Below are 141,286 nucleotides of genomic sequence, written 5' to 3' on the forward strand. Positions count from 1 at the left end.
CTTATGACTGTAACTTTGTTGCTGGTAATCCTTATGATTTATATTGATATTGATTGTTTCCTGATTACTTATTTGTACCCTATGATTATCATTAGGTGTTGTATCATTAAGTATTAAATTTGTACCCTATGACCATCATTAAGTGTTATAAGGGTTGTACCTTGATGAAGGTATCTTTTCTTTTATGTACATTGAGAGCATCTGCACCGACAAATTCCTTGTGTGTCCAATCACACTTGGCCAATAAAGAATTCTATTTTTTCCATAATTTTCCGATTGTCTTATCAGAGTTTCCTTTGTACTTTGAATTGCCGACTCCACCTCTTCCCAAATTCCACTCCATTCTTCTTGATGAAACATTGTGTTGAGTTTTATTAAATCCCATTTTTGTCCAATAATCCAAAAACTATATGTTCAAACCTACAACCACTCCTCAAAATGCTCAGTGTTCTTATTTCTTTATATTCCAAGCTTAATCTGCTTGTTCCTCTGGAGATCTCTTAAATCTTCCAGCACCTCCTTAAATCCCTCCATAAATCCATTTTTATATTGTAAACTTCAGGGTTCTTTTCAGCAACATTTTCTTTCATATCATCACGTTTAAATTTCCAGTAAAAAAACAAAATTTGGGAACATGTTCTTCCTTTTGTCAGCAGGTGATACTCTTTAATTAAATTTCAGTATTAAACCGGTTTTCCAATTTTCCACAATGTAAAAGGTTAAGGTAAAGGTTCCCCTCGCACATATGTGCTAGTCTTTGCCGACTCTAGGGGGCAGTGCTCATCTCTGTTTCAAAGCTGAAGAGCCGGCGCTGTCCGAAGACGTCTCCATGGTCATGTGGCCGGCATGACTCAACACCAAAGGCACACGGAACATTGTTACCTTCCCACCAAAGGTGGTCCCTATTTTTTCTACTTGCATTTTTACATGCTTTCGAAACTGCTAGGTTGGCAGAAGTCCACAATGTAAAGATAGTGTTAATTTTTGAGTTAATAATTCCAATGTTTCAAGATGCCTTTCCAATAAAATGCCTATCCAGTTTAAAAGTCCAATTTTCTGTATTTTTAGCAATTTTTCTATTCCCCCCCCTCTGATTCTGCCTTTTTCAATTTTAATATTTTTTCAAAGTGCCTAGTTGCTGCTCCATTAAATAATTGTGAACCCTTTTCCAAATTCTTTTTGGGGTTTGAGAATTCAAGTAAATAAAATTCTCACCCAGTTTCAAACACTGCCCACCTACTTTGCTCCAGCACTGTGCTTAGATGTTCTTTGGCTGTCCCAACTTTGTGGTGGCCATTTTACTTTGCAATTTTTTTTAATAAACATAGTAAAAAACATCATTGTGAACAGGTTGTCGGTCAGTACATGCTTGAAACCATTTCAAATTTCATCCCTCGTTATATTCTATACAATGTATTTCTTTCTTCTTCATTCAAATTAATAATTTTTACACATCTCTAGTAAATATTGTGTTCCATTAAAATTTAAATGAAGTCTAGTCCCCTTATTTAAATCCTCTGAAAACTCATTAATAATTCTTCTATTAGCTTCTCAAATTCCATATTATCGCTTAAATTCTTGCATGAGTATAATTCTCTATTAAAAGCATTAATGTAAATCTGAAAGTAGCCAATTAGCATCCTTTCTTGAAGCGGTCGTGCAATCACACCAACCTGTCAATCTACATAAGAATAGTCCTGAAATCACAAAGACTATTCAATTCTTACAATCTTCCCCTGCCTCCAAAAATCATTATTCAATACAGTTACAAATCATAAGTAACAGTATTACTTTAAAATTTCATATTATAAGAAACAACTTTTTTCTTAAGATTTATTCTGTAATTATCACTTATATTTTACATAAATTTAATGTAAATCTAAAAGCAGCCATTTAATATTCTTTCTTGAGACAGTCGTGCAATCACACCTTTCGATCTTCCTAGGAATAACCCTGAAATCACAAAGATTATTCTAATCTTACGTTCTTTCTCTGCTTCTAGAGATTACAATTTAATACAGTTGTAAATCATAAATAACAATATTTCATTAAAATTTCAAGTTATAAAAAACAAGTTTCTTATCCCAAATCTTATTAATTGATAATTATCATTTATGTTCTTATTTAAGTATAAAGTTTCCATGTCATGAATTCTCAATAAAAAACAAAAAACTTAAAATTGAGAGGAGTAGATATTATTGCATTTCCCTTGGAAGTTTTATCAGTAAAATCTTAATCTGTAATCTTTTCCTCATTCCCCAAAACATCTTTAAAAGTTATTCTGTGATTATCACATATCTTCTTACATAAATACTCTTCTCTATTAAAACCTTTATTGTAAATCAAGAGGCCACCATTCAACATTCTTTCTTAAAATGGTCATGTAATCACATCAACCTATCCATCTTCATGGGAATACTCCTGAAATCACAAAGACTATTCAGATCACAAATTAAAATTAAAATATTAATATATAAATTAAAATATTATTATAAATATTACAAATTAAAATATTATTATAGTATACAAATTAAAATATTATTATTATTATTATTATTATTATTATTAGATCCTGCCTTCTTCTTCTGCCTCTAGAAATCACTATTTAGTACAATTGCAAATTATAAGTATCAAAATTTCTTTAAAATTTCCAGTCATAAAAACAACTCTCTTATCCGAAGTCTTGTTAAAGTCCTCAGATATTCTTAATAAAAAGGAAAAAAAACAAAGAAAACAAAAAATAATAATCTATTTAGTTCTCCAATACTCATTGTAATCTATAATCTTTCCCTCGTTCCTCAAAACATCCTTAAAAATTATTCTTTGATTGTCACTTGTATTCATTACATAAATTTATAGATCTAAAAACAGCCCTTCAACATCCTTTCTTATCAAATCATAAAAAACAGATTTCTTATCCAAAGATCTTGTTAATCTGTGTTTATCACTTTCATTCTTATTTAGATGACAAAGTTCTGTTTAAATCTTCAGTTAAAAAGAAGACATCCAGAATCCATAAATGACAGTTTCTTAAAAGTTTCAAATCAGACAAAACAATTTTCATATCCATCGTCTTGTTAATCCATAATTATCACTTGTATTCTTGTTTAGCTGGCAATCTTCATAAAGATGGTAAAACAAAGGCTGTTCAAATCTTACTTTTCTTCTTCTGCCTCTAGATGTCACTCTTTTACAGATCACAGTTACAGTTACAGATCACAAGTTTATTTATTTATTTATTTTATTTATTTAATTAAACTTTTATACCACCCTTCTCCCGAAGGACTCAGGGCGGTGTACAGCCTACATTAAAACAATTAAATATACACACTAAAATAACAGTTAAAAAACTTATTCAATAAAGGCCGAAATTAAAACCGTCCAATTGACCATATAAAATACTCACTAAAATATTAAAATTGAAAAGGTTAAAATTTAAAAATTTAAAAATCAGGCCAGTCCCGCTAAGTAACTAAGTATGTGATTTTAAGTAGCAATCAAGATTCTTCTTGTTTCTTAGAGATGTTAAATCGTAAAAATTAATTCATCTTAAATACCTCTTAAAGTCACATTAAAATTATTTTAAGATCTCATAAAAATCAATTTCTTACTTCCTTTTTCTTTTGCCTTTAAATTTCTTTTTAGCTACAATCGCACACACAGCATCCATTTTGATTTTTAAAAAGATAAGCCACGCCTTCCTTTTGTCTCCTTTTGTTTTAAGTGGCCATCTTAGATGACAATTGAATTTCTTCCTATTCTTAAATCCTTTTCCCAATCTTATCACATTCAAATAATTTCTTTGATTTTCTTCTAATCCCAAGTTTCAAAGGGTAGAGGGATTTAAAGTATTCTGTTAATGTCAATATAAAGTTTCCTTTAATTTTTCCCATTTCTTGTTATAGCAAAAATCCATCAAAACTTCCAAAGGTCTCAAAACAGTTACTTGATTAAAAGGTATTGGTTTCTCTTTTTTATTTGAATGAGGCTCTTAACTCCAAGCCCTCTCTTAAATTAGTTCTTTCCATTGATTAGGGCTCTAGACTTTCCAAGCCATCTCTCTTTCTCCTTCAAAGTAGAATCATTAATTATTTCCTTCCGTTTTCTATTTCCATTCAATTAGCCTCTAATTCCAGTTCTCTTTAGTGCTTGTATTTTTTTCTTTTATCCAAAAATATTTAGTGCTCCGTGGGATGAAACCAACTCACCCGTCCTTGACAATCAGTTCTTTAAAATGCTCTTCCCTTCTGCCTGATTCTTGTGGCCATCTCCGGCTTTGGGGCAGCTGATGTTTGCTGCCATTCCTCCCTGGTGGGTCGGGGGGAAAAGACCGGGGCTACAGGGAGTTTGCTGCCTCCCTGATCGCCCCAGCGGCTCCCCCATTCTTTGCTGCCACTTCAAGGCAGCTATGGTCCACAACAAACCCCCATTTCGGGGGGAATCTTGGCGTTCACCCCAGAACTGTCGGGGTGAGTGACCGTTCCACCACGATGCTGGCCATGCCTCTCATGGTGGCCATTTTAGACTGCCTCTCCTCTTCATCGTAGCATAGAGGAAAATAGCCCTGGGGCTTAACAGGAGAGTTGCAATCTCTCCTGTGACCTCACAGGACACCCCTCCTTATCTTTGCTGCCCCTCCAAGGTAGCTTTGGCTCCTCTCAGAGCCCTCAAACAAGGAGAAAGCCAGCACAGGGACCAAGACCTCTGTCTCTCTGTATCTGGTATCATAGCAATGTTGGCTGGAAGTCTGGCCCCTCCTGCACGTGAGAAAGGGGTTCCCATTAGAATTTATTAAATAATAAATAATAAAATAAATAAGAGCTGCATTTGAAGGGGGCCTCCAAGGCCTCGCTCAGCCAACTCTCCATGGCCAACTGGCAACAGGACAATTTTACACTAATTACACTCATATCAAAGAAATGTTGGAATAAAACCATTCATGAAGAACAGAAGAGTGGTGCAGTGGCCTAGAGGTGGAGCTCTCGCCTCACAATCAGGAGGCTGTGAGTTCGATCCTAGGTAGTGAGTTATTTCTCTCTGGGCCCAGTGAACAAAACTCTGCTGAACAAAACTCCACATTGGTGACAGGAAAGGCATCCGGACAGTAAACACTCCATTCCATTCAGTTGGCCCAACTCCATCCTGATGTAAGGGATTGTGGGGTCATTAAAAGACAAAAAAGAAGAACAGAAGAGAATAGAATTGGAAGGGACCTTGTAGGTCATCTAGTCCAACCCCCTCCCCCAGCAGGAGCAGCTACCTACATCATTTCTGACAGATGGCAGTCCAGTCTCTTGAAAGCTTCCAGCAATGACAAAAGGATGACAAAGGAGGGACAACATGAAATGGGAATGATGAAAATTAACATACTTTCTGGATTTTCTTTTCGGTACTTGACTTATTAAATTATCCCACAGCAAGTTGTCCTTAAATTCTCGAAAAGCCAAGAGGCCACCCACAAGGGTCAGCTGTGTACTCTCTGGTATGGGGGGGGGCAGGGGAGTGGGGTCAAGGAAGCAGAAGCGACTTAACTCACCCAGGATAAATGCTGTCAGCTTTGATAATGGTGCAACTGGGAGTGGGGGGTGCTCCTGAGCTGGACTGCGGTGAAGGTAAAGACATGGGGCCAGGCTGGCCTTGAGAGGCTGCTGCTGTTGAGAAGGTGGAGGAGGGTCTTCAAAGAGGAAGACCCCTGGCTGATGCCCCCACACACAATTCTCTCTTTTTTTGTAAAAAGTTTTTTATTTTTATTTTTTTAACACACACACACGAACATACATTTTTTCTGAAGAGAGTATTAGTCAGGTTTCAGATTTATACAACTTTTAGTTCTCTTCCAACACATTTTGTATGTTTATATTAATATATTTTTCCATTTCTCTTATTTTTGTTTTCTTTCCTTTATTTATGTTGTATAGCTTATTTTACCCTTTGGCCCTGAATTCTAATCATTTATCAACTTCCCTCTTCCCCCCCCCCATTTTTCTCATTGCTCTCTCTCATTTAAACTCTTTATTTTCAAATCAATCGTTATCAAAATTGATTTGTAAAATTTTATATACACTATTTATCAAACATTAAAATCATTCATATATTTGCAATTCAAAACAATTCATATAATATTCAACTTATAAATTTATAATTCTTTATAATAAACCATAATCAAGAAAGAAAAAAAACCCTTAATCTTCATAACGTATCATTTCTAATCCTTTAAGTGAATTCCGTAATTACAGTTAAAGACTTTTTATACTTTCAAATTCCATTATTAATATTTAAACCATTTAATATATTGTCAGCTATTTTTTATTTTATTTTCTTTCTCCTTTTTTTCTTCTTTCTCTTAAAATCCTTTACTCTCTTTATTTGCCCTGTATTTCTATCTACTCTACTCTTTCCCCTTTCCCCTGTTCTTATATTCTCACTGTTACTTCCAAAGTGGTCCTTTAACTTTGTATTCCCCCTTGTCTCTTTCTGCTCTCTATTTTTGTCTGTTCTCCTAGTTTGCAATATGTTTCCAACTACTCTCCTTATTCCCCTTTTAATTATTCTTCTTTTGCCACTGTTAATCCCAGTGTAATCATTTAAATTTTTTGTTTTTTTTTCTCTTCCCCCTTTTTTTCTTTCTTTTCAACCTTTCTATTTTTATCATCATTCATTTTTCTTCATTACTCCCCACACAATCATTTAATTTTTCACAATTAGTATTTTTTTTCTTTATCTTCGATAACACTTGCTTCTTTTTCATAATTTCCATGTTTTCTTGGGTATATTCCAACATAGTTCTTAGTCCATCTGATAACTGGATTTGATCATAGATTTTATCTGTTATGTATTATTTTACTCTTGAATTTTTAATTGTATATTTACTGAGTGTTTTTTATTTGTTCTGGCCTATGGCTGTAATAAATTGAAACTTGAACTTTCCTAGTCCATCTAATTTAAATTTTCCATGAGACATTGTGATTATTTCCTTTATTTCCCATTTTAAAGACATTTGCATCCTTTTCATCATTTCCATTATTCCCTGTGCCATTCTATATTTTCTGGGTTGTATTTCACCTTCTTTGATTATCAAAGTCAAACAGCCTTCAGGCACACAAATTCTTCCCCAAAGTTCACACCAGTCTTATCACTTAAAAAAAAACAACTTTTCCCAAAACACAAGTTAATCCTTGTAGTTTTTCCCTCCACCTGAGCGTGTGTCTCTCCAGTCCACAATTCCAATCAACAAGCTGCGAAAGTATCCATTTTTTAAAACCACATTTTACTTCTTTTCCCCCCAAAAAAATTCAATTTAAAGTTCGTATCCAAATCTATTCATTTTAAAGTCCAATCCAAATCCAATTTGAAGGGAAAAAGGGAAAATAAAAAGAAACTTCACCAGGCTTTTGATTATTGTTCCCAATTCTTTCTTTTATAAACAAAAAGACATTTTGAAAATTCTCAAACCTCTCCAAATCCGTTTATGGGTTCCCCCCCCCCCCTGCTGTTTTGGGTATCTCCACAAATTATATTCCAAAAAAACAAATTCTTTTTCAAGCTTTAGGGCTTAATATTTCCGTTTTATTTTTTCCTTGCTGTATTCACATTCCCCATTCAATTTAGCCGCTATTTCACTGCCGGGACATCTTTTGCCAAATTAAAGTTAATTTCATTTGCCTGTGAGTTGGTATTCACTCACCCGGCTTCAACATTCCGTCCAAATCACCATTGCTGCTCAAAATCTTGGTTCGGTTGCCCCAGCTTAATGATGGCCACTATGGCCACCTCCGCCGCCGCCAAGTCAAAGAGTTTTCTCTGACCTCCAAGGAACTTCCCAGTTCCTCTTGGTCTTCCGAGATGCCTCTATTTCTTCCCCATCCCTACAAGACAGATCTGTTCATCAGCCTGGGATTTTGTGAGTTCATCAGCCTGGGATTTTGTGAAGCTCATCAGAGCTCGATATTCCCCGACTGTCTCGCCACGATGCTTCCGATGGAATCCCACACACATTTCAACAATCAACGGCAAAAGAGAAGTGGAGAGGACACTAGCTCTGCAGCTCTGTGTTTATTTCTCAAGTGAAGAAAGCAGAATTTAAAGAAGCACATCGTTTCTGGATTTGGAGGCAATGTGAAGTCGTGATGCAGGAAGACCTTAACTTACAACCACTGAACCAAATTAACCCATTTCTGTGGTTCAGCAAGACCGTTAAGTGAGGTTGGCCCATTTTATAACCTTGCCTGCAACCACTCTTAAGCAAATTGGTGCAGGGGTGAAGTTAGTAACACGGTTGTTCAGTGAATTCCAACGTCCCCCTGGATTTTGCTCATTGAAAGGTCGCCAAAGGGGATCCTGTGAGCCCAGGATGATGTAACCATCATAAAGACAAGTCAGTTGCTACACACCAGCATTTCGATTGCATGATCCTGGGGATGTTGCAATGGTCTTAAGGGTGAAAAACTATCATACATCTGTTTTTTCAGGGCTGTTAGCACTCTGAATGGTCAGAGAAGTACTGGTTGTAATTTGAGGAGGACCTCTGTCTGCATTCATGTTAACATCTAGGAATGATAACAGAAATCGACCCACTGAAATGATCTTTCCTCGAGAGGTCCAGACAAAGTATTTGATTGCCTCTGCCAATTGATTCTGCTTTCTCAACATCTGGATGTGCTCGTCCCATAAATTGGGCTCCAGGTACAGCCGGTTGATGTAGTATTTCCCCCCATTCTTGGAAATGATTCCCTGCACCATTTCCATCAGCTTCGAGACCTGCCTCTCCCGCTCGACTCCCGTGGATTTGTTGTTGAACCCACAGAAGCGGTTCTCACACTGCCGGATCAGTTCCTGCAGACTCCTGTTGTCAGACTGTGTGACGTACTCGTCCAGGAGTCTCCCATGCTCATCCAGGAGGCTCCCTCCCAAATCCTCCACACAGGTGAAGAGGACGATTGTGTGCCTGGCAGACTCATCCCCAAAAATATCCCAGATGCGTTTTGCAGCGGCGGCATCTTCTGCGGTGAAGCGTCCCACCTGGGTTACAAAAATCAGGGCATGGGGGCCAGGCCGGGAGAGTTCGATGCAAGCCCTGATCTCATCGTGCACAATTCCATCATAATCTTCAGAATCAAACATGGCGGGCGTGTCGACCACGGAGATCTTCATGCCCTGCCAGCTTCCCTCCCCCCTTTGGCACTTCAGGGTGATGGTTTTTGCCGCCAAGATGGACTTGAACTCCTTCCGGCCGAGAATGGTGTTGCCCGTGGCGCTCTTCCCACTTCCGGATTTTCCAACCAGGATCAGCCGGAGTACGGTGTCCTCCCCTGCGGGTTTGGAAGATAGTTACAAAGAGGAATCGAGACATTTCTCACAGGCCCAGGAAGAAATTGGGGGCCATAATCCAACATGTTGGCGCATCGTTGAACCGGCTGAAAATGATGACGATTTCGGAAAAGAGTCACCCGCTGCCCTGAAGTGATTCAATGATGGTTTTTTTGTGTGTGTGAATCTCCCAGAGCTGCTAAAATGGGCTGCTCAGCCAGGCAGATTCTCACAACGTGTGAACCTCACTTTAGCAAAATACAGTCACTCTGTCCAGCCCGCCCCCTCTCTCCACAAGCAAAGCTGGGTCTAAGCAAACTGAGATTGACCGGAAAGAGGCTCAGGGCTGCTGGTGTGTGATGCATGGCACGTTATTAGGATTTTGGGCCAGGATGTGATGACCCGAGACAAGGCATGAAGACCACATATCCAGCTAAGAGTTCAAACCCCCTTTAATGCTCCAACTTTCCCACAAATGCTCCCACTTTTATGGCAAGTCCCAGAGCAGCGTTTTCTCTCTCTCTCTCTCTCTCTCTCTCTCACACACACACACACACATACACACACAGCAGTCTCTTTGAAGGCTCTGAATTGAGAATGCCACCTGACCCAGATCTACATTGTGAGAGTCGCATCGTCCCTCGCTTCTACTTTGAGGCAGTCCGTAAATGAGTATAGGCATGCTTTCAAGGCCCAATCGTCATTTCTGTTTCTGCCTTTTCGTGTGGGACTTCCCCAATGCAGAGGAGGAGGCTCCATGTGCGAGGTGCGTGTGTTTCTGTCTCTCTTTGTGTGTGCATGGGCTGCTCAGTCCTGCGTTTGCATTTTCTGTAAATAAATATAATTTCCATTGATATTTGCCACAGACAAGATAGAGGGGAACAGCATATGGAACACAGAGAATAAAAAAGGCAGCGGGGGGGGGGGGGGAGGAAACGCCTCCTCTATCCTTAAGGCAACCAATCACAGCACAGATTGACTCAGTCCACCACATCTGCATGTTCCAGCCCATGGTAAAGTTGACCCTTCCAGCCACTAAATTCAATATCTTAACAGGCCTTCCCAGAATACAGACTAACAAGAGTTGGAAGGACCTGGGAGGTCTTCTAATCCAGGGGTCCCCAACCTTTCGGACCTCAGGGAACACTAAATTCATAATTTTAAATCCCGTGGACTACTAATGTGATCTGCTTAATGACCGGCTGGGTGGGTGTGGCTAGGTGGTCATGTGACTGGGTGGGTGTGGCCAACCCGATGTCACTCACATCAATGGGTGCCTCGCCGGCCTCTGCTCATCCTTCCCCTCCCAGCCACTCCTCACCTGCCCGTCCGGGCTCCTTAGGGCCCCAACAGGAAGCAGTTGCTGGAGCTAAGCAGCCACCAGGAGAAAGACTTGGCAAAACAGCTCAGTTCAAATTGGATCTGACCGAGAAAGAGGCTCAGCAGAAGCACCTCACTGAGGACTAGGAGCATAGGCTTTCCAAGCAGAGGGAAGACCTGCGGGAGTGCAAGGCCAGGTACCGGCACCTGGAGGCTCAGCAGGCTGAAATGGTCAGCCAGTTCCAGACCGTGATGCAGTCCCACTGGAACGAGGCCCTCCAGTTCTTTGCCACTAGTGGCACTTCCCTCCAGCCTTCACCCAAAGCCTCACACCAGGAGGCTGAAGCAGACTCTGAGTGGGAATTTCTGCCCCCTCCGTCCCACACAAAAAGACCCCAAAGGGGGGGGCGCTCTGCAGCAACACAAATATTCATTGCACGTATCTGTCCCAGGGGGACATACTTTGAGGACCCCTGATTTAGAGCAATATAAAAAAATGCAAATAATTTTTCTCCAGATCACCAAAATTTTCTTATGGACCACCAGTGGTCCATGGACCATCAGTTGGTGACCACTGTTCTAATCCAGCCCCGTGCTCTAGAGCCTCTACTGCGCCTTTGTGTCTCATGGTGGTTAGAATGCAGTACTGCACCATAACGCCCGCAGTTCGATCCGGACTGGCTCAAGGTCAACACAGCCTTCCGTCCTTCTGAGGTCAGTCAAAGGAGGACCCAGATTTTTGGGAGGCAGGGGGAGGCAAGAGGCTGACTCTGTAAACCAGGGGTGTCAAATTCAATTTCATTGAGGGCCATATCAGGGTTGTGTTTGACCTCGAGGGGCAGTGAGGGCGTGGCCAGCTCAACATCTGTTTTCAGCTGTGACGGCCTCCTGCAACCCTCTGCCAGCGGAAACAGAGCTCAGGGAGGGGCACGTGGCCCCCGCAAGCACTGTTTTCTCTGGCAGAGGCACCATAGGCTGGTCCTTCACTCTTTCTAGAGTGGCCCCGCAGAGAATAAGATTTAAAGAGATGCTGTGGGGAGGGAACAAGGGTTGAATCCATGAAGCCTCAGGTGCTGTTGCTGACATCCGGATTTTGCTATGTTTTGTCTTGTGTGCCTTGCCGAGTTTGCCTACCTGGCTGGACTTCTTGCCTCAGTTTCTGCCTTGCAGGCTTGCAGGCTTGCTGGACTACTTGCAGCCAGAGGCTGTCGTGTGTGTGTGTGTGTGTGTGTGTGTGTGTGTGTGTGTGTGTGTGATTGGACAGCTTTGCTCCAGGACTTGCAGGAAACACGGAGACGCTTGGGGGGCAAATAGGAACAATAAAGGGGAGTTAGAACTGTTCTCTGGCTGTATTGCTTCCGTGCCTCATCCCAGTATAATTTCAGGAGTGGGTCATCTAAGAAACTTTTTTCCAGGGGTGGGGGAGGGAGTGGGATCATGCAAAACAGCTGCTAAGAGAGAGCGTTCCTAAGTGAAAGAGATGACAAGAATTACCTTCCATCATCACCTCTTCGAAGTCTCCATCCGGATCTTTCCCTAAGGACAAGGACGAGTATCAGTCATGGAATCTGGAACTGGATATAAGCTGGGGTGGTGGGTGGAGGGGAGGTTGTGTGTGTGTGTGTGTGTGTGTCTCATAGGATAGGATAGGATAGGATAGGATAGGATAGGAGAACAGAACAGAATAAAGAATAGAATAGAATAGAATAGAATAGAATAGAATAGAATGGAATGGAATGGAACGGAACGGAATCGAATAGAATAGAATAGAGAAGAGAAGAGGAAGAGAATGTAGAATAATAGAATAAATAGAGAATAGAGGTTTCATGAGCCAACAAAGGAAAATTGTCAGTGCTAGAAGGGAGTGGATTTCCAGAGGAGGGGGAGGAGGGCAACAGGGAGGTCTTTGGTGCTGAGTTTGGTTGTTTTCTTGCAGATGTTTCATGACCCCACTAGGGAACATCATCAGTGCTAGTGTGTAGTGCTGTTCAGGGCAATCCTTCAAATCCTGGAAGGCTGCTGTCCTGTTTCCCCCCCCCCTTAGTCTCCCCCTTAGTTCTCTAGACTGGGCCAGACCCAATTCCTGCAACCGTATGTATGTTCTTTGTATGTTTTAGCTTCCAGCCCCCCAATCCTCTTCATTGCTCTTCAGCCCCCCGCCACCCTGTCCTTATATGCCAGGTGTGGTGCCCTCCTCGCTTACCCAGGGTGTCCTTCTTATTCACAGGTCTCTGGAAGAGTGGAAAGAAACCACCAATCAGAAGTGACTCTCCCCCCCCCCAGCGCCTTGGTACATCCAGTGGGGCAGAGGAAGCCCCTCCCCTTTCTGCCCTCTGTCCCCCAACCCCTTTCAACACACTGCCCCCAAGTTGCTCTGGATACATCTCCCCTCCTCCCACTAAGGGGCACGGGGGGGGGGGGGCTGAGATGCTCTGAAGGGATCCAGCACCAAGGAAGGAAAGGAGTGGCAGGGAGGGAAGGGGGAGGGGAAAAGGGGGAGGAGGGAAATGGGGCTGGAGGAGGCATTCTTTCTTTTTGGGAGGGGGGCATTGGACAGTTTAGCCTCAGAGCCTCGCCTGCCCCTCATTATTAGAAAATCAGATAGGGCTGGTCTGGAGTATGATGGGAAGGGGGAAAACAGGGGCTGGATCTTTGCCCAGCCCCCAAATTCTGCCACACCCAGAGCAGAGGGCCTTTCCCAAAACACACACACACTTCTCACACTTACCCAGACCAAGCTCCAAAGCCATTGCAACGCCATCTCCAGCTGCTGCTGATGCCAATCCCGTCAGCTCAGACTACGGGGACAGAAGAGAGAAGATGGGGGGGGGAGAGAGAGACCCCCTTCTTGAGGTGAGGGAGGGACTGCCCAAGGCCCCATTTTGGGGGGAGGGGGGCAGAAAATGGGAGCGGTGACCGCTTCGCCCCTGCTTTTTCTAGCGATGCCCCCGGGCCCGTCCTGCACCGAAAAGGTGCCAGGGTTCTTATTTTAGTTGTGTCCCCCTGCCCCCTGGCTGACCCAGACCAGGGTGCTTAGATCTGGCCCACAGGCGCCCCCGACACCACAGCTGCACCCAACACACGCACGGCCCTCCCGAGCTTCGTTTTTGGCTGCGACGGCCCCGAGCTCCATTTTTGCTGGCAGAGGGCTGCAGGAGGCCATTGCAGCTGAAAACGGAGCTCAGGAGGGCCTGATAGAGCCTTCCGGAGCTCTGTTTTTGCTGGCAAAGCACTGAAGGAGGCCCTCACATGGATCCCCCCAGCCCCACCGGGCCACCACAGGCGCCCCCCATCCCTGACACGAGTGATGTCAAGATGACCATGCCTCACAGCCATGCCTACCCCCCCCCCCAGACCAAACACAACCCTGATGTGGCCCTCAATGAAATGGAGCTTGACACCCCTGGTTTAGATGGTCAATTGCTCATTGGCCCAGGCTGGTAGAACAAGAAAAATCGGTGGTTCTAAAAGGCAAGTCAGGGCTGGTGAAAATGGACTAGTCTTCTGTGAGATTTCCATTACGTTTTGGGTTAAAGAGAGTTTAACCATCCAATCTTGCCCATTAGTCCAGAGGTGTCAAACTCGATTTCATTGAGGACTGCATCAGGGTTGTGTTTCACCTGAGGGAGGGAACATGGCCGAGATGGGCATGTCCAGCTGGACATCACTAGAGGCTCCATTTTGTGTCCATGAAGGATTCCTACAGCCCTCTGCCAGCGAAAACGGAGCTCGGGGAGGCCGCGTGTGGCACGCCCGGGTTACGTTTTCACTGGGAGACGGCTGCAGGAAGCCTTCGTGGCTGAAAACGGAGCCCAGGCAGGCCATGGAGCTCAATTTTTGCTGCCAGAGGGCTGCAGGAGGCCATCACAGGGGAAACGGGGCCTGGGAGGGCCATGCACAGATACATCGCAGGCCTTGTTTGCAGAGCAGCCCCGCGAGCCACATCCGGCCTGTGGGCCTTGAGTTTGACACCCGTGCCTCAGCTGCTTGTCTCAGCTTACTACGCTCATGTAGCTAAATCCTAAAGCCACAGGAATTATGGAATTGTGGTGAAACACCCATGCAGAATGCATTCGGGCGAAATGCAAATGCCTATGAAGAAACCAGGGCGAAAGGTAGTTTAAAGGAAATGGGGGCAGGGAGGAGACAAAGCATAGAAAGAGGGGAAGTAGACGTTTTGGGAAGATTGGGGGCTGAAAAGGGAGGCACTTGTCCTTCGAAGGGTGTGTGTGTGTGTTTGTGTGTGGCATCAAACTTGCTATGGGATCTGTTCGGGGGGGGGCTACTTTGCTAAACCCCACCCCACGTTTCCCACCCCCCTCCTAGAAGAATGAAATATTTTAGAAAATATTTAAAAAGGCAGAATATATTTCCCTGGATGAGAAATGGAGAAACATGTTTTAAAGTCAGAGCAATTTCCTGCCACCTCCCCCACCTTTGTTAATAGCCCCAGAAAGACAAAAGACATCTTATCTACAACACAGAAGACCTTCAGCTCCAGGGTGATGGGATTAAGACATGGCCCTCATGACAAAGATAGGATTAGCCTCTACCCATTTCACCACATGGCACCTGGAAAGGTTACATCAGCCAGCAAGGCTAGCTAAGACCCCCAGCCCCTGGGAGTCTGACAGCCAATCAGGATACTCTTCCTGTGCCCCAGAAAGTTCAAAGCTCAGAAAAAGCATAAAACCAGGGAGCACACAGGATCTGGCCCTTTTCTGTTCAGGAACTCAAGCCATGTGATCCTGGCCACCATTAAACCATCTTTCCAAGCAGCCTCCATGTTTCCAGTGTCTTTGTCCCCACTTGGAACTGAACCCAGATGGATATTTCTTCTAACAGTCGCACCACTTATTTTAACATTAAACGGCTCGCTGCTTCACTCTCTGTGCAAGCTTCGGGCAGGGGAGCCTGTTTTGTTTCCCCACCGGGTTAGCTGCGCCTCGCCCTCCGCTTTCAAGAGACACTCCAAAGCTTCCCCCACCACTACTCGGGCCGGAAAAAGCTCCAGGAGTCTCTGCGTCACCCCTTAAAGGGGGGGGGCACTTCTCCCTCCTCCATTCCCCCCGCCCTGCATCCCTCAGGAAAACAAAAACAGCCGGGCGGTGGGAACAGCTGCCTGACGGAACAGAAAGCGAAAGTCTTGGGAGGAGGAAAGGCGGGGTCGCAACTCCTGGCGGCTCTTTGCTGAGACCCTCTGATTTGGGGAGCGGCCGGGACGAGGACATCAGAGGGGAGGGGACCGGGAGGGCGAAGTGGGGGTGGGGGAGGAAAGCAAAGAGCGGGAGGCGAGGGGTCTCCGGGAACCCAGTCCCCGAGAGGCACCCCGTCCGAGCCTCTTCTTCCGAATCTCGGGGGTTTCCGCAGGGAAGACTGAGCCCCTGTTTGCGCGGCTCTCGGATGCTTTTGGCTTGAGATCCCAGGAGCCTTCCTTCCTCCCCCCCCCGGGAGGACCCCATCCTCTTCCTCTCCTCTTGCCCTGCCGCGGAAGGGACCACCATCGCCCACTCCCACCTGCGTTGCTTCGGGAAACCTGTGCGTGATCCCCGTTTGGCTCTGGATCTTCCCGGGAGCCTCGCAGGATCCGGCAGCTCCTGCGCCGCGGAGCGTCCCTGGCCGGGCAGAGGGCTTAATTCCACCACGCTCCTCCCCCGCACTGTTTTGACCACATCCCCTTGTTTGTGTATTTCTGTGTCTGTGTGCGCGTGTGTTGGGTGTGGGGCGGGGTGCAGTGGCGCAACCACGATCCACCCAGCCCAGTGCAGAGGAGGGGCTCAAAGATCTCTGGGGAGTGTCCCCCCGCCCGTCTCCGGTTTTATCCTGGCTTGGGGCTCTGGGCAACCGGAGACCTGCCTGTTACATTCTTCCCGGCAACCGGGAGGGATTTACACAACCCTGTAGCGTTTTATCACAAAACCCGGTTCTGGCCTTCCCTCGTTGCCAGCAGGACAAATGCGTTGAACTCTCCCTGCGAGATGGCGGTTGTCCGTCCGTCCCGTCTGTCTGTCCGTCTGTTTGTCTCTTCTCATTCTTCCTCTTTCTCTTATTCTCTCTCTCTTTCTTTCTTATTTGCGCTTTCTCTCCCTCTCTTCTCTTTCTCTCGTTCTTATTTTCTCTCTTTCCCTCTCTCCTCTTTCTCTTTCTCTTATTCTCTCTTTCTCTTTCCCTCTCTCTCCTCTTTCTCTCTTCTCATTCTCTGTGTCTTTCTTTTTCTCTCTTTCTCTTTCTCTCTCTCTGCCTCTCTTATTCTCTCTCTCTTCTGATTCTCTCTTTCTCTTTCTTCCTCTTCTCATTCTCTCTCTCTCTCTCAGACACACACACACACCATGGTTGCCTGATTCCCAAGAGGATTTGAAGAGCTCCCAGTCTTCCCTCTGTACATTAGGTCAGGCTCCATTAGGCAGGAGAGCCAGGCCGGCCCTGGATTCTAATTAGATGTCCATCAGCCAGTCCCACCTTCTCAGCCCTAGGAAGGAGGCAATGGCAAACCGCTTCTGAGAAACCTTGCCAGACACAACAGTGAGCCAAGGAGCCGCACCAAACAAGGAGATCAGGAAGACTCAATACTTCACTGGATGGCATGCAGGCATAAATGAATGAATGAATGAATGATGGATGGATCAAGGTTTATGTGTGGTTTCTAAGACTGCAACATCAGGGGCCAGGGGTTCATATCTTTCCAGGTTGTGACGGAGCTGGCCGAACCATTGAACCATCTTAATCACACTACTAACATGGGCTACCTCTTGCCCATATCCTCTCATCTTCCTGGGTGACCTTAAACTACCTTCTATTAACTGGATAACAAATGAATGTACAACTGAACCCATCCATACTACCCTATACAACGCTGTTACAAACCTTGGTCTAGAACAGTGGTTCTCAACCTTTATAGTGCTACGACCCCTTTAATACAATTCCCCACTATGTGGCGACCCCAACCATAAAATGCACCTCAGCAGCCGTAAAAGGGTAAAAGAAGTGGAAAACTATTTTTTTGAATTTATCGCGCCTAAAGCCGTATTGGCTAGCGATCTGAACTGCTAGTGATTGCCTTGAGGACGGGGGCATTAAAGCGGAGACTCCTCCCCTATTAAGTTTATCGTGCCTGAAGCCAGATTAGGCTAGCGATTGGGAGTGATTGCAGCTGGCTTGAGAGGGAGACATCTGTGTGCCACACACTCACACACACACCTGTACCGGACTGGGCTGGGCTACCAAGTTGGAAAGATTGGGGACCGCTCCTCTAAGGGGGTGGCCCTACAAATCTTCCAGCTGAATCATGTGTAATGACCTGGAGCGTGATACAAAAGCAACACAGCCAGAGAACAGGTCTGACTTCCCTTTATTTGCTCCCACTATGCCCCAAACATCCCCATGTTTACTACAAGTCCTGGAGCAAAGTTCTCACATGCACCTTCAGCACAACAAAATACCTTATGCCACCAGACTTGAAATCCTGGGTTTAGAAAATTTAGAACTCCGCTGCCTTCAGCATGACCTGAGCATAACTCATAAAATTATCTGCTACAATGTCCTTCCTGTCAAAGACTACTTCAGCTTCAATCACAACAATACACGAGCACACAATAGATTTAAGCTTAATGTGAACTGCTCCAATCTTGATTAGATAATAATCAAGATAATTAGATAATAATTAGATAATAATTATTATATTATATAATAATTAATATTATATAATTATATAATATAATAATTATATTAGATAATAATTCCTCTGTAGAATTATTGAGTCTGTCATTTGCACCTCTATAACTGTCTGGGTCGGTTCTGCAACCCAATAAGACAGACACAGACTTCAGAGGATAATTAGAACTGCAAAAAAAAAAAAACAATGGCTACCAACCTGCCTTCCATGGAGGACCTGTATACTGCACGAATCAAGAAGAGGGCCGTGAAAATATTTACAGATCCCTCACATCCTGGACATAAACTGTTTTGACTCCTACCCTCAAAACGACACTACAGAGCACTGCACACCAAAACAACTAGACACAAGAACAGTTTTTCCCCGAAGGCCATCACTCTGCTAAACAATTAATTCCCTCAACACTATCAAACCATTTACTAAATCTGCACTACTATTAATCTTCTCATAATTTCCATCACCAATCTCTTTCCACTTATGACTGTATGACTGTAACTTTGTTGCTGGCAATCCTTATGATTTATATTGATATATTGACCATCAATTGTGTTGTAAATGTTGTACCTTAACATAACATAACATAACAACATCAGAGTTGGAAGGGACCTTGGAGGCCTTCTAGTCCAACCCCCTGCCCAGACGTATCTTTTCTTTTATGTACACTGAGAGCATATGCACCAAGATAAATTCCTTGTGTGTCCAATCACACTTGGCCAATAAAAAATTCTATTCTATTCTAGAAAATATGACTTCTGTAACAGAGTTGTTAATGCTTGGAATCACTACCTGACTGTGGTCTCTTCTCAAAATCCCCAAAGCTTCAACCAAAAATTGTCCACTATTGACCTCCCCCCATTCATAAGAGGTCTGTAAGGGGCGTGCATAAGAGCACAAGAGTGCCTACCGTTCCTGTTCTAATGTTCCCTTTGACTGTATCCAATTTCATATAATTATTTCATGCTTATGCTTATATATATGGTTGTGTTTGACAAATAAATAAATAAATAAATAAATAAATAAATAAATAAATAAATAAATAAATAAATAAATAAATAAATAAATAAAGTTTCAGGCTCCAACAAGCTTCGCCGTTCCCAGCCTTCCAGAGATCCTGGAGCTCTTCTAAGGCTGCTGGGTCTGCTTGGATCTGGATTCACACTCCCTGTGCTGGGCTTATCATGACCCCAAGATCGCCCTGCCCCCTTTCCCAAGATTTGGAGACCCCTCTCAATTCCTGTAGGGGTGACCCTCAAAGGGGCCGTGGGAAGCCGTTCAGCCTTCCCCACTAATTTGTGGAGATTCAAGTTGCTTGGCAGCGACTCTGTCTGAATTGTCTTTGTGCTCTTCACTCAGAATAGAACTGGAAGGGACCTCGGAGGTAACAGTAACAGAGTTGGAAGGGACCTTGGAGGTCATCTAGTCCAACCCCCTGCTTACGCAGGAGACCTGTACTAGGGATTTGAACCACTGAACTGCCGACCTTTCTGATCGTCAAGCTCAGAGTCTTAGTCACTGAGCCACCTATACCAGGTCCGAGAAGGGGCTGACCAGTCTCTTCTCAAAAGCCTCCAGCGATGGAGCACCCATGACTTTTGGAGGCAAACTCTTCCACTGGTTGATTATTCTTGCTTCGAAGAGAATTTCTCCTCAAATCCAGGTTGCTTCTCTCCTTGATGAGTTTCCCTCCATTGTTTCCTATGTTGCCTTCTGGTGCTTTGGAAAACAAGTGGACTACCTCTTCCTCAGCGCAGGCCCCCCAATAGTGAAATACTGTTTTCATGTGTGTCTTCCCCCCCCACGGTGCTTTTTTTCTCCAGACTGGCCATTCTTCACCTGTTTTTGTCTACTCATGTGTATATTTTAATCATGGGTATCTCCCAGTCATGGGTATAGTCCAGTGATGAAATCCTCCACGGATCACCACCGGTTCGCTGCCCGTGCATGCGTGGCACACTCCCAATGTACCGCGCACGCACAGCGCATGACAAAAGCACAGGGCGTGTACATGTGTAGTGTGTGCCAAATGTGCACTTTGTGCAGAAAAAGAAGACTTCACTAGGTAAATTGAACAACAAGGGGTGGGGAAACAGCTTTGCTGTGTGATTTAGCTTCACCAGAAAGCAGGATTTCCAGCTCTCTAGTGAATATAAACCGTGCGGCACAGCTGATTGTCGGAAATACTGGTTCAGATGAACCGGTAGCTTTTTTAAACTACCGGTTCTCCCGAACTGGTAGATTTTTAACTGCTGGTTCATCGGTATTTGTTGCTACTGGTAGTTGTTGTTGCTTGGTTGGTGAGTGCTGGTTTCTGCCTCAGGTAATCTGCACTGTGATTGGTCGCTCTTGGCCCCCACCTTTTTTTTCCTGTCTACCCTGTGTGCTCTGTGATTTATCTCACAATTTACCTCACAGGGCTCCCATTTCCTGATTAGCTTGTTTGCTGTAAACATAGATGTGAAATATATTTGTTATATAAAACTACTTCGTTTCTGCATCTATGACTTCAGGTGGACCTTGGCTGCACAATCCCTAACACTGATTTTTCAATTATCTGCTCTTTGGTTCCCCAAATGGGCAATGGATAACACCTAATTCTGCTTTCTCAGTAAGATTTCTCTTCACCAGGGCGATTGGTGTCCCAATCACCCTGTAACATCTGTGGAGACAGCCATACCCCAAAACCATAACCATAAAAAATGGTCCTTGTGGCGTTTCTCGCGGCCAGCGGGCTCGCCACGAGAGGGTCTGGGCAGTCCCCGTGCCGGACGGAGTGAGAACAAAGACACGGAGTCCAATTCTCCTCGGGGTGAGCGAGCCCCGAGCTAGCTCGAGACAAACTCTTTTATTGAGGTTTGTTAGGGGTGGGTTACAGAGATTCAGAAGGCAAGCATGTGATCCTGATTAACCACACATAAATTGACACATTGGGTTGGATATGCATATTATGGCAATATGTTTGCGAGCACAGCTGAGCAAGCAGTTTTCTTATCATGTCCGGTGTTACCCGGACAGGCTCTGTAGTTAGCATTTCTGAGCAGTTTGCAACAGCAGGTGTGGATACATTTCTACAGAATGCTCAAATGTAGCGAGACATGGAAACATCACAGTTATGGTTAGGTGGTTGGAACAGGGTATGCAGAAATACACATACAATGGAGACTTTGTCTGCTTGCTACTTTTTCTTGTACATGATCCAATTCTTAGAAGAATCTACATCTACAAGTTTATGTTGTTTATCTAAGAGATTATATGGCTAATGCAAAGCAGAATTATCTGACCATTGCCATAATGATTCCCAACAGGTCCTAAGTCACTTTTTTCAGCACCGTTGTAATTTCGAATGGCCACTAAAGGAACTGTTGTAAGTAGAGGACTGCCTGTATTTATGTTGAGAAGCCGCAGCAGTGAAGGGTGATGCAGTGAGCCAAAAACACACAATTAGAATTGATTGGTTGGTGAGTGCTGGGTCCTGCCTGAGGTAATCTGCACTGTGATTGGTCCCTGTGGGTGTGGAGAGGGAGCTTCCCCCTTTTCCCGCCTTTTTTCTTCTGTCCACCCTGTGCACGCTGATTTACCTCACATTTATCTCACAATTTACCTCTCGATGTTCCTATTTGCTTGACTATCTTGTCTGCTGTAAATATAAATGTAAAATGTATTGATGTATAAAAAGGTAAAGGTTTCCCTTAATAATAATATAATTTTAATAATAATATTTTAATTTTTATACCGCCCTTCTCCCGAAGGACTCAGGGCAGTGAACAGCCAAATAAAATACAGTACAATACAATACAATAAAATCACTATTTAAAAAACTTATTCGATATGGCCTATAAATTAAAGTATAAAATACATAATATAATATAACATACGTGCTAGTCGTTGCCGACTCTAGGGGGTGGTGCTCATCTCCGTTTCAAAGCTGAAGAGCCAGCGCTGTTTGAAGATGTCTCCGTGGTCATGTGGCCGGCATGATTCAATGCCAAAGGCGCATGGAACACTGTTACCTTCCCACCAAAGTTGGTCCCTATTTTTTCTACTTGCATTTTTATGTGCTTTTGAACTGCTAGGTTGGCAGAAGCTGGGACAAGTCATAGGAGCTCACCCCGTTACACGGCAGCACTAGGGATTCGAACCGCTGAACTGCCGACCTTTCGATCGACAAGCTCAACGTCCTAGCCCCTGAGCCACCATGTCCCTTTTATTGATGTATATATATATATATTTATTGATGTATATAAAACTACAAGTTTGAGTCAGTGTCTCTGACTTCATTGGGACAGTGGCTGCTGAATCCCCTTGTTTGTTTGTTTGTTTGTTTGTTTACATTTATACCCCGCCCTTCTCCGAAGACTCAGGGCGGCTTACAGTGTATAAGGCAATAGTCTCATTCTATTTGTATATTTTTACAAAGTCAACTTATTGCCCCCCCAACAATCTGGGTCCTCATTTTACCTACCTTATAAAGGATGGAAGGCTGAGTCAACCTTAGGCCGGGCTCGAACCTGCAGTAATTGCAGGCTACTGTGTTCTTAATAACAGGCTTTTACCAGCGTGAGCTAAACCGGCCCTAGACAGGTTTCCTATGACATGATAAGCATAAGAGCAGCTCTTTGAAAGCTCTCCGTCCGACATCAAGTTTGTTGCAATATTAAGCCATATGAACTCCTTTGAGAAATTGCTTATGTGCAAAAATCAGCATAAGTAACTTTTGAGAGATTGCTTATGTGCAAAGATCAGCATAAGTAAGTCTGGCTAATTTTATCATGTAAGCAGAAATCTAGTTGTGTGACTCAGGTTGCTGGGACGCCACCAATTAAGGTTCCATCTACTTGGTGGAATTTAATTGGGCGTTTCAAGGGAAATGTTTTTATATGGAGTTGGGCGACTGTGGAGGTTGAAATCAGGCATCTGGTGCGTCCTGTGTCCATACATTTCACACCATCTAACAGGCCAAACATACATACATCAAACCAAACCAAATCTGTGATAGCCACAGGACATTCCTTTTCTGATAAGGTTCCGTTCACAAAGCTTCTTAGAAGTTTCTTCTACACACAATTATATGAGATTTATTAACATGCAGGGTTAGGATGTTACAAGATGAATTTGTGTTTGTTACTGTGATTTTGCTACACAAGTCTCTTGATGTTTTAGAATGTGCCTTTGTTGCCATGTGATTGATGCATGCAAGCCTGTCTTTGATGTAAACGCCTTCTGATAAGAATCCTAATAAAAGGAGAGGCTAGAATTCTGTTCGACTGCTCTCTCATCTTGAGGAAAACTGCGTGTTTGACTCATTTCCCTCATGAGAAGCCCACCAGATGCTTCGACACAAGTTAAATTTATTCCAGTTGGTGGTGTGAACAGGGACCAGCCTCATTTTAGTAAAATGCAATTAGTAGATTTCAGCTTCTTTGGTAAAAATTCAAAGATACCATCTTAGAGAGACCATTTCTCTCTCATAAGAACCTAAAAATGGAGATGTTTCTGCAAAGGGAAGGATTTGCGGACAGTTGTAAGCAATCCCCCAGCACAGTGGTGTCAAACTCAAAGCCAGCAGGCTACATCCAGGCCACAGGCTGCTTAAATCTGGCCTGTGGGGCCAGCCAGGAAATATCAAAGGACCAGCCCAGCGTCTATGCTGGCCAAAATGGGCCCTGCGTGACCCATGATGCTGGGGAGGCCAAAAACAGGCCTCACAGGGCCTCTGCGTGGCCCATTTTTGGCCGGCAGAGTGCTGCAGGAGGCCATGGAGGCCGAAAAGGAGGCACAGGAGGATCGTATGTGCCCCCCATGTCCCATTTTGACCGGCAGGGTACTGCAGGAGGCGTCCATCCCATCTCCCCCCACTCCGTCTCCCCGAGAACTGCAGTGCAGATCCGTCCCTCAAAGAAATCCAGTTTGACACCCTTGCCCCAGCAGATCCCAGTGAGGAAGAGAAAAGGTGAAATGGAAAAGGCACTAGCCCCCATCATTTTCTGCTTGGAAGACAGCCGGTTAATACATGTAGGTGAGCTAACATCTGCCAGAGGATGCTGGCTTGCCTTCCGCAGAATTTCTGTAAGTGAGCAGCAAAGCACCATCAGGCACATGGGCCGGGGGTTCGCATGCCTGAGAGGGTGGAGAGGAGGAGGAGGAGGAATGGGAGGAAGTGTGGAAATAGAATGGCCCATTAGGAGCTGGGGTTGAATACTGAATATTGTCAAAAATTAATTTTTGACAGACCTGAACTTCCTTCAGCCACTTTGGATTCTCCTGCTTGCTGCTTTAGTATGCGAAGAGACATGCTAAAAGTGAAGATGAACAATGCCAGAATGGAAGGACTAAACAGGGGCTTGCTTTCCAGGCAGAAAGACTCCCTTCCTGGACCACATGGAGGTGGGGAAGACCCTGAAGTCTGTTCCCCCCCCCCCGAGTAGCTTCCACGTGTTCCGTGTCCCCCTCCTCCAGGAAGTCAGGGCAACGTCCTGCCTTATGAGCTCATTGTTGCACAGAGCTGTGGTTAGGCTGAGGGCAACCGACCATGCCCACTGTTCTCCCCAACTCCCCCCCCCTTCAAAACACACAACTTCTTCCAGGAGGAGATTTAATACGAAGATTTCAGGTTGCAACAGACATGAATCCGCATTAGGCACTGGAAGATGGCCTAGAAGAGTACAGAGATCACCTTGCAGGAAACAAGGTGGACCCTGTGGGGAAAACATGGATTCACCCCAGGAAAACAGGAATGGATGAGCAAGAACCTCATGGCTGCCCTCTCATGATGCTCTTTTGGTATCACAGAGGGAGCAAAGGGGGGACTGTGGCTTTTCTCGCGGCCAGCGGGCTCGCCACGAAAGGGTCCAGGCAGTCCCTGTGCCGGACGGAGTGAGAACGAAGACACGGAGTCCAATTCTCCTCGGGGTGAACGAGCCCCGAGCTAGCTCGAGACAACCCTTTTATTAAGATTAGAGGTTAGGGGTGGGTTACAGAAGGTAAGCAGGGGAGGTTACATATTAGCATATATTCAACATGTGAACACGTGACTACAAGCACATCCACAAGCCTATGATTTTGGGAGAAAGCTCATGATTCTTGGGAGGAGTTTTGCCATGAGGTGGCTCTTTGTTCTCTGCTTATTGCCTACGTGGTACAGTTGCATAGCAATCTACACAGACTACAAGGATATCACTCCCACACGTGTCTAAGGCATTCTACAGTTACACTATTCATGAAACATCCTGGCTCTGCTTGTTAACAAATCTCATATAATTGTGTGTGGGAGCAACTTCTTTTGAAGCTCTGTGAAGTAAGCCTTATCAGAGAAGGAATGTTCTGTGGCTATCTCAAAGGTGTTGATACATTTACAGGCAAACATCTTTGCAACCTTGACATCAAACAGATTTCTGCTTACATGATAAAAGTTAGCCAGACTTACCTACCTATGCTGATATTTTTGCACATAAGCAATTTCTCAAAACTTACTCATGCTTATATTTGCACATAAGTATTTTTATAAACAGTTTCATAAAGGGGTTCATATGGCATAATATTCCAACATCTCCTCTGTTTTTATTTTTTAGGACCAGACAATCAGTCGCTTTCATGTTGGTGTAAACACAAATGTTAGCCATACTATCCTTGTCTATTTCTTATTCATCAGCCAGGCAGAAATTGTTAGGTGCAGTTTGGGTGTAATCATCTTCGAGTTCTTCTCAATGGCCAGTAAAGATAAACTTTTAGAAATTGTTTGAACAAAAATAGGTAGAATACAAGGTAAGATTATACATCCTAATGCAATTATATCAACTACAACTATAATAGCTTGTAAACCATATCAAAGTTAAGTCCCTTAGTTTATTCTTTGAGTCCTGTACAATTCCAGAATGGTCAGCATAAAAGCAGCATTCTTCCTTTAAAGCCACACATAACCCCCCTTCTGTTCTGTAGGACCACTTCTAAGAGGGAGGTTAGAGATTTTTGTCCATTTGTGGCTAATGGTGGTGTCCATCATTATACCATAGTCAAAGTACAGGTCAGGAAACCAGGATCCTGGCACCGCTATGGATGAAGTGGAGTTCAGGATGTCGAGGTGTGTGTCCAATACTTCCCACGTTAAGTTTTGGGGCTGGTGAGGATTGAGTTGTGCACAGTTAGAGATGTAGGAGGCAATGTTCAGTAGCTGAAGGGCAACAGGTAACCACAGTATTCTTCCTAGTTGAGGCATGACTGAAGGGAACTGTCTTTAACCAAATACGGTCTGGTGTGTCTGGCTGGAACCCAAAGCACTCGGTCCGGTAGCTGGATGGCTGTGTAACCTCGACCCCAGGTGATGAGATCAGCAGGCCCTCTCCATGTCAGGTCAGGTAATTCGCGGTAGTATACCTGTGGTTTGGGTAGGGCTGCAGATGGGGGAGAGGAAAAATGTCGCTCTGCAGCGGTCGCGAGCGGTTGTCCAGTTAAGTTTAAAAAATTCAACACATAAACAACGATTCAAGGTATCTTGCACTGCTGGGAGACCAGGGACATTTTTCCCCTGTTGTTTGGTGTACCGGTCAAGGGCTGTTTTTAATGTCTGGTTGGCGCGTTCTACCAGAGCTTGACCTTGGCTGTTGTATGGAATTCCGAATTTGTGAGTAATGTTCCACCGTCCGCAGAAGTCTGCAAATGCAGCACTGGTGTAGGTGGGGCCATTATCTGTTTTTAGTTCTTTGGGGCATCCCAGCGATGCAAAGGTCCGAATACAATGATTGATTACATGTTTAGTGGCTTCTCCCCTTTGAGGGGTGGCCATGATGAAGCCTGAGAAGGTATCCACTGATACATGCAAGAATTTCCATGGAGCAAAGGATGGATATTGAGTAACATCCATTTGCCAGAGTTGACAGGCCACTGTTCCTCTGGGGTTGACCCCCATCGGAAGAGAGTGACCTTGGCGGCTGCAGGTAGGGCATTGTTGTATGATAGCAGATGCCTCAGCAGCCGTTAAGCCAAATTGTTTCACGAGCGCCTTTTTATTTTGATGAAAATAAGCGTGACTCTCCCAAGGAGATTGGGGAGAGAGAGACAGAACAGATAGTGAGCTACTATGTGGAAGACAGAGAAAAAGACAAACAATCAACAAAGGCCCAACTCCCACCCTTTTTATTCATGTGTGGAAGTTGTTCACTAACAAATCCATACTAGCAAAAACTTCCAAAAACAAATCACATTATATCTTAGCAAAATCACCATCTGTCTTACTTTGCTCATACTTTTCTAAAACTTTCTCAGCACTAGTATCTGAACATTCTCCTAACTCTCTCTTCACATCCTGTAACTTTCTAACTTAACACATCCTGTAACTTTCTAACGTATCTCTGAAATAGTTCCTAAAACAGGGCACATCTTGTGCTGCTAAAAAAGAAAAATAAACAATACAAACAACAAATAGGGGGCACATTGAGTCTGATATAAAAAAAAAACATTTTGTAAGTTTTTGGGTGAGTCTGTTTATGTGGAAAACCAGAGTACAGTTTCCAAAAAACAGATTTATGCTTAAAAAAATGCATTCATACATAAGAAGATAGCCATTTGTCTGAAATGCTGTAGGGTTTCCTGCCTGGGCGGGGGGTTGGACTAGAAGACCTCCAAGCGTCCCTTCCAACTCTTATTATATATGTTAACAGCTTCAAAAATACAAAGCTAAATGAAACATTTTGAGTCAAACTCAGTGCTTTGAAAACATTTATAAAGGTATAGGTTTAATCAGGCAGTTTAAACCTCAAAAAGTTCCAGAAAAAGGAAAAATTAAAAATTAAAAGCAAAATCAAAATTGTATGCATGATTAAAAATTAAAATCAAAAGTGTTTTCAGGGTTGAATATTAAAATCAAAATTGTTTTCAGGGTGGAAAAGAAAATATATCTGCATAATTTTTACATACCTTTTTGCAAAAGCAATGCTTCCAGAGAGCCTAATTGTCCCTCCCTTCTCAGACAAGAAAGAAGAGAGAAAAAAAAATGGAGTGGGGGTGAATGGTTCTCCCCCGTCGCCCACCCTTTTCCCTGGCACAAACAGGGAGTGAAGGGGGGGGTGTAGTTAAGATAAGCCAGCGACGACAGAGAAGAAAAAAAAGTTTAAAAGTAACTCACTGCTTGCAAAGACACTCTCATGCATATGAAGAGGAAATTTTTTTTCCCCAAAAGTAACTCACTTGCTTGCAAAAGGAAAAAAAAATATTTTTTTTATTTTTTTTTCCAAAAGTACCTGACTGCTTGCATATGGAATTTATGCAGACAGATACAAACACACACACACACACACACATACATGCACACACACACATGCAGAGACAATTTCTCACACATGCACACATTTCTTGCAAATCCAAAAGACAACACAGAAATCTCACACCTTCTCAATGAGTTTTGCACATACACACATTCCATGCAAATCAAGCATCACAATTATCTCTACAATTCTTATGCAGGTCTGAAAATGATCACATACTTACATACACATGCACACACATCATCAAACAACATTTACAGACCTGGGGAAGTTATCTGAGAAAATTCAGCAGTTTAATTCATGAATGTGATTGTGGATCCTTTTGAGTCATTTTTGATAAGGCAGAGGTCCTGACAAACTGTCTAAGTGACGTCGTGTAAAATGAGGCATTCAAGGACCATGCGCCACGTGGACAGAATTTTTGCAGGGGCTCTTGGACTTTCATGGAAAGAGGTTCCCAATTTTTTCCATGTAGTCACTTTGAGCAAGTCCTTTTCCAGATTGTTTCCAAATATAGGGAAGTAATTGAACCAAATCAGTTGCTGGTTAGTCTGAGCGATCGCACCCATGGGGGAAAAGGAGGGGTGCTCTGGGGGAAGGGAGGCAGGCAGGGGAAAGGAGGCAGTTTTCAAAGCAGGGATGGAAGAAGCAGGTATAGGTTTAACTTCTGGCTCAATATGCTTTGAGAGTAGAGACTTCCGGTTTGGCACCGTAGGTGATGGCGGTGATCTTTACGATCACCAACCTCTGGATTTTGTGGAATCGCTAGGACAGCTTAAATCTGCAGTCCAGCGGTTCGAAAAACCCTCTCTTCGGGAGAAGAGGAGGGGGTGAGCGGAGGGCAGAGGTTGAATTTCCCTAAAGCCCCTGAGAAAAAAGGGGTTTGAAGGGTTAAGTTCCCTCCAGCAACCCGAAGAGCTCCAGATCCGAGGATTCTTCTGCTTGGGCGGAACCAATCACCACGACCAAACGCCGAGATTTATTTTGGACAATAAAGGATTATACCGGACAGAACGAAAGTGGGAGAACTTTATGCAAGTAGCCAAGCCGATTCCCCGTTACTTTGTAACAAGTTTGAAAACAGCAAGAAAATGGAGGCGAATTGTTAACAAGTTAACGAGTGGAAAGCGAAAGTGATACTTTCAGCGCTTGCCGTCTGCTCTTGGTAAATTGCATGTTATTTGCTACTTCAACTCTTTAACTCTTTGCTGCCTAGAATCTAGGAGAGATTTTCTTTTTAAATATTGCTTTAAAAAAGCTTTAAAAGACTGTGTTTCTCAGAGGTTAAGAAGATTTAAACTGAATATTAAGTTGGAAATAAATAAATAATTTTATAGAAGATGGCAGCCAAACAATTAAAGTCTACTGTAACAAAGGGCTCTGGAATCTCATCAGCTGGTGCCTCTCCAGCTCATACAGTGGAGACTAGAACATTGAACTTAGAGGCGGTACAAGAGAATTTAAAAGACTTTATGCAAGAAAAATTTAAAGTAATAACTGATGAGATGTCGGAAATGAAAGAGCAGATATCAGAAATTCAAGTGGGAAATAAAGAAGTTAAGGAAGGATTTGTAATTGCAGTACAAAGTTTGGCAAATAATGTGATTTTATTGGAAGAGGAGGTTGAAGAAATTAAGCAACATAATTCAAAATTAGATAATAAAATGGATGAATTTCAAAGTAAAATGGAAAAAACAGATGATGAAATAGTCTTGATACAATATAGAAATATGGAATTTGCTCTAAGAATTCGTGGTCTGAAAGAGAATAAAGAAGAGGATTTAAGGGAAATTTTTTCTGAAGTATTTGCTGAGATATTAGCAGCTCGTCCAGCAGATGTGGCTTATCAAATTGATAAAATATATCGTGTGAATTCTTGGATAGCAAGGCAAAAAAAGTTGCCAAGGGATGTTGTTATTTATTTTACAAATAGAACAGTGAGAAATCAGATTTTGCAAGCCTCATATAAGGGGGAGAAGATTCAGATTGCTGGTCAGGATATTTTAATATTAAAGGAAATTCCACCAAAAATGTTAAGGGCTAGAAAGGAATTTGCCTTCCTGGTGAATGAACTTAAAAAACGTCAGATTGAATATAGATGGGATATTCCAACTGGTATAATAGTATATTATGCAGGGAAAGTACATCGTCTCAATACAGTTGGAAAAGCGGGAGAATTTTATGTTGAGGCATTAAAAGTTGGAAGTCTTTCTCCACTGGATGCTAGAAGAAAGGAGACTGAAGTGAAGGAAAGAGAAGTGAAGCAGGTTCAAGAACAGATTGCGATGGAAGAAGATTTATTACAAGTGTTGGAAATACCTACGATGGGTCCAGATTCGAAAGAACAAAGGTTGACAAGAGCTGCTGCTAAACGCAAGGAACAAGAGATGAAGGCACAACAACAACTGGCAACTACTACAACGGAAACAGTGGGAGGAGCAAGGCCTAAAGCAAAATGTGATTTGCGGCTAGTGTTCCAAAAGTTTCCTTTGGCCGATAATGGCAATTAAACTATTATCTTGGAATGTTAATGGTTTGAATTCACCGCAGAAGAGAAGGAAAGTATTTCACTATTTGAAACAATTTAAAAATGACATTACTTGTTTACAAGAAACACATATTAGATCTTTAGACCAGAAATATTTGATAAATTCAAAACTGGGAGTACATTTTGTTGCCTCCTCTTTGGAGAAAAAAAATGGTTTAGTTATATATATAAAGAAGGATATATCAGCAAAATTAATTGAGGTGGATAAGCAAGGAAGATACATTGCTATTGAACTTTTGTTGGAGGGAAAGAAGACATTATTAATAGGAGTTTATGCTCCGAATCAACAACAAGAAAATTTTTTCAAGTTTTTACATAAAAGAATAGTATTTTGGGATTATAAATCATATATATTAATGGGTGATTGGAATGGTGTGTTGGATACTCAAAAAGACAAAAAAAGCTTAAGGAAGATATCAAGCCGGGCGAAATTACCAAAGGCTTTTTTTGAAATGATGGAGGATTTGGAATTAAGAGATATTTGGAGAGAACATAATACAGAAGAGAGGGATTTTACCTTCTTTTCTGACAGGCACCAATCATTTTCGAGGATTGATTTTATTTTGATTACTAATGACTTGTATTCTAGAGTGAAGAAGACGAAGATTTGTTCAAGAACTCTATCTGATCATAGTCCAGTTTGGATTGAATTTGATCGGGAAAAGGAGGCTAGGAGATCATGGAGGTTGAATGAGAATTTGTTTAAATATGAACAAAATGTAAATGAATGTAAAAAACAAATGAAAGAATTTTTTATTATGAATATGAAAAAAGAGACATCTATAGAGATGATTTGGGACTCCAGTAAGGCTTATATGAGAGGAAATCTTATACAAATGAATATTAAATACAAAAATAAATTGCAGAAAAAGAAAAAGGAACTGGAAGAGGAAATTAAAAAGAAAGAATAGCCCAGGAAATAGTAAAATAAAAGAATCAATAAATATATTGAGAGGTCAGTTTAATATGTTGATGGCAGATCAAGTAGCAATTAATTTACAATATGTAAAACATAATACGTTTAATAATGCCAATAAGCCAGGAAGATGGCTTGCCTATTTAATAAGGAAAAAACAGAAATCACGAACGATTGATAAAATAGAATATAGGGGTAAGGAAGTTTATCAAAAGAACTTGATTAAAAAAGCATTTTTAGAGTATTATAGTAAGTTATATTCTAGGGATATGGTTGATGATACAGAAATAGAAAGATATTTACAACAACAAAATATTTGTGAACTTACAGAAAATCAAAGAGAAGAACTGAATCAATTAATTACTTCAGAGGAAATTTTCTTAGCAATTAAACAACTTAAAATCGGTAAAGCACCAGGAACAGATGGTTTAACAGCTGTTTATTATAAAAATTTACAAAATGAGATGGTTGAACCACTTAAAGAGTTATTTAATAAAATTCAAATGGGAGGAGATGTTCCCCCTTCATGGAGGACAGCCTTTATTTCGTTAATACCGAAGGAAGATCGAGATGGTATTAAAGCAGAGAATTATAGGCCTATATCACTTTTAAATACTGATTACAAGATATTTACCAAGATACTGGCTAATAGATTAATGCCAGTGATGAATCAAATAATTCATAATGATCAGTCAGGATTTATTAAGGGTAGGCAAATGAGATATAATGTGAGGCAAATCGTAAATTTACTTGAATATTTGGAACAAAACAACCAAGTATCAGCGGCATTCCTTTTTTTGGATGCTGAAAAAGCTTTTGATAGATTGGATTGGCAGTTTTTGTTTAAAGTAATAGAAAAAATGCAATTTGGGGATTATTTTATTCATGCAATTAAAGCAATATATCAGAAGCAAACAGCACAAATAATAGTAAATGGTGGGTTAACAGAAACTTTTAAAATTGAGAAAGGAACGAGACAGGGATGTCCCTTGTCCCCATTACTTTTTATTTTAACTTTAGAAATTCTTCTGAATAACATACGTGGTTCCGATCGAATAAAGGGAATTAGAGTTAAACATCAAGATTATAGATTAAGAGCTTTTGCAGATGACCTGGTTGTTACTGTATCTCAACCAATATACTCAGTAATTGGTTTAAAAGATATAATTGGTCAGTATGGTAAAGTATCTGGATTTAAGGTGAATCAGCAAAAGACAAAGATGATAACTAAAAATATGAATATACAACAAAAAGAAGAGTTAGAAAGAACTTCAGGTTTTGAAATCGTTAAAAAGGTTAAATATTTAGGAATATATATTACAGCTTCAAATGTTAAATTATACAAAAATAATTATGAGGTATTGTGGCAGAAGGTATGGAAAGAAATGGAGAGTTGGAAGAAGTTACAACTATCTTTGCTGGGAAGAATAGCGGCTATAAAATGAATGTTTTGCCCAGGTTTTTGTTTTGTTTCAAATGATACCGGTGTTTAAGAATGATATTAAATTACAGGAATGGCAAAAGGATTAGTAAATTTGTATGGATGGGCAAAAACCAAGAATAAAATTAAAAGTAATGCAGGATATAAGGGAAAGGGGGTCTTAAAATGCCTAATTTAAAATTGTATTATGAAGCAGTTGTTTTATCATTAATTACTGATTGGATTAATTTAACTGAGGAAAGAGTTCTGAATATAGAAGGTTATGGTTTGTTATATGGGTGGCATGCCTATTTATTATATGATAAGAAAGTTGATAAAATATTTAAAAATAATATAATTAGAAATGCATTATTGAGGGTTTGGAGGAAATATCAATACAAATTAGAGGGAAAGATTCCAATATGGGCAAACCGAGACACATGATAGAAAATATAAATATATATCAAAAGATGGAGGTAGTTACTTATAAAGAACTTCTTTGTATGGAAAAGGGAATTACAATTAAAATCTAGAGAAAAGATGGGGAAGAAGGAAAAATTATACATGGTTCCAATATGGACAACTACAAGCTAGATGGAAATTAGATCAAAAATAGGTGTTAAGCAAATTGAGGATAATTTGTTAAAACAAATGAGAGATCAAGGTCAACAGCATATTAAGAGGTTGTATAATGTATTAGTAGAAATAGATTCAGAGACTGATTTGGTTAAGGATTGTATGATTAAGTGGGCACAAAATTTTCAGCAACCAATAATGTTGGAAACTTGGGAAAGAATTTGGGTGAGGAATGTTAAATTTACACAAGCGCAAAATATGAGAGAAAATTTTTATAAGATGTTTTATAGATGGCATTTAGACCCCAAAAAATTGTCATGTATGTATCCTAATGTACAGGCTAAATGCTGGAGATGTGATTGTGAAGATGCTACTTATTATCATATATGGTGGACTTGTAAAAAAGTTAAAGCATTTTGGATTAAAGTATGGTGGATCATGCAGAATATTTTGAAAAGAAGATTAAGTTTACCCGCAGTTCTTTTACTAGGAATAATTATGGATTGTACAGCTATAGAGACTAAATTGATTCTGAACTTAATAATAGCATAAGACTTTTGATTGCTCAATATTGGAAGAAAGAAGAATTACCTACAATTGAAGAATGGACTTTTAAAGTATCAAATCTGGCAGAAATGGCAAAAATCTCTGCTTACTTGAAAGACTATACACAAGAAAAATATATTTTAGAATGGAAAATGTGGATTGATTATATTCAAAATAAGTATCAGATAAAAAAATATCAAATAGCATATGAGTAAATTTAGGAATTAATTTGTATTAGATATATTTTGGAAGGAGAGGGGAATTGAGTGTGTGAATAAGCGTGGAGAGACTAGAGATTATAATTTAGGAATTATTTTAGATTATGATTGTTAGTTCTGATACCCTGCATTTTGTTCTGGGAAGTCGGGGTGGGGGTGGGGGTAAAGGGAGGAATTGGGGGTTGAGGTTAGTGATGGAGTGATGGTTAATGTACAGGGATTATTGAAGATGTATAAATATAATTAATGTAGGGTCGGGTCTGACCAGTTGCCATTTTAGAACGGTGGGGAGGGAAAAAGAGAGTAGGAGGTAGGAAAGAGGAGAAGAGGAAGGAAGAGGGTAGAAGAGGAGAAGAGTGTAGGGTGGAGGGAGGAGAGGAGGTAGATAAGAGAAGGAGAGGAAGGTTTGGAAAGTAAAAGAAGGTAGAAGAGGGAAGAAGGTTAAAAAGGGGGGTGGTGACTGGGCAGGCCCGACTAATTGTATATAACTGTACATCGGATGAATTATTTGATATGATTGTAAAAATAAAACTTTTTTATACAAAAGAATATGCTTTGAGAGTTCAAGGCGAGGGGCTGAAGGGACAGCAAGCACAGAGTTTTGATGACCCCAATTTTTTTGATTGGGATTTTGTGGGTCATCTATAAGGCCAACGGGAAACATTTGCAAATCCTCTAAGGAAAGCTCTCCCATTCCCATAGCTCTCTTCAGTCCAGCTGTAAGAGCAGAATGAGGCGAGATCTCTGCATCCACAGTTGGCAGAGGCAGAGGGGGGGCAGATGGTGGAGATGTTTCAGTTAAAGAGGCAATGTTGGAGCATTTTACCTCGGGAGATTTTTGCTGCGTGGAGGCATCCTCGTATGGAAGTGGAGACGCAGCATTGAGCGCCATGGCATCGCTCGAATCTCTGATAGCCTTTTCATAAATTTCCAGGCTATTAACAATTACCTGACAAGTTACAATCAAATCGTAAGTGGCTTTAGGGGGTTCATTTAAATATTTCAATATACGCCTCCATTTTTTAGACGTGATATCCCCTGAAGGGGGATAAGTGGGATATTTTTGCCAAATGAATTTCAACAATTTGACTAGATCGTTCCCTGAAATTGAGAACAAAGGTTTGCCATGGTTTATACAAATAATTTTTGCAGCCAAGACAAGGTCTCCAAGTTCTTGGAGGTGCGCGACCTGGGGCTTGGACAACCCTTTCCCCATACTCACTAAGTCTGATGACTGGAATGCCTCACTGGCGAAAGTATGGGGGCGTCAAGGCGAACAACCAGGACTGGGGATCAAGTCGGGGTCACCAGTTGTGGCTTTTCTCGCGGCCAGCGGGCTCGCCACGAAAGGGTCCGGGCAGTCCCTGCGCCGGACGGAGTGAGAACGAAGACACGGAGTCCAATTCTCCTCGAGGTGAACGAGCCCCGAGCTAGCTCGAGACAACCCTTTTATTAAGATTAGAGGTTAGGGGTGGGTTACAGAAGGTAAGCAGGGGAGGTTACATATTAGCATATATTCAACATGTGAACACGTGACTACAAGCACATTCACAAGCCTATGATTTTGGGAGAAAGCTCATGATTCTTGGGAGGAGTTTTGCCATGAGGTGGCTCTTTGTTCTCTGCTTATTGCCTACGTGGTACAGTTGCATAGCAATCTACACAGACTACAAGGATATCACTCCCACACGTGTCTAAGGCATTTTACAGTTACACTATTCATGAAACATCCTGGCTCTGCTTGTTAACAAATCTCATATAATTGTGTGTGGGAGCAACTTCTTTTGAAGCTCTGTGAAGTAAGCCTTATCAGAGAAGGAATGTTCTGTGGCTATCTCAAAGGTGTTGATACATTTACAGGCAAACATCTTTGCAACCTTGACATCAAACAGATTTCTGCTTACATGATAAAAGTTAGCCAGACTTACCTATGCTGATATTTTTGCACATAAGCAATTTCTCAAAACTTACTCATGCTTATATTTGCACATAAGTATTTTTATAAACAGTTTCATAAAGGGGTTCATATGGCATAATATTCCAACGGGACACTTTCAAAGTCCTGCTATTCGGTCTCAGTCAAGCCAAGCTCTCATATTTCTTGTGCTGGTTGGTTGGTTTCTCAGTCCGGACTATCTGGAAGGACCGATGGGCAGGTGGGAAAGGCCCAAAGAGAGTGTCCTTCCAAAGGGACACAGGGCCCAGGCTGGTGGAGAATTTGGTGGGGTGCATATGTGTGTGTGTCCAAGTTGAGAGCAGGCTCTTCCTTCCGGGGCCCTTGAAGGAAGTCCTGTCATCCAAAGGGAGAAACCTGAGTTCTCGGGAGAAGGAATTGGCTCAGCCACGCACGAAACTCAGACTGGGAGTGGGAGGGGTGGGTGGGGGTTCTTGGGAGGTTCCCCTGATGAGAGCTGGATTAGAACTCAGAACAGGGAAGTGCAGGGTTGTGGTCTTTGACGGAGCTGCCACCTTGGAGCCGAGGATCAAGTAGAGGGGCTTTCTGGTGTCTATTAGAGAAGAGCACACCAGGAGCGCTTCTTTTCTTCCTTCTTTTTTTCCTTCAACTCCTCTTCGTCTTTCATCAGCATGTCTTCCGTGTAACAAGGAGCATCGTTGTTCTTCTCCACCAGGTCATCAATCATGGTCATCAGCTGGGCCACCTGAGCTTCTCGTTCTCCTGGGGCCTTGTTGTTGAAAGCCAGGTAGCGGAAGCCACACTGGGACGCTTGAGCCCAAAGGGAGGGTTCCTCCTGCATGAATGTCTTAAGCGAGGTCCCTTCCAGGTCTTCTTTTCGGGTGAACAAGAGGATCATGTAATTCTTGGCCTTCAGGCTGAAGATCTCACTGATCAAGCGAGCCACCTCCTTCTCCTCCTGGGTGAACCGGTCGGGACGAATCACCTGCAGAATGACGTGTGGACCCGGGGAACAAAAGCTTATGCACTTGCTCACTTCGTCAGCAATTGTTTGCTGGGAAACCTTGGTGTCAAAAAAACCTGGCGTGTCGACCACCGCAACCTTCCGGCCCCTCCACTGCGTCTCCTTCTTTTGGCAAGTCTTTGTGACTGAATGGGGGGACACCCCAAACTCGAAGACTTTCTGCCCCAGGATGGTGTTTCCCATGGCACTTTTCCCATTGCCGGTTTTGCCCACCAGGACAATTCTCCGTTCTGGCCCTACAACCCAAAGGGGGAGGAGAGGGGAGGAGAGAAGAAGGGGACCCCGGTTAGCAGCATACGGCCATTATAGTCTGTCCCTCCACCCAAGGACAGGGAGTCCCACCCAATCCCCCTCCCCTGCCACAGGGGCCAAAGACTTTTACCTTGGATGTCTTCAGCCATGTCCAGAAGGTTCACACAAGGAACAAAATCTGGGGGTTTCTGCCTGAAAAGTGAAAGCAAACGAGAATCAGCCAAAGGAGAGGCTGCCTCGCTGGGAGGCTGCCAGGGCCTTCCCCAGCCCCAGAAGACACGGGGAGGAATTAGAGGGGTCCTAAAAGAGGATCACCCCCTCCTCACTGCCCTTGACGCAGAGTCCTCCTCATCCCTCCCCCTCCCACAAATGCTTTGGGGGGGCTTCAAGAAAGGTGGGCATTGATCCCCAAACACAATGCTGGAGGGGCCCCGTTCCCCAGATCCCCTCTGCATCTCTGGCCCGCCTCAATCAATCAGTCAATCAGAATTGAGCCAAAAGGGACCTTGGAGTTTATCTAGTCCGACCCCCAACTCAAGCAGGAGACCCTTACAGAACCATCGGAGAACAGAATTGGAAGGGACCTCGGAGATCTTCTAGTCCAACCCCAGTCTGAGCATGAGACCTTTACAGAATCACAGAGTTGGAAGGGACCTCAAAGGTCTTCTAGTCCAGCAGTCACCGATCAGTGAAGTGCTTCTGCTGAGATCCAATTCTCAGATCCAATTTATTTATTTTTTAATTTATTTTTTTACATTTATATCCCGCCCTTCTCCGAAGACTCAGGGCGGCTTACATTGTGTAAGGCAATAGTCTCATTCTATTTGTATATTTATATACAACGTCAACTTATTGCCCCCCCCAACAATCTGGGTCCTCATTTTATTTACCTTATAAAGGATGGAAGGCTGAGTCAACCTTGGGCCTGGTGGGGCTTGAACCTGCAGTAATTGCAGGCAGCTGTGTTTAATAACAGGCTTCTTACAGCCTGAGCCACACCGCGGCTGTAAAATAAAACAAAATTTTATGTATTTATTTATTTATTTTGTCACAACAATATATGTAACTATCATACAGAAAGGTTATATAGTATATAAAGGTATAGAAGAAAAGAGAAACCATAGGACAGGAACGGTAGGCACGTTTGTGCGCTTATGCACGCCCCTTATGGTCCTCTTAGGAATGGGGTGAGGTCAATAGTAGAAAGTTTTTGGTTAAAGCTTTTGGGATTATGGGAAGAGACCACAGAGTCAGGTAGTGTATTCCAAGCACTGATGATTCTGTTACAGAAGTCATATTTTCTGCAATCTAGATTAAAGCGGTTTACATTAAGTTTGACATTAATTTGAACTGAGTTGTTTTGCCAACTCTTTCTCGTGGTGGCTGCTTTCTCTTTCTCTTTCTCGTAGTGGTGATGCTGTCAGAAAGTACTCATTTCTAAAGATCTAAGCGCCAGAGCCCACTGTAACAACATTGCCAAAAAGGTACTAAGAGTTGTTAACCTAATCTTGCGTAGCTTCTTCTCTGGTAATATTGTACTACTAATTAGAACATACAAAACATTTGCCTAGATTAATCCTTGAATACAGCTCATGTGTCTGGAACCCGCACTGCATATCAGACATAAATACAATCGAGAGAGTCCAGAGATATTTTACAAGAAGAGTCCTCCACTCCTCTACCTGCAATAAAATACCTTATGCCACCAGACTGCAAATTTTGGCCTTGCACAACTTAGAACTATGCTGATCTAAGCATAGTACATAAAATTATATACCACAATGTCCTACCTGTCAATGACTACTTCAGCTTCAACCACAACAATACACAAGCAAATAATAGATACAAACTCAAGGTAAACCGATCCAAACTCGATTGCAGAAAATATGATTTCAGTAACAGAGTGGTCAGTGCCTGGAATGCACTCCCTGACTCTGTGGTTTCTTCCCCAAACCCCCAAAACTTTAACCTTAAACCGTCTACTGTTGACCTCGCCCCATTCCTAAGAGGTCTGTAAGGGGTGTGCCTTAGTGCACCCATGTGCCTACCGTCCCTGTCCTAATGTTCTTTTACTTACTCTTTCCATGTATCCCGATTATGTTTATACTTTTACCTGTTATGTATGATTGACAAAACAAAGAAAATAAATAAATAATTCCAACAACTGCTTCTGTCCTAAGGAGCCCAGGCGGGGAGCAAGGAATTGGCCATGCCCACCCAATCACATGCCCACCTAGCCACACCCATCCAGACAGTCATTAGGCAGATCATCTTAGTGGTCCACAGGATTTAAAATTATGAATTTAGTGGTCCCTGAGGTCCAAAAGGTTGGTGATCCCTGTTCTAGTCCAACACCCTACCCCAACCCAAGTGAGAGAGGGAGACACTAAAAATACCTTCTGTTCCCCCCAAGAACAAAAGAACTTGCCCCCCCAAGGCTGTGTGCTCTCCCCACTTCTCTTCTCTCTGCATACCAATGACTGCATCTCCAATGATCCATCTGTTAAACTACTGAAGTTTGCAGATGACACAACAGTGATTGGTCTCATTTGAGACAATGATGAATCCGCATATAGACGAGAGGTTGAACGACTAGCCTTGTGGTGCAACCAAAACAATCTGGAACTGAACACACTCAAAACCGTAGAAATGGTGGTAGACTTTAGGAGAAACCCTTCCATACTTCCACCTCTCACAATACTAGACAACACAGTATCAACAGTAGAAACCTTCAAATTTCTAGGTTCTATCATATCACAAGATCTAAAATGGACAGCTAACATCACAAACGTCATCAAAAAAGCAAAACAAAGAATGTTCTCTCTGCGCCAACTCAGTAAGCTCAAACTGCCCAAGGAGCTGCTGATCCAGTTCTACAGAGGAATTATTGAGTCTGTCATTTGCACCTCTATAACTGTCTGGTTCGGTTCTGCAACCCAATAAGACAGACACAGACTTCAGAGGATCGTTAGAACTGCAGAAAAAACAATGGCTACCAACCTGCCTTCCATTGAGGACCTGTATACTGCACGAATCAAGAAGAGGGCCGTGAAAATATTTACAGACCTCTCGCATCCTGGACTTAAAACTGTTTCAACTCCTACCCTCAAAACGACGCTATAGAGCACTGCACCTAAGAACAACTAGACACAAGAACAGTTTCCCCCCCCCCTCCAAGGCCATCACTCTGTTAAACAAATAATTCCCTCAACACAGCCGTACGGGTCTGGATGGGGAGAAACAGACTCAAGCTCAATCCCTCCAAGACGGAGTGGCTGTGGATGCCGGCACCCCGGTACAGCTGCAGCTGACTATGGGGGGCGAGTTATTGACCCCAACGGAGAGGGTGCACAACTTGGATGTCCTCTTGGATGGGCGACTGTCGTTTGACGATCATTTGGCGGCCGTCTCCAAGAGGGCCTTCCACCAAGTACGCTTGGTGCGCCAGTTGCACCCCTTTCTCGACCGGGATGCCTTATGTACGGTCACTCATGCCCTTGTCACTTCCCGCTTGGACTATTGCAATGCTCTCTACATGGGGCTGCCCTTGAAGTGCACCCGGAGGCTGCAGCTAGTCCAGAATGCAGCTGCGCGGGTAATAGTGGGGGCAACTCGTTGCTCCCATGTAACACCAATCCTGCGCAGTTTGCACTGGCTTCCTATGGTCTTTCGGGTGTGCTTCAAGATTCTGGTTACCACCTTTAAAGCGCTCCATGGCTTAGGGCCCGGGTACTTACGGGACCGCCTGCTGTTACCTTATGCCTCCCACTGACCCGTACGCTCTCACAGAGAGGGCCTTCTCAGGGTGCCGTCCACCAAGCAATGTCGGCTGGCGGCCCCCAGGGGTAGGGCCTTCTCTGTGGGAGCTCCTACACTTTGAAACGAACTTCCCCCGGGTTTACGTCAAGTGCCTGATCTTTGGACTTTTCGCCGTGAGCTGAAAACGCACCTATTTATTCAAGCGGGACTGGATTGAAATTTTATTGGGGTTACTATATTTTAAGATTTTAAATTGTTTTAATATTTCGGCCACATTATAATATGTTTTTTAATTTCTTTTAATGTTTATATAGTATTTTTACTTGGCTGTACACCGCCCTGAGTCCTTCGGGAGAAGGGCGGTATAAAAATCGAAATAAATAAATAAATAAATAAATAAATAAACACTGTCAAAGTATTCACTAAGTCTGCATTACTATTAATCTTCTCATCGTTCCCATCACCCATCTCCTTCCACTTATGACTGTAACTTTGTTGCTTGTATCCTTATCATTTACAGTATATTGATATTGTTTCCTGATTGCTTATTTGTACTCTGTGACTATCATTAAGTGTTGTACCTTAGAATTCTTGATGATCTTTTCTTTTATGTATACTGAGAGTGTATGCACCAAGACAAATTCTTTGTGTGTCCAATCACACTTGGCCAATAAAGAATTCTATTCTATTCTATTCTATTCTATTCTATTCTATTCTATTCTATTCTATTCTATTCTATTCTATTCTATTCTATTCTATTCTATTCTGCCCAATTGGAGCCCCACAACGGCCAGCCATGTCTCCCAGAGAGCCCCCCTCCCCTCCCTCTCTCCCGGCGTGACCCATCAGCCACTGCCTCACCGGTCTCAAGGCTAACTCAGCCTCTTCTCCGCGATTAGGCTCTGCGGCGATATTCCAGCCAGCCGGGAGGAGATGAAGCAGCCGCGGGACACGGCCGAGTGGTTCGCTGCGCTCCCAGAGCAGCCGAGCCGGGAAGGTAGAGAATCCGAAACGGCGTAGGTAGTAGGATCTCCTGCTTTAGCAGGGGTTTGGACTTGAAGACCTCTAAGGTCCCTCCCAGCTCGGTTTTTCTACAATACTAGGATGGTCTCCTGCTCGAACTGGAGGGGTGGGGGGTTGGACTGGATGACCTCGGAGCCGGAGGTCCGTTACAAGTCTTTAACACTCGAAGTTTTAAAAAGTCTTCCAAAGTCGCGGGGCCGGGCTGGGGTTGACCGGAAAGACCTTTCCTTTGGGGGGGGGGAGGACAGCCGCAGTCTCTTTGGTCTGCAGGACCCGAAGCTTTTCCTGAAATGCATGCCCTTCCCCTTCATCCATCCTCCGCACGACTCTCCTCCTCCTCCTGTCTGCAGGAGGTTGGTGGCTGGCGCCCCCTCCTCGTTTTCTAGCGACCCCCCCCGGAGGCAAGGGGAGAGGCGAGGCAGGCCAGATACCCACCTGAGACTCTTTCGAGACGCAGCTGATGGGCGGGGACAGGGTTTGGCAGCCGCTTCTGAACTGTCCTGGTTCCACCGAGGTGGGGGCTGCGAGTGGCTTCTGCGCTCTTCGGCGAAGGGCCGCGCAAAAGTCCTATTTCTCTGGGTGGGAGGGCGGGACACTCGGAGTGGGCGGAGTCTCCTTGTCCCCCCCCTTCATGAGAAAGCTCCTCCTTTCCCCGTCCTGGAGCTTCTCTTTCGCCGAGCCGGGGGGTGGCAGTGGGGGGGTCTCTGATTGGGGGTTGTTGTGTCCTCGGCAATGCGACCCGAGGAGAGAATGCCTGTTGCTAGCCGTCGCTGATTGGTTAAAGCACGGCTAGTGTAAAGAGCCGGAAAGGGGGTTGGTTGATTGGTTCCGCAGCTTGTTAGCCAGTGAGAAGTTGTTGAGAGTTGTTAATAAAGCAGTTTTTAAGCCAAGCCTCGGACCCTCGTATTGTTCGCAAACAGAACACTGGCGACGAGGAGTGGAACTCTACGTGAGGCGACGGTTTCCGTATTAGCGGTAGGAGCAAAAAAAAATTTCTAAATGTCAACCGCTATTTCAACCTTCTCTCCTTTTGAGCCTGCTAATGAAGTCTGGGAAGCGTATTTAGAACGTTTCGAATGCTTCCTGCAGGCAAACAATTTATCTGATATCTCGAGCGCTAGGAAGCGTGGTTACTTCCTTAGTTTTTGTAGCCGTCACGTCTTTGCGACGGCTCGGGCTCTTACCGCCCCACAAGCAGTGTCGTCCGTTCCTTGGGATATACTATTGGAGAAACTACAGGCCCACTATTCCCCGAAACCCTCCCGCGTGGCCAGACGACATCTTTTTAGACAGCGGTTTCAGGGTGAGGGCGAGTCTATCAATGATTTTATGGCGTCCCTTCGCGATGCTGCACTACAGTGCGAGTTCACCGATTTGGAAGACATGTTGCTAGACCAACTAGTTATAGGGGTCAAGGACCTGCGGTTGCAGCGCCGCCTACTGGCCCGCTCTGAAGTGACACTCCAGGGGGCTATTGAGGAGGCGCGAGCTTCTGAAATGTCGGAACGGTCGTCAGCAGAGATTCAGCGGTTCCATGTTGGAGCCGCTGCGGCTGCTGCCGTCAAGCCGCTATCAGTCCACCATGAAGACGCAGATGGGGACACGCCGTTCCCTGCTGATGAAGCTGTGCGCCGCCTCAATGCAGCACGAAGAAATGAGTGCAATCGCGAGGGGAGGGGAAAACCAGAGATGTGCCTCGGGTGCGGGGGAAACCACAACCGCTCGAGCTGCAGATTTAAAACCGCAATTTGTCGCCGGTGTGGCCGAATGGGTTACCTATCGAGAGTCTGCCGGGCCCTACTTCCAGCTCCAACCACATATTTGACCCCGTTTGAACCGAGGCGCGATGTAAGACGAATGCCGAGTCGCCGTGACGAATGCCAACCTGCCTCCAAGGGCTACGATGTTGCAACGATTGACGTCAACCACGCCTCTTCCGGTATTCCTGCCCAAAAGATCTTCCTCAGAGTTCTTCTAGAAGATGTACCAATTTCAATGGAGATTGACACTGGCTCCTCTAGATCACTTATCGCGTGGCCGACGCTGCAGAAGTTGATGCCCCACATCTCTAAACGCTGCCTTCAGCCCTGTCAGATCTCTTTAAGGGACTATCAGGGCCGACAAATTCCTACTGTGGGATGTTGGGTTTTTCGGGTCGCCTATGGGTCCTTTTCGGGGAAATTACCTCTCATTGTAGTCAGGGATAACCTCCCAAGTCTCTTAGGGCTGGACTGGTTTGCTGCTTTACATCTTGAAGTGTCCGGAGTCCATGCTAATGTCCTAGATACTCCAGACAATCTATTTTCAGAGTTTGGGGATGTATTTGACGGTAGTTTGGGCAAGTACACTGGTCGCCCTATCGCTTTTAATTTGGACCCTCAGATAGCTCCCAGGCGCCTTAAGCCCCGACGGATTCCCCTAGCGCTCCGTCCCAGGGTAGACAAAGAGCTAGATAAACTTATTTCTCAAGGAGTCCTTGAACCTATAGACCATTCTAATTGGGAAACCCCCATTGTGATTCCATTAAAGCCAGACGGATCCATTAGGATCTGTGCCGACTACAAATGCACCATAAATAGAGCCCTGCAGGATAATCCTTATCCGGTCCCAGTTGTACAACATCTCCTTCACTCATTGGGGCAAGGCAGAATATTTGCTAAATTAGATCTCGCCCAGGCGTATCAGCAACTCCCGGTGGATGAAGCGACCGCCATGGCCCAGGCGATTGTCACCCACCGGGGTGCCTTTAAGTGTAACCGCCTGCAGTTCGGGGTCAGTATAGCCCCCGGGCTATTCCAAGGCTTGATGGAGCGATTGCTCCATGGTATTCCAGGGGTTGTACCCTATTTCGACGACGTTCTGATCTCCGCCAGGGATAGGTCAGAACTCGTCGAACGTTTGAGGGCCGTCCTTAGCCGGTTTCGGACTGCGGGCTTAAAGTTAAAAAAAGAGAAGTGCTGTATTGGGGTTCCGCGGGTAGAATTCTTGGGATTTGTGGTGGATTCTTCAGGAATCCACCCTGCGCCCTCCAAAGTAGAGGCGATTAGGAATGCCCCGACGCCTGCAAATAAGGCGGAGCTTCAAGCTTTTTTGGGACTTCTTAATTTTTATGCCATCTTTGTGCCCCATAAGGCCACGTTAGCCGAGCCCTTGCATAGGCTGTTAGATTCCAAAGCCCCATGGCGATGGGACCATGCTGCGGCCGCCTCGTTTCGGGCTGTCAAAGATGCCCTTACGTCGGCGGCTGTCTTAGTGCAGTATGATCCCTGCCTGCCACTGTCATTAACGTGTGATGCCTCCCCCTACGGCGTGGGTGCCGTTCTGAGCCACCTTCTTCCTGATGGCTCCGAAGCTCCTATCGCTTTCTATTCACGCACCTTATCCGCTCCCGAACGAAACTATAGCCAACTTGATCGGGAGGCCTTAGCCGCAGTAGCTGGAATCAGAAGATTCCATGATTACCTTTATGGTCGGTTTTTTTATCTTGTAACCGACCATAAACCATTGTTGGGGTTGCTGGCAGGCGACCGCCAAACCCCCCAAATTCTATCCCCACGCATGTCCCGCTGGATGGAATTCCTTGCCGCCTATTCTTACCAACTGTTGTATAAGCCCGGGAAATTTATAGGGCACGCGGACGCGTTTTGTCGCTGCCCTTTACCTATAACGGAGGCCGACCCAGCCCCGACGTCCGCTGTCCTTCTTGTTGAAGACTGGGACGTTCCTGTTTCTGCTGTTGATATCGAGAGTTTGTCTGCTAAGGACCCATTTCTGTCTAAAATCATCGATTGGGTGAAAAGGGGTTGGCCGCGGGGATCACTAGCTTCTGAATTCCTTCCATACTCCCGCCGGCAGCATGAACTATCGGTCCTTAAGGGGTGCCTGTTGTGGGGGAATAGGGTAGTAGTACCCCCCGACTTGCGTAAGCGTATCTTGAGTTGTTTGCATGACGCCCACCCAGGAATGGTAAGAATGAAAGCCTTAGGGCGCAGTTACGTTTGGTGGCCGGGGATGGATCGGGAGATCGAGGCCTGGGTGGCAAATTGCCCCCAGTGCCAAGCCTCTAGATCAGCGCCAGCCGCTGCCCCCGTCAGGAACTGGGAGAATCCCAGAAACCCTTGGGCGCGAGTCCATGTGGACTTCGCTGGACCTTTTTTGGGCCAAACCTTTCTAATTTTAGTCGACGCCTATTCGAAGTGGGTTGATATTGCATTGACACCTTCCCCCACGGCTGGAGCCGTCGTCAGGGTCCTGGAAACCCTGTTTGCCACCCATGGACTTCCCGACGTCATTGTCACTGACAATGGGGCCCAATTTACATCGGCCTATTTTCAGCAGTTTATGGCACGGCTGGGCATCCGCCATGCCCCCACGGCTCCTTTCCACCCGGCGGGGAATGGCCGGGCGGAAAGGGCCGTTAGGGCAGCTAAAGAAGCATTAAGTCGCCTGGGCCCCTCCAACTGGCATCACAAGATCTGCCAATACTTATTGGCACAACATTCAACCCCATGCCCAGATACTAATCGTAGCCCGGCTGAGATGTTGATGGGTCGGCGCTTACGAACCACTCTAGATCGTTTGCATCCGAGTTTTACTCCAGATATACCCAGATGCACAGATTCCAACTATAGGAATTTTAGGGTGGGGGACCTGGTCTACGCAGAAAACTTCGGGGCTGACACCCGGTGGCTCCCCGGCACTATTATTCAAATAACCGGACCCTATTCTTATAGGGTCCAACTGGGAGATGGACGCCAGTGGCGCCGACATATAAATCAGCTGCGCCGAAGAATCGCAGGGCCGGCTGATCCATGCCCTGAGCAAAGCATCGCTGTTTTAACACCTGACCATTGCTTCGGGGGTCCGGTGGCCCAGCCAGACACACCACGTACTTCAACCCCCGAAGCGGTCTCGCCGGCTGCCTTACCTGCGGTTCCCGTTACTGCAGCGTCGCCAGGGCCTTTTCCCGATCCAGATGTGCACTCTCCACCCTCGGAGCAGGATGGCAGTCCGGCTCCTCCCACTCCAGCGCCACCGATTCAAGAACTAAGACAATCGGGGCGGAGCCGACGGCGCCCAGCATATCTCGTAGATTATGCATGTGCCATCCGGAGGGTGAAGGGTGTTGTGTCCTCGGGAATGCGACCTGAGGAGAGAATGCCTGTTGCTAGCCGTCGCTGATTGGTTAAAGCACGGCTAGTGTAAAGAGCCGGAAAGGGGGTTGGTTGATTGGTTCCGCAGCTTGTTAGCTAGCTACACTTAAGCAGCTGCCGAGCCCAGCGTGGCGTTCCAGTTATTGCCTCCAGTGAGAAGTTGTTGAGAGTTGTTAATAAAGCAGTTTTTAAGCCAAGCCTCGGACCCTCGTATTGTTCGCAAACAGAACAGGGGTCAGGATTGAACGCCCGCCGCAGGTGTTTTGCCCCCCCCCCATACTTTCCCAAATCTTTGCATCCACATCACCCTACCAGGGGCTCCTTCGCTCTCTGCCAACATTTCACGCGGTCACCGGACGTCCCAGCCAGCCAACGCAGCTCTTCTTAACGGGGACCCCTGAATCCCACCCAGCCCCTTCCTTCCCCAAGCGCAGGAGGGAGGAGAAGGGGTAGCGAGACACCCCCTCCCCCAGGAAGACACTGCCCCATTCAGGGTATAATAAGGGGTTTCCTTCCGAGGTGGGCTCTTGCGGGACCCTTCCATTCTCTCTCGCTCTGAACAGGAAAGACCTTACACCAAGCCCCCACGGGAGATGGGGCGGGTGGCGGGTAGAGGAGTGGGCGAGCAGCTGCTCTCTCTCGGCGTCCGCAAGGCGACCCCTCACCACCACTTCCCAGGGAAAGCGCAGTTCCTCCGTGCATTCTTGACTTTCGGATGCTGTTTCTGACAAGCGTCGGGCGGAGGGGAGGAGAGGAAGAGGGGGAGAATCCAACAGGGCGCCCCTTCCCGCCCGAAACCTCCCAGGGTCCCGTGGCTTCCCGGGGAACGTGCCTCGGAGGCCGCTTTGGCCAGCTCGGTGGGCAGGAGGGCCGTCTGAGCAGGAAGGGTCCGCTCTTGGGGTGGGGGGTGGGTGGGGGTGCGAAGGAATCCTTTTCTTGGAGTAGGGGGATCTTGGGAGCCCGGCGCACCGCCCCCCCTCACGGCCCTGGGCTGCCCCGTGAGCGTCTTGCGGGCTGGGAGGTTGCGGTGGACGTGGGTCCGGAGATTGGGATGGGCAGGAAATTGGGTCTGGGGTCTCGAAGACAGAGGGTGCTGGAGCGGGATTCCTCGCGGCTCTGAGACTTGCTCAATGGTCACGGCTGGAAGGGGGTCTCCGCCGCACCGAAGGGGTCCCTCCTCTTGGAAGTGGGACCCCCGCCCCCACCTCCCCACTTGCACAGGCCAGATCGTCTGTCAGTTCCCCCCTCCCGGCAGCCCCTCCCCTCCCCGTTGTTCCGTCGCTGCCCCGTGTGGCCGCTTCTCCTTTCAGCCTTCACTTTCACTTTCGGCCCAGGAGTCACGTGCTTTCCCCGAAACGCCCAGCGGTTGGGGGCGGGAATGGGGGGGGCGGGGGCGGCCCTTGAGGTCCCGGGCTTTTGATCTTCCGCCTGGCTGCTCGATCCGCTGCGCCATCTCCCCGCCCGGAAAAGCGCCTTCTCTCGCTCTCGGATCGGGTGGGAAGCTTCTCCTGCTGAAATAGGTCTGGGGGTTCCGCGGCTTAAGAGGGGAAAGGGGGGAGGAGTAAGAAAACCCCGCCCACTTCCACCCCTCCCGCGCCTCCGTTCCCAAAGCTCCGCGACTTCCCGGCGCAGCCGCTTTGCAGGAGCGGAAGCTGCGTGTGTGTGGCGGAGCGGGTGGTGGTGCTGAAGGACCGCGGCATATTGGGTGGGTGTCTCCTCCCCAAGGAAGGGGTCCTGGGAGCCTGGTGCAGCCCGCTGCCCAACTCTGGGCTCTCTTCCAAGCATCCTGCAGCTGCTTTGCAAAGGGGGCTGCGGATCGGGAGGGCAGGGAATTGGGTCTGGGGTCTCTAAGGTGGAGGGTGCTGGAGACGGATTTTGCTCGGCTCTGGTGCTTGCTCCTCCAAAGGAAGTCTGGCTTAAGGGCTTTGGGGGTCACCAAGGGAGGCTGGTTGTGCCACTGACTGGTCACAACTGGAGGGGGGAGCACAGCAGCCCTGTCCTCCCGGGATGGAGAGACCTTCCTCTGGAGCCCCTGACTCAAGCAGGAAGAGAGAGAGAGAAGCAGCTTTCGGTTCTGCTTTCTCCCCGCAGGGATTTTGAGGAGTGGGAGATCTGAAGTGGCCTCGGAGGAGGGATGGATACCGAGAGAGGTAAAAATCCCTGAGTTATTTTTTGGGAAACCCAGGAGAAGGAGAGAAAGGGAGAAGGGAGGGGAGGGAATGGAAGGGAGACAGAAAGAAGGGAGGGAGGAAGAGAGGAAGGAAGGAAGGAAAGAAGGAAGGAAGGAAGGGAAGAAGGAAGTAAGAAAAAAGAAAGGAAGAGAAGGAAGGAAGGAGAAAAAAAAGAAAAGAAACAAGGGGAGAGAAGAAGGAAGGAAGAAGAAAGAGAAAAAGAGAGAAAGAAAGAGAAAGAAAGAAGGAAAAGAAGGAGATGGAAAGAATGAAAGAAGAAAGGATAAGAAAGGAACAAAAATGAAAAAGGAAGGAAGGAGAGAAGGAAGGAAGAATAGGGAGGAAGGAGGGAGGGAAAGGAAGGAGGGAAAGAAGGAGGCAGGGAGGAAGGAAAGAAGAAAAGGAAGGAGTAAGGGCAGGAAGGAGGGATATGCATGGAATGGACGAGGAAGAGTAAGGGAAGGAAGGAAGCAGAAAGGAAGGAAGGAAAAAGAAAAGGAAGAGAAGGAAGGAAGGAGAAAAAGAAAAGAAACAAGGGAGAGAAGAAGGAAGGAAGGAGAAAGTGAAAAGAGAGAAAGAAAGAGAAAGAAAGAAGGAAAGAAGGAGATGGAAAGAATGAAAGAAGAAAGGATAAGAAAGGAACAAAAATGAAAAAGGAAGGAAGGAGAGAAGGAACGAAGAATAGGGAGGAAGGAGGGAGGGAAAGGAAGGAGGGAAAGAAGGAGGGAGGGAGGAAGGAAAGAAGAAAAGGAAGGAGTAAGGGCAGGAAGGAGGGATATGCATGGAATGGACGAGGGAAGAGTAAGGGAAGGAAGGAAGCAGAAAGGAAGGAAGGAAAAAAGAAAAGGAAGGAGTAAGGGAAGGAAACAAGGAAGGAAACAAGGATATGCATGAGAGGGAGAAAGGAATAAGGGAAGGAAGGAGGCAGAAAGGAAGGAAGGAGGGAGGGAGGGAGGGAGGAAGGGAGAGAGGAAAGAAAGAAGAGTGCATCAACAGCACTTCCAGGTCACAGTGGATGTCAGCGTTTCTGGAATGTTGTCTTCAGAGGCCCTTCCTGGACAATGTCTAGATTCCTTTTTGTAATGTCGTCTTCCAAACTTGCAGGGGAGGACGGCGAACTCCGGCTGATCCTGGTCGGAAAGTCGGGCAGTGGGAAGAGTGCCACTGGCAACACTATCCTTGGCCGGAGGGCATTCGAGTCCATCTTGGAGGCCAAGACCACCACCCTGAGGTGCCAAAGGGGCCAGGGAAGCTGGAAGGGCACGAAGATAGTCGTCATCGATACGGCCGCCATGTTTGATTCTGAAGACTACAATGAGATTCTACAACGGGAGATCATGACTTGCGTCGAGCTCTCCTGGCCCGGTCCCCATGCCCTGATCTTGGTGACTCAGACGGGACGCTTCACTGCCGAAGATGCGGCTGCCGCAAAATGTGTCCAGGATATTTTTGGACCAGAGTCCACCAGGCACACGATCGTCCTATTCACCTGTGTGGAGGATTTGGGTGGAAACTCCCTGCAGGAGTATGTCCGAAAGTCTGACAACTTGCGAGGCCTGATCCAGCAGTATGGAAACCGCTTCTGTGGGTTCAACAACAAGGCCACGGGAGCTGAGCAGGAGAGGCAGGTCTCAAAGTTGATGGAGATGGTGCAGAGAATTGTTTTCGAGAATGAGGGAAGATGCTACATCAACCAGCTGTACTTGGAGCCCAACTTACGGGACAACCACGTCTGTCTGTTCGTCAAGCAGAACCGAAAACCATACCGATCGATCCTGTTCTTGGTTCCATTCCGGTTCACCTGTTGGGTTTGCCAAAAGATGTACTCCCTTATGCAAATAGTATTTGTTATGGTGTATCGCTGCTTTTTCCGTTAAGTGTTTGAACCATGATGTCCTGTTGTCTCCCAATCCAGAAACGATGTGATTCTTAACTCCCTTTTCTTTGCTCAAGAAATAAACAATTGCAAAGCTGCAGATTTGGTGTCTTCTCCACTTCTCTTTTGCCTTTCTCTGCTGAAATACATGTGTGTCTGTGTGGGTCAGCCTGGGATCTTCTTCACACTTCCTGGGGGCAGTGGGAGACTTGGGTCTTTATCTTTCAGGATCGACCTCCACTTTCTCAAGGCAGCAGGATCATGTCCCATAAAAACCCCTCAACGCCAGCCCGGCCTCACATGATTGCCCCAGTCTGGCCCAGGAGCACCCCCTTCCCCAGTTATACCAGTATCAAAAGGATGTTTCCCCCTTAAGCCGACAGCATCCCGAGTGGGTGAAATCAGTTCTACACACATGACAGGAATTCAACAAGTTTGTCATCTAGCAAAGAAAGACTCCTGGTTCATTCCCCCTCCCCAAGAGTATACGGTTACAGATTAGAGGAGGGGTCCAGCAATGAGCCCAGCATGCCAGAAACTGGGCATGGGAAGCCCCATCCGCAGGATGCAGGCAGCACGCAAAACCATGCTTGCTCCAGTCCATGGAAAAACCTCTCTCCACAGAAAAGAGTCCCCGGTGCCCAAAAGGTCAGGGGCTGCAGGACTAGATGACTTCCAAAGCCCCAGGAAAGGCACCTTTGCTTTCAGGAATTCTAGACAGGTGCAACGGACACAGCGCCGAACAAAGCCTGGAATTGCAAAGTACAAAGGACTTTGTAGCCTAAGCTGCGGCTGGACTAGAATGTAGGGGTCAGGGTTGGGGACTGGTGGATTAGAGCCGGCAGAATCTGCTGGCTAGGGGCGAAAACGATGCAGTGAACTTTCCCTTTTCCCCTGGCCACCCTTGTTATCTGCCCATGTCGAATTAAAAGTTCTCAGGGTGTTTTGGAAATGGATACTATGTTCGCGCCTGTCAGGTCTGTCATCTTTGGTGGGCAGCTTGCTGGTATCTTGTCATCAAAGGCTAGGGGGGAGGAGGCGGGATAGGGGGACAAATAGGAACCAGGGTGTTGATTTCTTTTTTGGTGCATGAGCTCGGAACCGGTTTGCGTCGGCATCCAAGGTCAGCCCTTCTGAGAAAAAATGTGAATTGCTCTAAACAACTCAGCGTTCTCAAAACACCTAGGTTGACTCTTATTGGCTGAAGAAGGACTGGTCATGGGGGGAGCACTGGGGTGTGGGGAAAACTTTCTGTATCGTGGGAAATTCAGTTCAAGCCTGACTTTACTGGAGCCAGCATCTTTTAGTAAAAGAACCCATCACTTCAACCAAAGGGAGTCGAGGGTTTTCCTTTCCTAAGGGATCAGACAGGGGCAGGTCTGACAGTGCCTTTCCCGTCTCTGCATTCCTTTGGCTGACTTTGTGCTCGATGGGTTTTTCTCATGGTCGGAGCCAGCTCTGCTTCAATCCCAAACCCTCCTGCCCTCAATCACCCGCATTCCCGCCCCCCCCCCCCCCGCCATTGTACATGTCAGGCTGGCAAGATGTGAGGTGAAGCGAGAAACAGAATGGCAGCCACGGGAGTGTTTGTTTGACGACACTAAACCCCAGAGTACACTTGCACTTGCAGGGGAACTAAACCAGGTTCCCCTGCAAGTGCACTCTGTCAATAGTCCATTTCCAGTCAGCCACACTCCAATGGCTTTGATGCACAGAAACACACACACACACACACAAAAAAGTGGGGGGGGGGAGATGTGAACAAGGTAGCAATCCAATCCGAGTCAATGAAGTCCAGGCACAGAATGTCGTAACTCAGGGGTGTCAAACTCAAGGCCCACAGGCCGAATCTGGCCTGCGATGTGATCGAATCCGGTGCGCGGGCAAGTCCTGGTCTACCAGGGGAGTGGTGTCAAGCTGGCCATGCCCACCCAGTTGGCCACACCCCCTACCCACCCTCAAGGTCAACCACAGCCCTGATGCGGCCCTCAATGAAATTGAATTGGAGACCCTTAATTTATACCTCAAGCTGTGGGGATGGAGAATGTCATCCAGCGGATTTAAACGGGTGTTGAAAAGGAGTGGAGAACGTACTGAGCTGTGCAGGATGCCACAGAAGAGTGACCACTCACCCCCTATCAGTACCGGTATTGATATTGGTACCAGTTGGGACCTGCCGTGGAGAAAGAAGCCCAACCAGCGCAGAACTGTTCCACCCAGCTCCCAGCTCCTTGTGCCCCATGGATGCTGTACGCTATATTTAAACAAACAAATACACAGACCATTGACAGAGTGCGAACCCTGGTCTCCAACAAACCAACTATCCCAGTCGACTCCGTAAATCACCCCTTCCCTACCTCACTGGAATAGAATAGAACGAGCTGGAAGAGACCTCGGAGGTCTTCTAGTTCGACCCCCTATTCAAGCAGGAGAACTTATACTAATTTCGGATAAGTGACGTCTTCCAAATCTCCGGTGATGGAGCACCCACAGGTTCTGGTGGCAAGCTGTTCCATGGGTGAATTGTTCTCCCAGTGAGGAAGTTTCTCCTTCATTCCAGGTTGCTTCTTTCTTGGGTTAGTTTCAATCTCTTGTTTCTTGTCCTGCCTTCTGGTGCTTTGGACAATAAGTAGACTCCCTCTTCTCTGGGGCAGCCCCTCAAATTCTGGAAGACTGCTGTGCCATCCCACCTGGTCCTCCTTTTCTCTAAACTGGCCTGAACTGAATTCTGCAACTGTTCTTTATATGTTTCAGCCTCCAGGCCCTTAAGCACCTTAATTGTTCTTCTCTGCACTGTTTCCAAAGTCTCAACATTCCTTCCTTCGCTCTTTTCTTTTCTCCCTCCTTTTCATTCCTTCTTTCCTTCCTTTCTTCTCCTTCCTTCCTTCCATCATTTCCTCTCCTTCCCTCCCTCCCATTTTTCCTCCCTCCCTTTTCCTCCGTCCCTCTATTCCTTTTTTCTTTTCCTTCCTTCCTTCCATCCATCATTTCCTTCCCTCCCTTTTCCTCCCTCCCTCCTTTTCCTTCCTTCCTTTCTGTCCTCTCTCCTTTGCCCCCACTGTTCCTCCCTCTTTTCCTCCCTTGTTTCCTCTCCTTCCCTCCCTCTTTTCCTCCCTCCCTCCCTTTTCTTTCCTTCTTTCCTCTCCTTTCTTCCTTTCTGTTGTTTCCTCTCCTTCCCTCTCTCCCTTCCTCCCATTTCCTTCTTTCCTTTCCTTCCCTCTCCCTCCCTCCATCATCACCTCTCCTTCCTTCCCTCCCTCCTTCTTCCTCCCTTTTCCTTCTTTTCTTTCCTCTCCTTCCTTCCTCTTCCATTTTCCTTCCTTCCTTCCTTCCTTCCTTCCTTCCTTCCTTCCTTCCTTCCTTCCTTCCTTCCTTCCTTCCTTCCTTCCCCACCCTCAAAGACAAGTTTTCAGGAACGCAGAAAAAGTGAATTAAGCCCCCCCTCCCCTCCCACAGCATCGGTTCCCACCCTTCCTCGACCCGCCCGATCTGCTAGCAAACGAAACAGCGATACGCGCGAGAAAGGAAATCTTGCACCGCTTCTCCGCTCCCCACCCCTCCCTCACGGAATCCACGCCCGAGCCAATCAAAGGAAAGTTTCCTTTGCCCCGAGGGCGCTCAAAGCCTTCAGCCGCTTCTGCCCAGCCTCTCGGCGCAGATCGCACGGCGTTTTCGCTTTCCGGTCCCAGGCGCCGGACAGCCGCCCTGCACACAGGGGAGCCTTTGCTCTCGCTCTTGAGGCGCGCAACAAGAATTCCCCCCCGCCCCCCCCTCGAAGTTGCGCGGATCCCGAGCGCGAAGGTAAGTGGGATGCTGCTGGTTCGGGCGGCGGAGTGGCGGGTGGGTGGGGGTTGCGAGGGGGGAAGAGAAGGATGGAAGGGGCGAGGACGGGCGAGGAAGGGGCGATCCCACCAACGGGGGGGGGGGCTGGGTCTCCCCGAGGTGCCTGTCCTGGTGCGCGCCCTTCTTTGTGGATAGGATCTGTATTCGTGGGAGGGGGCGACAAGAAAAGAGCCCCCTTCCTTCCTTCCTCGCTTCCTTCTTTCCTAACGTCCTTTCCTCTCCCTCCCTCCCTTTCCTTCAATTTTTCCCTTCTTTTTTTCCTCCCTCCTCCCTCCCGTCCTTTTTTCGCCTTGCCTCCCTACTTCCTTGCCTCCTCCCTCCCTCCCTCCCTCCTTTGCTTTGCTTTGCTTCGCTTTCTTCCTTCCCCTCCCTCCCTCACGCCGAGAGATCCGGTGGATTTGCCCTTTTTTCCTTTCACTTTTGCAGCCGGCGGAGGAGCCGAACTGATCCCGGGTGACCGGCTGGATGGCCTCGGCGAAGAAAGGAGCTAGGAGCCAGGTAGGCGAAGAGACACTCCCTCTCCCTCCCCCCAAAAGGAACATCAACTCTCCCCCCACTCCGCTTGACAGCGTGTATGTGGGAGCAGAGGCGGCTCGTTTTCCGTCTGGAGGCTCCGGAGTTGCTGCTGGGACTTGCGGGGGGGGGCACTGAGAAGCTTCCCCCCTAAATGAAAGTGGAGGAGGAAGTTTGAGAAGGCCAGACGCCAGTCGGGGAAAAAAATTGCAAATTTCCGAGGGCAAAATCGGTGGGATTATTTGCCTTCCTTCTCCCTATTTCACCCCGCCCTCTCTTTCTCTCCCCCTTTTCCTTCCTTCCTTCTGTCCTCCCTTCTCCTTTTACCCACCCTTCTTTTCCTTCCCTTCCTCTCTTTTTCTTCCATCCTTCCTTTTCCCTCCCTCCCCCCCTCCTTCCTTCCTTTCATTCATTCCTTTCCTTCTGTCCTTACCTCTCCTTCCTTCTTTCTTTCTTTCTTTCCTTCCTTCCTTTTTACTCCCCCTTTCTCTTTTTTCCTTCCTTCCTTCTCTTTCTTTTTCATTCTTTCTTTCATTCTTTCTCCTTCCTTCCTTCCTTCCTTCCTTCCTTCCTTCCTTCCTTCCTTCCTTCCTTCCTTCCTTCCTTCCTTCCTTCCTTCCTTTTCTTTCTTCCCACCCCTCCTCCTGCCAAGTCTGGGCAGTGCATCTCTGCTACTCAATCAATCAATCGATCTAACTATCAATCAGAATAGAACTGGAAGGGACCTCGGAGGTCCTCTATTCTAGTCCAATGCCCTGCTCAAGCAGGAGACCAGGCCTAGACTATTTTGGACAAGTGACGGTCGCATCTCCTTTTACTGTATCCTGGGACACCGCCTCCTTCTGTCTAACCTGTTTCCTGCTTCTCTTTCAGGGGGCCACGGAGGGCCATGGAGGTGAAGCAATGGAAGAAGGTGAGGGTCCCCCCATGCCAATTCTGCCACCAGGAACAGTTTGGCTTGGTGTGTGTGTCGAAGCATAGCATAGAGTTGGAAGGGACCTCAGAGGTCATCTAGTCCGACTCCCCTGCTCCAGCAGGAGACCCTTACAGGATCACAGAGTTGGGAAAGACCTTGGAGGTCATCTAGTCCAACCCTCCTGCTCCAGCAGGAGACCCTTACACAATCATAGGAGGACAGAGTGGAGAATCATAGAAATATGGAGTTAGAAGGGACTAGAAGGACAAATAGCTATCCAGACTCTTCTTCAAAACCTCTAGTGATGGAGCAGCCACAACATCTGGTAGCAAGCAGTTCCCCTGGTTAATTCTCTTCACGGGTAGGAAGTTTCTCCTTCATTCCAGCTTGCTTCTCTCCTGGATTACTTTCTATCCATTGCTTCTTGTCCTGCCTTCTTTGGAGAATAATTTGACCCCCTCTTCTTTGGGGCAGCCCCTCAAATTCTGGAAGACTCCTGTCCTGTCCCTGCTAGTCCTTCTTTTCTCTAGACTGGCCAAGCCCAAATCCTGGAACCGTTTTTCCTATGTTTTGGTCTCCAGGCCTTTAATTATCTTAGTTGCTCTTCTCTGCACTTTTTCCAACGTTTCAACTTTTTCTTCTGGGTGCACTTTTGTTATTCTGTTTATCTATTTATCTATCTATCCCCCCTCTCTCCCACCCTCCTCCCTTCATATCTATCTATCTATCTATCTATCTATCTATCTATCTATCTATCTATCTATCTATCTATCTATCTATCTATCTATCTATCTATCTATCTCACCCATCTCTCTCTCTCTCTCTCTCTCTCATCTATCAATCATCTACATCAGGGGTGTCAAACTCAATTTCATTGAGGGCCACATCAGGGTTGTGTTTGACCTCGGAGGAGGGGGCCCCGGGGGCATGGCCTGGGTCGACATGGCCAGTTCAACATCATTTGCAGTGCTCTACCAGCAAAAATGGAACTTCAGAGTGCCTCACATGGCCTTCCAGAGCTCCATTTTCACGGGCTTATCCTTTGCTGTTTCCAGGGCAGCCCCATGGGCCAGATTGTGTCTGTCTGTCTGTCTGTCTGTCTGTCTCTCTCTCTCTCTCTCTCTCTCTCATCAACAGAGAATACATGGACTGAATTCCTTTGAGCACTGTAACTATACTCTGTCCTAATTCTGTCCCCTTGTCTTCCAAACTCCCAGGGGACGATGCTGAACTCCGGCTCATCCTGATTGGAAAGTCCGGAGGTGGGAAGAGCGCCACGGGCAACACCATCCTCGGAGACTGTGTGTTCAAGTCTGCACTGGCGGCAAAAACCACCACCGTGGAGTTCCAAAAGGAACAGGGAACCTGGAAGGGCAGGAAAATTTCTGTCATTGACACACCAGCTATTTTCAATTCTGAAGAGATGGAGAAATCCCTGGAACCACAGCTGGAAAACTGCCAATCAGGTCTCCATGCCTTCATTTTGGTGACCCAGGTGGGACCCTTCATGGCTGAAGACATGGCGGCTGCCAAGCGCATCCAGAAAATATTCGGGGACGAGTCTGCCAGCCGCACAATCATCCTGTTCACCCGCAAGGAGGATCTGGGAGGGAATTCCCTGAAGAAGTACGTTGAAGAAGCCAAGAACAAAAATCTGTCTGAGCTGATGAAGAAGTGCAACCATCGCTTGTGCGGGTTCAACAACAAGGCTGAGGGTGACGAGCGGGAGAAGCAGGTCTCTGAGCTGATGGAGATGGTTGAGGAGATTGTCAAAGAGAATCAAGGGAAGCCCTATTTCATCCCACAAGGTTCAGAAAAATCAAATCTTCATTCAAAAATATCTAATTGGGAGGAGGGAAATCAAAAGTAAACATTGAGATAGATCGTTTTGGGAGCTAGTTCCTCTGCTTTTTGCATGACCCCTCTTTCCTCTCCACTTCTCCCCAGTGATGGCCGGAGGGGGATGCATCCAGATCCCTGTATACGTGTGTATTTCTGTCTCCCCTAATGGCTGGTGAACTGCCATGGGATACAGCTGTCAGGGCGGTGTGGTTTGCTCCAGCCTTCATGGGGGACTGTCCGGGATTCTCTTTCCATGCAACAGGGCAACAACCAGTGGTGAAATCCAATTTATTTTACTATCAGTTTTTTGGGTGTGGCTTGGTGGGCGTGGCTTGGTGGGCGTGGCAGGGGATGGATACTGCAAAATCTCCATTCTCACCTGACTCTGAGGGCAGCTGGAAGTGATATTTGCTGGTTCTCCGAACTACTCAAAATTTCTGCTACCGGTTCTCAGAACTGCTCAAAATTTCTGCTACTGGTTCTCCAGAATCTGTCAGAACCTGCTGGATTTCACCCCTGGCAACAACCCCTTCCCCATTTGGAAGGAAATCCCAGTGGCAAAAAGTCCCATGAGTGTGTGGATGGGGACATCTGGCCTGCAAGTTGGTGTTGTGAGTTGCATTTCGTGCGATTCCCATTTCTGTGGGGGTTGGGATGATGACTTCCATGGTTTCCAGCCGATGTCACAAAGAACTAGCATCTCTAGCTGGTCCCCTTAAAGCAGGGGTCCCCAACCCATGGGCCGCGGCCCACTACCAGACCATGGCCTATTCAAAACTGGGCCACAGGCTGGCATGCACGGACGCATGTCTGACTCAACTCACATGAGCGCTGGGCTGGCAGACACGTGTGCAACTCAACTCACAAGAGGGGCAGGCCCGGCATGCACACGGATGTGTACGCAGCTCAATTTACAGTTGAACTGCATGTAAGTGCATGTGTGCGCATGCTGGCCCCGTCGCTCGCATGAATCGAGCTGTTGGCACACCAGCCCACCACTGGCACAACCCAGTTCCCCTCTCCCCCACCCCAGACAGGATGCCAAGCTGTGAAGTTTGGAGACGGCTCCGTTAACATCAAACTCACAGCCAAAGTTTTGTTTAGGTGTAAATCACTGTTATTGGGTCCTTCTGGGTCTGCTTTGAGCAGAACAAAAATCTTTGGATGAAAAAATGGAATGGTTTTGGATGGATATTGGAAGATGCTCACTGGAATAATGCTTTTCTCTGTAATCTATGAATCCTTCTCTGAAATAAACCACATTTAAATAAAATTTAAATAATCGGCTGGGGAGTTTGGAAATGTTATTCCAGGAAATTGTATTGTTACTTATTCTGTGTGTGTGTGTGTGTGTGTGTGTGTGTGTGTGTATACATATATATGTGTGTATGTGTGTCTGTCTGTCTGTCTGTGTCTTTCTCTTTATCTGTCTGTCTGTCTGTCTGTCTATCTATCTATCTATCTATCTATCTATCTATCTATCTATCATCTATCTATCTATCTATCTATCTATCTATCTATCTATCTATCTATCTATCTATCTATCTATCTATCTATCTATCTATCTATCTATCTATCTATCTATCTATCTATCTATCTAGTGTATCTCTCATCTATATCAGGAGTGTCAAACTCAATTTCATTGAGGGTTGCATCAGGGTTGTGCTTGACCTCCGAGGAGCCCCCCCGCCCCCTGGAAGGCATGGCCAGGGTGGGAATGGTCTGCTCAGCATCATTTGCATTACTCTGTCTGTCTGTCTGTCTGTCTGCCTGCCTGCCTGCCTGCCTGCCTCTCTCTCTCTTTCTCTCTCTCTCTCTCTGTGTCTCTCATGTCAACAGTGAATTCATGAACTGTATTCCATTCCTGCAGTGTAACTACACTCTGCCCTAACACTGTCCTCCTGTCTTCCAAACTCCCAGGGGACGATGCTGAACTCCGGCTCATCTTGGTCGGAAAGTCCGGAGGTGGGAAGAGTGCCACGGGCAACACCATTCTGGGCCGACCGGACTTCAAGTCCCTCTTGGCGGCAAAAACTACCACCGTGGAGTTCCAAGAGGGACACAGAACCTGGAACGGAAGGAAAATTTGTGTCATCGACACGCCAGCTATTTTCGATTCCAAACAGGTGGAGAAATCCCTGGAAAAACAGCTGGAAAACTGCCATCAGATGTGCCAATTAGGTATCCATGCCTTCATTTTGGTGATCCAGGTGGGGCGCTTCATGGTTGAAGATGCAGTGGCTGCCAAGTGCGTCCGGAAAATCTTCGGGGACGAGTCCGCCAGCCGCACGATCATCCTGTTCACCTACAAGGAGGATCTGGGAGGGAATTCCCTGAAGAAGTACGTTGAAGAAGCCAAGAACAAAAATCTGTGTGAGCTGATGAAGAAGTGCAACCATCGCTTGTGCGGGTTCGACAACAAGGCTGAGGGAGACGAGCGGGAGAAGCAGGTCTCTGAGCTGATGGAGATGGTTGAGCAGATAGTCAAAGAGAATCAAGGGAAGCCCTATTTCATCCCACAAGGTTCAGAAAAATCAAATCTTCGTTCAAAAATATCTAATTGGGGGGAAAAAATCAAAACATTGAGATAGATCATTTTGGGAGCTAGTTCCTCTGCTTTTTGCATGACCCCTCTTCCCTCTCTACTTCTCCCCGGTGATGGCCGGAGGGGGATGCATCCAGATCCCAGTACATGTGTGTATTCCTGTCTCCCCTCATGGCTGGTGAGCCGCCATGGGATACAGCTGTCAGGGTGGTGAGGTTTTCTCTGGCCTTCAAGGGGGACCGTCTGGGATTCTCTTTCTACGCAAAAGGGCTGCTCTGCAGGCTCTGCTTGGCAGGCAATCCCAGTGGCAAAAGGCCCTGTGAATGTGCAGATGGGGACACCCGGCCTGCAAGTTGGTGTTGCTAGTCGCCTCCGCCACATCTTGTGCGGTTCCTATTTTGGTGGGTGTTGGGATGATGACTCCCATGGTTCCCAGCAAATGTCACAAAGAACCGCCATCTCTAGCTGGTCCCTTTAAAGCAGGGATCCCCAACCCATGGAATGTGGCCCACTACCGGGCCGTGGCCTAATTGAAACCAAGTCACAGGCCAGCACACATGCACACACAACTCAACTCACATGAGCGCTGGGCTGATGGACACAAGTGTGCCGCTCGACTCGCACGAGCAGCAGGCTGGTGTGCACATGTATATAGACGCAGCTCAGTTCACAGTAAAACTGGCTGTGCGTGCCAGCCCCATCGCTTGCACGAGTCGAGCTGCAGGAACACCAGCCCGCTGCTCACACGACCCAGTTCCCCTCCCCCAGAAGGGATGCTAAGCAGAGAAGTTCCGCTAATATCAAACTCACCGTCAAAGTTTTGTTTAGTTGTAAACTATGGAAAAAGATGGAAAGGTTCTGACCTAGGCTTCTTGAGAAAGGATAAATCTCAATCTTCGTCCCAAACAACCTCTTTTATTGAGATGGCTGTGCATTATGGTCATTCACAGCCGGTAAGGATTCACAAGCAGTCTGTGAAGATTCCGACAGATGTCTGCTTGAGTTGACTCAGTCTTTCAGGGTAATGTTGATAAGCACCCACCTTTATCTCCCTTGAAAGACTGCCAGAGACCTAAATGTCAATTAGTTTTGAAAGGCCAAATGGAGCACAGAGTCAAACTGACTTCTCAGAGCTTGAATTGACTATATCAACTAATTGCTTCCTACAAAGGCTCACGTCTGTTTGGTCCTCTTTTATTATTATTATTATTATTTATTACATTTCTATACCGCCCTTCTCCCGAAGGACTCAGGGCGGTGTACAGCCAAAATAAAAACAAACAATACAATATACAATTAAAACAAAATTAAAAAACTTATTACACAATTGGCCGAGAACTTTAAAACATTTAAAATTCTAAAAACCCATTAAAATTCATATAAAATTTAGAAATATGAAATATAAATTTAAAAATACAACAAAATTTAAGCCAGCCCCACGCGAGTAAATAAATACGTTTTCAATTCGCGGCGAAAGGTCCGAAGGTCAGATATTTGGCGTAGACCAGGGGGAAGTTCGTTCCAGAGGGTAGGAGCCCCCACAGAGAAGGACCTTCCCCTGGGGGCCGCCAGCCGACACTGTTTGGCGGATGGCACCCTGAGAAGTCCCTCTCTGTGTGAGCGTATGGGTTGGTGGGAGGCATGAGGTAACAGTAGACGGTCCCGTAAGTACCCAGGCCCTAAGCCATGGGTACTTACGTCTTTATGTCTTATGGGAGAGGCCAATCATCTCCAAGCCTTACTCCTGAGTCACCCTTTTTTTTCTTAATTGTTCTTGCTTCGGGCAGCTCTGCACATGTACACACTGGGAACGGGATCACACTGTTCTTCTGCCTCGCTGATGTCAGATTCTGGAGGTAACACATAACTACCAGATGGCCCTGGCCCTCTTTCTGCCTCTGATGCAGAACCCTTGTCTGAATCTTCCCCAGACTCCAGGACTGGCCCATGTTCCTCCCCAACCTCCTCGCTGTCTGAATCTGCTGCCGGCTGTGCTGGCCGCTGGTGGGCCACAACAGATTTTGGATAGATTTTTTTTTATTTATTTACATTTATATCCTACCCTTCTCCAAAGACTCAGGGCGGCTTACAGTGTATAAGGCAATAGTCTCATTCTATTTGTATATTTACAAAGTCAACTTATTGCCCCCCCAACAATCTGGGTCCTCATTTTACCTACCTTATAAAGGATGGAAGGCTGAGTCAACCTTGGACCTGGTGGAGCTTGAACCTGCAGTAATTGCAGGCAGCTGTGTTTTGGTATTGGATATTGGAATATGTTTGCCCACAGGAATAATGTCTTACTCTGTAATCTACGAATCGTTCTCTGAAATAATCCACATTTAAATAAAATTTAAATCATTGGCTGGGCAGTGTGTAAATGTTCTTTACTGAAATTGTGTTGCTTAATAGTGTTGTGACCCAGGCCCAAGTAGGTAGTAGTAGACGCAATCAGTTGAAAAACAAACAGACTTTATTAGAACAGTTGAGAATTAACTCACAGGGACAGAAATAGACATACCATATAAAGAGAGAAGGCTGTCACTCCAGTACCCCCAACCAGGTTCTGGGCAGGACCCCAGACTGAACAGTGACTGTTGTTTCCACCCCCCCTTATAAATCCCCCCCTTATAAAACCTGCTTGACCACAGGGAGGCATCATTCAGAAGAAAAAAAACATGTAGCCACTTTGGGGTGTCTTTAGGGCCTATCAGTCATCTGATTGACCAGGGTTAGGGTGAAGACCAAAAATGCTGGAAATCTGAACAAGTGTTTGATCTTCCTCCTCCTCCTCCTCTTCTTTTTCTTCTTCTTCCTCCTCTCCTCCTCCTTCACCTCCTCCTCCTCCTCCTTCTTGTCTCTTCAAACCCCATTCCCTTCTAGCATTGATGCTGTTACCTACTTGGGTCATGAAACATCTCCAAGAAAACCACCCCACAATTCTTTTCTCCTTCCTCCTTTTCTTTGTTGTTGTCGTCCTCCCCCCTCCCCCTGCAAACCTCCATCCTTTCTAGCACTAATGATGTTATGTAGTTGGGTCATGAAATGTCTTCACGAAAACCACCAGCTCAGAAAGCAACCAAGGCCCCACAGTTGTCTTCCTCCTCCTCCTCTTTACAAATCCCTTTTCATTCTAGCCCTGATGACTTTAGCTAGCTGGGTCATGAAATGTTTGCAAGAAAATGAATGTGAAAAAGGGCTGCCACAAGGAAGACAGGGTCAGCCTATTCTCCAAAGCACCTGAAGGAAGGACAAGAAATGACAGCTGGAAACTAGCCAAGGAGAGGAGCAAGCTACAATTGCCAGTGAGGACAATTAACCAGTGGAACTGCTCGCCACCAGAACTTGTGGGTGCTCCAACACTGGAGGTTTTGAAGAAGAGATCGGACAGATACCATTTGTCTGAAATGGTATCAGGTCTCCTGCAGGGGGATGGGCTAGATGACCTCTAAGGACCCTTCCAACTCTGTGATTCTGTCATTCTGTAAGGGGCTCCTGCTTGAGCAGGGGGTTGGACTACAAGACCTTCAAGGCCCCTCCCCAATCTCTTATTGTGCAAGGGTCTCTGGCCTGGGCAGGGGCTTGGACTAGTAGCCCTCCATTGTCCCTTCCAACTGTTGTTCTGTACGGGATATTCCTGCTAGGCAGGGAGTTGGACTAGCATAGATAGATTTTTTTTTTTTATTGGCCAAATGTAATTGGACACATAAGGAATTTGTCTTTGGTGCATAGGCTCTCAGTGTACATAAAAGAAAAGATACATTCATCAAGAATTCTAAGGTACAACATTTAATGATGGTCATCGGGTACAAATAAGCAATCAGGAAACAATATCAATATAAATCGTAAGGGTACAATCATAAGGATTGCCAGCAACAAGTTATAGTCATGCAGTCATAAGTGGAAGGAGGTTGGTGATGGGAACGATGAGAGGATTAATAGTAGTGCAGATTCAGTAAATAGTTTGACAGTGTTGAGGGAATTATTTGTTTAGCAGAGTGATGGCCTTCGGGAAAAAACCGTTCTTGTGTCTAGTTGTTCTGGTGTGCAGTGCTCTATAGCGTCGTTTTGAGGGTAGGAGTTGAAACAGTTTATGTCCAGGATGCGAGGGGTCTGTAGATATTTTCACGGCCCTCTTCTTGATTCATGCAGTATACAGGTCCTCATGGAAGGCAGGTTGGTAGCAATTATTTTTTCTGCAGTTCTAATTATCCTCTGAAGTCTGTGTCTTTCTTGTTGGGTTTCAGAACCGAACCAGACAGTTATAGAGGTGCAAATGACAGACTCAATAATTCCTCTGTAGAATTGGATCAGCAGCTCCTTGGGCAGTTTGAGCTTACTGAGTTGGTGCAGAAAGAACATTCTTTGTTGTCCTTTTTTGATGATGTTTTCGATGTTAGCTTTCCATTTTAGATCTTGCGATATGATAGAACCTAGAAATTTAAAGGTTTCTACTGTTGATACTGTGTTGTCTAGTATTGTGAGAGGTGGAAGTATGGAAGGGTTTCTCCTAAAGTCTACCACCATTTCTACGGTTTTGAGTGTGTTCAGTTCCAGATTGTTCTGGTCACACCACACAGCTAGTCGTTCAACCTCCTGTCTGTATGGGGATTCGTCATTGTCTCGAATGAGACCGAGATGCAGTCATTGATATACAGAGAGAAGAGAAGTGGGGAGAGCACACAGCCTTGGGGGGCCCCTGTGCTAATTGTACAGGTATCTGATGTGATCTTGCTTAGCTTCACCTGCTGCTTCCTGTTTGTTAGGAAGCTTGTGATCCACTTACAAGTCTGTTCAGGTACCTGTAGCTGATTTAGCTTAGTTAGAAGAATGTCTGAAATGATGGTATTGAATGCTGAACTAAAGTCTACAAAAAGGACCCTTGCGTAGGTCTTTGGAGATTCAAGATGTTGTAGGATGTACTGCAGAGCCACATTAACAGCATCTAGACATAGAGTTTATTGGCCAAGTGTGATTGGACACACAAGGAATTTGTCTTGGTGCATATGCTCTCAGTGTACATAAAAGAAAAGATACATTCATCAAGAATTCTAAGGTACAACATTTAATGATGGTCATCGGGTACAAATAAGCAATCAGGAAACAATATCAATATAAATCGTAAGGGTACAATCATAAGGATTGCCAGCAACAAGTTATAGTCATGCAGTCATAAGTGGAAGGAGGTTGGTGATGGGAACGATGAGAGGATTAATAGTAGTGCAGATTCAGTAAATAGTTTGACAGTGTTGAGGGAATTATTTGTTTAGCAGAGTGATGGCCTTCGGGAAAAAACCGTTCTTGTGTCTAGTTGTTCTGGTGTGCAGTGCTCTATAGCGTCGTTTTGAGGGTAGGAGTTGAAACAGTTTATGTCCAGGATGCGAGGGGTCTGTAGATATTTTCACGGCCCTCTTCTTGATTCATGCAGTATACAGGTCCTCATGGAAGGCAGGTTGGTAGCAATTATTTTTTCTGCAGTTCTAATTATCCTCTGAAGTCTGTGTTTTTCTTGTTGGGTTGCAGAACCGAACCAGACAGTTATAGAGGTGCAAATGACAGAGTCAATAATTCCTCTGTAGAATTGGATCAGCAGCTCCTTGGGCAGTTTGAGCTTACTGAGTTGGTGCAGAAAGAACATTCTTTGTTGTCCTTTTTTGATGATGTTTTCGATGTTAGCTTTCCATTTTAGATCTTGCGATATGATAGAACCTAGAAATTTAAAGGTTTCTACTGTTGATACTGTGTTGTCTAGTATTGTGAGAGGTGGAAGTATGGAAGGGTTTCTCCTAAAGTCTACCACCATTTCTACGGTTTTGAGTGTGTTCAGTTCCAGATTGTTCTGGTCACACCACACAGCTAGTCGTTCAACCTCCTGTCTGTATGGGGATTCGTCATTGTCTCGAATGAGACCGAGATGCAGTCATTGATATACAGAGAGAAGAGAAGTGGGGAGAGCACACAGCCTTGGGGGGCCCCTGTGCTAATTGTACAGGTATCTGATGTGATCTTGCTTAGCTTCACCTGCTGCTTCCTGTTTGTTAGGAAGCTTGTGATCCACTTACAAGTCTGTTCAGGTACCTGTAGCTGATTTAGCTTAGTTAGAAGAATGTCTGAAATGATGGTATTGAATGCTGAACTAAAGTCTACAAAAAGGACCCTTGCGTAGGTCTTTGGAGATTCAAGATGTTGTAGGATGTACTGCAGAGCCACATTAACAGCATCTAGACATAGAGTTTATTGGCCAAGTGTGATTGGACACACAAGGAATTTGTCTTGGTGCATATGCTCTCAGTGTACATAAAAGAAAAGATACGTTCATCAAGGTACAACATTTACAACACAATTGATCTGTTGATCTATTTGCTCGTATGCAAATTGCAAGGGGTCTAAGCGGATTTGTGATGTTTTTCAAGTATGAAAGCACTAGCCTTTGAAAGGTTTTCATGACTACAGATGTTAGAGCAACTGTAGTCATTCAGTTCCTTGATGGTGGGCTTCTTTGGCACTGGGATGATGGTAGAGTGTTCGAAGCAAGAAGGAACATAGCGATTTATTGACGATTCAGGTGAAGATGGGGGCCAATTGGTCAGCACAGACTTTTAAGCAAGAAGGAGTTATCTTGTCTGGGCCTGGAACTTTTCCTGGCTTTTGTCTGTGAAATAGGTCCTGCACTTCCTTTTCTGTGATCACTAGGGGTTGTGAACCCAATGAAATAGGGTCAGTTGTAGGAGGCTTGGCTGTTGTTGGTGTGTCTGAGATGGGGGTTGTGGAGATAGGTGGCTGTAGTTTCCTTTCAAACCTGCAGTAAAACTCATTCAGGTCATCTGCCAGTTGTTGATTACCTTCAGCCTGGGAAGGAGGTTTGCCATAGCCGGTGATATTTTTAAGAGTTTTCCACATGTTTGCTGGTTCATTTCTTGAGAATTGATTCTGTTATTCTGTACGGGTCTCCTGCTAGGGTAGGGGGTTGGACTAGATGACCTCCGGGATCCCTTCCAGCTGGGTTCTGATGGAAGAGGGGTGTTTTAAAAGGTGGGAGGGACGTTCTGCAAAGTTGCATGTGAAAAGAAGAGGAAGCGAGGCTGGCTTTTGTGAGAGGATGTGTTGGGGGGGAAGTCAACACAACCTGAACCAGGGCCGTTGTGCGATTAATAGAGACTGAGAAAAATAGCCTGTTTCCTTTGAGCACCCCACCTGTTTACTGTGACTCGGCTATATATATCTTTGTCTCTTTTTGCGTTACCCGTCGGGGAGGGTAAGTCCAGTCCCGGGAATTGTCCATGGCGTTTTATCCGGTCCGAGGGAGGGGGGTGAGGGATTCGTACCAGGCGTAGATGTTGGTTCCATCTGTACGGTAAGTGGGAGGGGCAGATATGGCGGAAGCAAGGGGCCGTATCATTTTTCGGGAGCACGGACTCGCTGTTTAAAAGCGATAACGTGCTCCGGTCCCTCAGTTCTTACCCGTTCCCCGGAAGGTCAGGATCCTCAGGGCCCGGGCCTGCAGCTGATGTTGTGCAATGCCCGATCCGTGGTTAACAAGCCCCCCCGATTTGTGATCATATTCGGGGGGAGTCCGCGGACTTCATGGGCATTACGGAGACCTGGCTGGGCGCAGAAGGGGGTGTGCCCCTGGTTGAACTGTGCCCGCCAGGTTTCCGAGCATTCCATCAGCCGAGGGCCCAGGGTAGGGGTGGCAGGGTGGCGGTTGTGATGAGAGAGAGTCTTGAGCCGAGAGAGTCCACTGTGCCTCAGATAGCCGGGTGTGAATCCCTTCTTGTGAAGTGGGGCCATAAGAATCAGATGGGTTTGTTAATCGCGTACCTGGCTCCTTGCTACGTGACTACAGCCCTGCCTGAGCTGCTTGAGGTGCTTGCTGGGGTGGCGATTGAGATCCCCAGACTTTTGGTCATGGGGGACTTCAATCTGCCATCGGCCGGCTTGTCATTGACGGTGGTTCAGGAGTTCCAGGCTTCCATGACGGCCTTGGACCTGATCCAAGTAACCGATGGACCTACACACACGGGGGGGGTGTCCACACTGGACTTGATTTATATCTCTGGACAGTGGTTTAATGATCTGGTATTAGGGGATTTAGTGACGACACCGGTGTCATGGACAGATCATTTTCTCCTCCGCCTAGACTTTCAGACCGCCGCTCACCACTGCAGGGAGACGGAACCAATGCGTTGGTTCCGTCCCAGGCGCCTGATGGACCCCGAGAGGTTCCTGACGGAGCTTGGGCCGTTTCCTGATGATCTTGCCCACGGCACGACTGAAGAACTAGTTGCGGCCTGGGAACAGGCCGCGGCTGGGGCTTTGGACCGTGTCGTGCCTTTGCAGCCTCTGACCCGGCGTAGATCTCAATTGGCTCCTTGGTTCTCTGAGGAGCTGAGAGAGATGAAACGCCGGAGAAGACGCCTAGAGAGTACCTGGAGGTCCAGCCGTTCCGAGGCTGATCGGACACTAGTTAGGTCTTTTCAAGGCTACCTAGTGGCAATGAGGGTTGCGAACGTTCCTATGTTTCCACCCTCATTGCGCCGGCAGATAACCGCCCGCTGCCCTGTTTGGGTGACCCGTTCCTTTACACCAGGGGGGACGGGATGACCCCTTGCAGGGACGTGCTGAGGAGTTTAGTGGTTATCTATACGATAAAATCGCTCAGCTTCGGGATAGTTTGGACCAAGATTGTGATGATCCGGATGGGATGACTGAGACACGTCTTGTTGATGTTGTTTGGGATGAGTTTGATTCTGTGGCTCCCGAGGATGTGGACAGGCTGCTGGGGAGGTTACATGCCACTACATGTTTACTGGACCCGTGTCCCTCCTGGCTGGTGCTCGCCACTCAGGAGGTGACACGAGGCTGGCTCCGGGGAATTATAAATGCTTCTCTGTTGGAAGGGGTTTTCCCCGCTGCCTTGAAAGAGGCGGTGGTGAGACCCCTCCTCAAGAAGCCTTCCCTGGACCCAGCTATTTTGGGTAACTATCGTCCAGTCTCCAACCTTCGCTTTGTGGTGAAGGTTGTAGAGAGTGTGGTGACGTGGCAGCTTCCCCATTATCTGGATGAAGCCGTCTATCTAGACCCATTCCAGTCCGGCTTCCGGTCCGGGTACAGCACGGAGACAGCTTTGGTCGCGTTGGTGGATGACCTCTGGAGGGCCAGGGTTAGGGGTTGTTCCTCTGCCCTGGTCCTGTTGGATCTTTCATCGGCTTTTGATACCATCGACCATGGTATCCTGCTGCGCCGGTTGGAGAGATTGGGAGTGGGAGGCACCGTTTATCGGTGGTTCTCCTCCTATCTCTGACCGGACGCAGACGGTGTTTACAGGGGGGCAGAGATCGACCGCAAGGCACCTTACTTGTGGGGTGCATCGGGGTCGATTCTCTCGCCTCTCCTGTTCAACATCTACATGAAGCCGTTGTGTGAGGTCATCAGTGGCTTCGGGGTGAGTTATCAACTGTTCGCTGATGACACTCAGCTGTACTTTTCCACCCCGGGCCACCCCAACGAAGCTGTTGAACTGCTGTCTCGTTGCCTGGAGGCCGTACGGGTCTGGATGGGGAGAAACAGACTCAGACTCAATCCATCCAAGACGGAGTGGCTGTGGATGCCGGCACCCCGGTACAGTCAGCTGCAACCGCAGCTGTCTGTTGGGGGCAAGTCACTGGCCCCAACAGAGAGGGAACGCAACTTGGGCGTTCTCCTGGATGGACGGCTGTCGTTTGAAGATCATTTGGCGGCCGTCTCCAGGAGAGCCTTTTACCAGGTTCGCCTGGTCCACCAGTTGCGTCCCTTTCTGGACCGGGATGCCTTATGCACGGTCACTCATGCTCTCGTCACTTCCCGCCTGGATTATTGCAATGCTTTCTACATGGGGCTACCCCTGAAGTGCACTCGGAGACTCCAGTTAGTCCAGAATGCAGCTGCTGGTGATCGAGGGAGCTCCTCGTTGCTCCCGGGTAACACCGCTCCTGCGCAGTTTGCACTGGCTACCTGTGGTCTTTCGGGTGCGCTTCAAGGTTTTGGTTACCACTTTTAAAGCGCTCCATGGCTTAGGGCCTGGGTACTTACGGGACCGCCTGCTGGTACCTTATGCCTCCCATCGACCCGTACACTCTCACAGAGAGGGTCTCCTCAGGGTGCCGTCCGCCAAGCAATGCCGGCTGGCGGTTCCCAGGGGGAGGGCCTTCTCTGTTGGAGCACCTACGCTCTGGAACGACCTTCCCCCCAGTTTACGCCAAATATCTGACCTTCGGACCTTTCGCCGGGAATTAAAAACTCATTTATTTATTCAAGCAGGATTGGACTGATTTTTTAAATTCTAAATTTTAAAGTTTTAATCCTTTGTAATTTTATATGGGGTATTTTAGGTTAGGTCAATCTGACGGTTTTAATTCGGTCATTATGGAATAGGTATTTTAAATTGATATTTTAACTTTGTATACTTGCTGTTTTTATTTTTGGCTGTACACCGCCCTGAGTCCTTCGGGAGAAGGGCGGTATAAAAATTTAAATAAAAAAATAAATAAAAAAATAAAAAAATAAAAAAATAAAAAAATAAAAAAATAAATAAATTTATTTTATTTTATTTTTATTTTATTTATTAGATTTTTATACCGCCCTTCTCCCGAAGGACTCAGGGCGGTGTACAGCCAATATAAAACAATAACAATATACAATTAAAACAGAGAATTAAAAAACATATTCTATAGTTGGCCAAAATTTAAAATAATTAAACTTAAAAACCCTTAAAATTTATATAAACTACAATCCCAGTTAAAAGTGATATTTAAAATAGAAATTAAGAATTTAAAAATTTAAGCCAGTCCCGCTTGAATAAATAAATGCGTTTTCAGCTGGGGGGAAGGTCCGAAGGTCAGGCAATTGACGCAAGCTAGGGAGGGTCTTTCCATCTCACTTCTTTTCAATCACGTGATTTCTAGGCAGTGCTGCTTCCTTTTGCTGTGTAGAGTAGATGCTTTTTAGTTGATTTTTCCCTCCCTGTGATGGGGAGGGGGAAGGGAGGGGAAGGGTCGCAGGTAGGGTGGGCGGCCCACAAGGAAGGGAAAGTTAAAGACCCCAGGGAAAAGAAGCAGAGGAATTCAAGAAGAGACTGGACAGTCGTTTGTCCTGGATAGCACAGGCAGGTCTCTTGCTTGGGCATGGGGTCAGACTAGATGACCTCTGAGGTCCCTTCCAATTCTATGATTTTGTAAGGGTCTCCTGCTTTAAATGTTGCAAATGTTGTACCTTGATGAACGTATCTTTTCTTTTATGTACACTGAGAGCATCTGCACCAAGACAAATTCCTTGTGTGTCCAATCACACTTGGCCAATAAAAAATTCTATTCTATTCTATTCTATTCTTGAGCAGAAGATTGGACTAGATGACCTTCAAGGGCCCACCCCAATCTCTTAGTGTGTAAAGTTCTCTTGCCTGGCAGGGGGTTGGACTGGACGACCTCCAAGGTCCCTTCAGGCTCGATTCTGACGGAAAGGCCGCTGCAAGAGGGGCGGGTTAAGTGTGTGCGTGGGGGGGGGGTGCGCTCTGCAAAGCGGCGGGAAGAGGAAGCGAGGCTGGCTTTTGTGGGGGAGGCAAAGGGAAATGGGGAGGGGGAGGCGACCCAACCCAAAGCGGCCGTTGTGCGATTGATAGACCCGGAGAAAAATAGGCCGTTCACTTTGAGCAGCCTGTTTACTGTTGCTGCGCTTCGTGCGTGCAATGTGTTTGGATGGGGGGGGGAGGTGAGGGGGGGGCTGCCTTTCAAAGCTTTCTTCTTTGCAGTCACGTGATTTCCAAGCAGCGCCGCCGCCTTTCCGCTTGCCTGGTAGCTGTTTAGAAGCGATTCCTTTCTGCGTCCCGGGAATTTAGGGAGGGAGGAGAGAGGATGACATACAATTAGGGACGGCAAAGGTGGGGAAGGGTCGCAGGAATGGGCTGCCCCACCCCCCGGGAAGAACAAGCAGACTTCCAAGGTCTCCTCCAACTTTTATGATTTATTGTACGATTTTGTAAAGGTCTCCCGCTCGGGCAGCGGGTTGGACTAGATGACCCCCAAGGTGCCCTCCAACTCTTTAACTCTGTAAGTCTCCTCTTCCCTTCCAGCGAGGCTGGCTTTTGCTGTGGGAGTGGGGGGAGGGGGACCCAGGCTGAAGCAGCCATTTGTGCGATAAACAGACGCGAAGAAAACCCGCCACTTGCCTGTGGCTGCCTGTCTGGGTCTGTCTTTCCATACCTTTTTCCTTTGCAGTCACGTGGCCGCCGGCAGCGGGAGCCTTTCGCTTTCGCTTTCGCTTTCGCTTTCGCTATATAGATGCGGCTTCTGTCTCGTCCCTGGGATTGGGAGAGGGAGGGGGAAGGGAGCGGAGCGGAACGACAGCCGGTTAGGGACGCCAGAGCTGGGGAAGGGTCGCAGGAGTGGGCGGCCTTCCCAGGGAAAAGACTGGACAACCATTTGTCTGGAATACCGTAGGGGGTCTCCCACTCGGTCAGCTGGCTGAACTAGATCGGGGTCACCAACCTTTCGGACCTCAGGGACCACTAAATTCATAATTTTAAATCTCGTGGACCACTAATATGCATCTTTTAAAAAGATAAATAGTATTTAGTGCAATATAAAAAATGCAAATAATTTTTCTGTGGCCCACCAAAATTTTCTCATGGATCACTGGTGGTCCACAGACCACCAGTTGGTGACCACTGGACTAGATGACCCCCAAGGTGCCTCCAACCCTTTGATTCTATAAGTCTCCTCCTTGTGCTGGGGGTTGGACTAGAAGACCTCCAAGGTCTCTTCCAATTCTGTGATCCTGTAATTCTGTCAGGGTCTCCTGCTTGAGCAAGGGGTTGGGCTAGATGACCTCCAAGGACCCTTCCAACTGCGATTCTGTAATGGTCTCTATTTGAGCAGGGGACTGGACTAGAACACACAGAGAGAGAGAGAGAGAGAGAGAGACAAAAGAAACACCTTTTGTAAGAAAGGAAAATATTTATTAATAAGATCTCCGATTAAAATTCAAATCATTGGTTCTCACTTGGAACCCCGTGTTGAGTCCATGTTGGCCACAGGAAAGAGGGTGTACAGCAGCTCCCCACACTCACCAAACTTTTGGCCACTAGGGACTGGTTCCGTAGAGCAGGGGTGAAATGCTCTCGCTTTGGACCGGATCGCCTGATCCAGTACCGATGGCAGCGGGTGGTTCGGAGAACTGGTAGCAAAAATCCCTGGCCCTGCCCCCTGCCCCTGCTGAGCCACACCATCGTCAGAGGGGTTTTTTTTTACTTTTAAAAGCATTTTTTCTTCAGCCAAAAAATGCTTTTAAAAGTAAAAAAAAAAGCCTTTGATAATTGCGTGGCTCAGCTGGGATCATCAAAACCCTTTAAAACACTTTTTTTTACAATCTCTTCGGAAGAAATTGTAAAAAAAAAAAAACTTTTAAAGGCTCCTCTGGCGATCCCAGCTGAGTTGCCCGATCACCAGAACCTTTAAAAAACATTCTACAAGCTCTTCAGACGAAGAGATTGTTAAAACAATCCTTTTAAAAGGTTCTGCCAATCAGGCAATTTCAGCTGGGATCGTCAGAGGAACCTTTTAAAATCTTTTTTTCTTCTGGCGATCCCAGCTGAGTTGCCTGATCATCACAGGCTTTTAAAATCACTTTTTTACAACCTCTTAAAACAGCCCCTGCACATGCCCACCCAATCGCCCCGTCCCCACTTGCCTAATTACTGCTTTTTTCGGGCTCGCTAAGCCTTGCCGCAATCAGTTGCAATCAGCTGCATTCAGTAACAACTCAATCTGCCTGCTGCATTCCATCTCCTCAGTGAGCAACTCAATCTGCCTTTGCTGGCTGAGGAACTCTGGGAATTGAAGTCCACAAACCTTAAAGTTACTAAGGTTGGAGACCCCTGATCTAAAAAATATAAATAAAATAAAATAATAAAATAAAATATTTGTGCAGCTTTCTGAGATTTGGTGTTTCACTCTAACTACACAAACACAAAATCTCACAAAGCTTGTATATGGCATTGTGTGTGTGTGTGTGTGTGTGTGTGTGTGTCAGTTGTGTTGTGTGTATGTAAAGTGTGAAAGTTGGTTTTTGAGCTTTTTGTGGCTGTGAGGTTTCTGCTTGTTGCAGGGACCATTTTGGGTGAAGTGCAGCTGCTTTTACATTGTGTGTGAGTCAGTTGTGTTGTGTGTGTGTAAAGTGTGAAAGTTGGTTTTTGGTACCTCTTATTGTTTTGTATACTTTGTTTATTATTTTTATTATTTATTGTTATTGGCCACGCCCACCCAGTCATCTGACCACCAAGCCACGCCCACCAATTAAGCCACGCCCACAGAACTGGTAGGGAAAATTTTTAGATTTCAACCCTGCCGTAGAGGTTGGTTTTTCCGCGTACCGGAGACGGGGTCTAGGTTTTACTTGCTACCTGGATCACACACACACACCCATAGATGGGGCTTCACTCCCTTGTACTCTCTTGTACAGTTCTTGTTCTTGGTGGACCATGGGCCATTGCTGATCCACAGCAGTGATGGGATTCAAATCCCGGCGCTACGGATTCGCTATCGGTAGCGTGCAGCACTTCTGCACATGCACAGAAGCTTCTACACATGTGCAGAGTATTTTTGATGTCTGGGTGGGTGGGCGGAGCCTCCAGCTGCCACCACTACCAGTTCACTCGAACCAGTGCAAACCTGTAGAAACCCACCCTTGGTCTATAGCCTGTGAGTTGTGGACCCCTGGTGTAGAAGAGCAGCCCTCAACCTTTTTGGGCACCAGGGACCGCTTCTGCAGAGAGCAGGGGTGTCAATTTCATTGAGGGACAGATCAGGGCCATGGTTGGTTTCAGGAGGGCTGGGTGGGTTAAAAACTGCTGGCATGTTTCCTCTTCGCATTGGGTAGATCGAAGCGATGTGGGCCGGCTCCTTACATTTTCCAGGATGGCCCTGTGGGCCAGATCTGACCACATTGCAGGCTGGATGCAGCCCGTTGGGCCTTGAGTTTCACATCCGTGGTGTAGAGAGGTTTTTCCGCTGACCATAGGGAGTGTGGTTTTGCACGCTCCCTGCATCCCACAAAATGGGCTTCACTTGTTTGCGTGGCCTAGTTTCTGACATGCTGTGGCCCTGCTGCCTGGTGTCGGTCCACAGCCTGTGTGGCAGCATTGTGGGAGATGCCCAGAGGAGGCGTCAAACAAGTCATTGGTCATGAATCCCTGCGCAACCACAAGCGATCTAAATCCAGCCCATTCTGAGTGCCTTTCTTATCTCCCGTTCATTTCTGTTAGTAGATCAGATTCTTGTAGAGAGCTTAAGCTTGCACTAAATCTTGATACTCATTTAAACTGCCTGATTCTACTGATTTTCCTGGAGTTTGATATCTTTCTCTCTAGCCCTCCCTTCCTCTCCCTCCCCCCTCTCTCTCACCTCTCACTTATCTATCATCACCCATCTTCCATCCCTCTATGTGGAAGATGACCAGGCTGAGGGAGGGGTCAAAGGCATAATAAATCATGAATCTCTGTGTGTTCAGAAGAGATCTAAATTCAGTCCACTTCAAATGCCTTTCTTATCTCCCACTCATTTACAAGAATCTGACCTACTAACAGTCAGGGGGAAATGAGCAAGCACTTAGTAAAGCCAGAACTGAAAATTGGTGCTCAAATCCCCAAGTCTTAACTGTCCCTTCCCTTACTTGCCTCCCATCACTGGGCTGCCACATCCAATCAAATTCAAACAAGATGTTTTTAAGAGCGAGTCGCTTCCTTTCCCACCTGAGTGTCCTTGAAGCCTTTCTCAGAGATCCAGAAGCATCCCCCCTCCCCAACCCCCAATTTCATGGCACCTGCTACTGAATGGTTGTGAAGTGCAAGACTGAGTTGGCGGCTGACTCCCTGATTCCCCCACAACAAAACACACAAAAACACACACACACACACAAAAACACACACACACACACACACACACACACACACACACACCTTTTGGATAAGCAAGGACATTTATTGAGGGATGAAAGGAGGGAGGAAGGCAAGGAAGGAAGATGGAATGAAGGAAGGAATACAGAAAACCGGGTTCTTTGGAGGTGAGCAGAAAAGACAACGGGGAATTGCAGAGTGGGCTCCTTGCCATTGTGGAACTAGAAGGAGCTCAACATTTGGGGGAAGGCATCCCCTAAACGAAAGGACACAACCAGGAAAAATCTCGGCTATTCTTGTAGTTTTGCTTGTCGGCCTCCAGCATCTCTTCTGTGTAGCAAGTAGCACTTTTGTTCTTCTCCACCAGCTGATCAATCATGGACATCAACTGGGCCACCTGAGCATCTCTTTCTTCCCCTTCAGCCTTGTTGTTGAAAGCCAGGTAGCGGAAGCCACACTGGTAAACCTGCTCCTTCAGTGCGGAGTTTCCCTCGGCAATGAATTTCTCCAGAGCTTTCCCTTCAAGGTCTTCTTTTCGGGTGAACAAGAGGATCATGTACTTCTTGGCCTTCAGGCTGAAGATCTCCTTGATCAACCGGGCCACGTCCTTCTCCTCCTGGGTGAAACGGCTTGGACGAATTACCTGCAGAATGACATGCGGACCCGGGGAGCAAAACTTCACACACTTTCTCACTTCGGTGGATGTTCGTTGCTCAGAACGCCCAGTGTCGAGGAATCCAGGTGTATCCACGACCACAACCCTCCTGCCCTTCAGCAGGACCTCCTCCTTTTGGCAACATCGGGTGACAGAGCCAAAAGCCATCCTGGATTCAAAGACTGGGCTTCCCAGGATGGTGTTTCCTGTCGCGCTTTTCCCGTTGCCGGTTTTGCCCACCAGGACGATCCTCCGTTCCTGCCCTACAGCCCAAAGGGGGAGAGGAGAGAAGAAGGAGATTGGTCAGGAGCATTATAGATGACTAGGTGTGCTTGAGGGAGAGGTCAAAGGCCTTATCAGTCCTGAATCCCTGTGCGCTCCCAAGCGATCTAAATCCAGCCCATTTCCCTTGACCATTAGTAGGTCAGATTCGTGTAGTGAGCTTAAGCTTGCAATCAATCTTGATACTCATTTGAACTGCTGAATCTCCTGAATTTCCTGGCACTTGGCATCTTCCTTCCTTCCTGCCTGCCTTCCTTCCTTCCCTCCTTCCTTCTTTCTTTCCCATCCTTCCTCCTTTCTTTCTTTCCTTTCTATCTCGCTCTATCCACCTCTCTCTTTCTATGTATGTATGTATGTATGTATGTATGTATGTATGTATGTATGTATGTATGTGTCTGTCTGTCTGTCTGTCTGTCTGTCTGTCTGTCTGTCTGTCTATCCATCCATCTATCTCCATCTCTCTCTCTCCTTCCCTCCCTCTATCTATCTCCATCCATCCATCCATCCATCATTTGTGGGAGATGACCAGGCTGAGCCTGAGGGAGGGGTCAAAGACATCATAAGTCATGAATCCCTGTGCGCTCACAAGTGATCTAAATCCAGCCCATCTTAAATATCTTTCTTATCTCCTGCTCATTTCCCCTGACCATTAGTAAGTCAGATTTTTGTAGAGAACTTAATCTTGCAATGAATTTTTATTCAGGCAATTCCTGACTTAACAACAGTTCCTTTCATGACTGTTCAAAGTTACAATGGCAAAAGAACATATGACCTTTCTCCACACTTATGACCGTTGCAGCATCCCTGTGATAACACAATCAAAATTCGAACACTTGGCAACCAGTTCATATTTATGACAGTCGCAGCATCCTTCGGGGGGTGGGGGGCGGTGTCACGCACAAATTTCAACTGGGAAGCTAGATTCACTTAACGACCGGGTGACTGACTGTACAACCGTGGCAATTCACTTAACGTGGCAGCAAGGAAAGTTATCAAAGGGGAAAAAAACTCCCTTCAACAAATGTCTCAGTTAACAACGGAAAAATTTGGACTCCATTTTGGTTGTAAGTCGAGTTCTACATGTCCTCTCCCATCCAGGAAGCCCAGAGCTTCCCTTAACAACTGTGGTGAGAAAAATCATAAAATGGGGCAAAACTCTCTTAAATATCTCACTTACCGACAGAAACGTCGGGTCTCCATGCAGGTCACAAAGCCGAGGACTTCCTGTAGCCTGAGTCTCCTGATTTCTCCAGTGCTTAACAAGCATAAGGTCATCATAGCCCATTCCCCTCCCACGCAGGATCACAGCTCTTACCAACTCCCCCCTCCCCCCCCCCAAAAAAATTACCTTTGATATTTTCAGACATTTCCAGAGAAATTGCAGAGCGCAAATCTAGAAGTTTCTGTGTGAAAAGCAAAAACAGAATCAGCTAGGAAGTCTCCTCCCTCCAACCAGGAGGAATCGGCCCTCCCCTCCCCACTGATCCTGTGCCCCCCCCAACCAGCCCATTTTACAGATCAACAGAGTCAGAAAGGACCTTATTTTTATTATTTTATTTATTTATTTAGTCACACAGCATATATGAGCATAAGCATGAAATAATTATACAATATATAAGCATATATACGAGTATGAGTATGTAATAACTATATTAATTGGATATAATGAAAGGAAACAATAGGACAGGAACGGTAGGCACGCCCCTTACAGACCTCTTAGGAATGGGGTGAGGTCAATAGTAGAGAGTTTCTGGTTGAAGCTTTGGGGACTTTGAGAAGAGACCACAGAGTCAGGTAGTATATTCCAAGCATTAACAACTCTGTTACTGAAGTCATATTTTCTGCAATCAAGATTGGAGCGGTTAACATTAATCTTAAATCTATTGTTTGCTCTTGTATTGTTGCAATTGAAGCTGAAGTAGTCTTTGACAGGAAGGACATTGCAATAGATGATTGAGTTCTATGAGTTAAACACAGGTCATGTCTGAATCGGAGTAGTTCTAAGTTTTCTAAATCCAGGATTTCAAGTCTGGTGGCATAAGGTATTTGTTGTATTCAGAGGAGTGGAGGATTCTTCTTGTAAAATATTTCTGGACACAGTTCAACTGTGTTGATTTAGAGATGTGGTATATGGGTTCCAGACAGGCGAGCTGTATTCAAAACCTTGTAGGTCATCTAGTTTAACCCCCCCCTCTCTGCCCCCCCACCAAGCAGCCCTTCCATTTTGGGGAGGTTGCCACTTTGGAGAATTTCAGGAAATGGGGGTGGGGTGGGCGCATTGACGCGCAAAGCGACGCCCCCCCTCTTTTCTGGGGCTTCTAGCTGCCCCACTGGGAGGGAGGGTGGGAGAGAGGGAGGGAGGGCTTCCCCCCCCAACTTCAGATGGGCAAACTTCGCCGAAGTTTTGAGCGGGCCAGGAGCGAGGGAAGCCGGGGCCGGAGCGGAGAAATGGGGAGGGGGCTTTTTGTCGGGACAGAGGCTCTCTCATTCGGTAGATTATTTTGGGTGGGTGAAATGCAGCCCCTCCCTCCCTCTAACTTTGCTGGGCAACCCCCTCCATCTTCCACTCGCACTGATGGGAGGGAAGGGGAATTTGGGGAGGGGGATTGGGAATACCGTTACCCCACCCCCACTGACCCTCCTCCTGCCTGCTGGAGGGGGTGACTCAAGTATCCCCCTCCCCTCTTTCTATCCCCGGAGAGTCTCTCGACCGGACAGACACCAACCTCTGTGCCTCCTTCTGTAGGAGGGGGGGTATGGGGCGGCAAGCTTTGTCTCCGCGACCACCGCTTCTCTTAGCTCCACGGCAGCCCCGCGAACTGGTTCTGACTGTCCGCCGATCGCCGCGCAGAAATCATCTGGGCAGCGCCCAAAAGGAAAGAGCTAGCGGGGGGGGGCGCTGCCGAGTGGGGAGGCGGAATCTCCTCCGATTGGCTGCAGCGAAAAGGGGGGGAGGTGTCTCCCAGCATTCCATGACCCCACCCGGTCCTCCTCGCCTCCTCCCCGCAAAAAGCCCAAGCTGGCTAAGGGTGGCATCTCCCACCCACCCAAATTTGGCCGCCCACTCTCTTACCCCCACTCTTTGCTTTCACCCTCTCCCTTCCACCTCTCCCCAAACACTGGCGACCCAAACCCCACGCAAGCGTGGGTGGCAATCCTGATTATTGGTGGTTGGGCTAGATGACCTCGCAAGGTCCCTTCTAACTCTTTGGGTTAATATTCTGTCGGGTTAATTGGGTTAATATTGGGTTAATATTCTGTCGGAATTCCCTCCCGGGGGGGAGGGAAAGGCGGGTGCGGTGAGCGGCTGTCCCACCCCTCCTAGCTCCCTCTCCGAAGAACCCTAGGCTATCCTCGAGGGGGGGCTAAGGATCGCATCTCCCACCCCACTCCCTCCAAATTGAGCCAGCCTCTCTCTCTCTCCCGCACCCGCCCCCACGCCCCCCCAACCTCAAATCTTTGCTTCTGACATCAGCCTGACTCCCCCCGCGCCTCCCCAAACCCGGGATCCCTCTCCAAGCCCCACGCAGAGAGTGGGTCGCAATCCCATCCTGGACGGCGGCGGCGCGGGTGGGGGAGGAGGATGGAGGGCTGTGGTGGGGTGTCACCAATTCGGGTAAGGGGCTTTTGTTCGGAGTTTGGACCAGAGTTATATAGAAAGTCGCCGAAGCCCGCGGAGAGAGGCCAAAGACTGTTCCGCCTTTCCTTCTTTTATTTCGGGGGGAGGGCGTCGTTCTGAAAAGGGTCTGGGGGTGGCCTAACTCATGGGGGGGTAGGAACCATCGACCACCAGCAGCCCCACCGTCCCTTCTTCCCCCGCAGAGCCCGGGCAGAGGACGAAAACTGCGCAAGAGTCGCGCGCTCAGAGTGGGTGGGGGGCAGCGGGGGTCCCCACGGGAGACGATCCCATCCCCACCCACCCTCTCCCAGCGTGTCCTCTCTGCGGATGCGCGAGCTGAAGAGAGGGGTGCTGGGTGGGGGGAGAAAGCGAAAGGATTCGGGCAGCCGCTTTGCTTGGAAAGCACGTGGTTGATGAAAAAACACACAAACACAAATTGCCTTATACACTGTAAGCCGCCCTGAGTCTTCGGAGAAGGGCGGGATATAAATGTAAATTAAAAAAAAAACACACAGGGAAAAAAAAGGTTTCAGGATGGGGCCGAGGCGTTGACCGCAAATACCTGCTCAAGCAGGAGACCCTTAAAGAATTCTAAAATACAGCTCGACTGTTTGGAACCCTCACCACATTTCTGACATCAATACAATTGAGGGTGTCCAGAAATATTTTACAAGAAGAGTTCTCCACTCCTCTGAATACAACAAAATACCTTATGCCACCAGACTTGAAATCCTGGGTTTAGAAAACTTAGAACTACGCCGCCTTCGACATGACCCGAGTTTAACTCATAGAATCATCTATTTCAATGTCCTTCCTGTCGAAGACTACTTCAGCTTCAATAGCAACAATATTTATTTTATTTATTTTTATTTATTTTATTATTCGAATTTATATACCGCCCTATCTCCCAAAGGACTCAGGGCGGTTCACAGGCATATAAAACATCAATATCAATATACAAATTAAAATAATCCTTAAAAAACTTATTCTAACGCCCGAATTATTAAAAATAGAGATATAAATATTAAATATAAATATTAAAATCAATTTAAAACCCCTCTAAATTTAAAAATCTAAGCCAGTCCTGCACAGATGAATAAATGTGTCTTGAGCTCGCGACGGAAGGTTCGAAGGTCAGGAAGTTGACGGAGTCCTGGGGAGTTCGCTCCAGAGGGTGGGAGCCCCACAGAAGGCCCTTCCTGGGCGCCGCCAAACGACACTGCCTAGCTGACGGCACCCTGAGGAGTCCCTCTCTGTGAGAGCGCACGGGTCGGTGAGAGGTATCTGGTCGCAGTAGGCGGTCCCGTAGATAACCCGGCCCTATGCCATGGAGCGCTTTAAAGGTGGTCACCAAAACCTTGAAGCGCACCCGGAAGGCCACAGATAGCCAGTGCAGCCTGCGCAGGATGGTGTTATACGCGGGCGATAGCGGGTAATAGAGGGCTCCCTCTATCACCCGCGCAGCCGCATTCTGAACTAACTGCAGCCTCCGGATGCCCTTCAAGGGGAGCCCCATGTAGAGAGCATTGCAGTAATCCAGGCGAGACGTCACAAGGGCGTGAGTGACCGTGCAAAGGGCCTCCCGGTCCAGAAAGGGGCGCAACTGGCGCACCAGGCGAACCTGGTAGAACGCTCTCCTGGAGACGGCCGTCAAATGATCTTCTAGAGACAGCCGTTCATCCAGGAGGACGCCTAAGTTGCGCACCCTCTCCATCGGGGCCAATGACTCGCCACCGATGGTCAGCCGCGGATTTAGCTGACTGTACCGGGATGCCGGCATCCACAGCCACTCTGTCTTGGAGGGATTGAGCTTGAGCCTGTTTCTCCCCATCCAGACCCGTACGGCCTCCAGGCACCGGGACAGCACTTCGATAGCTTCGTTGGGGCACACAACGAGCACACAACAGATTTAAACTTAATGTTAACCGCTCCAATCTTGATTGCAGAAAATATGACTTCAGTAACAAGAGTTGTTAATGCCTGGAATGCACTACCAGACTCTGTGTTCTCTTCCCAAAATCCCCAAAGCTTCAACCAAAAACTGTCTACCACTGACCTCACCCCATTCCTAAGAGGTTTGTAAGAGCACCAGTGTGCCTACCGTTCCTGTCCTATTGTTTCCTTTCATTATATTGAGGGAGCCACATAACACCGCTCCTGCACAGACTGCATTGGCTACCTGTGGTCTTTCGGGTGCACTTTAAGGTCCTGGTTACCACCTTTAAAGCGCTCCATGGCTTAGGGCCCGGGTACTTACGGAACCGCCTGCTGTTACTTTACACCTCCCACCGACCTGTATGCTCTCACAGAGAGGGTCTTCTCAGGGTGCCGTCCGCCAAGCAATGTTGGCTGGCGGCCCCCAGGGGAAGGGCCTTATCTGTTGGAGCACCCATCCTCTGGAACGAACTTCCCCCTGGTTTGTGTCAATTACCTGACCTTTGGACCTTTCGCCATGAGCTGAAAACGCATTTATTTATTCAATCGGGACTGGCCTAAATTTTTTAAATCTTTAAATAATTTTAATTGGGGTTACTATTTATGAATTTTAAAGGTTTTTAATTTGATTGTTTTAAATTTTGGCCATTTATGGAATATGTTTATTTTAAGTCTTTGTTTTAACTGTATATTGTACTGTTTTATAATTTGGCTGTACACCGCCCTGAGTCCTTCGGGAGAAGGGCAGTATAAAAATCTAAATAAATAAATAAATATCCAATTAATATAGTTATTACATACTCATACTTATATATAGGCTTATATATTGTATAGTTATTTCATGCTTATGCTTATATATACTGTGTGACAAAATAAATAAATAATAAATAAATAAAAATAGTAATAAGAGTCGGAAGGGACCTTGGGGATCATCTAGTCCGACCCCCTGCTGAAGTAGGAGACTTGGCTTAAGCAACGCCCTGTTGCCCCCCTCCCCACCTAGATAAGACGCCAGCCCCGTCTCCGGCCGGGGGAAGGAGGGGCGATTAGGCGGGGCTTTTTTCCGTCGGGACTTTTCAGAAAACGTAGCTGGAAGCGATCGGTTAGTCTTTGCATCGCCCGGACCCCCGGTGACTGAGCCACGATCTCTCGACCCTCTTTCTGCTCACCCACCCACCCACCCCCGGCTCTTCTTCTTTCCGTGGGCGGGGGAGGGGGGGGCTCCAGCGCCCCTTAGTGCGGCTGCAAACTTCACCAAAATTTCTCGGAGGGACGGAACCGCCCCCCGCCTCCGGCTTTCGCTTTCGGACCGAGGCGGCCTCTTTCCCAACGGAGCAAGCAACCGACAGCCGGGAGCTCAGGTAGGACGGGCCGGGGGTCTCAGCCGGCCTGGGGAGGGTGAGATGGGCGGGGCGGTGATGGGGGCGGGGCGGTAACGAGCCGATCGTTTGCAAAGCGGGACAAGGAGGGCCCGCAGCCTACAGGGGCGCAACCCCCCCCCTCCGGAGTCTTTGGGGACGAACCCCCCCCCCGAGATTTCCAAAGACTTCAGGGATGTAGATTTTCAGGGACATTTAACCCTCCAGGGTCTTAGGGGATAGAACCCCCTCCAGGGTCTTTGGGGACTTAGGCTCCCCCCCAGGGTCTAAGGGGACATAGCCCCTTGGGGGTCATAGGGGATGTAGCCTCCTTGGGGTTTTAGGGGACATGCCCCCCACAAGGTTTTCAGGGACCTAGCCCCCTAGGGTCTTCGAGGACTTCCCGCCCCCCCCCCCCGAGTCTTAGGGGACATAGCTCCCCCATCTCTGCAAAGGAAGGGAGCACCTTCCTTACCTTTAACCTAGCTATTGGAGCTTGGGACCCCCGGCAGCCCCCAGCCGCCCCCAGCCTCAAGTCTTGGGAATCCCTCCCCCACCTTCTAGTAACTGGAAGCTGCAAAGAGCTTTCTGTACATGCCCAGAAGCCTGGATGGAGGAGAAAGTGTTGGGATGTAAGAGACAACAATTGTATTCCCTCCACAGCCATCAGTTCGAACCCCCACCCCCAAAAAAAGCTGAAGTCCAGGGATAATAAATGAGCCACTGGAGCCTCAGGGGAGATCCCTCCCCCCACTTTTCGCAAATAAATTCTGCCCAGGTTGGACGCTCGATGACCTCTGAGGCTCCCTTTCTGTGATTCAGAAAGGGTCTCCTGCTCCACCAGGGGGTTGGACTAGATGACCTCTGAGGTCCCTTCCAGCCCTGGGATCGATGGGCTGTTTTACTTTTCTGATAGAACAGGACAGAGTTGGAAGGGACCTTGAAGGTCTTCTAGCCCAACCTCCTGTCCGAGCAGGAGACCTATCAGGCTGAAAAGCCTCCTTTGCCTCTGCCCCAAGTTTTGCAGGGGAGAACAGTGAGCCCAGGGGTTTTTTGGGGGGAGTGGGTCGGCTTCGGGGTCAGAGGAAGAGATGGGTCCCCAGGTGAGGAAGGGGCGGCCCTCCTATGTCTTCGGAGGTCACCATGGCGATCCTGTGATTCCTTCCTCCTCCTTTTGATCTTGCAGAAGCCAGAAGCCTCCAAAGAAAAGAAAAGAGAAAAGAGAAGGAGGAAAGGAGGAAAGAAAGGAAAGAAGGTGCAAAGGAAGGAGAGAAAAGAGAAGGGAAGAGAAGGAAGGAGAAAGTGAAGGAAGAAGAAGGCGATAGAGAAAAGGAGAGGAGAGGGAAGGGAAGGGAAGAGGAAGGGAAGAGAAGAAAGGAGATAGAGAAGGGGAAAGGAAGGAGGGAAGGAGAAGGAAGAAAAAGAGAAGGAAGGAGATAGAGAAGAGAAGAGAAGAGAAGAAGGAAGGAGACGAGAAGAGAAGGAAGGAGAGAGAGAGAGACGGGAAAAGGAAGGAGGGAAGGAGGAGAGAGAAGCGGAAGAGAAGAGAAAGAGAGAAGAGGACGGAAGGAGATAGAGAAGAGACGAGAAGAGGAAGGAAAAGGAAGGAAGAAATGGCTTACAAGTCATTGGGCTACTCTCCCCAGGTAGGTATGAGGAGAAGAATGGGGCGTGGTTGGTCTCCAAGGGAGGGTCCCGGCCTTTCCTTTCCTAAATGGCCCCCTCCTCCTTTGGGCGAAAAGGGCGGCTCCCGCGCTAGTCTTCCTGGTGCCTTGAGTTTGATTCCCGAGCCTGGGAAGGAGGGGGAGGTTCCTTTGGAGGGGCAGGGCGACCTCTTTTCTCATCCCATTACACATCCCCCCCCATCTATGGGGTGGTGCCCCCTCTCTGTCTTTTGTGTCCCCTTGCCCACCCAGCAGAAATCTAGAACTAGAACTCCCTGGATGGAATACAGCTGCTGGTGCCAAAGCTGAGCATGGCTTAGCTGGGAAGAGTCCCTCCTCCTCTCTTCCAGATTCTTTCTTTCTCTCTTCCTCCACTCCTCCCTTTTCCCTCCTTCCTTCCTCCCTACTCCCTCCCACTCCTTTCTTTATCATTCCTCCCCCCTTTCTCTCCCTCCCTCCCCCTGCCTTCTTTCCTCCATCCTTTTCCTCTCTCCCACCGTTTTTCCTCCCTTCCTCCTTTCTTTACCTCCCTCCCTTCCCTTCATTTCCTCCGTCCTCTGGTCTTTCTCCCCTTCCTCCCTCCTTCTGTCCTCCCTCATTTTTTCTGTCCCTCCATCCTACACCCTTCCTCCTTCCCTCCCTCCATTTCCTCCCTCTCTCCCTTCATTCCTTTTCTTCTTTCCTGCCCTTCTTCCTTCATCCTTCCTTCCTCCCTTTCCTCCTTATTTTGCTCCCTCCCTCCTTCATTCCTTCCTTTCGCCTCCACCTTATTTCCTTTTTTCTTCCCTCCCTCCCCTTCCTTCTTTCCTCCCTCCCTCCCCTCATCTTTTTCCTCCCTCCCCTCCTCTCTTCTTCCCTCCTTCTTCTCTCCTGCCCTTCTTTCTTCTTCCTTTATCCTTCCTTCCTCCCCTTTCCTCCTTTCCTCCTTCATCTCCTTTCTTTCTTTCCTCCCTCCCTTTTCCTCTCCCCTTCCCTCCTTCCTCCCTCCCTCTCCTTCCTTTCTTCCTCTTTTTCATGTCCCTCTCTCTCCTCCTCCCTCCCTCCCCTCTTCCCTCCTTCTTTTTCTTCTTTCCTGCCCTTCTTTCTTCTTCCTTTATCCTTCCTTCCTCCCTTTCCTATCTATTTTCCTCCTTTCCTCTGCTGTCTTTCCTCCCTCCCTCCCTTTTCCTCTCCCCTTCCCTCCTTCCTCCCTTCCTCCTTTTATGTCCCCCTCTCCTTCCCTTCTCCCCCCTCTCCTTCCCTTCTCCTTCCTCCCTCCCTCCTCTTCTCTTCCGTGTCTTAGGCCTGCCACCCGTTACCTGTCTAGGGATAATCCTTTCAGAGCCGCTCCTAATTCCCATTTTCCCCAATTTTTCAGGCCGCAGCAAAGTGGGGAAGCTTAGCAGGTAAGGAAACACAACCACAACATACACACACAAATGGCCCTAAAAAATAAAGAGGACCATCACGGGATCAAAATTCAAACGACTGCAAGGGTTCACTCAACACCAGGGGCAAGGTCCCTTCGGGAGGGGTGGGCGCTGCTTGAAAATCTGTGAAAACGGCCACTAAGGAAGGTGTGTTGCGAGTTGATTTTACACTCAAGTGAGGGAGGACTAGACAACCTCACTTGGACCTCAAACGATGGCCTTCACTGGAAATCTAAGCTGAAATAAAACTACAGATATTTTGAGAATTTTGTTTCTATCTATATCTATCTATCTATCTATCTATCTATCTATCTATCTATCTATCTATCTATCTATCTATCTATCTATCTATCTATCTATCTATCTATATTTCTCTCTCTCTCTCTCTCTCTAGCCATCCATCCACCCACCCACCCACCCATCATTTATCTCTACCTCTCACTCACCTTATCCTCCTAGCTGTCTCTCACTCTATCTATCCATCATTCTCTTTCTTGCCCGCCCTCCCTCCCTCTATTCATCTGTCCACCTATCATCTCTCTCTAGCTATCGATCCATTCTCTCTCCCTCCCTCTGTCCCCCCCTCTCTCTCATCAACAGTTTAATACATGAACTGAGTTCCATTCAGCAGTGTAACTACACTCTGCCTAACTCTGTCGCCCCGTCTTCCAAACTCCCAGGGGATGATCCCGAACTCCGACTCATCCTGGTCGGAAAGTCTGGCAGCGGGAAGAGCGCCACAGGCAACACCATCCTCGGGTGGAAGGAGTTTAAGTCCACGTTGACGGCAAGAACCACCACCCTCACATGCCAAAGGCAGCAGGGTAGCTGGCAGGGCAGGTCGGTTTATGTGGTCGACACGCCAGACATGTTTGATTCTGAAGATTACAGTGAGAGAGTGCGGCGGGAGATCATGGCTTGCATTGACTTCTCCCGGCCTGGCCCCCACGCCCTGATCTTGGTGACCCAGGTGGGACGCTTCACTGCGGAAGACGCGGCTGCCGCAAAGTGCGTCCGGGATATCTTTGGAGCTGAATCCACCGGGCATACGATCGTCCTCTTCACCTGCAAGGAGGATCTGGGAAAGACCCCCCTGCAGGAGTATGTCACAGAGTCGGACAACAAGAACTTGCGGGAACTGATCCGGCAGTGCGGGAACCGCTTCTGCGGCTTCAACAACAAGGCCACAGGAACCGAGCGGGAGAGGCAGGTCTCGGAGCTGATGGAGACGGTGCAGAAAACCGTTTTCGAGAACGGCGGGAGATACTACATCAACCAGCTGTATTTGGAGACCAACCTGAGAGATGGGATTATCCAATTTTTCCTGGCAGAGAACCGAAAAGCCCGAAAAACAGCAGATAATGCTTTGAAGCAGAAAGAAAAGTTTTTCATTGCGGCAATCATCATTGCCTGTTTCATAGTCTTCATATATGTTATAGTCAAAGTATCTTAAGTCTTCTTTCAGTTGACATCTTCGGGACAGATCTTCTGATTTGAATGTGGGAAGGGGACTAGTCTATGTTTATGTAGATCATCAGGGGACCCCAACCTTTTGGGCCCTGGGGACCAGTTCCATTTTCCTGCAGACCGAAGGAGGCGTGTTTTCATGTGCCATCTGCATCCCACGGATGGGGCTTCGTTTCTTTGCTTGGACCAGGTTCTAGCATGCCATGGACCAGTGCTGCTCCACGGCCCCAGGAACAGGGACCCTTGATGTAAATGACCAGGTTCAATGTGAGGGAGGGGTCAAGGCTGACATGAGTCCCATCCTGCCAACCAGAGATCCATCCAACTTTCAACTCTGCTGACTTTTCTCTCCCGCTAATTTAGTGCTGACTGTTAGTTGACCAGATTCTTCTGTGCTCATCCAAATAATAAATTGTACGTGCTGTAACTTTACTATATAGTCTTGATCCTTTGCACCACACCATAACTTAACATGTGGTGTCAATCCTTTGCACCATGCCATAACATCACATATGGTCTCGATAATTTGTGCCATACCTTAACTTCACATCTGGTGTCAATCGTCTGTGCCATGCCGTAACTTAACATATGGTCTCAATCAGTGGTAGGTTTCAAATTTTTTTACTACTGGTTCTGTGGCTTGGTGGGTGTGGCTTTTCTCGCGGCCAGCGGGCTCGCCACGAGATCGTCCGGGCAATCCCCGCGCCGAACGGAGTGAGAACGAAGACACGGAGTCCAATTCTCCTCGGGTGAACGAGCCCCGAGCTAGCTCGAGACAATCCTTTTATATATATTAAGATTAGGGGTTAGAGGTGGGTTACAGAAGGTAAGCAACATGTGAACACGTGACTGCAAGCACATCCACAAGCCTATGATTTTGGGAGAAAGCTCGTAATTCTTGGGAGGAGTTTTACCATGAGGTGGTTCTTTGTTCTCTGCTTATTGCCTACCTGGTACAGCTGCATAGCAATCTACACAGACTATAAGGATATATAAAAATTTAATAAATAAATAAATAAATATCACTCCCACACGTGTCTAAGGCATTCTACAGTTCTTGAAACATCCTGGCTATAATTGTGTGGGGGAGCAACTTCTTTTGAAGCTCTGTGAAGTAAGCTTTATCAGAGAAGGAATGTTCTGTGTTGATACATTTACAGGCAAACATTGCAACCTTGACATCAAACAGATTTCTGCTTACATGATAGAAATTTGCCAGACCTACCTATGCTGATATTTTTGCACATAAGCAATTTCTCAAAACTTGTTCATGCTTATATTTGCACATAAGTAATTTTATAAACAATTTCATAAAGGGGTTCATATGGCATAATATCGCAACATCTCCTCTGTTTTTATTTTTTAGGACCAGACAAATCAGTTGGTTTCATGTTGGTGTAAACACAAATATTAGCCATACTATCCTTGTCTATTTCTTATTCGTCAACCAGGCAGAAATCATTAGGTGCAGTTCGGGTGTAATCATCTTTGAGTTCTTCAATGGCCAGTAAAGATAAACTTTTAGAAATTGTTCTAACAAAAATAGGTAAAATACAAGGTAAAATTATACATCCTAATGCAATTATACCAATTACAACTATAATAGCTTGTAAACCATATCAAAGTTAAGTCTCTTAGTTTATTCTTTGAGTCCTGTACAATGCCAGATGGTCAGCATAGAAGCAGCATTCTTCCTTTAAAACCACACACAATCCACCTTCTTGGAAGAAGAGAAGGTCAAAGGAGTGGTAGATGTCTCTTGTAGGAAGAAAAGAGTCAATTGCCGTCAATCTTTTGATGGTAGGGATGGATATGTTGACCAGGGACCCACAAGGTCTCACTGTTGATTTGGATGTTTGCTGCTGACAGAAATCTCAAAATACAAATCCTTACATGAATACATAAAACAAGAAAGAATCAACTGTCTTAAAAAGTCTTTTGATCGTTACATGTTTAAAAGACATGAGAAGGGGTCCCCTCCTCCTCCCTTTCTGGGTGAAAAAAGGCATTGTTGGAGGATTAGGGAGGGGGCCAAGGGGGAATAGATAGCTTGCATGTAGAACTGAAAAAGAAACAACAAACATCAGCATTGAACAGATAAACTAGTACAATATATTCCCATATGAGAAGAGGTAGCTGGATTCAGGAAGGAGATGAACAGGTGAAATCATTTAAACAAAAGTACAGAGAAGAAAGAAAGTTGAACTCTGTTCTTCACCCTGTCTAGTTAGCCAGTCCATCCTGGAGGAAAAGTCATTTTTCTTCTTTCCAGCACTCCTAAAATTCATGCCCACACAAAAGCAGGGACAAAGAAAAGATGACACAACTAGGGGAGGGGGTTTACATACAAATCTCAGTTTTGTTCTTTTAACAAAGGTACTATGTGGAAGACAGAGAAAAAGACAAACAATGAACAAAAACCCAACTCCCACCCTTTTTATTCATGTGTGGAAGTTGTTCACTAACAAAATCCATACTATCAAAATTTTCCAAAAACAAACCACATTATATCTTAGCAAAATCACCATCTGTCTTACTTTTCTAACTTCTTACTCCTAACTGTTAAAACCTTCTCAGCACTAATATCTGAACATCCTCCTAACACTCTCTTCACATCCTGTAACTTTCTAACTTATCACATCCTATAATTTTCAAACTCATCTCTGAAATAGTTTCTAAAACAGGGCACATATTGTGCAGCTAAAAAAGAAAAATAAACAATACAAACAGCAAATAAGGGTTTAAGCTTTTGGGTGAGTCAGTTTATGTGGAAAACCTGAGTGCATTTTCCAAAAAACAAATTTAAGCTAAAAAAGCATTCATACATAAGAAGATAGCCATTTGTCTGAAATGCTGTAGGGTTTCCTGCCTGGGCAGGGGGTTGGACTAGAAGACCTCCAAGGATCCCTTCCAACTCTTATTATCTATGTTAACAGCTTCAAAAATACAAAACTAAATGAAACATTTTTTAGTCAAATTCAGTGCTTTGAAAACATTTATAAAGGTATAGGTTTAATCAGGTAGTTTAAACCTCAAAAAGTTCCAGAAAAAAGAAGAATTAAAAATTAAAAGCAAAATCAAAATTGTATGCATGATTAAAAATTAAAATCAAAAGTGTTTTCAGGGTTGAAAATTAAAATCAAAATTGTTTTCATGGTTAAAAAGAAATACATCTGCATAGTTTTTTTATTCAAAAAGTTTTACAAATTTTTTTTTTTCCCCTTTCCCCTCCTCCTCCCCCCTCCCTTCGCAACCCCCCTCCCCCCCCCGACTTCCCGGAACGAGCACAAGGTATAGTTAAAAGTAAAACAAACATATGCTAAAAAGTTTTCGTCCCAACTTAATTATACCCCTACAATCATCAATTCCTAACTTCCCCAAAACAATCAAAATAATACATCATAATCATTCAAAACAGTCTGATAACTCTTAGTCTGATATCTCGTTGAATATAGTCAATCCATTTTTCCCATTCCTTTAAGTATCTTTCTTGCGTATTGTCTTTCAAAAAGGCTGATATCTTCGCCATCTCAGCCAAATTGGCAACTTTCAATATCCATTCTTGTATTGTTGGTACTTCTTTTTTCTTCCAATATTGTCCTATTAGTAATCTTGCTGCAGTTATTAGATTTAAAATCAATTTAGTCTCAATTACTGTACAATCCGTAATAATTCCCAACAAGAAAAATTGCGGCAGGAATTTTATCTTCTTTTCAGAACATTTTGTAAAATCCACCAAATTTTTATCCAAAAGGCCTTTATGACCTTACAAGTCCACCAAATGTGAAAATATGTAGCGTCATCACAATTACATCTCCAACATTTTGCTTGCATTTCTGGATACATACACGATAATTTTTTAGGATCTAGATGCCATCTATAAAACATTTTATAAAAATATTCCTCAGATTCTGTGCCTGCGTGAATTTAACATTTCTAACCCAAATTCTTTCCCACGTTTCCAATAATATTGGCTCCTGAAAATTTTGTGCCCACTTTATCATACAGTCCTTTACCAAGTCCCTTTCAGAATCTATTTCAAGTAACACATTATACAATCTCTTTATATGCTCCTGAGACTGATTTCTAATTTGCTTTACCAAATTTCCCTCGTTCTGCTCTATACCAACTTTTGATCTCCCTACCATCTAGCATGTAATTGCTCATATTGAAACCAAGTATAATTTTTCCCTTCCTCTCTTAATACTTGCAGAGATTTTAACTGCAAATTACCTCTTTCAGTATACAAAAGATCTTTATATGTAATCATTTCCTGCTTCTGTTCTATGTTTATATTTTCTACTGTATGTCTAGGACATGCCCATATAGGAACCTTATAATTTAGTTTATAAGAGTATTTTTCCAAACACATGAAGGGCATTTCTTAGCACATGATTTTTAAAGGCCTTATCCACTTTTTGTCATAAATTAAATATGCATGCCATCCATATAACAAATCATAACCTTCTATATTCAAAATTCTGTCCTCTGTTAAATTAAACCAATCACTTATTGCAGAGAGAGCAGCTGCTTCATAATATAATTTAAAATTAGGCATTTTAAACCTCCCTTTCCGAGAATCTTGAATTATTTTCATTTTAACCCTAGCTTTTTTACCTTCCCATATAAATTTGTTAATTCCCTTCTGCCATTCCTCAAGATTCTTATCTTTCTTAATTATTGGTATCATCTGAAAGAGGAATAAAAATCTAGGTAAAACATTCATTTTAATAGCAGCAAATCTCCCAGCAAAGATAATTGCAATTTTTCCAAACAATCAACTCCTTCTGAACTTTTTGCCATAAAACCTCATAGTTATTCTTATACAATTTCACATTTGATGACGTAATATAAACCCCTAAATACTTAACCTTCTTTACAATTTCAAATCCTGTTACTTCCTCTAGTTTTTCTTTCTGTTGTCTGGCCATATTTTTTATTATCACTTTTGTCTTTTTCTGATTTACCTTAAACCCTGAGACATTCCCATATTGATCAATTATTTCCAACAAAGATTTACTAGAATTTATAGGGTTTGTTAAAGTAATCACCAAATCATCTGCAAAAGCTCTTAACTTATATTCATACTGTCTAACTCTAATTCCTCTATCTCCTTTACTTCGTATTTTATCCAATAATGGTTCTAGAGTTAAAATAAACAATAATGGTGATAAAGGACATCCCTGTCTTGTTCCTTTCGCAATCTTAAAAGGTTCTGTTAAGCTACCATTGATTATAATCTGTGCTGTTTGCTCTCCATAAATTGCCCTAATTATTCTTAAAAAACCATCTCCAAATTGCATCTTTTCTATTAATTTAAATAAAAAATCCCAATGCAATCGATCAAAAGCTTTCTCTGCATCGAGAAAAATAAATGCTGCTGGAATAAAATTTTTCTTTTCTAAGTACTCCAGTAAATTAATAATCTGCCTAACATTATTCCTCATCTGTCTCCCTTTTATAAATCCAGATTGATCATTATGAATTCTTCGCTGCAGAATCAACATTAATCTATTAGCTATTATTTTAACAAAAATCTTATAATCATTATTTAAAAGTGAGATTGGCCTATAATTCCCAGGTTTAGAACAATCCTGTTCCTCTTTTGGTATCAATGAAATAAAAGAGGTTCTCCATGAGGGGGGAATTCCCCCTCCTAGTTGTATCTGATTAAATAATTCCTTAAGTGGACCTAACATCTCATCCTGTAAATTCCTATAATAACTAACTGTAAGCCCATCCGTACCAGGAGTTTTCCGCATTTTTAATTGTTTAATTACCAAAATAATTTCTTCCGAGGTTATAGGCCGATTCAATTCATCCGTTTGTTCTAAAGTTAAATTTTTAACCTTATATTCCTTCAAATACTTATCAATATCCCTATTCGATATATTATCTTTAAGATATAAATTTGTATAATATTCTAAAAAAGCTTTTTTAATTTTATCCTGTTGATATCTCTCTTTACCTTTGTATTCTATTTTTTCTATAGTACGTTGTTTTTGGCTTTTCCTTAAAGTGTATGCTAACCACCTACCAGGTCTATCTGCGTTACATAAAGTATTATGTTTGGCATATTGTATATTTGTTGCCACCTGATCAGCCATTATCATATTAAATTGATTCTGTAGTAACTTTATTGCATCTTTAAGTTTTTGATCATGTGGGTTATGTATTAATAATTGTTGTTTCTTATAGATTTCCTCTTCTAAATACCTACGCTGTCTTTGTTGCTTATTTCTCTGTCTATTATTAAGATATATTAATACACCTCTCATAAAAGCTTTACTGCAGTCCCAAACCATTTCTATCGATGTTTCATTATTCAAATTATAATCAAAAAATTCTTTCATCTGCTTTTTACATTGATTTACATTATCCTGATATCTAAACAAATTTTCATTTAATCTCCAAGTTCTTCTACCCTCTTTTCCATATTGCAATTCCATCCAAACAGGACTATGATCAGACAAACATCTTGGAAATATCTTAGTTTTCTTCACCCTAAAAAGCAAATCATTAGAAATTAAAATAAAATCAATACGTGAGAAGGATTGATGCCTATCAGAGAAAAAAGTATAGTCTCTTTCCTCCAGATTCCACAGTCTCCATACATCTCTTAACTCAAAATCTTCTATCATATCAAAAAAGGATTTAGGCAGCTTTGCATGTGCAGGTATCTTCTTGGAAGAAGTTCTCTTGTCCTTTCGTGTATCTATTACTCCATTCCAATCGCCCAATATAATACACGATTTATAATCCCATAGGATCAACTTATCATATAACATTCTATAAAATTTTTCTTGTTGCTGGTTGGGTGCATATATACCAAGCAAGAGAGTCCTTTTTGTTTCTATTGTAAGTTCAATAGCAATATATCTTCCATAAATATCTGCCTCTATTAACTTGGCTGGTATATCTTTTCTCAAATAAACCACTATGCCATGTTTTTTCTCCAAAGCTGAAGCAACAAAATGTTTACCTAACTTTGAGTTTATTAGGTACTTTTGATCTGATAATTTAATATGCTTCTGGTAAGCAAATAACATCATGTTTAAATTGTTTCAAATAATGAAATATTTTTCTTCTCTTCTGAGCTGAGTTCAAACCATTGACATTCCAAGTCAAGATTTTATTTGCCATTACTGGGCTGCTGAAGCCTTTGGGCAATCAACTGAAGATCGTCCTCCCGTATCTTCGGCCGTGCTCCTCCCACCGCTTCTGTAACAGAGTCCTGAACTTTACTTTGAGTTTGTTGCTCCTTTTCTTTACGCTTAAGGGCTCCCCTCGTCAGTCTTTGTTCTTGTGGTTGTTCCTCTGATGGTAACATCACTGGAATCACCTCAGCTTCCACACCCATTTGAGTCTCTTGAATTCTTTTTTCTATTATTTCTATTTCAAATTTCAGCACTGTAGAAAGAAAATCTTTGGCCTTAAGCACTGTGTCAATACGATATCTTCTTCCCTGATAATACACTGTCAAGCCAACTGGAACCTCCCATCTAAATTGAATCTGGTATTTCTTAAGTTCTTGTGTAAAAAATGTAAAGTCTTTTCTATCCCTTAACATCTTGGGAGGGATCTCTTTCAAAACCTTCAACTCCTGTTCCCCTATTTTCAAGTTTTTCTGAAAAGCAACTTGCAAAATTTGATTCCTCACTGTTCTTTTCAAAAAATAAACCACGATGTCTCTAGGAAGTTTCTTTTGCCTAGCAATCCAAGAATTAACTCTATAAATTTTGTCAATTTGATAAGCAACCTCTTGTGGATCAAGTTCAATAAATTCAGCCAGAGCTTCTGATAAAATTTTTTTTAAATCTTCCCCTTTGTCTTCATTCAAACCTCTAATTCTCAGAGCTCCTTCCATCATTCTATACTGCATCACCACCACTTGATCTTCATTTTTATCCAATTTGATTTGCATTCCCCCCATTCTATTTTCTATTTGTTGATTTGACTGAACAATTTCTTGCACCTCCTCCTCCACCACCTCCAGTCTTTTTGCCAAACCTTGAAAAGCCATTAAGATATCTTCTCTTATTTTTTTATTATTCTCTTTTATTTCTTCTCTTATTTTCTCATTATTATCCATAATCTCCTTAAACCTTTCTTCAGACACTCTCCCTTGCTCTTTAATCAGATCTTCTAAAGCTGGTTCAGAACCCCTTCTGCCCCCAGTCTTAGGTGGTTTAGTAGCCATTTCAGTTTTAAAATTCACAAAATATAAGTCTAGAAACTTCTCTTCTCCCCTTTAAGTATAGGAGAGCTCAGTTCACTTCATTAAAATCCACACATAACATTTCTTATCTTCTTAGTTGCACAGACTGTTTAAAATCCATTCGTCATTTTCACTCCCGTTCAGGCGCCATCTTAGAGTCAATTAGAACAAAGAAAAAATTTTTTTCTCTTTTTTAGAAAGTAGAAGTCAGGAAATCAAAAATACTTGCAATCCAATAATCGTCCGCTTGCACTCATTCCGTCTGCTTAAAGAGATCCATAAAGATAAGACAATTAGCAGAGATGGACACCTTCTTCTTTTCCTGCTTTTGCAGACACGCACTGAAGTCGGAGATGGCAGAAATATTTATGGGACCCATCGACCCTTCGAAGCTCTGCTTAATTAAAACAAAGCCTCTGGGGAGGTCTACCAACATTCCTGCGCTCTTATCTTTCCTCTTTCATCCAGAGAAAAAGATTAAAGCCGGCTTTTCCTGGCTTTTACGATGTTCAGTGCGGAGCCCCTTTAATTAGGGCTCAGCGAAGAGGTGGAGCCACCCGGAAGCCCCACATCTGCATAGTTTTTTACATAGCTTTTTACAAAAGCAATGCTTCCAGAAAGCCTAATTGTCCCTCCCTTCTCAGACAAGAAAGAAGAGAGAGAAAAAAATGGAGTGGGGGTGAATGGTTCTCCCCCCCCGCGTCGCCCACCCCCTTCCCTGGCACTACAAGGAACGAAGGGGGGGGGGTAGTTAAGATAAGCCAGCGAGGACAGAGAAAAAAAATAACTCGCTGCTTGCAAAGACACTCTCATGCATATGAAGAAAAAAAAATTTCCAAAAGTAACTCACTTGCTTGCAAAAGGAAAAAAAATTTTTTTTCCCAAAAGTACCTGACTGCTTGCATACGGAATTCATGCAGACAGATACACACAAACACACACACTGGACACACACACATGCACACACACACATGCAGAGACAATTTCTCACACATGCACACATTTCTTGCAAATCCAAAAGACAACACAGAAATCTCACACCTTCTCAATGAGTTTTGCACATACACACATTCCATGCAAATCAAGCATCACAATTATCTCTACAATTCTTATGCAGGTTTGAAAATGATCACATACATACATACACATGTACACACATCATCAAACAACATTTACAGACCTGGGGAAGTTGTCTGAGAAAACTCAGCAGTTTAAATCATGAATGTGATTGTGGATCCTTTTGAGTCATTTTTGATAAGGCGGAGGTCCTGACAAGCTGTCTAAGTGACATCGTGTAAAATGAGGCATTCAAGGACCATGCGCCACTTGGACAGAATTTTTACAGGGGCTCTTGGACTTTCATGGAAATAGGTTCCCAATTTTCCCCATGTAGTCACTTTGAGCAAGTCCTTTTCCAGATTGTTTCCAAATATAGGGAAGTAATTGAACCAAATCAGTTGCTGGTTAGTCTGAGCACCCATGGGGGAAAGGGAGGGGTGCTCTGGGGGAAGGGAGGCAGGCAGGGGAAAGGAGGCAGTTTTCAAAGCAGGGATGGAAGTAGCAGGTATAGGTTTAACTTCTGGCTCAATATGCTTTGAAAGTTCAAGGCAAGGGGCTGAAGGGACAGCAAGCACAGAGTTTTGATGATCCCGAATTTTATGATTAGGATTTTGTGGGTCATCTATAAGGCCAACGGGAAACATTTGCAAATCCTCTAAGGAAAGCTCTCCCGTTGCCATCGCTCTCTTCAGTCCAGCTGTAAGAGCAGAATGAGACGAGGTCTCCCCATCCGCAGTTGGCGGAGGCGGAGGGGGGGGCAGATGGTGGAGATGTTTCAGTTAAAGAGGCAATGTTGGAGCATTTTACCTCAGGAGATTTTTGCTGCGTGGAGGCATCCTCGTATGGAGGTGGAGACGCAGCGTTGAGCGCCATGGCATCGCTCGAATCTCTGATAGCCTTTTCATAAATCTCCAGGCTATTAACAATTACTTGACAAGTTACAATCAAATCATAATTGGCTTTAGGGGGGTTATTTAAATATTTCAATATACGCCTCCATTTTTTAGATGTAATATCCCCTGAAGGGGGATAAGTGGGATATTTTTGCCAAATGAATTTCAACAATTTGACTAGATCGTTCCCTGAAATTGAGAGTAAAGGTTTGCCATGGTTTATGCAAATAATTTTTGCAGCCTTGACAAGGTCTCCAAGACCTGGGGCTTGGACAACCCTTTCCCCATACTCACTAAGTCTGATGACTGGAATGCCTCACTGGCGAAAGTATGGGGGCGTCAAGTCGAACAACCAGGACCGGGGATCACGTCAGGGTCACCAGTTGTGGCTTTTCTCGCGGCCAGCGGGCTCGCCACGAGATCGTCCGGGCAATCCCCGCGCCGAACGGAGTGAGAACGAAGACACGGAGTCCAATTCTCCTCGGATGAACGAGCCCCGAGCTAGCTCGAGACAACCCTTTTATTAAGATTAGGGGTTGGGGTGGGTTACAGAAGGTAAGCAGGGGAGGTTACATATTAGCATATATTCAACATGTGAACACGTGACTGCAAGCACATCCACAAGCCTATGATTTTGGGAGAAAGATCATGATTCTTGGGAGGAGTTTTACCATGAGGTGGTTCTTTGTTCTCTGCTTATTGCCTACGTGGTACAGCTGCATAGCAATCTACACCGACTACAAGGATATCACTCCCACACGTGTCTAAGGCATTCTACAGTTCTTGAAACATCTTGGCTATAATTGTGTGGGGGAGCTACTTCTTTTGAAGCTCTGTGAAGTAAACTTTATCAGAGAAGGAATGTTCTGTGTTGATACATTTACAGGCAAACATTGCAACCTTGACATCAAACAGATTTCTGCTTACATGATAGAAATTTGCCAGACCTACCTATGCTGATATTTTTGCACATAAGCAATTTCTCAAAACTTGTTCATGCTTATATTTGCACATAAGTAATTTTATAAACAATTTCATAAAGGGGTTCATATGGCATAATATCGCAACATCTGGGTATGGCAGGGGAAGGATACTAAAATCTCCATTCCCTCCCAACTCCAGAACAAAGTTACTGCAAGGAAAATCCCCATTTCCCCCCAGTCAGCTGGGACTCGGGAGGCAGAGAATAGATGGGGGTGGGGCCAGTCAGAATTTTTACTACTGGTTCTCCGAACTACTCAAAATTTCTGCTACTGGTTTTCCAGAACTGGTCAGAACCTGCTGAAACCCACCTCTGGTCTCAATTCTTTGCGCCACACCATAACTTAACATATGGTCTCAATTCATGGTGCCATGTCATAGCTTCAGATATGGTGTCAATCCTCTGTACCGCACTGTAACTTACCATATGGTCTCGATCCTTTGCGACATGCCATAACCTAACGTAGGGTCTTGATCAGTGGTGGGTTGCTACCAGTTCACCTCGGTTTGGGTGAACTGGTAGCAGTGGCGGCGGGAGATTCCAGCCACCCACCTGGACACTTCTGCGCATACACAGAAGCATCGCGCAAGCGCACACGTGCATGGCACAAGCGAACCGGTAGCAAACTATGTTGAAACCCATTACTGGTCTTGATCCTGTGTGCCTGAGGTATACACCCATTTGGAAGATTTTAAAGACTAATGTACAACTGAAACCGGAGGATTTTCTTCTGGGAATAAGTGGACAGACAACAAAAGTGTGGATTTTGTTTAGGCTGCATTAACTGAGAGATAGAATCAAGCTTACAAGAAGCATTAATACTGCTTTCTAAGGTTGTGGCAAGACCATTTAAACCGGTGTGTGTGTGTGTGTGTATCAAACTCGATTTTATCGAGGGCCACATCTGGATTGTGTTTGACCTCAGGATGGGGTGTGGCCAGCTCAATGTCACTTGTGTCGGGGGGCTGGGGTGAAATGCTACTGGATCGGACCGGATCGCACGATCTTGTAGCGATCGTGGCCGATAGTTCAGCAATCTGGTGGCAATGAAGGAAGTAATGTGTTTTTTACCTTCTGTGCATGCACTTCAGAGCCGGTAAGGAAGGTAAGTAGATTTCACCCCTGGTTGGGGGCGCTTGTGACGGCCCAAGCTCTCTGCCAGTGAAAATGGGCTCCAAAGCTCCATTCTGGCTGTGACCATTTCCTGCAGCTCTCTGATGGCGAAAACAGAGCTCGGGAGGGCTGCTGGCGATTTGTGCAAGCTCTGTTTTTGGCTGCGACAGCCTCCTGCAACCTTCTGCCAAACGTGCCTCTCCGAGCTCCATTTTTCACTGGCAGAGGCACTGCAGGCTGGTCTTTCGCTGTTTCCAGGGCGGCCGCGTGGGCCAGATGTAAGAAACCCACTGGCCAGATCAACCCACGGGCCTTGAATTTGACACCCCTGATTTAAACCATGGCCCCTATTCAACAAAAATAAAATTTAATGCAGAGACAAAGTAAGGTTTTACCCCTAGGCAGGGCAGAAACCTGGCTCGAAACAATAACTGGGAGATGGACCTCAAAGTCCTAGTGGATGACCCTGTAAACATGACCCAGCTGTGTGTGGCAGCAGTCGAAAAAGCTAACACCATCCTTGGTTGTCTAAATGGAGGCACAGAAACAAAATCACAGGAAGGATTAGTACTGCTTTGCTAAGCCTTACTAAGGCCCCACCTGGAACACTACATTCCGTTTTGGTCACCACATCACAAAGAAATTGTTGAAACTTTAGGACAAAATGCTGAGAAGAGTAACAAAGTTGAGTAAAGGCCAAGAGACAAAAAAATACGAAGAATGATGGCAGGAATTGGGTATGGCTAGTCTAGAGAAGAGAAGGACTGGGGGGGGGATATGATAGCAGTATTCCAGTATTTGGGGGGCTGCCCCAAAGAAGAGGGGGGTCCACTTATTTTTAAAAGCACCAGATGATGGGTAGAAACTAATCAAGAGAAGCAGCCTGGAATGAAGGAAAAACCTCCTAACGGTGAGGAGAATTAATCGCTGGCACAGCTTGCCACTGGAAAGTGTGGGTGCTCCATCACTGGAGGCTTTCAAGAAGAGACTGGACTAGAAGACCTCCAAAGGTCTCTAGGACCTCCTGTTCAACTAGATGACCTCTAAGATCCCTTCCAACTCTGTTGTTCTATGTTCTGCACAGAGTAGCAGATTTGGAAGGGACCTCGGAGGTCTTCTAGTCCAACCCCCTGCTCAAGCAGAAGGCCCTATAACCATTTCACAGGGTTGGTCCAATCTCTTCTTAAAATCCTCCGTCTAAAAACCTTTAATTTTCACCCCCCACCCCACCCCGTTCATGGCATACATTCGTTGTGAATATGATGCCCCACTTGGGGTGTGTGTGTGTGTCTCTTTAACGACACCCTCCATCACAAATGCCTGCATAAGAGCACAAAAGTGCCTACCGTTCCTGTCCTATTGTTTCCTTCATCGTATCAAATTGATATAGTTGATGCATATTTTTTTTACATATATGTATATATTTTCTTCAAAATATGTTGTTTTATCTATGACAATTGTTTGTGTATACTGTTGTGACAAAAAAACAACAACACACCTCTGTACCCTGGGGGTGGGGGAGGGGAAAGCAGATTGGGTTCCGATCGCTCTCTTCCCCCCCACTCCCCATGCAAACATTCTTGGAGGCGGGGGAGGAGATTCTCCGCTCTTTAAAAAGAACTGCCACCTCTGGCCGCCCCCAAAATGGGGTGGGAATGGAGATTTTGCAGTATCTTTCCCCTGCCACGCCCACCAAGCCACGCCCACAGAACCAATAGTAAAAAAAAAATGGATTTCACCACTGCTCCCCACCCCTCAAGCCTCCCCCCAGCCCCCCTCCCCATTTCTCTGCCAGAGTTTTTTTTTGCCTGCAAGATTCTTCCTTGCATTGCCCCAGCTGGGTGTTTCCAGATTCTCCTTGACTTACGACCACAACATCTTACGTTGTTAAGCGAGACTTTTGTTCTGGGAGGTTTTGCCTCATTCGACAGCCTTCCTTTACCACCGTTGCTAAGTGAATTGCTGCCGTCAATCAGTGAGCGAGCTGGTAGTTAAACAAATCTTGCTCCCCCCCCCATGTCCGCAAGTCGCAAAAGGCGATCCCATCGACTTTGGTCGTAAGGGTGAGTCCCTTGCCAAGTGTCTGGATTTTGATCCCCCTGATCATGGGGAGGCAACGAAGGTCGTAACTTGTGAACACGGATCACAAGTCTGATGCTTCTCAGTGCTGTTGTCCCGTTGAACAGTCGCTGAATGAACTGTCATAAGTCAAGTTTGGGGAGGAGGCAGCCGACCCTTTCCCGCACACCGTGTTGGACGATCGCAACGGACAAAATTGGTGCCTTTCGTATGAAATGAAATTTCGTAATATTATCTGACTGTATGAATCTTTTTTTCGTTCTTTTTGTCGGAAGAGCGGCCGGATGCTGAGATCAGTGACGAATAAATTAAAGGCGGAAGTGGGACTAGACGTCCAAGGTCCCTTCCAGATTCTGTCCAGGTGGTCCTTGCCTTAATGACCAGAATTTCCAGTTGTGAAGCAAACTGTGCGGCTTCCGCAATTGGCCTGGTCAGGGTTTTTCCCCCCAGGACTTTGTGACTTCCGACGGTCACTGAATGAACGGTCATAATTTGAGGACAGCTTTGTAAATATGTATGACAACGTGGCAACCAGGTTTCTGGTTGTTTGTTTGAAAGGTGGGTGGCTTGAGGGATTGGGGTCCTCCAGCTTTCAGGTCTAGCAAAGTGGGGGGGGGGCTTCCACAGTCCTCGATGTACGACCGCAGTTGAGCCCCACATTTCGGTTGTTAGCCGAGACATTTGTTACCGTGAGTTTTGCCCCTTTTGCTCACCTCTCTTGCCACCGTTGTTAAGCGAATCCTGTGGGGCTCAGTTAGTCACACGGTTGTTAAGTGAGGCTGCTTCCCATTGACTTTTGCTTGCTCAGTGGGTCGCGTGACCCTGGTCACTGCAATGGTTGTAAGTGTGTGGAAAGGTCACAGGTCCCTTTTCGCCACTTTGAACGGTTGCTAAGTGAACGGTCACAAATTGAGGACTGCCTGACCCCGCGATTCATACAGCAACCCCAGGGCTGACTCACTTAACAACCGTCTCGTTTAACGATCAAAATGTTGGCCTTGATTGTGGTCGTGAGTTGCGGAATACCTGTAATTGTTTTTGTTGTTCGCAGGGACCAAGATTTGGAAAGCGTCGTCCGTGAAAGACGGGAAATGGCCCCTCCACAGCCTCAGGAGGCACATCGTATATCCAAGCAAATCTGCCTTTTTAGCAAATCTGGCCCAGGGTTCAATCCAGTATCCAGTCCAATGGCTGCCGCTTCTGGTCTGTTGGGCAGGTCGAATTCTTTACCAGTTGGGTAACGTTCTGCTTCTCCAGATTGTCCTCGACTTACAACCACCACGGAGCCTCAAATTTCCATCGCTAAGCAGATTGATCGAAGCTTGGTAACTTTCCCAAACGGCACGATAAACTACAGGTAGTCCTCGACTTACGACCACTGTGGAACCCCATATTTCCATCACCAGGCAAGTTTGGCCTCATGGTACCACCTTTCTTGCCACTGTTGTTAAGTGAATCAGTCTACCCCAGTGACTGCTTCTCAGAAGGTCACAAAGGGGGAATCACGTGATCCCGGGATGCTGCTCCGGTCGTAAATATAAGTCAGTTGCCAAGCATCCAAGTCAGGGGTGTCAACTTTACGGCATCACGTGACCTATCACAATTTTTTCCCCCTTCGCTAAACCGGGCATGGGCGTGGCCCTCATGTGACGCATCTGGCCCGCAGGCCGTGAGTTTTGACGGCTCTGATCCAAATTCTGCTCTGTTGTAATTTCAGACGGTCACTAAAGGAGCTGCTGTAAGTCGAGGACAAAGTCTAAGACTAGACTTAACGACCCAAAATTTCCATTACAATGCGAGTTGTGCCATTTTACCACCTTTCCAGCCACAGTTGTTAAGGGAATTGGGCTTCCCCATTGATGTGGCATGTCAGAAGGTCGCCAGATGGGACCCCTTCATGCGAGACACTACCACCGTCATAAATACGAGTCAGCTGACAAGTGTCTGAATTTCAATCCTGGGACCGCGGGGATGCTACAACAGTTGTACGCGTGAAAAGATTCATTGGTCCCTTTTCCCCCCAGCGCCGTTGAGACTTTGGAGTGTGACTAAACAAACGGTTGTAAGTTGAGGACTATCTGTACTCCTTTTTTAAAGGGGGTGGTGGTTCCTGAGAAGCGACTGAATTGTTGCGTGTTGTGGTTTGGCTAGCTACATCTGGGCCAAGTCATGCCATGACTGCCCTCCATGTAATCTCTCGACGCCTCTGACGGTTTTTTGTTTCTAACCGAGTCTTTTGTTTCAGAACTTTCTGGAAGCCCTGGAAAGGAGTGGAGCAGGTAAGATGGGACCTCAGAGGGGTCTTGTGGGGAGGGGGACCCTTCATGGGTGTTTTGCTCTTTTTTTCAAAATAGCTTTTGTGTGCCGTGAGATTAAAACAACACAGGACTGAACAAATAATTTTTCCCAGGGGCCAGATGACAAACCAACATTTTGGTTAAGCAAGACAGTTGCTTTGTGAGTCATGCCCAATTTCCCCCCTTTTTTTTGGTTGAGGGCTGTTAACCGAATCAAGGCTGTGAAGGTAACACACACACACACATACAGATAGTCCTCGAGTTACAACAGTTTGTTTAGTGACCATTTGAAATGACAGCAAAATACCGAGTTATGATCCTTTTTCACTCTTACGACCGTTGTGGCATCCCCATGGCCATGTGATTTACCTTTGCATGCTTGACAACTGGTTCACATTTATGACGGTTGCAGTGTCCTGGGGTCAGGCGATCCCCTTTTGCGACCATCTGACAAGCAACGTCCATGGGGAAAACAGATTCACTTAACAACAGTATGGCTAATTAAACAACTGCAGGGATTCACTTAACAAATGTGGCCAGAAAAGTCATAAAATGGAGCAAAACTCACTTAACAACAGAAATTTTGGGCTCAATTATGTTCACAAATTGAAGACTACCCTGTTTCCCTTAAAATAAGACATCCTCTGATAATAAGACCAATTGGACTTTTGAGTGCATGCACTAAAACAAGCCCCTCTCAAAAAATAAGCCCTCCCCAAAAATATTTAAACGCAAGCGCAGCCGGTCCCCACCATTTCCTCTGGTTAGGGTTAGGGAGACAGAGCTGGAAATCTCTGGTAAATGGCAAGAGGAACGCCGTCTTGCTCCACATGCCCCAAAATAATAAGACATCCCCAAAATTAAGGCCAATTAAGGGTTCAAAAAAAAAATAAGACAGGGTCTTATTTTCGGGGAAACATGGTACTTATAATGGCAATCCACCCAGGGCAGACAGGGACAGCCAAAGGACCCAATGTGTCCCGGGGACCATAAAATACCCTGATCTGCACTAACATGTAATTATCTTGAAAAGCCAAAATCAAGGGCAGGCAGTCCTCGATTTACAACCACAATTGAATCCCAAATTTCTTGCTAAGTGAGACATTTCTTAAATGAGTTTTGCCCCATTATACGAGCTGCGAATCACTGCAGTGGTTAAGCAAGTCACACGATTGTTAAGTGACTTCCCCATCAATGCGGCTGGTCAGAAGGTCGCAAAAGAGGGAACACGTGACCCTGCAATGCTGCAACCGTCATAAGTATAAACCAGTTTGATCATGTGACCACGGGGATGCTGAAACGGTTGGAAGCGTGAAAAATGGTCCCGAGTCATTTTTTTTAGTGCCGTGGTAACTTTGGTCACTAAATGAATGGTCGTAAGTTGAGGGCTATCTGTATTTCCAATCGCAATCAGTAAGGAATTGTGGATTCTTTTTTAATGGACCTCAGCAATTCTGTGTCTTCAACACTTGCAGAGGCATTCCGGCTGATCTTGGTTGGAAAATCCGAAGGAGGGAAGAGTGCCACAGGCAACACCATCCTCGGCCGGAGAGAGTTTGAGTCCATCTTGACAGCAAAGACCACCACCCTGAAGTGCCAAAGGGGGCAGGGTAGCTGGCAGGGCACAATGGTCTCCGTGGTTGACACGCCTGCCATGTTTGATTCTGAAAACTACAATGAGATAGTGCGACGTGAGGTCATGGCTTGCATCGAACTCTCCCAGCCCGGCCCGCATGCCCTCATTTTGGCAACCCAGATGGGACGGTTCACTGCGGAAGATGTGACCGCTGCAAAATGTGTCTGGGATATCTTTGGGGCTGAGTCCACCAGGCACACGATTGTCCTGTTCACCTGCGTGGAGGATTTGGGTGGGGACCCCTTGCAGGAGTATATCCAAAAGTCCGACAACAGGAATCTGCGGGACCTGATCCAGCAGTGCGGGAATCGCTTCTGCGGGTTCAACAACAAGGCATCAGGAGCCGAGCAGGAGAGGCAGGTCTCAGAACTGATGGAGATGATGCAGAGAACCGTTTTGGAGAGCGGGGGGAGATACTATCACAACCAGCTGTACTTGGAGCCCAACTTATGTGATGAACACATCAAGGTGTTCATAGATCGGAACAAAACATCCCAGAGAAAATTGGAAAGAAGTTGGCTGCGTAATCGTTATTGTGTTGCTGGACACTTTGTAGTTATTCTGTTTTTAATTCTTCTTGTGATATATTTTTCTTAAGGTTTTCTCCTTTCTAAACGTCAGATTATCATACGTGCAATAAAAAGGGCTATTCAAAATTTGTGCTTGTGCGTTTGCATACAGCAGGGGCCCCCAAACCCCCATGGGAACTGGGGACCACGCAAGTGAACAAAGCTTGTGAAACCACACACACACACACACACACACACACACACACACACACACACGGTCCATGGAACAATTGTCTTCTACAAAGGTGGTGTCCAAAAGGTTGGGGACCATTGATATACAGCATAGTGTGAAACTCGATCGTGTTGTGGGTCATATCGCAACATTTTTTGCCTTTGCTGAGCCATATCCAGCCTGCGGGGTGCCAGTTTGACAGGCCTGGACAGCCCTACAGGTAATCCTCAATTTACAACCGTTCATTTAGTGACCGTTCATAGTTACAACAGTGTCGAAAAAGTGATTTACAACCATTTTTCATACATAACGACCATTATAGCATCCCCACGGTCATGCGATCAAGATTTGGGCTCCTGACAACTGACTTATTGGCAATGGGAAAGCCGGATTCATTTAAATGGGTTTCTGTCTTCCCAGTGGCAGTGAGTCACTTCATCACCACAGCCAGAAAGGTCGTCATACGGGGCAAAACTCAATAACTGCCCCAGCGGGGGAAAATTTAGGCTCCTTTGTGGTCGCAAAAGAAGCTAAATAATCATTGCAGGAACCGAAATATCGGAGCTAAACTGGGACGAGGATTACTGGTAATTCAGAGTTTAACGACCACAATGGAGCCCGACCTTCCTGTTGTTAAGTGCAACATTTATTAGATGAGCTTTATCCCATCTAACGACCTTGCTTGCCCCCGTTGTGAAGTGAATTCCTGCTGTTCTTAAGTTTGGCGCCTGGCCGTTAAGTGAACCTGGCTTCCACCATTGACTTTGCTTGTCAGATGATTAAGTGAATCATGCCGTCTTCACACCAATCCGGCTCCCTCTGTTGGCACAATCGGGTGGCAGTCATTCGCTTGAGACACACCTCACTTAGCGACGTCAATTTTGGATTCCACTGCGGTCGTAAATTGAGGATTTCTGGGTTCGAAGGAGTGGGATTGAGGCAATGAATTGTTTTATGCCATTGGATTGATAGATACATTGTTAGGACCTGCAAGATAAAACATTGGTAGGCCTCTACTTATGGCCAAAATGGCGCCCAAACGTTCTGCTGCTAAGCAAGACAACGGTTCAGAGAACTTTGCCCCATGTTTCCGCCTTCCTATCGGTAGTCCTCAACGTACGGCCCCAATGGAGTCCAAACATTCCATCGCTAAGCAAGACAACGGTGAAGTGAGCTTCACCCCATGTTACAACCTTCCTTGTTCAAACTGCTAAGAGAATCGTGGCCTTTGTTAAGTTTATAACATGGTTGTTACAGGGAGCAAGGCTTCCTTCTCAGCTTGTCGGAAGGTCACAAAAGGGTTTATAACCTAACTGAGTCAGCTGCCAAGGGTTGGGGAGGGTCAAAGGACTCTGGAAGCCCACCCAGGCTGTGGAAGTCCTTCACATCCAAACTCAGTGCTGCCCCTTTCTAGCTAGTGTCATGGCAGCCTAGTTAGAATAGTTAGAATAGAAAAGAGCTGGAAGGGACCTCAGAGGTCTTCTAGTCCAGCCTTCTGCTCAAGCTGGAGACCCTTACAGAATCATGGAATAATAGAGTTGGAAGGGACCGTGTAGGTCATCTAGTCCCACCCTCTGCTCAAGCTGGAGACCCTTACAGAATAATAGAGTTTGAAGGGACCTCAGAGATCATCAAGTCCAGCCTCCTGCTCAGGCTGGAGACCCTTACAGAATCATAGAATTACAGAGCTTGAAGTGACCTCAGAGATCATCTAGTCCAGCCCCTGCCTGAGCAGGAGACCCTTACAAAATCATAGAATAACAGAGTTGGAGCATCCACAATTTCTGAAGGCAGTTCCACTAGTTGGAAAAGAGTAAGTGGTGTGTGTGGGTGTGTGGGTGTTTGTGTGTGAAAAGCAGGGGTGTCCTGGAGAGCAAACCTCAATGAGGACTAGTCCCATTTGCTGCCCTTGGTGGGGCTTCTGAATGTCCCACTCGAGTCAATTGCAAACTGACTCTCATCTAATGGGCGTGGTGCTTGAAGTAGGAGGGATGGGGGGGTCCCCTTAGCCTCGGAGACCCCCCTCCCACAACATCCGACTCTGGGGCTGCCGTTACTTATGGCAAAGGGGTGAGCAGTGGAACATGGGCACCCCCGTCCCTCTCCACTGGGCAGTCCAGATGTGCCACTTCGCCTGCAACTTGTGGGGAGGGGGGGCGTTTCTGAACTGCTTGGGGTGGGAAGGGAGAAAGCGGCTCTGGCTTTTGCAGGGTGGGAGGGGAAAGCGGAAACAACCATCTTTCTGCAGTTCAAAGATAAGGGGAGAAATGCCCCTCTTGGAAAAATGCCCCCCCCCTCGTTGGACGTGATTGCCGGAAAGTACATAGCCCCCCCCCCCCCCCAGCTTTTGCTTTCTACTGGCTGCTTGCCTGGATCACCAAGCGGGACTGGCCTGATTTTTAAATTTTTAAAATTTAAATTTTAACCTTTTGTAATTTTATATGGGCTATTTTAGGTTGGGTCAATTGACGGTTTTAATTCGGCCATTATTGAATATGTATTTTAAATTGATATTTTAACTTTGTATACTTTATTGTTTTTATCTTTGGCTGTACACCGCCCTGAGTCCACCGCCCTTTTTATACCTGAGGCGGTATAACAATTTAAATAAATAAATAATAAAATCTGGAGGGCAGGATGGGTGGGGTGAGGTGGGGAAGATCTCTATCCCCACACACACACACACATACCGGCGGATTCGGTTAGGGGTGAGACTCGGGAAGGAGGACGTTTGGGGTGGGGGAGAAGGGGCTGAGAGACAGACTGGGGAGAGGACAAGCGGAGCACGGAAATCCGCGCAGAGCCTTGAGGCCATCCAGCCCAGCCCCTCCCCAGGGCGAGGGGTTTTTGTCTTCACCGTTCGTGCCTCCAGCTGAAATGGTCATTTCTGTTTGAGGGATTGGACAGACAAATGGTCTAGGGACTCCTGCTCCAGCAGGGGGTTGAACTAGATGACCTCCAAGGTCTGGATGACCTCAAAGTCTGCTATTCTAGGATTCTGTAAGGGGCTCCTGCTCGAGCAGGGGGTTGGACTAGATGACCTCCAAGGTCCCTTGCAAGATTCTAGGATTCTGCAAGGGTTCTGTAAGTGTATGATTCTGTTAGGGGCTCCTCGTTGAGCAGAGGGTTCGACTAGAAGACTTCCGAGGTCCCTTAGCTCTCTTCTGACTGATCGATTGACAGCCCGGCCTGCCTGGTTCTCAAACCAGGAGACGGAGAAATGAGAAGCGCTCTCTCGTCTTCTGGTTTTTGTCCTCCTTCCTGTTTCCCGTGTTCTTTTTTCCGACCGTGGCTCAAAGTGAAACCGAAAGAGCGGAGTAAGGAGCACTGGGAGCGCGCCTCGTTTCTTCAGGTTGCTCGGTCAAGCCAGGAGAGAGGCAACGAGGCATCCGACCGGCTCTCCCCCGATGTAGGTGTGTTCGCCAACCGGGGAGGATGGGGGGAAAGAAGCGTGTGTGTCTGTGTGTTGGAATGGGGTGGGGTGCCCGTCCTCCCCCTCCCACAGAGGGGCGTTGGGTCGATCTGGAAGATGCGATGTGGGGGGGGGGGAGGTCTTGGGGAACCGCTTCCAGCCGCTTTGTCCTCGTTCCAGGTTGGGTTGCCGCAGCGTCTGGAGCTTTCGCGGGCATCTGAGGTTGGGAGGATGGCCGGTCCCTCCTTTCTTTGGGCGGGATGTTTTGGGGAGACCCCACCGCCACCAACGACGAAGCAGGAAGAGAGAAGAGTCGGGGGTGGGGAGGGGGAGGAGGGGCCGTCCCGGTTTCTCAAAGGATTCCGCTGGTTTTTTGTTTAAAAAGGGGGTTGAACTAGAAGACCTCCGAGGTCCCTTTCAACTCTGTGATTCTGTAAGGGTCTCCTGTGTGTAGTTGAATTAGACTAACTCAACTACATATGCTAGTTCTGTGGCTGCACAGGAAATAGGCACGGGAAGGGTTTTGTGGCTCCGGGTGTTTTTCAAATGGCTCTTTGAGTGTTTAAGGTTGCAGACCCCTGAGCTAGCATCGCAGTATGTCTGTCCTATGCTTCTTCTCTCTTTCCACTACTACAATATAACAATTAAAAATTCATTTTAATTTAAAAGGCTATAAAAACACTATCATTACTATGTTGTCTACTTTCCCTTTCCCATTTATAACTCTATCTTATGTATACTCTCCAGCTCCCCTCCCCCTTGTCATCCCCTTCTAACTCCCCCTCCTCTGCCTCCTCCCCTTCCTCTTTCTTTCTGTTCTTCCTTCCCCTCCCTCTTCATCTCCTCCTCCCTTTCCTGCTCTCTTCCCCCTCCTCAACTTTCTCTTCCTCCCTGGCCTTCCTCATCCCCTCTCCTTCCCCTTTTGCTTCTCCTCTTCTTCCTCATCCTCCCCCTCCTCCCCCCCCCTTGGCTCATGCCCGGCATCCACAGATCCCAATTAAGCAAATCCCAAGACAAGAATTCCATTTTACTCCAATTTATTCAGAAGGGTCTGATAACAGTCTGTTTCTTCACAGACAGAACTCTGGACATCCACTTCCATTTTCTTCTATAAGAAGAAGAAATCTTCTATATCAAAAGAAAATTCAAAAGAAAAGTCGAGATTGGGTAGGAGAAACACATCCTTCTCTTTGCATAGGAAATCCGTTACCCAAAATGAAACATGTTACCTAGAATGCCATACAGATAGTCCTCAACTTACAGCCACAACTGAGCCCCCAATTTGCGTTGCTGAGTGGGACGTTTCTTAGGTGAGCTTGTCTCCCCCTTTTACATTTCTCCTCACCGTTGTTCACTAAATCCCCCCCCCCTGGTCGTTCAATTCGTTCCCCCCCCCCCGGTCGTTAAGCGAATCCAGTTTCCTTGTGGACTTTGCCTCATTGGAAGATCGCAAAAAGGGATTGTGTGACACACACGGGCCACTGCCCCCGTCATAAATGTGAGTCCCCGGTCAAGCATCTGTGAACGAGGGGAATGCTGCAAAGGTCATAACTGTGAAAAATGGTGCTCAGTCACATTTTCCCCCGTGCCGTGGTAACTTTGAGAGGTCGCTAAATGAACTGTCATAAGCAGAGGACTACCTGCAATAGGGACTGCTTTCCCGCCTTTTTCTTCTCCTGTCTTCTGTAGGCAGTTGGATTTTACCTCAGGGTGTGCCCGGGTGCCTGACTAACGGGTCTTCTTTCTCTCTGGAGGATGACAAAGATCTCCGTGAATTAGACAAGAAGTCTTTAAAATGCTACAAGCTAATTGCACCCAGGCTGTGTGAGTGGCCGGGCACTGTGCACGCCTCTGCTCACATGCACAGCCCCCCTCGTGCGAGCCTCGTCCCAGACCCTTGTGCCCCCTCATGCTAGCCTCGTCATGGGTGCCTGCAGCCTCCTGTGCTTTCCTGCCCCACAAAATCACCTTTTCATCCTCCCCTGCCAACCCAGAAAGGTTGGGGACCCCTGCCCTATCTCATATCTTATCTTATCCTATCTCATATCCTCCTCATATCTCACCATCTCTTTCTATCTCGTGTCCACCGTGTATCTTCTTTTATTATCTTATCTGAATCTTTTTTTATCTTATCATTTCCAGTGCCATTTACAAAGGAAAAGAGTGGGCTGTGAGGGGTTTGAAACCAGGCTGTGGAAACAGCACACATGCACACCCTCCATTGAAGCAAGCGGCAGGCGTACACATACTGGTCACACAAATGCTGCGTACGCATGCCGGCCACTCACGCGGAACATCCACTCTCCCTCCGCTGCCAATCTGCAATCTGCTGGAAATGTTGGGGAACTCTGGTGAAACGGGGGTGGGGACACAATTCTGCTGCCCGTGGGAAAGATGGAGGAAGATCTTCAAAAATGAGAACCTGCTTCTCTCATCGGCTTTCAGGAAAGGTGACCAAGACCCTCGGCTGATACCTCCAGGCCCGTTTTGGCAGGCCAAGGAAAAAGGAGAGGCGCCAAGGACACCAGAATGAAAACGTATTCCTGCACATCTGCAATGGTTTGAATAAAGGGGAATAAAAAATATAAGTAGTCCTCAACTTACAACAGGTACAAAGCTACAACGGTGCAGAAAAAAGTGTGACTTGGGTCCATCCAGCCTGACGACCGTTGCAGCATTCCCATGCTCAAAATTCAGACCTCGGCAACTGACTCACATTTATGTCAAGTGATTCCCTCCTTTGCTGAAAAGCAAAATCAACAGGGAAGCCCGATTCACTTCAGAACTGTTTTGACAATGATGGCGATTCGACTCGCCAAACAACGGTGACCAGAAAGGTCGTAAAACTGGGGCCAAGCTCCGTTCAGAAATGTGCCCATTAGCCACAGAAATTTGGGGCTCCACTGCGGTCATAAATCAAGGACTAGCTGTCCATCATTTTTGTGACTTGGAGGCAAAAGAAAGTTGGGATTCGAACACTTAAGAGAAGAAGTATTCAAATAATGCGACAAATACATTTCTCAGGAAGGAAAAAACCTGTCCACCAACACAAAAGGCCAACCAGAGTGGAAGGAAGAAGACCAAGAGGATGTGGATGATGCTTCGGGATGGCTTTCGGTTCTGCTCAATGAACATCCGGATGTGCTCAACTCGTAAGTTGGGCTCGAGATACAGCCGGTTGACATAGTATCTCCCGCTGTTCTGGAAAAGGGTTTTCTGCACCATCACCATCAGCTCCGAGACCTGCCTCACCCGCTCGGCTGCTGTAGCCTTGTTGTTGAACCCGCAGAAGCGTTTCCTGCACCGCCAGATCAGGTCACGCAGATTCCTGTTGCCGGACATACGGACGTACTCCTGCAGGGGGGCCCCATCCAAATCCTCCACGCAGGTGAAGAGGACAATCATATGCCTGATGCACTTAGCCCCAAAGATATCCCGGACACACTTCAAGGCGGCTGTGTCTTTGGCGGTGAAGCGTCCCACCTGGGTTACCAAGATGAAGGCGTGGGGGCCGGGACAGGAGAGCTGAATGCAAGCCATGATCTCACGTCGCACAATCTCCGTGTAGTTGTCAACATCAAACATGGCGGGTGTGTCGACCACGGAGAGCTTCATGCCCTGCCAGGTTCCCCGCTCCCTTTGGCACTTCAGGGTGGTGGTTTTTGCAGCCGATTCGAACACTTTCCGGCCAAGGATAGTGTTGCCCGTGGCACTCCTCCCGCCTCCGGACTTTCCAACCAGGACCAGCCGGAGTTCAGCATCCGCCCCTGCGAGTTTGGAAAACAATGTTACAGAAATGCTGACATCCATTGTAACCCTGGAGTGCTGTTGTTCCTTCCTTCCACCCTCCCTCCATCACACTACTCAGCTAGTCCTCAATTTATGACTACAATTAAGCTCCAGATCTGTGTTGCTAAGCGAGACAGTTAAGTGACCTTTTGCCCCACTTTACAACATTCCTTGCCCTGGTTGTTAAGTGAATCACTGCGGTTGTTAAGTTAGTGACACAGTTCTTAAGTGAATCTGGCTTGCCCACTGACTTTGCTTGTCCAAAGGTCACAAACAAGGATCATGTAACCCTGGGACTCTGCTACCGTCATGAATACAAGTCCGCTGCCAAGCACCTGAATTTTGGTGACCGCGGTTACATCCGTTTTTTTCAGTCACTAAATGAACTGTTATAAGTTGAGGGCTTTCTGTAGACCATTTCTGTTTTCAGGGTGTTACTGGGTGGATCTGTAACAGATTGAAGGAGGAGCCACTCCTGGCTGAACAGGATTGGGCCATCGGTTTCCTCCATATTTACTCATGGTAATTAAGGAGGGGTCAGTACAGTGGTGGGTTGCTAGAGGTTCATCCCAGTTTAGGCAAACTCGTAGCAGTGGCGGCGGGAGGCTCCACCCACCTGCCCAGACATTATCAAATACGATCTGTGTGAGCGAACCTGTAGCAAAGGTAAGTGAAACCCAACCCTGGCCCAGGATTAGTGAAGGAAAGGGTTGGGGGGCAGGCTGGGAGTGTGGGGAGAGCAGGAATAGTTCTTTTGGAACTCAGAAAATGAGGTAAACAGGGAAAATTGCCCTGGAATAATCAAACCAAGATAGCCTGAGTTCAGTTCTGATGTTAGCCACGAAAGCTAGTTTGGAATTCACTGGGTGGCAGTGAATTGTAGTCCTGCCTTAGGCATGAAAGCCAGCTGGGTGACTTTGGACCTACATACCCCTCCCTCCCTCTCAGCCCAGCCCACCTCACAGGGTTGTTTTGGGGCAATTAAGAGGAGGAAGGTTTGTTTGATATCTTCATCACCTTGAGTTATCAGAATGATTAAGGCAGGCTATAAATTAAATAAAAATTAATGAGGGGTGAGAAAGGGTTGACTTGCACTGTCCTTCCTTCCGTCCTTCCTTCCTTTTCTCCTTCCTTCCCTCCCTTTTTCTTTGTTTTTCTTCCTTCCTTCCCTCCCTCCTTTTTTCTTTTTTCCCCCTTTTCTTCCCATCTTTCTTTTCTTCCTTCCTTTTTCTCTTTCCTCCCCCTCCCTCTCTCCTTTTTCTTCCTTCTTTTTTCTTCCTTCCCTCCCTTTTTCTTCCTTTCCCTCCTTCCTTTTTGTTTTTCTCCTCCTCCTCCCTCCCCTCCTTTCTTATTTTTCTCCTTTCTCCTTTCTTTCCTTCCTTCTTTCCTCCCCCTCCTTCTTTTTCTCCTTTTTCCTCCTTTCTTTCCCCCTCCCTCCATTGTTCTCTTGACCTTCCTTCCTTCCTCTTTCTCCTTTCTCTTCCCTTTCCTACCTTTTCCCCTTCTCCCAGGTTTCCCAAAAAATATCCAGGATTTTACCTCTCTCGGTGTCCATCCCTCTTCCAAGATCACTTCAGTTCTCTCACTCCTCAAAATTCCTGTGGAGAGAAAGCAGAACCCAAAGCGATTTCTCTCTCTCTCTCTCTCTTTTCCTACTTGAGTAATGGGCACCAGAGGAGGGTTTGGTGGGGTCCGCCCTTCCACCTGTGAACAGTCAGCCACAGAGCCAAGCCTCCCTCGGTGACCCCCAAAGCCGCTCTGCCGGGCTCCCTTTGAAGGAGCGAGACCCAGAGCCCAGCAGACTCCGTCTCTAGCACCCTCCACCTTAGAGACCCCAGACCCATTTCCCTGCCCTGCCGATCTTCCGGACCCCCACCACAGCCCCCTTTGCAAAGCAGCTACGGGATGCTTCAGAGGAAATCCAGCGCAGGGCAGCGGGATGCGCCAGGCTCCCAGGACTCCCCTCCTTGGGGAGGAGAAGACCCCCACCCAATATACCTCGCTCCTCCAGCCCCCTTCCCCGAGGTCCAGCTTCGGCTCCGGAAAAGCGGCTGCGCCGGGGAGCCGGGGAGCCCTGGGAATAGGGGAGAGCTGGGCGGGGTCCTCTTCTCCCTCCCCTCCTTTTTCTTATTTTTCTCCTTTCTCCTTTTTCTTCCTTCCTTCCTCCCCTCCTTCTTTTCTCCTTTTCCTCCTTTCTTTCCCCCTCCCTCCATTGTTCTCTTGACCTTCCTTCCTTCCTTCCTTCCTTCCTTCCTTCCTTCCTTCCTTCCTTCCTTCCTCTTTCTCCTTTCTCTTCCCTTTCCTACCTTTTCCCCTTCTCCCAGGTTTCCCAAAAAATATCCAGGATTTTACCTCTCTGGGTGTCCATCCCTCCTCCAAGATCACTTCAGTTCTCTCACTCCTCAAAATTCCTGTGGAGAGAAAGCAGAACCCAAAGCGATTTCTCTCTCTCTCTCTCTCTTTTCCTACTTGAGTAATGGGCACCAGAGGAGGGTTTGGTGGGGTCCGCCCTTCCACCTGTGAACAGTCAGCCACAGAGCCAAGCCTCCCTCGGTGACCCCCAAAGCCGCTCTGCCGGGCTCCCTTTGAAGGAGCGAGACCCAGAGCCCAGCAGACTCCGTCTCTAGCACCCTCCACCTTAGAGACCCCAGACCCATTTCCCTGCCCTGCCGATCTTCCGGACCCCCACCACAGCCCCCTTTGCAAAGCAGCTACGGGATGCTTCAGAGGAAATCCAGCGCAGGGCAGCGGGATGCGCCAGGCTCCCAGGACTCCCCTCCTTGGGGAGGAGAAGACCCCCACCCAATATACCTCGCTCCTCCAGCCCCCTTCCCCGAGGTCCAGCTTCGGCTCCGGAAAAGCGGCTGCGCCGGGGAGCCCTGGGAATAGGGGGGAGCTGGGCGGGGTCCTCTTCTCCCTCCCCCTCCCGTTGTCTTCCGGTTGAGCCGCCCCCAGACCCATGTCAGCCCTGAGGGGCTTCCTACCAGATCCAGGAGAGAGCGAGAGAGGCGCTTTGCCCTGACCGGAGATCGCGCAGCGGATCGAGCAGGCGGACGACGGAAGGCTCGATTGCTCAAGAGCCTCTCCCCCGCCACGCCCCACGCCCCACGCCCCACAGCTGGACGATTCGCGGGGAGCACGTGACTCCCGAGCCGAAAGTGAAAATGGAGAGGAAGGAGTGGCGGCCGGGCGGGGCAGCGGAAGAGCAACGGGGAGGGGAAGGCTGCCGGGGGTGGGAATGGAGGGGGTCCCATATATCAAAGGCGAGGGAACAGCCGGGGGTCAGCCGTGGCTCGCTCGCTCTTTCTTTTTCTTTCTTTTTCCCTTCCCTTCTTCCCTCCCCTCCCTCTTTTTTTCTTTTTATTCCTTTCCTTTCCTTTCCAACTTTCCATGTCTCGTTTTTCTTTGAGAAAGAAAGTTCCAAATCTCCAAGCGCAACCCCCCCTCACCCATTCAAATCTGATTCCTATTTCAGAGGACGTCCCATCTTAGAGTCGAAAATCCCGCCCCCCTCCATTGCAGAAACCCCTTCCTCTTGCAAGGCCTCTTGCTATCCCCCCACCACACCCGTTCTACTCCTTTTTCTGGAGCGAAAATGAGTGGGAGATCAAATGCCAAGTATTTCTTCAAATTTTAGGCTTAATTAATCAGAACTGAGCTGGAAGGGACCTTGGAGGTCTTCTAGTCCAGGGGTCTGAAAACTTGGCCTTTTAAAGACTTTTAAGACTTGTGGACTTCAACTTTTCAACTTTTTTTGAAGTCCACAGGTCTTAAAAAAGCCAAGTTTGCAGACCCCCGTTCTAGTCCAACCCTCTGCTCAAGCAGGAGACCCATGGCCGTCCCAGACAAATGGCTGTCCGGTCTCCCAGTGATGGAACACCTACAACTTCTGGTAGCAAGCAGTTCCATTGGTTAATTGTCTTCACTATTAGGAAGTTTCTCTTTAATTCCATGTTGCTTCTCTCCTTGATTAGTTTCCATCCATGGTTTCTCGTTCTGCCATCTCCTGCTTTGGAAAATAAGTTGACCCCCCTCTTTTTTGGGGCAGTCCCTCAAATATTGGGACACTGCTATCATGCCCCCCCAAGTCCTTCTTTTCTCTAAACTGGCCAAACCCAAATCCTGCAATGGTTTTTCGTATGTTTTTGCCTCCAGGCCTCTAATCATCTTAATTGCTCTTCTTTGTGCTTTTCCCAAACTCTCAACATGTTTTTTGTAATGCGGCAACCACAACTGGATGCAGCATTCCAGGTTTGGCCTTACTAAGGTTTTACAAAGTGGTACTAACACTTCACACATATGTCTCTGTTTAAGTAACCAAGGATTGTGTTAGCTTTGTTGGCTGCTGGCACACATAGCGGGCTCCAATGCTTCCTTTTGGAGGTCAGGAAATGGGATTTCCCCCCTTTGAGTCCATGTTGTTTCTTTCAGTGGGCCCAAACTAGCCTTTTCATCAACCAGGCAATAGGGCTGCCTTCTGAACTCTCCGATTAAAGCTGCAAAGCGTCCAGAAAGACGCAAACCTGGGTGCGAGAGGAGCAGATACAACCTACTCTGTGTGTGTGTGTGTGTGTGTGTGAGAGAGAGAGAGAGAGAGAGAGAGAGAGAGAGCCTCCACCCCAGTCCTCACATATTTTTTGTACAATTTATATTCAGTAGTTAGAATGTAATGGGTTCTTTCTGTAATGTAAAATAGTTTAAGATGTATCACTGCCCTATACAGGGTAAGGGAAGAGGCCCCTTTAAGAGTGTCGGCTGACATAACAGAAGGGGAGGGGTGATTAACGGCTGAATGTTAGAGCGCCAGGCTTTTTCAACAGAGACTGCATTCCTGAGATGATTAACAGCTAGAGACCGGCGGAAGAAGAGGGGGGGGGGCCAGAAGGAGCTTGCATTGGACCAGACCAGCCTGACTTCCTGGGGAGAGGAGGGACAAATGGGGGGATATGGAATGTTAGCCATATTTTGTCTCAGATCCAACTTTATACTGCTGCAGTCAAGATGTATCTAGTAAAAGTACTTTTCTTTATTTGCAAATGAAGTCAAGGTATATTCTTTCCTAGATATAATCAGAGGCAGCCTGACAGTGTGTGTGTTTCTATTCTCCCATGTAATAAAACAAAGCTTTCATTGCACACCAAATTATTTTATTGATTGGTTTCTGATACAATCATCCCAAATCACCTATACCCAAGCCTTGATTTCTACACCCTAGAGAAAGACTTTACCCTCCCCGAATACAGGTAGTCCTCAACTTATGACCATCATGGAGCCCAAAATTTCTATTGTTCAATGTGACACATGTGGAGTGAGACCCCCTCCCCATTTTACAACCTTTCTTGCCGCATTTGTTAAGGGAATCCCTGCGGTTCTTAAATGAGTAACATGGTTGTTAAGTGAATCTGGCTTGTCAGAAGATTGGAAAAGGGGATCACGTGACCCTGGGACACCACGACCGTCATAACTATAAGTCAGTTGTCAAGTATTTGAATTTTGATCACGTGACTCCGGGCATGCTGCAAAGGGTGTGAAACTGAAAAACGGTCCAAGTCACATTTTTCAGAGCCATTGAAAGTTTGAACGATCACTAACCGAATGGTTGTAAGCCGAGGACTAGCTGTCGTTGCCTTTTTTGAGCTGCCTGAAATCTTATCAGGAGGACCAAAAAAAGAGGCACTTTTCAAAGATATTTTGCACGTCGCGCGTTTCTCCTTCCTGGGGATGCTCTCTTCCTAGATGGCCAAGGGTGCTCCAGGTCAGAAGGAGACCCCACAGGAGGAACGGCCTCCCCATAGGAGATTAGTGACCTGCACATGTGGAGACAAAAAGAGGGTGAAAGGCAGAGAGGTTAACATGGCAGCAAGTGAAAGATTGAGTCCTATTATTTATGTATTCATCTTTTATTTTTGTCGTTTTCCAAGGTGCCTTGTCCGTGATCTGAATGGTTTTGTTCAATACCAGCAAAAAAGAAAAAAAAACGAGAAAACCCCCAGTATGGTTGCACAAAGGACTCTCAGACCCACCAAGAGAGAGGAAAGGAAGGCAAGTAAAAACAAAACAAAACTGGACCATCACTGAGACAGAATAGCAGCCTGTCAGCCGCTGGTCCCTCCTGCAGCCGAATCAGAGGAGGAGAAGGCCAGATCTAATCACCCTGTGGGCCAGATCCGGCTCCTGGGCCTGGAGTTTGACACCCCTGCCGTAGTCCACATGTGGTGCTTACCAAGGCCGTATAAAGCGGCAGTAACACCTCAATTACCTTGCAGGACTTCACAGTTGATGTGACTGTACACGCCTCGGGATTCCAATTGGATGGTAACCCCCTTATGGCCCTTCCCGTGGTAGATCACGACGAACTTCTCATAGGGCGGGATAAGAACTTCCATTTCGGATGGGTAGTATGAGAGGTCGTGAATGGGCACTCCGTGGCAGGTCTTGATGGAGAAGAAGGTATCCTCGCCAAATTTTTGGGCCACATCTTTGACCAGAGATGTGGAAGCAAACTGCCCGAAGCGGACAATCTGTCTGAAGCGGACGTTGAAACGAATGCCTTTTACCCCGCGGAAGACATTGTAGCACTTGCCCGGAATCTTCCTGGCTTTTACTACCTTCGTGAGGAGGAAGTGGAAGTCCTTGAAGGCAAATTGGTTGTATGAGTATTGGGATTTCCCGGCTTTGTGTACCGCCCAGTTGAAATCACTGTACAGGCTGCTAGCCATTGTGTAAGCCACAACTGCAGTGCCATAGACTGGATTTAAGTAGCCGATGGTTTGGCTAAGTTTGGCCCAGTGCCATTGGGCCTTTTCCCAGGTTGCCCTATATTCTTGGGGTATGGGAAGATATCCTGGCTGCTGCAGCTTCAGCTCTCTCATGGGGTTGCAGCCAAGGTACTGGTCATCCACAGAATTCTTGGCCATGTCGAGCGGAATCTTTTGGAGAGACAAGACCTGCCCGAGAAAAGAGAAAATGTGGAAGGACATGAAGGAGAGAAAAGAGCCCAAGGTCTTGATAGGCTTGACCATTGGTCCTGTCCATGAAAATGTCCCCTTTTGTGATAAATATTGGGTTCTGAACTTACAACAGAGAAGCAGTGTGATGTACAATGTAGTACAATGTAGTGAGACATGTACAGAGCTGTACAGTGGAGAAACAAAACAATCACTTCACAAACACATGGCACAACATAGGAGAAGAAACCAATCAGGACAAGATTCAGCAGTCCATCTGCATTTGAAAGACAAAAATCACTCTTTTGAAGTGAGCAAAGTCCACATTCTGGACAGAGAGGACCATTGGTTCAGAGGAGGGGTCAAAGAGGCCATCTCCTTTAAGATTAAACAGCCGCAACTTAACAGAGGGGGAAGAATACCACACACCTATCTCCTGGTACTTTCTGCAGTTCCAAGAAGGCTCCACACCTGTTTTTAATACTCGGGTGACCTCCAAGGGGCCTCATCCACTCTCTAAAAGATAGCAATGATCAGATGATTGCAAGGATTATAAATCCTTCCATCACCCGCTGTTCAGTCAGAACAGCTTGGATGAGAAGCAAGACATATTCAAGGAAAAACAAAACCGATCTTTTGAAAAAGCACCTTTGGGACAATGACAAAAAGGAAGAAGGCCTCAAGACTTTTTGGTCTCCATGGTTCTGGAGGGACCCCCCCACTCCCTGGCCTCGGCCTAGTTTAGATGGCCTCACAATGGCCCATGTGGGAGATTTTCTTCTTCACCACCTCTCCTTTTTTTCAACACAACTAAGATCTTAATAGCGGGAAATGGCTTTTTTTGCAAAGCAGGGAGATGGGGGGGGGACTGTGGCCTGTCTGTCCAGCAATCCCTCCCCATTTATAATAGAATAGAATAGAATAGAATTTTTATTGGCCAAGTGTGATTGGACACACAAGGAATTTGTCTTGGTGCATATGCTCTCAGTGTACATAAAAGAAAAGATACGTTCATCAAGGTACAACATTTACAACACAATTGATGGTCAATATATCAATATAAATCATAAGGATTGCCAGCAACAAGTTATAGTCATACAGTCATAAGTGGAAAGAGATTGGTGATGGGAACGATGAGAAGATTAATAGTAGTGCAGATTTAGTGAATAGTTTGACAGTGTTGAGGGGATTATTTGTTTAGCAGAGTGATGGCCTTCGGGAAAAACACGTTTAAAACACTTTTACCTGCAAAGGTCCTGTGAAGAATCCGATCAGGCACAAGGCCAGGGCCATCTGGATGATTGGCGTCTTCATGGCAACTCCTGAGAAAAGAAAAGCAAGAAGGAACCACTGTGGCATATGAAACCCACCCAGGATCTTAATAAAACATTGATCAGTTTAAGTTCTACCAATAAAGGAGAATCTTTGAAGCTCAGGGTAGAAATGAGTGTCCTTGGGGCGCTCTGAGCTGGGTGGTTTCCTTGCAGATGTTTCATCACCCAACTGGGGAACAGCATCAGTGCTAGAAGAAAGGGGAGGGCCATCCTCCTCCTCCTTTTCCTCATCTCCACAACCCAACTCACTTTTAGCACTGATGATGTTCCCTAGTTGGGTCATGAAACATCTGCAAGAAAACCGCCAAGCTCAGAGAACAACAAGGCCCCATTGTTGTTGGCTTCCTCCTCCTTCCTCCCTCCCTTTCCACAAACCCAACTCCCTTCTCGCATTGAAAATGTTCCTATGTTGGGTCATGAAACATCTTCAACAAAGCAACCTAGCTCAGAGTGCACTGAGAAACCCTCTCTCCACCACCATCACCACCTCCTCCTCTACAAACCTACTCTCTTCTTCCCTCCCTAGTTATAACTAGAAGCCAGCATGGGTTTGTTGAAAACAGATCATGAGAAACCAATCTTATTTCATTCTTTGACAGTGAGTAAATTAGTGGACCAGTGAAATGCCATGGATGTAGTATACTAAGACTTCAGTAAGGCATTCGACAGAGTAGACCACAATCTACTTGTATTAGAAGCCAACACAGGTCACATCAATCTTATTTCATTCTTTGATAAAATTAATGGACCAGTGAAATACTGTGGAGATAATTTAAACTTCAGCAAGTCATTTGACAAAGTAGACCACAACCTACTTCTTGGTAAGCTAGAAAAGACAGGGATAGACAGCATCACCATCAGTGGATTTGTAAATGGCTGACAAACCGTACTCAACGAGTCGTCCTTAATGGTACTACATGGAGTACTACATGGAGTACTACATGGTACTACATGGAGGGAAGGAAAGGTGAAGTACCACAAGATTCCATCTTAGACCCAGGACTCTTCAATATCTTCATTAAGGACTCAGATGAGGGAATAGAAGGGGAACTCATCAAATCTGCAGATGACACTGAAGTGGCAGGAATAGCCAACGCCCCAGACGACAACCTCAGGATCCAAAAAGATCTTGACAGACTTGAACAACAGGCGCTCTCCAACAATGTGAAATGTAATGTGGAGAAAAGCAAGATTTTTACACTTGGGCAGGAAAAACCAAGGGACAAGTACAGATTAGGTGAGACCTGGTCAAAACCAGTAACTGTGAGAGGGACCTTGGTGTTCTAGTGGACAATCATTAGAATATGAGCCAGAATATTAGCCAAAAAAGCTAATACAATCCTGGGTTGTATAAACAAAGACATAGAATCAAGATCATGTGAAGTATTAATACTGCTTTATAAAACCTTAGTATGGCCACAGCTGGAATACAGGCATCCAGTTTTGGTCCCCACATTACAAAAAAAAACAATGTTGGGACTTTGGAAAAAGTTCAGAGAAGAGCAGCTAAGATAATTAAAGACTTGGAGACTAAAACATTATGAAGAACAGTTGCAGGATTTGGGTTTGGCCAATCCAGAGAGAAGAAGGACTGGGGGGGACAGGATAGTAGCCTTCGAGTATTTGAGGTGCTCCTACAAAGAAAAGACCTATTCTCCAAAATACCTCAAGGCAGGACAGGAAGGAATTGTTGTGACCCAGGCCCAAGTAAGTAGTAATAAACTTAGTCCATGGAAAAACAAACTTTATTCGAACAGCTGGGAATTACTTCATTCCCAGCGTCCTTCAACTCAAAGTAAAACAAATGACTCCCAGCACAAATTCCTCAGTTATCTCACAAACCTTAGTCCAATTAAGCAAACTGTCAAAGGCCCTTCCTGGCAAATGTCCAGAAGCCACAAAAACAAAGACATACAAGCAGAGGAAGCAGCTACAACGTCATTTTCTGGCAAGCTGAAACACCTGTGCCTGGTCTGTTTTAAGCCTTATGGGAGGGGCCAATCATCTCTTGGCCTTACTCCCAAGTTGTCCTCTCTGCTTGAGCTGCTCTTGCCTTCTGGCAGCTCTTCTCATGCGTGCATTAGGAACAGGCTCCTCCTGTTCCTCTGCCTAACTACTATCAGTCTCTGGAGGCTCTGGAGTCCGCACCTCACTTCCCGATGGCCCTGGCCCCACTTCAGCCTCATCGCTGTCCAACTCCGTTGCCAGCTCCGTAGGCTGCTGACAGACCACAACAGGAATGGATGGAAACTCATCAAGGAGAGGAGCAACTTGGAATTGAGAAGAAACTTCCTAATAGTGAGGACCAGTGGAACAGCTTGCCACTAGAAGTTGTAGGTGCTCCAACAGTGGAGATTTTCAAGAAGAGACTGGTCAACCCTTTGTCTAGAATGGTATAGGGTCTCCTGCAGTGATGGGTTTCAAATTTTTTTGCTACTAGTTCAGTGGGTGTGGCTAGGTATGGGGGGGCATGTGACTGGGCATGGCCAACTTGATGTCACTCACACCCATGCCCATTCAGTCACATGATCCCCTCACCTAGCCACGCCCACAGGAAAAGGTAGGAAAATTTTTGGAATTTCCACCTCTCTACCCCTGCCCTCCCTTTGCCAGTCGGCCCTGTTTCCCCTCCTTTAGCAGCCCCGGCCGTAGCCCCACTTCCTCCCCGACGACCACCTCTTTGTTTGGGCTGCTAACCTTACACGGCATCCGATTCAGAGCCCAGAAGGCAAACTGACCAGAGTTTTTGGCAGCCCCCAGCCAGCCGCCACTTCTGGAAAGTGGCTGGCAAAGAAACTTCCCACCCGCTGCCTCTTTGAGAGCCGCTTTGTGGCTGCAGCGGCTGGACGCAGGTCACCGAAAAGTACTGGAGGTCGCGGAAAAAGCTTCCCCCATCGCAGCTGTGTTCTTCACGCGTGCACATCCCATTGGACTTGCAAGGCAGTGGGATGCACGTGCGCAAAGACCTTGGCAGCGACGAACATGGCGGGCAGGGTGAGCGAGTGACGACTGGGGGACCGGTTCAGGGGCGTGGCCAGCTGGCCATCACTACCATTTCGGCAACCTTGGCCAAATTTCCGCCAACAGTTCATGTGAACCGGTGCGAACCGGCTGAATACCACCTCTGGTCTCCTGCTTGAGGAGCGGGTTGGACTACAAGACCTCCAAGGTCCCTTCCAACTCCTTTGGAGGAAAGTGAGCCATGGAGTAAAAATGCCCCTTGAGCTAAACCCCATCTTCTCTTCGTCTTTGAGACAATCACACTCATTTTCAGATAAATTTCCCCGTTTAGTTTATTTACGCTGTACCCAACAGTCAAACTGTTATCCTTAAGAGTGGCTCCCAGTACTAAAATTGGGAGTCTGTTCACTCACACACACATTTTCTTCCTGGGAACTTCTTCTTTTTTAAGTTTTTTTTAAAAAAATTCTCATAAACATACATAAATGTACAATCTCTTAGTTATTATTAATCATACATATTATCTTTTGACTTTCATATTCATTCTTCATCCTAAAAATTTAAAGTTACTCGGGGTTGCTCTTCTACCATTCCATATCTCCCTTATTTCACAACAACTTCCTCTCCTTCTCCCCTCTTTCCCTTCCCTCCCTTCTTCTATCCTTTTCCACTTTCTTCTTTCCTCCTCATCTTCCCCTTCTCTCCTTCCCCTCTTTTTCCCCCACTCCTCCCCTCTTCCTCCCTTTCTAACCATCTCTCCTACTCTTTATTTCCCCTCCCTTTCTTCCTCTCCTTTTCCCTTCCTTCTATCCCTCTCTCTCCTTTCCTCCCCTCTTCTTCCTTTCTGTCCCTCTACTCCTCCCTCCATTCCCTCTCCGTTGTTGTGTTTATTTTCAATTCAATATATTTTCAAGATGGTATTCGAGAAACCCCGATTCTGTATTTACATACATTATCCTTTCAATTTCTTTTCTATTTTGCTGGTTACGCATATGTCATCCTTAACGTACATTTGTATAGTGACACTTTTTCATTTACTCAGGTGTCATCTGGGTTTCTATTCCTTTTTTGTCTTTTTGTTTCTCAGATTAACATTAAGAATAAAAGATAAAGAGGAATCGGTGTATTTTAAAACATGGGAACGTTTTCATGATTGGTTAGAAAAGAAATTTGAATAAAAGATTAGAGATTAACAAATTGGATAGGGTTCCTGGGAACTTCTAAGGAAGCTCCCAGAATTATTCCTGTCTCCTAGTATTAAGTAACCAATTAATAAAAGCAGATGGAAAGTGCATGGATATAATTATTGATACGTCCTAAGAGTTAAAAGATACGAGGGGTGTTTAATAAGCTCTGGAGCGGTTGCAAATATTTGTGCCTCCTGTTGGGCATCAATGAAGTGCCCAACAGGAGGCAAAATTAGACAGAAATTTTTTTAAAAAGTGAATATTCACATCTACTCTTGGGCCACACCTTTGGACGTCGGATCCATAAGGTTACCCCACAAATACTTAAAGGTTTGACACTGTCCCCCTTAGAAATCCTTGGTGTTCCTTGGGGAAGGAAAGAGATTAGACAGTCACTTATCTGCAATAGTACAGGTTCTCCTGCTTGAGCAGGGGGCTGGACTAGAGGACCTCCAAGGGCCCTTTCTGCTCTATCCTATTCTAAAACTCAGATGCTTCCCCGGCCATCTTGGAAGGGGAAGCGTTGCAGCTCAGGGTTGAACTGTGGGGTCCTTGGTGCTCTCTGAGCTGGGTGGTTTTCTTGCTGATGTTTCCCGACCCAACTAGGGAACATCATCAGGGTGAGAAGGAAGAGGGGTTTGTGGAAATTTAGAATAGAAGGCTCAGAGGGACCTTGGAGGTCTTCTAGTCCAACCCCCTGCTCGAGCAGGAGACCCTTACAGAATTATAGAATGACAGAGCTGGAAGGGACCTCAGAGCACATCTAGTCCAACCCTCTCAAGCAGGAGACCCTTACAGAGCCAGAGAATCACAGAATCAGAAGGAACCTCAGAGGGCATCTAGTCCAACACTCTGCTCAAACAGGAGACCCTTACAGAATGACAGAATCACAGAATCGGAAGGAACCTCAGAGGGCATCTAGTCTAAACCCCTGCTCGAGCAGGAAATGCTTGCAGAATCACAGAGTTGGAAGGGACCTTGGAGTGCATCTACTCCAACCCGCTGCTGAAGTAGGAGACTCTACCCCATTTCAGACAGGTGGCTGCCCAGGCTCTTCTTGAAAGCCTCCAGTGATGGAGCACCCACAACCTCTGGTGGCCAGCAGTTCCGCAGGTTAACTGTTCTCTCTGTCAGGAAAATTTCTCCTTAGTTCCAGGTTGCTTCTCTCCTTGATGAGTTCCCTTCCTGAGCTCAGGAGCAGCCTTCCTACAAGCCTTGGGGAACCCCAAATTCCAGCCATGACCGTTTCTGCTTCCTCTCCATTTCTGACTTTTTGTCACCCACCTTGAGAAAAGGGAAGGGGGCTACTTTCCCAATTTTAGTTATAAATTTCTACAGCACCCAACTCACCTATGCGGCTCTGGTCTGTTTGCAACGGCGTGATAAAGCAATAGAAACAGCTGAATCCAAGCAGAATTAAAAAAAAAACAAAACAGATCTGAAACTGACATTTCTTGGTACATTTTGCCCACCCCACCCAGTTCATCAACTTACCAGGATGTGGGGTTGTTGAGTTGAACGTTGCATAAGTCCCTTGTAGGGTTGTGGTCACTTCAGGCGAAGTGGCTTGCTAAGAGTTGTTTCGGTGGCCCCTCCCTGGCTGAGTGGCTGCCAATGGTTGAAGGGCAACCTGGGTGATGCCATCTGGGGAAGGATGGGGCACCGTCCAAGAAGAGATGTGACTTGGGGGGAGATGTTGGGGGAGCAGCAGGAAGATGGAGGAAACAAGCAAGCAATTGTAGGAGCTTCATCCCTGGAGGCTTTCAAGAAGAGATTGGACTGCCATTTGTCAGAAATGATGTAAGGTCTCCTGCTTCAGCAGGGTGGCGGGGATTGGACTAGATGACCTACAAGGTCCCTTCCAACTCTGTTAATTGGTATTAATTCTGGTGGGATCTCTCCAATTCTGTTGGGAAACCCCTGGGCTGAGGGGGAGGCAGGCATACTGCCTCTCTGGAGCGAAAACCAAAGATGTGGCTTGACAACCTAACCATAATAATAAAACCCACAGATTATGACCCTTTTCTACTACTATGTGTAGGGACGATTGCCACAAAAAATGACAGATGAGCAGCCAGGCAAGGAGTTAGGTGCACAAGTAGTTTTTTCATCTGTCCTGCTCACGAATGGTCAACACCCAGGAAGAGAACAAAAGATTGTAGAAGTGAACCGCTGCCCAAAGCAGGGGTCTCAAACTCGATTTCATGGAAGGCCGCATCAGGGTTGTGTTTGACCCTGGGGAGCCATGGGACGTGGGTGTGTTGGGTGTGGTCAGCTCAACATCACTCATGTTGGGGGTACCCATGGAGGCCCAAGCGCTCTGCCGGTGAAAACGGAGCTCATCTTTCAAAGATCCTGGAGCACCGGGGAACTGGAAAAGAGCCAATGGGGTTCCCATCTTCAAAAAAGAGAGAGAGAGAGAGAAGGAGACCCAGTAAACTACAGACCAATCAGCCTAACGTCAATACCCGAGAAGATACTGGGAAAGAAAGTAAAAACACAGATCTGCCAATACTTGGAAACAAGTAAAGTAATAACTACAAGTCAGCATGGGTTTGTTGAAAACAGATCATATCAAGCTAATCTTATTTCATTCTTTGACACAATGACTAAATAAGTAGACCAGTGAAATACTGTGGACATAATATACTTAGACTTCAGCAAGGCATTTGACAAAGTAGACCACAACCTTCTTCTTTTTTTTTTTTTGAAAGAGTTTTAAAAAACAAAAACATTTTTCCCCCTTTTTCCCCCCCTCCCTCCCAAAAAACCCCTTCCCCCCTCCCTCCCCCCCCCCCGGCTTCCCGGGTCAGTCACAAGGTATTGTTATACATAAACCAAACATAGAATAAAATTTTCCCTTCCAATCCAATTAACCACATCCAAAGCTTTTCATCTCCCAACCCCCTCCCCATTACATAAAATAACTTTCTAATTATTCAAAGGCAATCTGATATTTCTTAATCTGATATCTATTTTGTAGATAATCAATCCATTTTTTCCATTCAATTAAATATCTTTCCTGCGTATTGTCTTTTAAAAAAGCTGAGATTTTAGCCATCTCAGCCAAATTAATAAGACTGTTGATTGGACAATACTGGAAGAAAGAAGAGATACCTACAATAGAAGAATGGATACTGACCACAACCTTCTTCTTGATAAGCTAGAAAAATGTGGGATAGATGGTATCACCACCAGATGGATTTGTAACTGGCTACAATTTGTAAATTGTACTCAACAAGTAGCCCTTAATGGAACTACATCCACATGGAGGGAACTAAGCAGTGAGGAACCACAAGACTCTGTTTTAGGCCAGTATCTTCAACATCTTCATCAATGATTTGGACGAGGGGATAGATGGGGAACTCATCAAATTTGCAGATGATACTAAACTGGCAACAATAGATAAGACCCTAGATGATAGGCTATTCTATTCTTATGCCCTCACAAAAATCATCATAATGATGAGATTCCCTGTTATAACTTTAAACCTTCTTGCTTCAAATGCTCTACCATCATCCCAGTGCCGAAGAAGCCCACCATCAAGACACTGAATGACTACAGACCAGTTGCTCTAACATCTGTAGTCATGAAAACCTTTGAAAGGCTAGTGCTTTCCTACATGAAAACCATCACAGATCCACTGTTAGACCCCTTGCAATTTGCATACTGAGCAAATAGATCAACAGATGATGCTGTTAATATGGTTCTGCACTACATCCTACAACATCTTGAGTCTCCAAAGACCTACGCAAGGGTCCTCTTTGTAGACTATTGCTCAGCATTCAATACCATCATTCCAGACATTCTTCTAACTAAGCTAAACCAGCTACAGGTACCTGAACAGACTTGTAAGTGGATCATAAGCTTCCTAACAAACAGGAAGCAGCAGGTGAAGCTAAGCAGAATCACATCAGATACCTGTACAATTAGCACAGGGGCCCCCCAAGGCTGTGTACTCTCCCCACTTCTCTTCCCTCTGTATACCAATGACTGCATCTCCAATGATCCATCTGTTAAACTACTGAAGTTTGCAGATGATATAACAGTGATCGGTCTCATTTGAGACAATGATGAATCCGCATACAGACAGGAGGTTGAACGACTAGCCTTGTGGTGTGACCGGAACAATCTGGAACTGAACACACTCAAAACTGTAGAAATGGTGGTAGACTTTAGGAGAAACCCTTCCATACATCCACCTCTCACAATACTAGACAACACAGTATCAACAGTAGAAATCTTCAAATTTCTAGGTTCTACCATATCGCAAGATCTAAAATGGACAGCTAACATCACAAACATCATCAAAAAAAGCAAAACAAAGAATGTTCTTCCTGTGCCAACTCAGAAAGCTCAACAGTCCAAGGAGCTGCTGATCCAGTTCTATAGAGGAATTATTGAGTCTGTCATTTGCACCTCTATAACTGTCTGGTTTGGTTCTGCAACCCAACAAGAAAGACATAGACTTCACAGGATAATTAGAATTGCAGAAAAAACAATGGGTACCAACCTGCCTTCCATTGAGGACCTGTATACTGCATGAGTCAAAAAGAGGGCTGTGAAAATATTTACAGACCACCCCCCATCCTAGACATAAACTGTTTCAACTGCTACCCTCAAAACGACACTTTTATGTAGACTAAGAGCATATGCACCAAGACAAATTCCTTGTGTGTCCAATCACAGTTGGCCAATAAAAAATTCTATTCTATTCTATTCTATTCTATTCTATTCTATTCTATTCTATTCTATTCTATTCTATTCTATTCTACAGAGCACTGCGCACCGGAACAACTATACACAAGAACAGTTTCTTCCCGAATGCCATCATTCTGCTAAACAAATAATTCCCTCAACACTTTCAAGCTATTTACTGAATCTGCACTACTATTAATCTTCTCATTGTTGCCATCGCTCATCTTGTTCCACTTATGACTGTATGACTGTAACTTTGTTGCTTGTATCCTTAAGATTTATATTTATATTGATTGTTTCCTGATTGTTTGTTTGTGTTCTACCTTAGAATTCTTAATGATCTTTTCTTATGTACACTGAGAGCATATGCACCAAGACAAATTCCTTGTGTGTCCAATCACACTTGGCCAATAAAAAATTATATTCTATTCTATTCTATTCTATTCTATTCTATTCTATTCTATTCTATTCTATTCTATTCTAGTCTAGTCTAGTCTAGTCTAGTCTAGTCTAGTCTAGTCTAGTCTAGTCTAGTCTGAAAAAGCCAACTACGATCTCATAAACAATGAATTCTCATCTCTTGATTGGCAAATTCTATTCTCTGGCTGTAATACTGCTGATGACCATTATAACATTTTCTTGTTGAAGTCAAAAGAATTATTAAACTTTATGTACCACTAATATCCCCCAAAACCATAAAAAATAAACTTCCAATAACAATAAGAAAACTACAATCCAGAAAAAAATCTCTTTGGCAAAGAAACAAAACTATGCATCTAATTCAAAAACTGCTACAAAAACTTATGCCAACAAATAAAGACTGAATGCACCAATTATCACATCAAGCAAGAGGAAAAACTTCTACGCACAAAATCCACCCATACCTTCTATAATTTTGTAAACAACAAACTTAAAGACTTGAGATTCATCCCACCCCTAAAAGGACCAAATGATGAAGACTATATTGATGAAACTGTTAAAGCCAATCTCTTTAATACGTTCTTCGGTTCAGTCTTTGTAAAGAACAACAACACATACCTAATATTTCCCAATCATACTACAGACAATTACAACCACTACGGTGATCTTATCCATATCAATTTTACAGAAGACAACATTGAAAAGGCTCTACGCAATCTAAAACCATCTCTATCTATTGGACATAGTGGACTGTGTGCATACTTCTTAAAAAAGCTTTCCACTACAATCGCAGAACCTCTAAGCATAATTTTTGAAAAATCTTTCAGTACCAGCTCCTTGCCCTACAAATGGTCACCAGCCACAGTCATCCCTATCTTCAAAAAGGGAGACCCCAGCCTAGTTGAAAGTTACAGACCAATCTCTTTATGTTGCGTCACCTGCAAAATCATGGAAACCTGTCAGAGGGCGGGGAAAACATCTGATTGAGATGGTTTTTTATGTTGAAAAATGGAAAGGACAGCACACCTTAAAGTCTCACTATATGAAATCAAAGGTGTATTAGAATTTAAAATGTAGCAACCACCAGGCCTGGGCTACAAGGCACTCACATCACATTGCAGTCAATTGGACAAGCTTGAGGGCGATTGACCCTGATTCCCTGTCCAGCATTTCATCATATACCTTAAACCATAATGCTTATGAGTTTCAAGATTCTGCCAATGTTTCCTAGAAACAAGGGTGGTTTGCCATTCTATAACCACAATGTTACAACACGGTTATTTTTATGGGAACTTTCACTGCACGCTTCCCCTTTGCCCACAACGTCTTGCAAGCTAAGCAATTGTTGACCTACTGAAATGTCACAAGATCAGTATACAGTTTAGCCTTGATTTTATTTTCAGGCCCCTCAGCCCTTAATATACACAATAGTGCAGGTAAATACACTACATCCTACAACATCTTGAGTCTCCAAAGACCTATGCAAGGGTCCTTTTTGTAGACTTTAGTTCAGCATTCAATACCATCATTCCAGACATTCTTCTAACTAAGCTAAACCAGCTACAGGTACCGGAACAGACTTATAAGTGGATCACAAGCTTCCTAACAAACAGGAAGCAGCAGGTGAAGCTAAGCAAGATCGCATCAAATACCTGTACAATTAGCACAGGGGCCCCCCAAGGCTGTGTGCTCTCCCCACTTCTCTTCTCTCTGTATACCAATGACTGCATCTCCAATGATCCATCTGTTAAACTACTGAAGTTCGCAGATGACACAACAGTGATTGGTCTCATTCGAGACAATGACGAATCCGCATATAGACGAGAGGTTGAACGACTAGCCTTGTGGTGCAACCAAAACAATCTGGAACTGAACACACACAAAACCGTAGAAATGGTGGTAGACTTTAGGAAAAACCCTTCCATACTTCCACCTCTCACAATACTTGACAACACAGTATCAACAGTAGAAACCTTCAAATTTCTGGGTTCTATCATATCGCAAGATCTCAAATGGACAGCTAACATCAAAAACATCATTAAAAAAGGACAACAAAGAATGTTCTTTCTGCGCCAACTGAGTAAGCTCAAACTGCCCAAGGAGCTGCTGATCCAATTCTACAGAGGAATTATTGAGTCTGTCATTTGCACCTCTATAACTGTCTGGTTCGGTTCTGCAACCCAACAAGAAAACACAGACTTCAGAGGATAATTAGAACTGCAGAAAAATAATTGCTACCAACTTGCCTTCCATTGAGGACCTGTATACTGCACGAATCAAGAAGAGGGCCGTGAAAATATTTGCAGATCCCTCGCATCCTGGACATAAACTGTTTCAACTCCTACCCTCAAAACGACGCTACAGAGCACTGCACACCAGAACAACTAGACACAAGAACAGTTTTTTCCCGAAGGCCATCACTCTGCTAAACAAATAATTCCCTCAACACTGTCAGACTATTTACTGAATCTGCACTACTATTAATCGTTTCATAGTTCCCATCACCAATCTCTTTCCACTTATGACTGTATGACTATAACTTGTTGCTGGCAATCCTTATGATTTATATTGATATATTGACCATCAATTGTGTTGTAAATGTTGTACCTTGATGAACGTATCTTTTCTTTTATGTACACTGAGAGCATATGCACCAAGACAAATTCCTTGTGTGTCCAATCACACTTGGCCAATAAAAATTCTATTCTATTCTATTCTATTCTAAATAGGCCTTGATTAAAAATTATTCTGTTCTATCCCACCCCACCCCACCCCATCCCATTTATTATTTTATTTTATTTATATTTTTTAGATCAGGGGTCTCCAACCTTAGTAACTTTAAGGCTTGTGGACTTCAACTCCCAGAATTCCTCAGCCAGGAAAGTTGGCTGAGGAACTCTGGGAGTTTAAGTCCTCAAGCCTTAAAGTTACTAAGGTTGGAGACCCCTGTTTTAGATAAAAGCAGCTAAATTTAAAACTTCCTTAACTTTAAATTGCTGTCAAAAAACCCAACTGCTTAAAAAAAACTCAATTAACTATTTTTTAATAGTTTACTTACCCAATTGAGGCAGGCAGATTCAGTTGCTAGCTGATGAAACTGATTGCAGAAGCCATGGCTTTGCGAGCCCAAAAGGAGCAGCGATTATAGGTAAGTGAGGAGGGGAGATTGGGTGGGCATGGGTGGGGACTGTTGTAAGAGGTCGTAAAAAAGTGATTTTAAAAGCCCGTGATGATCAGGAAACTCAACTGGGATGCCAGAGGAAAAAAAGGTTTTAAAAGGTTCCTTTGATAATCCCAGCTGAATTTGCCTCCTTGCAGCCCAGAACCTCTTAAAGGGATTGTTTTAACAACCTCTTCGGCTGAAGAGCTTGTAGAAAACATGTTTTTTAAAGGTTCTGGTGATCAGGCAATTCAGCTGGGATTGCCAGAGGAGTCTTTTAAAAGCTTTTGTTTTTACAATATCTTCGGCCAAGGGAACTGGTTCAGGGGAGTGGCCAGCTGGGCATCCTTACCGGTTCTGCGAACTTGGGCAGATTTTTGCCAAAGGTTCTTGATAACCGGTCCGACCTGTAGCAACCCACCACTGCACCCCACCCCACTCCACTCTAGCCCACCCCAGAATAGAATAGAATAGAATAGAATAGAATAGAATAGAATAGAATAGAATAGAATAGAATAGAATAGAATAGAATAGAGCTGGACGGGACCTTGGAGGTCTTCTATTTCAGCCCCCTGCCCAAGCAGGAGAACCTATACCATCTCAGACAAGTGACTGCCCAGTCGCTTCTTAAAAACCTCCAGTGATAGAGTGCCCACAATTTTTGGTGGCAAGCTGTTCCACTGGTTCATTGTCCTCCCTGTTAGGAAGCTTGTACTTAATTCCAGATTGCTTCTCTCTTCGATTAGTTTAATAATAATAACAACAACAACAATAACAACAACAGAGTTGGAAGGGACCTTGGAGATCTTCTAGTCCAACCCCTTGCCCAGGCAGGAAACTCTACACCATCTCAGACAGCTGGTTATCCAACATTTTCTTAAAAATTTCCAGTGTTGGAGCATTCACAACTTCTGCAGGCAAGTCGTTCTACTTATTAATTGTTCTAACTGTCAGGAAATTTTTCCTTAGTTCTAAGTTGCTTCTTTCCTTGATCAGTTTCCACCCATTGCTTCTTGTTCTACCCTCAGGTGCTCTGGAGAACAGCCCAACTCCCACTTCTCTGTGGCAGCCCCTGAGATATTGGAACACTGCTATCATGTCTCCCCTAGTCCTTCTTTTTATTAAACTAGACATACCCAGTTCCTGCAACCATTCTTCATATGTTTTAGCCTCCAGTCCCCTAATCATCTTTGTTGCTCTTCTCTGCACTCTTTCTAGAGTTTCAGCATCTTTTTTACATCGTGGCGACCAAAACTGAATGCAATATTCCAAGTGTGGCCTTACCAAGTCATTATAGTTTCCAACCATTATTTCTTGTGCTGCCCTCTGGTGTTTAGGAGAATAATTTGACCCCCGCTTCTTTGGAGCAGCCTCTCAAATACTGAAATACTGCTATCATGTCCCCCCTAATTCTTCTTTTCTTTAGACTATCCAAACCCAAAACCTGCAGCCGTTCTTCCTATGGTTTAGTCTCCAGGCCTTTGATCATCTTAGTTGCTCTTCTCTGATTTTTTTCCCAAATCTCAACATAGTTTTCGGTAGTGTGGTTGCAAAATTGGTTGCATTAGTCCAGGGGTGGCCTTACCAAGACATTATAAAGTGGCATTAACACCTCATGTGATCTTGATTCTATGCCTCTGTTTATGCAGCCCAGGATTGTGTTAGCTTTTTTGGCTGCTGCTGCACACGGCTGGCTCAGGTTTAAATGGTCATCCACTAGGATGCCAAGATCCCTCTCTCAGTTCCTGTTTTTGAGCCAGGTCTCGCCTAATCTGTACTTACTACACCTTTGATTTTTCCTGCCTAAATGTAAAGCTTTGCTTTTCTCCACATTTTAATAAGCAGAAAACAAAAATGGTTAAAAGGAACAGAAGAACCGCACCTTTCCCCTCCCTCCCTCCCTCCCTCCCTTTCTCTCTCTGTCTCTGTTTCTGTCTGTCTGCCTGTCTCTCTGTTGCTTTCTCTCTCTGTATGTGTCTCTGTCTCTCTCTGTCTCTCTCTGTCTCTCTCGGTCGGTCAGTCTGTCTCTCTGTCTCCATCTCCATCTCCGTCTCCATTCCCATTTCCATCTCTCTTTCTCTCTCTTTCAAGGCGGAAAGTGTTTGAGCAAAAGAAAAAAAAGGAACAACCAGCAGATGAGACTGTTAGATCGGGCAATTGAGGAGGCACGAGACCAAGTGAGTGACAACAGCTGTTTAATGTAGTGTGAGACTTCAGCAAAGGGCACCAGGCGAGGTGCCCTTTATATACACATCTGGCTGTGGCACCAGCCAATCAGAAACCTTTATTTTCCCGCCTCAAAACCCACCAGTAGGATTATACACAACACTCCTCCACTCCCAGAAGGCACTTCGACTCCTTTTTGCATATTTGGCATATGTAATTACACAGGTAGCCAGGGCGTTCCCTATATCTACTGGACCTGCACAATTCAGTTTTGGCGGGGGAAGCATGCTGGTCGGAGGTGCTTTCCATTTCTCCCAGCTGTTCTATTGGGGCCTGTGGTGTTGGATTACTGGCGACTTTTTCTTTGCTCTCTTTTGGATTAATGGCTGGTTCTTCGTTTGTGGATTTTATTGGCGATTGAGACCAGCGCTGGACGCCGAAGTCCTCAGGTAAGTCCTCCAATTTCTCCCGGCTTCAGCTAGCTGTTGGTGAATTTTGTAGGCAGTTAGGGACTGGATTATTTATTGTTTACTCAACTCCTTTCCTAAACTGGTCTATGTGTTTGTGTTCTATCTTTCCATTCCCCATGTCTACTGTGTAAGACTTTGGGCTTGTGATCCCTGTCACCCTGCCGGCTACCCATGAGGGGCCCTCGGCGTAGTTTCTGGCGAACACCGGTGTCCCTATCTGGAATTCTCTTGTGCCATCCCCTTCCCCCTGATAACCATCCAGGGGGGAGGTTAATTGGGATTAAGTCTATCCAGGGTGCAATGTAGTTTTCGACCCATTAGGAGCTCGGCTGGGCTGAGCCCGGTGGCAGAGCAGGGTGTCCCATGTTGGGCTGTCAGGAAGACGTCAATTCTTTCCTGCCAGTCCCCAGGTCCGAGGTGTGGCAAGGCCTCCTTGGTTGACCTCACAAATCTCTCTGCCAATCCATTAGATGCTGGGTGGTAAGGGGCCAAGAGGGCATGGCGGATGCCCATCTCTGCCAGGTATCCCTCAAAGTTGGTTGTGGTGAACTGGGGCCCATTATCTGAGACTAGCATGTCAGGTAGCCTGTGGGTGGAGAATAGTTTCCGTAGGACACTTATGACTGTTTCTGCAGTGGTGGACTTCATTATTTCTACTTCCAACCAGTTCAAAAAAGCGTCGACTACGATTAGGAAGTTTTTCCCATGGAAGGATCCCACAAAGAATATGTAGATGCAGGACTATGGGCCACGGGGGCATTCCCATTCCCTGACTGGGGCTGTGTGGGGGGGTAGGGCCTGGATTCTTGGCATTGCCGGCATTTCGCTACCCAGTTGGTGATGTTGGTATCCATTTGTGGCCACAAATGTAGCTTCTGGCCAGACCCTTCATCCTCATTATCCCTGGGTGCCCTTCATATAACAATTCCAAAACCCTTTCATGCAATGCAGTTGGTACAACGATCCAATCGCCCCACAACAAATACCCCCCTTGCGTAGACAGTTCTAGTTGCTTTGTTTTGAACGATTTAAATTCTCCCGCCACTTGTTCTTTTGGCCAACCCCTCTGGACCCAACCCATAACAGTTTTCATGGTAAAGTCTCTTTTCGATGCCCTTGTGACTTCCGCCGATGTCAGAGGTCCTGAGCATAGAAAGTCAATAAGCAGGGCCGGCTTCCCCGGGGTTGAGTCTTCCACCAACTTCGGCAGTGGGCATCTGCTGAGAGCATCAGCATGGCCCAAGTCCTTGCCGGGGCGGTGGACCAGTGTATAATTGTAGGCTGCCAGGAAAAGTGTCCAACGTGTCAGTCTTGGTGACACGGGGATGGAAGTGGGCCGGTCCTCTGCTTACAGTCCTAATAAGGGGCGGTGGTCGGTGACAAGTGTAAATGTCCTCCCATACAGGTACTCATGAAATTTTTGGACTCCGGCCGGGCTTCCCTGTCCAGCTGGCTGTAGTTTCTCTCAGCCCTGGACAGGGTTCGGGAGAAGCAGGCAATAGGTGCTTTGGAGCCGTTGGGCAATCGGTGGCTGAGGACTGTGCCCACTCCGAAAGGGGATGAGTCACAGACAAGTACTTGTGGGAGGGTGCCATTGTACTGGATAAGTAGGCTGTCCTCTGTGAGAAGTTTCTTTACTGCTGCGAACACCGTTTCTTCGGATTTCCCCCAGACCCAGGGTGTTTTCTTTGCCAAAAGTCTACGGAGTGGTTCAGCTACTGTAGCCTTATGTTTCAAAAAGACCGCGAAGAAATGTAAAAGTCCCAGGAAGGCTTGTAATTCCATTTTGTCCCGCAGGATGGG

At 46.1% G+C, this 141,286-nt stretch overlaps 8 protein-coding genes across 12 annotated transcripts; 3 read left to right on the forward strand and 5 right to left on the reverse strand.

Annotated features, from left to right (window-relative positions):
- Positions 1–6,142: 6,142 nt before the first annotated feature.
- Positions 6,143–16,307, reverse strand: LOC131196530 (GTPase IMAP family member 2-like). Its single transcript, XM_058179379.1, has 4 exons — positions 16,144–16,307; positions 13,355–13,424; positions 12,121–12,162; positions 6,143–9,308 (listed from the first exon to the last, which is right to left on the reverse strand). Exons 2-4 carry the CDS (start codon positions 13,374–13,376, stop codon positions 8,449–8,451), a joined length of 924 nt encoding a protein of 307 aa, XP_058035362.1. The 5' UTR covers positions 13,377–13,424; positions 16,144–16,307; the 3' UTR covers positions 6,143–8,448.
- An 18,834-nt stretch (positions 16,308–35,141) lies between these two features.
- LOC131196541 (GTPase IMAP family member 9-like) lies at positions 35,142–48,349 on the reverse strand. 3 transcript variants are annotated; one of them, XM_058179396.1, is made up of 5 exons: positions 48,214–48,349; positions 47,676–47,894; positions 38,857–38,970; positions 38,097–38,158; positions 35,142–37,950 (listed from the first exon to the last, which is right to left on the reverse strand). In XM_058179396.1, exons 4-5 carry the CDS (start codon positions 38,113–38,115, stop codon positions 37,286–37,288), a joined length of 684 nt encoding a protein of 227 aa, XP_058035379.1. In that variant the 5' UTR covers positions 38,116–38,158; positions 38,857–38,970; positions 47,676–47,894; positions 48,214–48,349; the 3' UTR covers positions 35,142–37,285. The 3 variants fall into 3 exon arrangements, with proteins under 3 accessions (XP_058035379.1, XP_058035382.1, XP_058035381.1); XM_058179399.1 differs by lacking the exons at positions 38,857–38,970; positions 48,214–48,349 and having other exon boundaries at positions 47,676–47,769; XM_058179398.1 differs by lacking the exons at positions 38,857–38,970; positions 47,676–47,894; positions 48,214–48,349 and adding an exon at positions 43,184–43,316.
- A 1,263-nt stretch (positions 48,350–49,612) lies between these two features.
- GIMAP8 (GTPase, IMAP family member 8) lies at positions 49,613–63,994 on the forward strand. Its single transcript, XM_058182786.1, has 6 exons — positions 49,613–50,051; positions 51,177–51,944; positions 55,607–55,749; positions 57,178–57,217; positions 58,438–59,028; positions 60,983–63,994. The coding sequence occupies exons 1-6, from the start codon at positions 50,036–50,038 to the stop codon at positions 61,651–61,653; spliced, it is 2,229 nt and encodes a 742-aa protein (XP_058038769.1). The 5' UTR covers positions 49,613–50,035; the 3' UTR covers positions 61,654–63,994.
- A 13,602-nt stretch (positions 63,995–77,596) lies between these two features.
- Positions 77,597–81,351, reverse strand: LOC131196542 (GTPase IMAP family member 9-like). Its single transcript, XM_058179400.1, has 3 exons — positions 81,196–81,351; positions 79,818–79,872; positions 77,597–78,450 (listed from the first exon to the last, which is right to left on the reverse strand). The coding sequence occupies exons 2-3, from the start codon at positions 79,834–79,836 to the stop codon at positions 77,789–77,791; spliced, it is 681 nt and encodes a 226-aa protein (XP_058035383.1). The 5' UTR covers positions 79,837–79,872; positions 81,196–81,351; the 3' UTR covers positions 77,597–77,788.
- Positions 81,352–85,115: 3,764 nt separating this feature from the next.
- GIMAP2 (GTPase, IMAP family member 2) lies at positions 85,116–90,328 on the forward strand. The gene is made up of 4 exons (XM_058179384.1): positions 85,116–85,384; positions 86,568–87,027; positions 88,403–88,430; positions 89,135–90,328. Exons 2-4 carry the CDS (start codon positions 86,995–86,997, stop codon positions 89,905–89,907), a joined length of 834 nt encoding a protein of 277 aa, XP_058035367.1. The 5' UTR covers positions 85,116–85,384; positions 86,568–86,994; the 3' UTR covers positions 89,908–90,328.
- A 10,093-nt stretch (positions 90,329–100,421) lies between these two features.
- Positions 100,422–112,572, forward strand: LOC131198299 (GTPase IMAP family member 3-like). The gene is made up of 5 exons (XM_058182787.1): positions 100,422–100,541; positions 106,511–106,544; positions 108,038–108,712; positions 112,239–112,352; positions 112,532–112,572. Exons 1-5 carry the CDS (start codon positions 100,422–100,424, stop codon positions 112,570–112,572), a joined length of 984 nt encoding a protein of 327 aa, XP_058038770.1.
- A 1,191-nt stretch (positions 112,573–113,763) lies between these two features.
- On the reverse strand, positions 113,764–119,214 carry LOC131196535 (GTPase IMAP family member 5-like). 3 transcript variants are annotated; one of them, XM_058179388.1, is made up of 3 exons: positions 119,125–119,214; positions 117,680–117,738; positions 113,764–116,118 (listed from the first exon to the last, which is right to left on the reverse strand). In XM_058179388.1, the coding sequence occupies exons 2-3, from the start codon at positions 117,693–117,695 to the stop codon at positions 115,331–115,333; spliced, it is 804 nt and encodes a 267-aa protein (XP_058035371.1). In that variant the 5' UTR covers positions 117,696–117,738; positions 119,125–119,214; the 3' UTR covers positions 113,764–115,330. The 3 variants fall into 3 exon arrangements, with proteins under 3 accessions (XP_058035371.1, XP_058035370.1, XP_058035373.1); XM_058179387.1 differs by lacking the exon at positions 117,680–117,738 and adding an exon at positions 118,493–118,551 and having other exon boundaries at positions 119,125–119,201; XM_058179390.1 differs by lacking the exon at positions 119,125–119,214 and adding an exon at positions 118,139–118,227.
- A 2,074-nt stretch (positions 119,215–121,288) lies between these two features.
- Positions 121,289–129,967, reverse strand: LOC131196537 (NAD(P)(+)--arginine ADP-ribosyltransferase 2-like). Its single transcript, XM_058179392.1, has 4 exons — positions 129,920–129,967; positions 124,333–124,409; positions 122,400–123,087; positions 121,289–121,947 (listed from the first exon to the last, which is right to left on the reverse strand). The coding sequence occupies exons 2-4, from the start codon at positions 124,399–124,401 to the stop codon at positions 121,940–121,942; spliced, it is 765 nt and encodes a 254-aa protein (XP_058035375.1). The 5' UTR covers positions 124,402–124,409; positions 129,920–129,967; the 3' UTR covers positions 121,289–121,939.
- Positions 129,968–141,286: the final 11,319 nt, after the last annotated feature.

This window comes from Ahaetulla prasina, chromosome 4 (assembly GCF_028640845.1).
Source record: "Ahaetulla prasina isolate Xishuangbanna chromosome 4, ASM2864084v1, whole genome shotgun sequence".
Lineage (NCBI taxonomy): Eukaryota > Metazoa > Chordata > Lepidosauria > Squamata > Colubridae > Ahaetulla > Ahaetulla prasina.

Excerpts from the sequence above, each read along its gene's own strand:
- LOC131198299 (XM_058182787.1), top strand. The coding sequence starts at position 100,422 with ATGGGGGCGTCAAGTCGAACAACCAGGACCGGGGATCACGTCAGGGTC. Across the intron at positions 106,545-108,037 it reads CCTGGAAAGGAGTGGAGCAG|AGGCATTCCGGCTGATCTTG; the intron begins GTAAGATGGGAC and ends CAACACTTGCAG. Across the intron at positions 112,353-112,531 it reads CCGGCTCTCCCCCGATGTAG|GTTGGGTTGCCGCAGCGTCT; the intron begins GTGTGTTCGCCA and ends TCCTCGTTCCAG.
- LOC131196530 (XM_058179379.1), bottom strand. The coding sequence starts at position 13,376 with ATGGCTTTGGAGCTTGGTCTGG. Across the intron at positions 12,163-13,354 it reads GGCTTTGGAGCTTGGTCTGG|GGAAAGATCCGGATGGAGAC; the intron begins GTAAGTGTGAGA and ends CCTTGTCCTTAG. Across the intron at positions 9,309-12,120 it reads CGAAGAGGTGATGATGGAAG|GGGAGGACACCGTACTCCGG; the intron begins GTAATTCTTGTC and ends CCAAACCCGCAG.
- GIMAP8 (XM_058182786.1), top strand. Across the intron at positions 51,945-55,606 it reads GGTGTATCGCTGCTTTTTCC|ATCGCACGGCGTTTTCGCTT; the intron begins GTTAAGTGTTTG and ends CTCTCGGCGCAG. Across the intron at positions 57,218-58,437 it reads AGGTGAAGCAATGGAAGAAG|GGGACGATGCTGAACTCCGG; the intron begins GTGAGGGTCCCC and ends CCAAACTCCCAG.
- LOC131196537 (XM_058179392.1), bottom strand. The coding sequence starts at position 124,401 with ATGAAGACGCCAATCATCCAGATGGCCCTGGCCTTGTGCCTGATCGGA. Across the intron at positions 123,088-124,332 it reads TCTTCACAGGACCTTTGCAG|GTCTTGTCTCTCCAAAAGAT; the intron begins GTAAAAGTGTTT and ends TTTCTCGGGCAG.
- GIMAP2 (XM_058179384.1), top strand. The coding sequence starts at position 86,995 with ATGGCTTACAAGTCATTGGGCTACTCTCCCCAG. Across the intron at positions 87,028-88,402 it reads CATTGGGCTACTCTCCCCAG|GCCGCAGCAAAGTGGGGAAG; the intron begins GTAGGTATGAGG and ends CCAATTTTTCAG. Across the intron at positions 88,431-89,134 it reads AAAGTGGGGAAGCTTAGCAG|GGGATGATCCCGAACTCCGA; the intron begins GTAAGGAAACAC and ends CCAAACTCCCAG.